Below are 101,769 nucleotides of genomic sequence, written 5' to 3'. Positions count from 1 at the left end.
ATCTTCAAGTCTTTTATCCATTATCTTGGTTACACAAAACCATTCCCAAGCCTATGACAAATTATACAGATAATAGCTGTAAAAAAATGCAAGATATCTATTTTGTTCCATGAAGTAGTCATTATTCTTATTAATGTAGTCTGAAAGATGATATTCATCAGATTTCTACTGTCATCTGTTTCCAAATATACATTTTATTCAGTTGCCATATTTTTTTGTCGTTGCATATTCCATATTCCATTAAAACACAGGAATGTACATGTGCAAGCATGCACACATGTGCACACACACTTCTCCTTGTTCCTATTCACCCCCAGTGGAGCATAGGGCCGTCACACACACACATGCTTACAAAGAGAAGTGAAGCTGCTCCCTTACTTATTTTCTTTCATCAAAGACCAGCATTATCAATATCAGCATCATATTTAGAGATGCTTGCCATCCTCACAATTTTTTTTTATCTCAACACATAATCCTGAGTACATATGCTAATTATTTACAGACATTCCATTAAAGAATCTGAAGGACAGAAATTTTACATAAAAGTATTCCAATGACCTTATAACCTTTTCATGATATGATGACCTTCAAAACACGTTAACTGCTGCAAACACTTAAGAAATCTGCATGACATCACTTTTAATTGGAATGGATTCACATGCTACCCTTGTTCAAGTGTCAAGTGGTTTACCTCATTACAAACAGTGGGTAACATTGTTCTATAAAGGTCCCAAATCTCTGTATGGCTATGTACTCATAACACTTCATGCTTCTTTCATTTCTCAGTTCTGTGTATTTTTTCAAAATTATATTAGTACAGTAGACTCTCGGTTAACCAGCACCCACAGAGATTGGCAGAGGTAAAATAAAAGTAGTTTCTGGTTGCTTAAGAGTTACTATTTAAAAAAAAAAAACCCAACTAAAATAAGAAATACTATACCATACTATAAATTCTGCATTGACTTGGTATCTTGAAATACAGTAACTACAAACAAATTAAGATAAACTGAATGTAGCACAGTTTCATTATGAAAACAGCTTTCAGAATGCAGTGTTCAATTTTAGTTAAATGGTTGTCAACAATCTTTTCAACTTAATGAACTTCATGGATACAATTAACTTATGAAAAAACCCCAAAAAGTTTCCTCAGTAGATATCTCATGAGGATCAACTTTGAACTTACATTAGGAACTGATTTTTATTAAAGTCTGAATTTAAAGCAAAGAAATTCTTTCTTTTTTTTACTCTGGTTAATAGAGTTAACTGAAATATGACCTTTGGAAAAAAAATTGGCCAAAAAAAAACCCCACTTGACAACACTATGCATGAAGTTTAATTTGAAGAAATAAAACTTATTGACCTGCACATTAGAAATTCATTCTTTCAAATAGCTGTCATATCTTCTTCTCTGATAATGCAGGTTCCAAAACTCTGCATTTAAAAAAAAACAGCAGTGTTCAGAATGTTCAACTCCATGTTGAAATAGTTTGCTTTAAAAGCTTACTTGTAGAAACTTTCAAAACAAGCAAATCTTCATTGATCGCCTTCAAGTATGTGTTCCTCCAACTTTCAGTAGCTGTGACCCCCTCGAACACCGATAGGACTAAGGGCAAAAGCCAATGCAATATATATGACAATGGAAGCAACAATGGTTATCATACATGTGAGAAAAGCATACTGGCTCCACTTGTCAGCATATCTCAGATCACCTTGTTGGAAAGCCCGGTTAGACATGACTGAAAAGAAAAAAACAATATTTTCTAATCACTGTAACTGGATTTTTCTTTATTTATATGCAAATCTAACCAATGTTTCCAATTTTCTGTAAAAGAACAGTGCCAGTCATAATTGTAAACTGTAATATAATAACTATAAATAAAAAAGCCCAACTCAAATTTTGGCTAATATAAATTGTTTATTATCACCAGCTGAGGAAAAGTGTGATGCTCAAGTAAATAACAAAAAAATTTTAACCATCCTACTCTCACCAAACCGTAAATACCCATCTAACTTCATCATCTCTACAGATGCAGGTAAACACTATGATGAACTACTCACCTGAAAAAACAATCGCAACAGGCCCCAGAAGGGGGTTAAAAACAGCACAGATGATTGCAAGTGGCAAGTAATCATAGGGCTGACGACCCACAATGACTCCATTTTGTATTGCTGGGTGGCAGTACACGGGGTCACGAGTCACCAAGATCTGTTTGTGATTTGTATCATACACATCCCCTGAAACAGGTGTTGTAAACCCTTTTCCTGCCATGGCCTCTTCTGAAGAAAAAAAAAAAACCCACATAAGTCAGCCTAATGCTGTCCTCTTCAAGCATAAATGTAGCATGATTCCAACATTTTTTAAAACTGACAGCACCCATAATGATTATTATCTACAGCAATTTTTTAAAAAAAATATTACCACAGAAAATGTGATAGCAAGAAAAGGAAACATATCTACTATGTGATGGTAAAGCTAAAAGAACTAACTTTAAAGGTCTAGTGGAGTACATTTTCTTCTAATGATTAGGTAAAGCTCAGTGAAGATGGGTGAATACCACCCTTCTGTTCTCAAGACAGACACCATCACTAAACATCAGCATGTGCAGAAAGACGTCAACAACGCAGCGTCATCATGATTGAACATGGATTCATTTATATTGTTAAGCCAAATAGGATAACTGATCCCATATGTTAGACATACTTTGCAAACATGACATCATGATTTTGCTGATAGCAGGTATCTTGAGGACAGAAGGGTGGGATTCATCCAGAATAGGGGAAATAATGTAGTATCTTGCACTGAGCTTTACTCAGTCATTTAAAAAAGTTTGCACCCAACTATACCTTTAAATAAGCTCTCATACTTCGAGATTCAGTGGGTGAATAATAATCCAGTGATTTGGTACTCCTGCTATTTGAAAACAAATCTAAATGCTTTACTTGGGTGGCATGCTCGAAAAGAGGCATCCGGTGCAATCCTATTGAGCAAAGAGGAGTGGAGCATAGAGTGGTTATGTCATTAATGAACCATGTGAAAGATTATTTCTTAAAATGTTGGTTGCTCAAATTAAAATTAGACCAGGCAAACAAGGCCCCGGCGTCGCGTGCCACCCGAGAAACGCATTTGTTCCTAAACATTTTCGAGCTCAGTCATACCTGAAATATAGAAATCCTCGTAACGTTGGGACACTAGCACTGTTTTCTGCGGATTCCCGAAAACAACTCTAAGAAAAGTACTAACTTGTCACTAAGTAATGTATTAGAACTACTTGAAAGCTGGAAAAGAAAAATGTGCCCTTGAATCAAAATGACGAAAAGCTAAATGCTAAATTTTGAGGAGTGGAGACAAAAACTCAAAAGCCTGGTCACAATCCCAGCCTGACAGTTCAACCTTCACAGTTGAATTTACTTGATCCTTCTATACCTCAATACCTAGTCTATTTTCTATGAAGCTTTACAAGTGTTTTCAACCTCAGAAAACAATTTACTTTTAAACGATATTCTGCACACTTACAAATTCACTGTGTCGAAGCTCGCACAACTTTCTACTTGCGGAAGTTCCTTCTAGTTTATAGAAGAGTCAAAATTTACAGGTAAAAACAGGTAATGCGCATGCGCGCAGCAGGTGTAATATCCGCACTAAGGTGTAATAAGGGTACGTTTCGGGTTCTAATATGTGTGGTCTTCTAGGGTATGTTTCGCAAATTTCATGTCGCCTGGGTGTTATAGGAGCTCAAACTAACATAAGGAATGCATTCCTTGTGGTGAAATCTTTGTGTACGATGTCCGACAAACATTTTATATTAATGACTAAAGACTGTAGTCATTTGGCGATTTGAGGATGATCAGTGGTTCGAATTAGTACAGACCAAATACCCCACCCACGTTTGATAAAAAAAAAGTACTCAAACGTAGCTTTCTACAAGTTATTTTTCGGTTAAGAAAAAACATAATTATAACCATCTTTGTTATGAAATTCTAGAGAAGGATGGGTGTCGCCACCTTACGTTAGCAGTGGAATGACTTCCCCTGATTTGCCGCTCGCTACTTCCTGCTCTATATATCGTCCGTGTGACGCCACGCGTTCAATTTAACTGTTATTTTTCAGAGGTACAGTACACAGTTAAATAAAGAAAAGTACTAGTAATGTTTAGAAACACGCTTATTCCTTATAAAAGTTATGTAATGTGTTATATTGCAGAATGCAATATGCTCGATAAACGTGTCTAAATATTTGCGTCATTCCGTTCCTTCATTGTGCTTCTGCCATAGTACCCAACATCTTGTCGAAGATACTAAAGCTACACAAATTGTACTTTTTTTTTTTAGGGAGAGGGTTCGGTGCACTTCCTTCTAGGCGTTTTTTTTTTTTTTGTTTGTTTATGCGTGTCATATTTGTGAAAGATTTTTCGCATTTGGTTTTTGTCAAAACATGCGTTATATAAAGATTCTTATCAATATCATGAACAGCCGCGCTCTACAACCTTTTATTTGGCGTAAAAAGTTTGACATTTACAATTTTTATCTTGCAGTTAATTGACAAGCAGTTATAATTGTTAAAGTTAAATGTTTAAGGGTAACAGATAATAAAAATGTGTAAAAAGATTTTGTTTGGCTAGTTATTTTTTTCATTGATTTACTCAAATGTCTGTTTTGGAAAATGTGCAAACTCGCATTTTCTTCTTCTTTACTAAGCTTTTTTCAAGTTTTATTTATGTCTTATAATTGACTTCAGTGTGTGTAACCAGTGCTTTTGTTTCAGTGTTTGTTGTCTGCAAGATGTCACACCCAAGAGACTGGAATCTAGACTGCAAAGTCTATGTGGGAGAACTTGGGCATGGTTGCCCGAAGCATGAACTTGAGGAAAAATTTTCAAAATATGGTACACTAAAGAATGTGTGGGTAGCCCGGAGACCAGCTGGATTTGCTTTTGTTGAGTTTGATGATCCTCGTGATGCAGAAGATGCTGTTCGAGCTCTGGATGGAACGTAAGTTTTGTTTAATGATACACTGCTGACATGCAGCACAAATGGGTTGGTGTCTTGAGAATTTTTCACTCAGACTTCAAGGAATTATGGTATTATGTTTACCCTAGCCATTTAAAAGACTTTGTATGTTTAGTTTGCATATTGCAATAATGCAGAAAAGTATAAATGGTTTCTAATTCCATGTCAATATTTTCATCTTTTTTTTTTTTCTAGTAGCAATAAAATGGGTAATTTGGATTTGGCTATGAAAGTCACGTGCTTGTTAATCTTAGTACATGTGTATATTTTTGCAAGTGCATTAATGCGTGAGTATGGGGACTATACCTGTGCATATGTTAAGCAATTTTTAAAAGTACATATTGCAGTAAACATCAGATTAATAAGTTGATTTGGTGAGACACTAGTACTGGAACTACAGAGTATTTTCAGGAATTAAATTTAAGAAGCTTCTTTCAGAAAAATTGAAAATGTTAGTATAGAATTAATTTTAAGATTTTTTTAATTGTATATGATTTTGAAAATTCATATTTCTTAACAGGAAATATGTTATCTAAAAACATTTATCATGGAAGATGTTTTCTGTGGTTTGTAACAGGCGAATCAATGGCCGCAGAGTTCGAGTTGAAATGTCTACTGGAAGGTCACGCAGAGGTAGAGGATTTGGAGGTCCTCCACCAAGGGGACGACCTGTGTATGATGAATATCGGTTCTCACGCAGGTAATATTTGTAAAACAATCTGTGTTACAATTTCTAAAAACAAGCATCGGAAAATTTGTTAAGGTCAATGTCTTACTCTTTCACAGCATGGCAAAGGTGATATGAGGAAACTCCAGTTGTAGGCTTGCTTTTCCTGCCTCTTCATTCTTTATCTTTACAGAATTGATGGTAATCATAAGTCCTTTATGCTGAACCAGTGCTCAGAGTAATGCTGATTTGGGGTCTTTTGTCATATACTCCTTTTTTCATCACTTTCAGTCTGCTTTGTCCCATTATCATGTATTTTACCCCTTTTAATGAGACTTTGTTTACAAGTTATTCTGTGCACAGTTATTACTACTCATTGTGTTTTGTTGCTCTGGAGTAAAATATACATTTAATGATTTTTACTTTTTTCCCTCTCATTAATTTCAGTGACAGTTTAGAATTAATAAGCAGTGTCCTTGAAACTGTATTCACACTAAAAATTAAATTAATCACCCTTTAAGATGGAATCCTATCTGAAAGTGAAGGTCATTCCCTGACCGTTTTTGTTTTTTTAAGTTATTGGAAGTTAATGTTAAGATTACACTTTTCATGAAGCCAGCTTTTGTGAGGTGAGGGCAGTGCCCATCTTTTTCTTTTCCTCTCTCTCAACTTTACCTTTCTCTACACTCTGTGGAGTCTTATTCCAGACAGCTGGGTCAATTGGGAGAAGTTTACTGCACAACAAGGGTATCAAATTGGCACACCTTGTTTAGTACCAGTGCTCTAATCACTCATCTGTCTGTTTCCCTAATGAAATCTGTATAATTTTATTAAAAGATGAATGAAACTTCATTGATAAACTGATAAAGTCTTTAGTTAGTAAAAATAGGGCACAAATAGTGTTGTAGTTAAGACTCATTTGTGACCACATCAGTAAAATGTTCTTGCGTTCGGATCTCTCTCGGGATGCTCACTTTATGTGACACCTGTTCGCAATGCTAGCTGTCAAATGATTTCTCCAGATACTCTTGTTTCTTCCCCACTTCCATCACTCCTCTCTCCCAACGGAGATTGCCTCAAGGTGGAAGCACTTTTCTACTAATTCAATCAGTAATATGGTTCAAGACAGACTCAAGGTGCAAGCACTTTCCTACTAATTCAATCAGTAATATGGTTCAAGACAGATTTTTGAGAGGTTAATTTTTGTGGCATTGATCTTACGTCTGTTGCCAGTGTGGGGAATGTTTTTAAACGCATGCAAGCATCACATATGATGGTATAATGTTTTTGTTATAATCTTTAAGCTTTTTATGGCTTGTTGCTGCATAAGTTTTTTTAAAAAGTATTTTTCAGTTTTTTTTTCCCAGATAACTTAATAACCACTGTCAGCAGCAAATTTTAGATTTTAAAGAGTAAGTGTAACAGTTATCATCCCATCATAAAACAGTGAAATAAAAGTAAAATTAATTCTACAGTTTAAGGTATAGTTTCCAGAATGTCTGTGTTAATGTAGCCTTTTGTTGCTGTGTTGCTTGTTTACACATCAATTTTTCATACACCTTAGTGTTTAAACAGACTTGCTGTGTAATCAGTATATTCTTGATTTAAAGTTGCATGTACATTGACCAAATTCCAGGCACAAGCTCATCTTTATCTGCGCTCATCTGGGCATCTGAAATCAACTGCCTAATCTTCTCCCAGTCAGCCATAGTCTGCTGAGCAAACCTCAGCATCTGCTTCCATAGCACCGTTTCAACACGTGCACCGGCACACCATGCATCCACCCTGCCCGTCTGTCTGCCCTTCTTTTCAGCGAGAAGCCTCAGCTTGGCCACATCTGCCCTTCACTGTCAGCGCGGACTCCCCTTAATAGTAATGACTCCACAAAGGAAAATTTTAATTAGGACCAGGAAGATGATGAGCATAGTACAACAGTTAGCTATGTAGTCATAATTCAACTGAAGAGGCAGATAGGCTGACCCCATTGGTTTCCTCTTTTCACTTTTCTGGGCATTACATACAGAACTGGCAGGACATATCTCCTCAGGGCTATTTCAGCCAGCCATCCTATGTTTAATTGTATATGGGTGTAAAATGTGAAGGATAGCTAGTTTAATGGTATCAGAAGTCTCAAACTATGGACAGAGTGTCTAGAAAAGGGCCCACATTCTTTTGAACAATTTGTTCCCATGACTAGGATATTTTCAGCAGACTTTGTACAGTCAGATTCAGCTTGTGTCTAGACCGTCTGGACATGGCTGTTGTAAGATTATGGCAACTCATCATAATGCATTTGGTTGTGATCCTTATGCCGAATGTTACAGCATCATCCCTCTTTTGTGGAGTTGCAGTTATTTTTATGCAAGAGTTGTGTAGTACTGGTATTTGGTATAGCAAGCAGATGTTTTGTCAGAAGGTTTGCCACTTGTTTCAAAATCATCATGATTTTGGACTGTAATAAGCTTTGAGAGCAGTCTTTAAGAGAACTTTTTAAAATTAATTTTCCATAAAAGGATTCTTGTTTAAGATTACTCTGTCTTTCAGTAGTAATGTTAGATTGGTTATTTTCTGCATATTTGAACATTTCTGGATCTATGATATATTCTAAGTTATGCAAACCTTAAATGCAAGTTTTTGTGTCGTTAGAAGGTTACAAATGTTTTTATTTATTTAGCCTTTCCCAGATTCCACCTTGTCATATTTTCAAAGGTATTTCTTCCCTGTGACCCTTTGATTTCCTCTGAAAAGCAGGGTAAAATTTTGAAAATTTGTTGTTCTCGCCTTTGTGAGAGGATTTTTCTTGTTTCTCCTCCTCCAGCAGGTAACTTTAGTCATGCATGTTTGGTGGCTTTGCCATTCTTATCTTTACCAACTCATGAATTCATCTGTTTTGACATTTGCTGCTTTGCCCTTATCATAGTTTGCGAATAGAAATCTGCTTTAAATTGGCCAGGACAGATTATAAGTTTGCACATGTAACTTTGTTTCAGTGAAGTGGCTTTTGGTAGAAACAAGTTAAATGTGTTATTTGAAGTGTGATGATTTTTATAAAATTATCGTTTATATTTTATCATCAAAGATCCTTATGAAATAAGATGTATTCATTGTGTCAGCTGTAGGAACAGAGGCATTTGTTTGGCAGCCTCCTTTAATCATATTAGAAATGACAGGTATTGTTAAGTAGACGCTTGCTTTTAAGCTGCAAGAGTTAGGGATATTTTGGCTGTGCAATTGAGATAGATATTGTTAAAATATTGAAATTTAGTGAAAGCTGAATATTTGAGAGAGCAAGGCTTTCCCTAAATTCAATGTGCTATATCTTGTAGCTTAAGCACAAAAGGCTAGTTATCAGTGATACCCATACAGACACTACCCCTCTATTTTACTGATTCAAAGATTTAAAAAAAATTCAAATATAGAATATAACTGTCATTAAAATTGATCGGGTCATTCTCATCAGTGAAGCGCTGATGTGTGAGAATAATAATGTAATATCTAAGAAATTCTCCACTCGGGGATGAATAGGAACAAGACCAAAAAAAGAAATGAGAAATTCCATTCACAGAATCAATAGTTTTATGTGCAGTATCATCTGCAAATGCCTTTTGGTGGTTTTCACTCTTAAAAGTACTTGTGAAGTATTCCAAGTAATGTCTTAATGTTGCTCTTATCAAGTAATAATCGGCAAGTCTTTCTTGACATAGGCTTTACCTCTAGCTTTTTTTTTTTTAAGCATTTCAGTTGTTGTGCTTTATCTCTGTGGAGTTAATATCTGCAAGTCTTTAGTAATCTGTAAATTACTCATGTTAAGATTTGGCGAACCTGATAAACTTGAACGTGTGTTATGTAGCCCAACTCAAATTGATTTGTGGATGAAGCATGGAAAAAGATATTTTGTCTACAGCAGATGCCATTTAAAGGTTCAAATATTTTAAAAAGTAGAGTATGATTGTTCCAGGTCACCTTCACCACGTAGGCCACGCAGCAGAAGTCGATCCTTTTCTCCTGTTCGTGGTAAACGGAGTAGTCGCAGTGGCAGTCGAGACCATGTCCGCCAGCACAGTGCAAGCCGAAGTCCCACTCGCAGCCGGTAATTCATGCAGAGAGCTTATAGTCTGTTCTTATGCATTTTACTAGTTGGGATATGTTTCCTGTAGTCTATATTTCTCTTAACTCTTATTATTGACGATCTGAAATGAAAACACGCTGAAGTACTTAAATAATCCTCCAGATCCAAAGCATATTTTTTTGGGGCCTAATTTTTATATGCTTTAAATGTAAAGCAAGATTCATTTGCAATGCTTCATTTTTGTCCTAGTTTCTTGGTTCTGTAATGATTGAATCTTATAATATATCTCTGCTATGGTAATTTTGTTTCTTATTTTTTACATTGTTTTGTTTTCAGGAGCAGAGATTGAGCACCATGTGTCATCAAAAATTGTTGAGGATTCTGTTTGTTGGATGTAAATGTGGTACCTTTTTTCATCTTCCAAAAATTGTGCTGTGTATATTCTTGATTCACTCTTTGACCACAAATCAGACAAACCAAAGGGGTCTCTAAATCACATTGATACATGTAGTTCATGGATCGTTTTTGTAATTTGTAATTGGTCTTTTTTTAATCCCAATGTTTTTGTTCATTCCACAATAGACATTTTATATAAAAACACCATCCATGTGTCTATGACTATAGGAAATGTTGGCATTAAAACAATGCTCAGACCTGAAATTCTGCGTTAGTGGTGTGGACAGTGCAACTTAGCCAGTTTTGAAACCTGTAACATGTTTGCCCTAATCAACCCCCTTTCCCTTGTCTTGTACAAGGAAAGACTTGGGTGGTTCATAAATGATTTTGTGCATTCTCTTTTAGTTTATGAGTAGCCTGGGGGTTTTTTTTTTTTTTTTTGGCTATATAGAAAAAAAATGTCTTTGCTTTTAGTTTCTTTTATAAGATTATTGGCATCCTAAATGATTCTAGCCACACTAAAATTCTCTATAGCTAATGTTAGCATTTGAGTGTCTTTCAAAGTATCAGTGCCATTTCTTTAAAAGCCTAAATTTCTAATTTAAAAGATTTCTGATAAATGTAGGCATTAATTTTAATCCATGCAAATCAAACCCTGTGCAACCTTACAAAATGTCTTAAAAATTTCTGTTGAGTTTCCACCTAAGGTATTGAATGTGGAAAGCAGAAATAAAAAGTAAATGTGGGTAGATATTTACATCACTTATGTAAAATTGTATACTTCCCACTCAACCATTGCACTTTAATTTTGGATGGGCATCTCTAGCTTAAGCCACTTATAAACTTATCGAAACCGAAAAAATGTTTTTCATTCTTCAAAGACTTCATGAATATCTGTTATGTGTTCTGTGTTTTTATGGTTGTATGCTGCAAATAAATTTTATCCAAGAATTTTTTAATGGATTTTATTTTTGCTAAGCTTTGCCATTGCTTTTCATGAAGTATTTAAGTAGTGGCCAATGTTTGGTTTTTTTTTTTTATTTTAATTATTATTTTTTTTTTTGGTAACCAATGATAATTTCAATGAAATTAGTATGGTCCATGCATTTAAAGCTTCATTTTGAATTTTTTAAATAAAAATTCTAAAAAATTGTGTTGCAAGTCTACCATATGCTCTTGGAATATTCAAATGGTATAGTATACACTTTATGATCAAATGATAAAAGTAGACTGCACAAAACTTGTGGCTTTGGTGACAAAGTTGATTTATTGAAATCTGATGCATGAGAGAGAAAAGGCTATGCAAGAAGTTAAGCCTGGACCAGGGGTGGAAGAAATAATCATTGAGAGAGATGAGCACACAAAAATGTATTCCATGTCAGACCACAGCAGCAATGGCTGCCATTTGGGGCTTGCGTTGACTTCTAGATTGCCATACTTTGCGCTGGGTACAGCCTCACCCCAATCTATCTGAGCTTGTCATGTTAAGAGCCCAGGATGTCAGTTCGCTCTGCCTTTGCTAGTGTTTTTTTTTTTGCTGTCCAGTGCAGTGTCAGAACTACAGGACCACAAGCCTTACCCACCCAAGCAAAGTCACGATGAAGTTGTACAGAACCGCAACAGTGCCACCAGAGAGGAACAGCTAATGGAAGAACAGGAGGGCTTCAGACCACATAGAAGCTCAACTGAGCAGATCTTATAGAGCAGGGGTGGGCAAACTTTTTTGTTGCGAGGGCCGCGTTGCTGGGTCATGACTAGTCCGAGGGCCGCACCTTGTAATTGAATACAAAAAACGACGTAAAATCGCCAAATTGTAAACAAACGCATTTATTTAATAATGAGCACATGAAATATGTAACACTGTAGGAATAAATATAAAACCAGAATGAACAATTAAGCACACACAATTTAATGAGAAAAATGTTTTTGAATACAATTTTGCTGAACAATTCTTTTAAAATTTGGCTCAAAATTACTGGTAGATACTCTCATAACTGACTGCAAGTTTGCATCTGAAAGCAATGACCTGTTCTTTGACTTGTTTATATTTATGCAGGAAAAAGTTTGCTCACAGGTGTAACTTGAACCAAATATTGAAAATAGCTGGGCAGCAAATACTCTTAAACAAGGAAATGATTTGTTGGAGAGGCACTTATAAAACTCAACCAGTGACGGAATAAAACCGATCCTTCAATGCATGATCTGATTGAAGGTGTATCAGTTGAAGTTGTAATTCATCAGGTGCATCATCAACATGAACAGAAAAAAGGACATGATAATATGTTGAATTTTGATTCCATCTCCTTAAAATCCACAAATCTTCTTTGGAACTCTGTTTTCGGTAATTTTTTTTTTTGTGTTGCCAAAGGGCTTCTGCGGGCCGCAGAGAACCGCATGCGGCCCGCGGGCCGCTATTTGCCCACCCCAATTAAATATAGAGGATTTATCAAGAAGCCTCAGCAGGTCATATACCACAACTTTGTTGACTAAAAAGCCATTTGACAGTCTGCCATGAGAGGCTATGAGGACATGATGCAATAATTTAACAACGAAGAAAATTTACAAGACTCTTAGTCTGTACTGTTCCACAGATTTCGCAGATCACACAAAGAAGGAATGCCAGTCTTACACAGATGTATACATTTTTTTTACCATCGTTCATAATTTCTAATTATGCCAACTTTCTCTAAAATTTATAACTGCAAAAAGAAAAAAACTTATGGCATTGCAGACTCCTTAAGCAATTTTAATTAGCCATGATTACACAAGGCTGATTTTCAGGACCAATCCCTTTTTAAGGTCTTAGCCATCATTAAAGCCCTCAACGATGGCTCTAGTGTAAGGTGTAACCTTAAAACGTCAAAACACCTTTGCATGTGAAAAAAAAATCACTTTGATCAAATGCACTCTTTAAGTAATATTCTTGAAACTAATTTATCATTAGTGTTCATTAACTCCTTCAGCTTCTGCTATGTAAAATCTTCATAGGTAACTTGCATGCGTGCTGAAGTGTTTCGCACTGATCGATGAACACATTTTCACTTGCGAAGTATGAAAAAAAAAAACAACAAACAAAACTGTATACACAGAACAAGACTTTGCTAAATCTGTCGGTTGTAGCAACCATACGCATAGAATGAGCTCACCATTTCTACAAATGAAATGTTTGACGACTGGTATGTAAACTATGCTTTAAGCTCTTTTTGCCGTTAGATGAAGCAGAGGATGAAGAGAGTGATGTCCCCTGGCCAACTGGCTGGAAGGGGAAGAGCTCTGTCGTCTTTTTTGTTTTATCTAACATCCTCCTGGTGTTGGACTTGTGCTTATGTATAATTTTTGATGGGCCTGCCATCGTGTGTGTAGAGTGTAGTGCCTCTTTGCTTTGGTGACTGCAATTCGTCGTAATTCTTTGTCCACCTTCAGCCTTGGCGATCGGCGGCGCGGTTCAGTGAGCTTCTTGTCCGTTGGATCGGTGAACTTTTGTGTGTGCTGGGGTCATTCGTCGTTCAATAGGACTGATGTCGTCTGTTGGATGTGTTAGGTGCAGCTATGTTTGCTATAGAATGCATTTCAGCTTATATGACATGTTTGATCTTTGGCCTGCGGACTGTGCTTGTATTGCGTGTAGACGCTGACCTTTGGCTGGAGGACCGTCATTTAGTTCTGACGTCACTTTATTTTACGTCATTTTGTCATGTGTCATTTCTCTCCTTTATGAAAGTGTCCGGGTGTCTATGTAGAGGAAGCACCTTTGACTTTCCGGTAGCAATGTCCCTTGGGACAGACGGAGCACTGGTCCTCACATGGCAATCAACTCTCACAGCTGGCTCCAGGTCCTTAACCTAGCCACACCCCGGTAACCGCTTCTGCTGGCGGGCCCAAACGCTGTGAGGGGCTGACGTGTTCTTATCACGTCAATAAAATACTTGGAGAGGAGATGGGCGCCACCAAGTTCGCCAAAGCCCACTGAAAGGACTAATGGTAGCGAAACAGAATTAGAAGCAACATGCCGGATCGGTCGAGGCCCGGATCACCAACGACCGCGCACCCCTCTGGTGGTCTCCAGGGAGGGGGCGACAAGTGTGCTACTGGAACCAAGTCTACACCCAAGTCTACAATCAAGCTGCCTACACAAGGAACTACTATCGGAACATGGAATGTTCGCACACTCTTTCAATGCGGCAAAGTGAAAGAACTCACACACGAGTTACAAGCGTTACCGCTGGGACATAGTGGGACTTGCGGAAGTCCGATGGACTGGTTTCGGGGAGTCAACTACAGATGAAGGCCACAAGCTCTGGTTCAGCGGAGACGCAATCAAGCATGAACGTGGTGTCGCTTTCATTGTCAGGAAGGAGGTGCTGGAACTGTCATCAGCTGCACCCCAGTCTCTAGCAGACTTATCTCCATCCGAATCTCTGCTCGACCGCACAACATTACCATTATACAAGTGTACGCCCCAACATCAGAACACGAAGATGAAGAGGTTGAGGAATTCTACGAGGAGCTGGACAACATCATCAAGAAAACTCCGAAGAAAGATATCTTGCTTGTCCTTGGCGACTGGAATGCTACAGTCGGCCCTGACGCTTACCAACAATGGGCAGGAACAGTCGGCAAGTTTGGCCTAGGCAACACCAACGCAAGAGGCCTACGGCTACTAGAATTCGCTCAGAGTCACCGTCTCACCATTGCCAATACCCTCCACCCGCACAAGAAGTCAAGAACTGTAACATGGCATTCGCCGGGAGGTCTGGTCCATAACCAGATTGACTTCATCTTGCTGCCTCAGCGTTTCAAAATCAAGCATCAACAAAGCACAAAACGAGGTCCTTTCCTGGCGCTGACATAGGCAGCGACCACAACCTCGTCCTCACTAGCCTCAAGTTGAAAACTGAAGTTGAGACGTGACAACAATAAGAGCCCTCGCATCCGATTCAACCTTGAGAAGCTCAAAGATCCGGACACAGAGAGGATCTTCCAGGCCCAGGTGGGGGGCAAATTTGCAGCCCTGGCTACTATAGACTGCGACATAGACGCCCTTGCTGGAAGTATCAAAGAGGTGCTACTCTCTACTGCAGACGAAGTGCTGGGGAAGCAGAGGAAGCGCAAACAACCCTGGGTGACAGACGACATCCTTGATCTTTGCGACGAAAGGAGAGCCTTGAAGAAAGGGAGAGGTCGAGACCCGACGTCAGCAGACAAGTACAGACTTGTCAACCAGCAGATCAGAACAAGGATGAAGGAGGCAAAAGAAGATTGGATCGAAGACCAGTGTTGCAGCGTGGAAATAGGCATGGCTAGCGGAGACAGCAAGAAGGCATATGAAATACTGAAGGCCCTCACCAAGACTCAGCAGCGACCAGCCACAGTCATCGAAGACAGCGCCGGACAGCTCCTTACGGAAAACGCTGCTGTACTAAGTCGTTGGACTGAATATTGCCAAGACTTGTACAACTACAAGATCGAGCCAGACACCAGCATTCTCCAGCATCACCAGACTGGGACAAGAGAGGCTGAAGACCTGCCAGTCCTCACTGATGAGGTGAGAGAAGCTATGCACAGTCTGAAGGGAGGAAAGTCACCTGGTGTGGACAACGTACCTGCTGAGCTGCTGAAGCATGGAGGAGATGCAACAACCAAGGCCTTCACCACACTGTGTCAAAAGATATGGGAAGAAAAGAAATGGCCAAAAGAATGGGCTCAGTCTATCATCATCCCACTCCCTAAGAAAGGGAACCTGCGGCAGTGCCAGAACTACAGAACCATCAGTCTGATAAGTCACCCAAGCAAAGTAATGCTCAGAATCATCCTCAACCGCTTAAAACCTATTGCAGAGGAACTGCTGGCAGAAGAACAGGCTGGCTTCAGGCTGGAAGAAGCACGGTAGAACAGATCTTTAACTGCCGTGTTATGATAGAAAAACACCTGGAGCATCAACGTCAACTATACCATAACTTCATCGACTTCAAAAAAGCTTTTGATCGTGCTGGCACGATGGACTCTGGCAGGTCATGAGATCATTCAACATAGAGGAGGGACTGATCCAGATGTAGCAGCACTCTACAAGAACGCCTCCAGCGCGGTACTACTCAACAACCACCTAGGCGAGTTCTTCGCGATGACGATCGGGGTCCGTCAAGGGTGCCTACTCTCTCCCATCCTTTTTAACATCTTCCTTGAAAAAATCATGCAGACACCCTCCACAACCACCTTACCTCAATCTCCATTGGTGGCAGACCCCTGTGCAACCTCCGCTTTGCAGATGACATTGACCTCATGGCAGGCAGTAACAACGAACTTCAGGATTTGACGGACAGACTCTCCAGGCGAGCGGGGGCCTATGGCATGGAAATAAGCTCAGAAAAAAGCAAAGTAATGATTATTTCCACCACCGACAGCAGCAGCAACATCGTCATGAACGGCCAGAAACTGGAGGAGGTCAACAGCTTCAAGTATTTGGGTGCCACCCTGACTAGAGATGGTTGCTGTACAGCAGAGATCCGTATCAGGATTGGTATGGCAACATCCGCAATGTCCAGGCTGGATAGGATCTGGCGAAGCAACTCAATCAGCTTCAGTACCAAGCACAGGCTGTACAAGTCCCTCGTAGTGTCAATCTACTCTACGGCTGCGAGACTTGGACGCTGCTTGCCGCAACGGAAAAGAAGCTCCAGGCCTTTGAGAACAAGTGCTTGAGAAGGCTGCTCCGCATCTCGTACCGCGAACACAAGACCAACGCATACGTACGGAGCACCGTAACCTCCCTCGTGGGCCCACATGAGCCCCTTCTGGCAAACAGTGAAGCGGCGCAAGCTCGCCTGGTTCGGTCACGTCACCCGCCACAACACCCTGTCCAAGACGATCCTACAAGGAACCCTCGAAGGGAGCCGTCGTCGTGGTCGTCCGAGGAAAAGCTGGGTCACCAACATTAAAGAATGGACCGAACGCGAGATGCCAGACCTGCTCTCATCTGCTCAAGACAGGACCGGGTGGAAAATTCTGTCTGTTGCTGCTGCCGGACGGTCCCCCCTACGCCCGGACCGGGCATGGGACTGACCTGACCTGACCTGAAGCAGAGGATAAGTTACCCGCCGAACGAGGAAATCATTCTAGAAATAATAAAGTCAGTGGTTTGTTGCGTCTTCTATGTTTGTATTTTATCACTAGTGTGTCTCGTTCTTGTCTGAAATGTTGAGAGCATGCTCCATCGGGAGCGTGATCATGCGCTTGATAAATCACACGTTTATTATTACGTGTTGAGTGGGGAAGTGCCTGGTACCAACATGGTGCGCAGTCGTTGGCATTTGGGGCGGACCACCAATTAAATCATTGCGCACAAAATATTTTATACGTCAACTGCGGTGCCTTGATCTTATAATAATCTACTTTTATTTTAATAAACTCACACATGCACACAATTGAAAATAAGGAAAACTTCGTTTCATCAGTCACCGGAAGAATTAACTTTATGTGTTCCCAGCATGCATTACGTTTTTCGTCCTCAGAAGAAGTCGTGTCAAGTGAGTGTAAATGTACCTTTTTTTGGTGTAAAAGCGGTCTATTGATTAAAGATAATATTCGTATAAACTATATGTATACTGAGTATGCTAGCTGAAATTTAAGGGATACTGTTGTTTTCTGGTGAAGTTTGTCAGGCACGAAATTAAGCGCACAAGTCACGCCAGGGTCGGAATTTATTAAGCTAATAACCGTTGGCGTCACGGCGTGAGTTACGAATGGGTTTATCTGATTTAACGAAGTCATACTGTCACGATGAAAAGCTGAATAACAAAAAAGTTTTAATTTTTGATTCAGATGCAATTGTTAAAAACTTTTGTTGTTGTTACAGACACCATGGCCCGTGATTTAAAGTGTAAAGTGTACGTTGGAGACCTAGGGTATGGAGCAGCGAAGGAAGAATTAGAAGAAAAATTTTCCAAATACGGACCTTTACGCAGTGTCTGGGTTGCGAGAAAACCCCCAGGATTTGCGTTTGTGGAATTCGAAGACAGTCGTGATGCTGCTGATGCTGTCAGGGCGTTAGATGGAACGTTAGTGAAACTTTAATATTATTATTTAGTATTTATGCAGCAGAATGTAGTTTAAGACTGATTTACCAGAACAGTGCAAGAGTAGAATTAAGATAATCACCACATCTTACCATTATGATGGATTTTTATTGCTTCACTAGTGTAAGAACTTGATTTTTATATTATCAGCTATATATTTCTGATTTGTTGTAAAATACCCTAAATTTCAGTCAATTGAGTGCACCCACTAAATTTTTTTAAAACTCTACTTTATTCACAAATAAGCTGCGTCATAGACGTTTCATTTTATTTTGAGGATGATGAAAATGTGTTCTTGAGCAAATAATCTGAATGTTTCAGTTGTATATGGCTTTGATTTTAACACTGTAATGACATGAACAGTTAACATTTTAATGTAGAGCTTATTAAAAAAATTAATCGGAATCAGAAAAATCCTCAAACTGCAGGGTTTAACCCTCTTAGCACAACATAAAGGTATAAGTATTACAAAGACTGGTTAATAACTGAAGACTATGAAGATGATGGTGGGGGAAGTTTGTTTTTTATTATTGCTGCTCTCAGGTAAACATTAGACCAAGGAGCCTATACATTTTTGGAAAGGAGAAAGCTTGAACTTTGCCGTAAAAGTAATGAAAATCGCCTTCCCTGTGCTCTCCTGGCAAAGTTATGATCGTGGCCCATCATGCCCATAGGGTTAAGGCTGGGAGTTGGGGGGGAAGTTGCAGTTTATAATCCAAAATTTATGGTATGCCAGCTCTCACTCTACAGATTGTATTATTACAATCTCTTATGTGTGTGGCAGCCAACACCAAAAGAGACAGCAAAGAAAATATTTTAATAAATAAGTAAAACTAGAAAAGTCAACAGAAGGAAATCACTCAAATCAAAATGGCAATTGTACTGCAGAAATATGCATCAAGCTGGGTACTAACTGTGCAAGCCATGGTAGTTTCCACCCTGCTATAAGCATGCAAGACAAACACTGCTGACGTTAAAAGGGATCCAGGCATTTATATAGCTGAGGAATCTGAATGTTAGACCGTACAGAAAACAGTCGCCTTTCAAGATCCTCTGTTTGCAGCAGTTAATCAGCACAATCTTACAGGGATTAGCCATGTGACCCATTACAGCGCTGCAAGACCATACTTCAGGTTGTCCTTGAAAAAGGCAAGTGCTGAAGGAAAAAATTACTGGACAGGCATTAACATTGCTCAGCAAGGACCACTAGAAAGCCTTTTTGGAAACCTCCACGTTGTCATCTCAATGACCAGCACCAGTCAAACACTTAACACATTGGTCACGGGGCTTCGGTAGCCTGTTCTCTCCTGGCCAGCGCAGCAGCACATGACCGCGAATGAAATGTCGACTGGTATTTTTAAAACACATTTAATATCCTACAATAAAAACACCTATTTGTGATACTCCGTTTTAAAGATCATTTAAAATACATTTACATGGTGCAAATTTTAACAAAAATATACCTTTTGTTATCTTGTAGTAAAATCAACTAAAAGACTGTAACTGTATAGGACGGAGAACTCACAAATAGGGAAGTAGGTCAAAAGTTTGACAATCTTAAAAAAATATTTATAAAATATATACACAAAAGTACAAAACAGGCATATATTTTATTAGAATGTACTTTTGAATTTTAATATTACTGTTTTCTTCTCAATTTTGGTTGTTTGAGTACAAATCCACGACAAATCAAGTAACCGGCAACGAATATCAATATGGCCCTCAAGTAAACAAACCTTCCCGTGGTTTTAACATGAGAAAATACCTGATTGGTTGATTTTTTTCAGCCTCTAAAGGGAAGCAGTCGAAAGAGGAACGTATTCTAAAGGTTCCTGTGTTTTCTCCCTTATGTATTCGTTCATTTACGCACAGAACTAAAAGCTCAAACTCTACTGTGGTTAAAACAGTGAGCTGCTTGGCTCCCTGCGATGTATGTGTGGGTTTAGGTAGCATGGTAGGCTGACCGCATGCGAAACAAAACCAATGCTTTAAAGATTAATTTTTGCCTTAAAGTGAAATTTTGTTTTATCGACACTCAAAAAGACAGTTTTCACTTCAACATGCATTGATGTATTATAACTCAAATATAATACATTTACAATTTAAAGTCCTTTTTTTATTATTTTATTAGGCGCATAAATGGTGGCAGAGTACGAGTGGAACTATCAAGTGGCAAGCGACGATCAGATCGAAGAAGTCCTCCTAGGAATAAAGGTGGCAGCAGCGGTGGTGGTGGTGGCGGAGGTAGTTTTGGTGCTAGAGGCCGTGGAAGTCCATCTTATGATGACTACCGTTTGCCCAGAAGGTCAAGGTAATACAGTTTTCATAGGCTCCTTTTGTGAACTTAAGGATGGCTTTTTTTTTTTTCGTTATAACAAAGCCAAGATATTTCAGACCAATTTGGAACTGAGGCTGCAATAGAGAAGTCTTGGATTTCAAATAATCACAGACAAAAATGTGCAGCTTTAGGCTATAGCCAGAGATAGCATAGATTTCTATAATTTATTCCACATAAAGAACTGTAAATTAAAAACTTAAGATAGATGCTTGAAAAGTTCCCTGTGGCAGGCCATGTTATTTTAAAGAAAATATTCAAAATTAAAAGCAAACTCACAGTCTTAAAAAAGGCAGAAATTCTCCATGCTTGGAAAACATCTTGACAATGATGTATTTAACTAGCATTGTGCTGTTTGTATCTGTGGACACTGCAGACATTCATGTCTTTATGCTGTACCTGCACACAGTCTCCTCACATACATATGCCTATGCTCTCTCTGTGTTTCTGACTTGCTTATATGCATGCACATGCATGCTTGGTCACATAATACATCTTTTAAATTGGGTGTAAATAGTTATATATTATTGGTATCAGAAGATTATTTGGAGTGACTATAGTGTGTAGTCTAAGTTGAGACAAGGATTGTTAGTGTTAAAAAATACTTCACTGAAAAGATGCACTGCACAAATTCCAGGCACCTCCGCATTTCTTCGACCTCAACACATCGCCCTAAGCTTCTCCCAGACTATTACTGCTGGCTGCTTAATAGTTGAGTGTCAGCACTGGCACCCTATACACTACCACTTCTAGGAAATACTTCCTTCATCTACCGTCAGTCCGTCCATCGTTGGTTTCTTGACCATCAGTGGGGAGAGACCCTCCCTGACATCTCAGCATGGTTAGCAACAGATGTAAAGGCAATAGCATTTGCTTGGTCAACGTCAGCAAATGCATACTGCATTTCTCTTCGTTCCAACATCGATCAAGTGCTAGGCAACAGGGGTTGTGGTGCAAGGTTCAGCCTCTACTCTTCCACCCTTCTCCCATCCGTGCACCCCCTCCACTCCCCGTCGGTCGAACGGCGCTTCCTTCAACCCATCTATTGTGTCGTCTGGCCTCCCCGTCGCATCGCACATCATTCTGCATTGCTTCTCTTCCTGCACTCAACGGCTACGTATGCAGCCAGCATTTGTTTGTGGCCGGGACTCTAGCCCTCTTCTCCTCTGCTGCCGATCTGACAACCAAATTCCCCACACTACCCATCTACTTCGCATCGTCGCATCATTTTGTCTGAGGTTTTTAGCTTGATTGATTGGCTTACCTGTTTTCATTTTCCAGGTGTATATTCAGATGTCCGGTACTGTTAAGAATTGCAGGGCCACTGGTGTAGGCAGTATGCTTACATGGAATTTATCATTACATGTTACCAAGATGGATTTCACTGTTATTTTTATTTTATTTTTTTTTTCAGTGTCATTTGATGCATGCATTCCTTCCTTTTTTCATTTACATAAATCCTGTATGCAGGATTAAACATGCATTCAAAAAATCTGAAGCAAACATTAAAGAATTAGAGTAAACCCTAATTTTTATATTTCATTTCCTGCATGCATGCAGTTTTAGCATTTTCATTGCAACTAAATGTTAATAACAACCAGAAACTGATAATTGCTTAAAATAATCCTCAGAAAGGTACTTAGCTTTCCATAGATTATCTTGAAAGCTGATGATTTTGTAGACTTCTGTACTGCGAAAATTGAGATTCCACCATCATTGTCACCACCCTGACAAATAAAATTAACCATTTAAAAGTATTTTATAAATAGTTTGAGTTCATAATGAATTGGAAATTTTTTTTTTATTTCTGGGGGATAAACAGATCTCCTTAGATTGTTTTTAATTTTTACCAGGTCTGCATCACCTCGTCGCTCAGCTCGCCGTAGAAGTGAATCTGGGTCCCCCTTTCGCAGACGTCGTAGCAGGAGCAGGTAAAATCTTTGGCCAGTGGCTTGGTTTACTCTACATCCATCTTCTATTGCTGAACTGTGTTGCTTTCTGGGAGATAAATTGTTTGATGCAGATGTACTGCATATTTGAATGGGTGAAAACCTATAAGTGTTGTGAGATAAATCGTACTTATATATAAATGGATAGAAGATTTGAATGGTCTGCATAACGGCCATATCTGTTTTGTTACAGGAGCTGAGCCAGTTTACCAGTTCTGTGAGAGCTGCTGACACTAAAGACCTTTCTTGTGTAGAGTGGAGAGCGCTGTTAGAATCAAATACTGAACATTTATCTTGAACAATTTCTTCATAAACACTATTTGGAGATGACTTCAGGTAATTCAACAGCGTCACATGTTCATGTCTTTCAAGCTTTGGACACCACTGTAATGACTACATTGCCTTGGACTCTAGTGTATGTGAAGAAGCTGAACATTTTAAAACTCATCTTGTGTTTTTATCTTTTTCTTTTTCCTAATTCCCAACTACCCTTCTCTTTTTTTTTAAAAAAAAAACTGACATCAAGTTGTCTTGATTTAAGGACCAAATTCTCAGTGGCACAGGTATTTCCCCTTAGTTCTTCAGCTTAACTGTTCAGTTAGGATGTACTGACATTGTCAGAATGAATAAGCTGCTAACAGACTTCTGTTATGTTGCACTGCCATTAGTTTGTCATAAAAATTTGATCTCTTTCTGAAATGCATTGTGTTCTTTGCTGGTGAAATGTAGGCAGCAAAAGCCAGGAAGATTTCTGTACTAGCTGCTCAATAAATAGTTTTGATGTAGTAGAAACCAGTTTTTCCACATGCAAGAGTGCCAACAGAAGCTCTCATTCTGATGTATTTGCTGCATCTCACAAATTCAGCCAGACGTTGGGAATAAGTATGTTGAATACCACTCACTCCTCATAAAATAAATAAGTTTGGAATCAGTTTAGTGCGAAATCCACTGTTACCAATGTGATGAAACGAGGCGGGGTAGAGGGATGGGGCTACCATCCGAGGGGAAAGGGGGTCACTTTAGTCGGCTCGCTCCACCCCACTTTCTCCCTCACACTCAGTCACCCGCCTGTTCATACGTCCGAACGCGTACTAACAGTCGCACTCACCAACACCAACTGACAAGACAGTTGTACAGATTATATAATTATAAAAAAGAAAAGCAAATTAGGTTGACATGAAAATAGTTACAGAATAATGGATTTAGAAGATAATTTGGTCTTACGTCAGTATCTGCACATATGTCCGGACATGCGGTCCGTCCCTGACCCACAATTCAGTCTTGGCATATAGTAGGTCTTCCTCGAACACGAACTGTCCCCTTTCGTTGGCACTGTTAGCACCGCTCGGCTACCTTGCCCTTGGTTCTTGAAGGGGGGTACAGCTGGCTGAAAACACTCTGCCTACTCAAAGATTTCCTGCCGCTGCCTCACAACAGTTGCCCTCGGCAGTGGACTGCAGCGACGATTCTCAGAGGTGGAAATATCTTGTCTGCTGTTCTCTGAAGAAAACCACAACTGGACTGGTGGCACGGTGGGGTCTACCAGCCGCTGCCTCGCTCGTCTTGCTGCCGGAATCCAGTTGGTTTCGTCTCTTGTGGTTTGGGAGAATCAGCCCCGTATTTGTACCACACTCTTCTCTATGCAACCAGACCGCAAGTGCCAGCAGGTAGTGATACGTTCTAAACGGAACGGGCTTCCCTTTCTCAGACCTGCTGCCTGCGACTGAAAGATCACTCAGAGAGCGACGTCTCTGCTGGAACACGAGGGAAAAAGCCCCGCTACACATCTACCCTAAACTATATACTAATAAAACACGTGACTTCTCGCCACCGAATCCACCCGGCCCTGACGCTATCGCTCTAACACTAAGAGAACTACTGCCTACTGCGCTATTCCCCTAACTGCTCCATCTTACACCCCCAACCCTGGGCCTCGATCGCCTCCATAAGTCAAGGCGGTCTGGTGTCCGTTTCCTCTGATCGTCGCCCACCTATAATTACCTACTCCTCTTCGGCCCTGTTGTCCTGGCTTGAACCCGGCGGGTTCATGACAACCAAAAAGTTTTCTTTTGTTTAAAAATCTTTAATGTGAAAGTGCGACATGACATTCAGATATGCTGTACAAGGGTATGTACATGTATCACTGGGAAAGATTTTGGTTCATTTTTATTGGAATAATTATTATGTACAGTGATAGTTGTGACTGCTGTTAATGTGTGAAAAGATAAAGCTGATTAATATTCTCTGATACCATCTTTGTAAAAGTTGATGCATGTAAACTTTTTAAAAGTCACTTGCATGAGTAAATTTGTAATAGATCAGTTTGTTTTAACCATGTAAACATAAACATCGGTGGAAGAAAATTGCATTTTCGTGTTGTTTATTTTTATATAGACGTGTAATAGTTTAGTCCTACAGTTTTCAACAAACGTAACAGTTTTAATTGTTTATGCCAAAGATACGCTTCACGGGGCAATTGAGTCCGATTGGAACTTAATGGCTTCATTGTTGTTAAAGTTGAATGTGAATGTGTCGGCCTTTCTCTGAATTGTTTGCTTTGCCGAAACCGTGCATATTTTGTGGAATTCCCATAATACATGTATGTGGATAACCTCTGAAACATGGTCGCTCTTTCCACTGATCACCTCAACGGCTAGGAGTTATGAAATCATCTCAATCATTTTCCACTACCAGACGACCTAGCAAGTGGAATCCCAGACTTGAACGAACGGTGGAGAGAAGATACATTGGAGGTGTTGGTGTCGCGTTGGCGATGTTTTTGAAATACTGACTTGCTGCAGAGGCTCCTTTTTAAAAAAAGTAAACAGCAGAGATAAAACAGCACGTGTTCAGACTCGGTACCAAGTTGTAGGTCACAGCTGTACGTGATACCAGGAGACGTGACCGTCGAACTCTTTAGATAACGACGTAGTCGCACTAGCGTTGAGAAAAGAAAGGCCAGTCATGTTAAATAAAAACTATATGTTCTAAATTTAATATCTTTTTTTTTCTAGACCCTTCTTTAAGGACTAAAAGTACAGGCGCGTTTTTATATTTACCGCCTCCACCCATGAAACACTTTTTACTAGCTTGTGAATCAAATGTCATTACTGCGAAGTAAGAAATTGTCACTATGAATGATCTGTTCACCATGAAGCGATTGCCTAACTCCGCTCCTTCGTCATATTTAATCTTTCGATAAACTGCTAGGTGGGCAGAAAAAGTTTTCCAGTGCCTGTCCTCGAAGCAGCGACCTGTTAGGTCGAGTGTACTAACCGGGGACTACAGCAATTACGAAACGAGCTCCGGGGAAGTGAAAGATGTGCGTCTCCGAACTGAAAAAGATCTTCCGTATGTTGCTTTCTTACTTGCAGAGATGCAAGCAAGTGAATAAAGACAGCGACAGCAAACGTGGGTGCTGCTAGTTCAACTGAATAAAAACTCGTACCTTTGACTTGGGGAGGGAAAATAGGAGCATGCTTCAACTGCTTGTTGATTTTGTGGGTCACATGTATTATTTAATTGCATGGCACTACTTCATGACAGCAAATATGTTCAGCGTGGGAACTTTCTACCCATTAAAAGAGAGAAGCTCATGTCAACGGGTAAGAACAATGTGGGTAATGGAGCAAGGGATGAAAGCAAAGCGTATGGGAGAAACAAAGTATTAGGAATAAACAATACATATACTGTTATACAGCCTTAATCCCTTGGCAAAAGATAATATCCCAGTCAGAAAAGAATCGCTTTGCGAGGTACAGGGCTCTAACAGAAAGAGGTGTCATAGCCAACAGGTTAGGTCGTCAAACCTCCAGCTTTTAACTTTTTGTCTGGAGAGACGGCGATATGAGAAGAGAAGACATGAAGATAGCAAACCTCTCTCGTTTATGCGGAAATGACAATCTTTCACAGATGGCGTGAACACCAGAAGTGTCAAACGTGCAAAATATCTCATTGAGATAGGAGCTCACCCACCTCCCCTCAGCGTTCGGTCACTGAGGTGAAAGTCGACGATTTGATGGCAATGTCGACGAAATCAAGTCATCTTTTTTGTCGGCGACAGTCAGACTGACCTCTCATGCATGACATCCCTGTAATATATAGGTGACACGCAGCCTGAAAATCATCCAGACTCGCCATTTATTTATATAATTTCATTGGAATGGAGCGGAAGAAAGTACAGCGTAGAACCAAGGTACAGTAAATATCGTTAACAGTATAGTCATCTCACAATCCAGAGGTTCTCAGATCACGTAGCGGGTGATAAAAGATGAAAGATAAACTATCGGTTCTAATAAGTGCGATATCACGATAAAACCATTGATCAACTTATAGAGATGGGTTAGGGTTAGCACGTTGCTGTGACATCGTACATAACTGTTTCATACTATATATAGAAGTAGGTACCGGTGGCCATTGCCCATGTGTGTCGTGTAACGCGTTTTAATGGTTGGGTCAGTATTTGTGCTCCCGTTCACAAGCTTTCGCATGGATATTGATGTATGCATATTGAATTAAGTCAGCGAAGATTGCCGATGTATTTTTAATGAAATGTAACAGTTCTAAAGCACAATTAAAGATGAGGCAAAATATTCTTCAACTTTGAAATGATGTAGCTCGAACCACGTGAGAAGTACTTAGTTGAATATTCATTTCACGGACGTATGTAGTATATCAGACTGAAACGGTCTGACCTTGTACCTTGATTTGTCACAGCTGCATGCGAGGGGGTTGGGGGAAGGGTCCGACACGATCACGTGTCAACTGGCCAGCGAAAGTCGAGTGCGGAAGCGGGCTGACGGAGGAAAGTGCTACATATACGGGTCATTATCACCGCCCAGAGGTCATGCAGGCTTGGAGGAGCTTTTGAACGGGGGTTGAAGAGTTGGATTTGGCCTACAAGGAAACGTGGCTTTGACGGGAAACGACGGTTGCAAACGGATAAACCCACCTGAGTCCCTTGACGATCCTGCTTCCAAATCCCGCCGGCCGCCGGGTTTCCACTCCGGTTTCCCCACCAAGGGCCTCAAAATGTTACTCACCCAGTACATGTATATACAGTGGTACCTCGACATACGAGTGCCCTGACATACGAGTGTTTTGAGATACGAGCCGCCGAGCGAGCGATATTTTGCTTCGAGATAAGAGCAAGATTTGAGATACGAGGAATCGCACACTACACCGCTGCACACGACCCCAACATGCGGGGTGGATGTTGGGGTCGTGTGCAGCGTCTAACAGTTTCTCCCACCTCAGACTAGACCTCAGTCTGTGTGCTTGTTTCCCTCGTGTTCGAAGCATTTTTTATAAGTTGGGTTCGCGTTTTTTTGCTTTTTGTACATTTACAAAACATTATCCCATTTATTTTTGTAACCATGGGTCCGAAGAAGAAGATGATGTCTATTGAATTAAAGCGCGAAATCGTAGAAAAACATGGGCAAGGTGTGCGAGTAATTGACTTGGCGAGGATGTACGGGTGTAGCATATCAATGATATGTTCTGAGCTTAAACAGGAGTTGATAAAGGGTACAACGCCAGCTAGGGGCGTTACGATAATTTCTAAGCTCCGGACTTCTCTCCATGAAAAGATGGAGAAACTATTGACTGTGTGGGTGACAGAGAAGCAGCTTCAAGGAGGAACCTTAACACAAAGCATCATGTGTGAGAAGGCACGAGCGATTTACGGTGATTTGCTGAAGCAGATCCCACACACTTCCACAAACGAAGAATTAAATATGTTTTTATACAATATGTATTTGTTATTCATAAATAAAAGTTTCTTCTTGTAAATACACTTTTTCTTATTCAAAAACACTTAACAAAAACAACTGAGGTGGTGTTTTGGGAGCTGGAACGGATTAATTGCATTTCAATGAATTTCAATGGGGAAAATTGCTTTGAGATACGAGCAATTTGACATACGAGCAAGGTTACGGAACGAATTAAACTCGTATGTCGAGGTACCACTGTATATAGGGGAAATTTACTTCCGTTAGAACACCATCGACATCTGGCATCAAAAGCCTTACAAAAGGACGTATTCCCTGAAACCTCTAGTGTCACCGTGCATGTCTCTTGACTACTGTGGCAGTTTAAACGTCTGCAAGTATAGACAGTGTACAGGGTATAGCTGACCAGTCTCCCGCTCCTCAACACTGCATGTCGCGGATACAGCTGTTTTAATTCTGTTCCAGCAAGGATAAATAAGTAGATCATTTCTCGACCGCGTTACTCGATGGGGTAAAGCTCCCACTGTTGTGTTATTGGTTTGTGGGTATTAGAGGTGGCACTCATTAAACTGTCCAGTTAGAAAACACACAAGAGACAGCTTCATGTCGGCTCCCGCCCAAGTATATTTGAATCTCTCAACCGAACTAAACCTTATACGGATTGTTCATTTTGGGAATAAGGCCAACACTTGCCTTATGTCACATCTCCCTTTCTTTAAAATGGACATTGTTTCAATATAACTTAATTAACATTAATTTTAATATTCTTGAATTTCCTATTCAAGTCTATGTGCGTTTGATTCGAGTCAATCATTTACAAGTCAAGTCTCTGTGGGATCTTGATGGTGCGACCACTCTTGGTAGTCTTGACAGGCTGGTCTAGAGGAGCGATGACTTTGGACGCTGGCGCCTTCCTGGCTGCGGCTCCTGGACATGGCTCTGGGTTGTCAACAGGAACGTCTGGATCGTCTGAGTGTATACCAGACAAGGGGTCGAGATCCTCTTCGGACTTTGGGTTTGTTGGAATAAGGGACGACAGAGTCTTTGGGATAGGTCTGGGATTCTCGGGATTGAGATCTCTGGGAATCAAGAGACGGCGGTTGCGTCGTTGGCGACCGTAGGGAGTCTCTACCTCATATGACCTGTTGGGCAGAGACTTGATGATTGTCCTGGTGTCTGGGTTGGCTTCACCCAAACTGGCTGACCTGGTTCCAACTCAGCGGCTTGTCTGGCACGGTGTGCTCTGTCGAAGTTCTGTTATGTTTCAACTTCTGCATCTCGTCCTTCTTATGAAAGTCCTTCCTTTCTTTTTCCTTTTTCTCGGAAAACTGAGATGGTATTGTGGGGACCATGGTGCGTAGTCTTCCCGAACAACAGTTCTGCTGGACTGAGACCTTGCTGAAGTGGCGTAGCGCGATATGTGAGAATCGCTAAATAAGGATCATCTGCCTTCTTCAGGATTGATTTCACAGTTTGAACGGCGCGTTCGGCTTCGCCATTCGCTTGTGGATAGTACGGGCTGCTTGTTGTGTGAGTGAACTCGTACTGTTGAGCGAACGTTTGGAACTGCTTGCTGGAGAACTGCGGGCCGTTGTCTGAGATGACAATTTGTGGAATTCCATGGCGGGAAAATATGCTCTTAACATGGTTGATGACTGTTTCCGCCGAAGTATTCTTTAGGTGTGCCAACTCAATATAACGTGAATAATAGTCCACCACCAGTAAGTACTGTTTTTTTTTTCAGTTCAAAGATGTCCATGCCAACTTTCTGCCAAGGAATGCTGGTGTGACAGAGGGAATGAGTGGCTCAGGGGGAATTGGCCTCTCTTGATGCAAATTGTGCACTTCTGTACCATGGACTCTATCTGCTTAGAAAGCTTTGGCCACCAAACGCTCTCTCGGGCCAAGGCACGACATTTACGATGCCTTGATGTCCAATGTGAAGTCTGTGGAGAATGTCTGTTCTCAGTACTTCAGGGATGATCAGTCTTGATCTGTAGAGAAGAAGTCATCATGTTCTGTGACTTCTGAACGTACTGTCCAAACGCTTTCAGTTCTTCATGTTCTGGACTAGAACGTGGCCATCCATTGTGGAGATAATACAGCAACTGTCTTACAAACAGTATCTCTTGCAGTCTCGTTCTTTGATTTCTTCGGATGCGTTTTTCACTGGCTGGCAAGCTCTGAATCACTTGCTTGATGAAGGATCTCTTCTTCTTCACTTCTCTCATCTTTCTGAGTGTTTCTTACTGGGGGCTCGTGAGAGTGTGTCAGCAGTCACGAGATTCTTGCCTTTTTGTGTAGACAATGTTGTACTTGAACCTCATCAGGCGCATTCCGGAATCTCTGAATTCTCGGAGGTAGAGTCTTCAAGGTTCTTTGTTTTCAGTAGAGCCAGATAATGGCTTGTGGTCAGTTTCGATTGTCAGATCACGAAGTCCTGTGATGGTAGTCACAGAACTTTTCACACGCCCAAGTCACTGCGAGTGCTTCACGCTCAACTTGTGCGTACCTGGCGCTCAGTTTCCGTATACTTCTTGATGCGTAGAAAACTGGCTTGAGGTGACCATCTGACTGTTTCTGAAAGTAAATACTGCACCGAGACCGAAAGATGAAGCATCTGTTGAGACGACGGTCGTTTTGTCGTACCATAGTGTGCAACACTGGAGCTTCAGTTCAGCTGTTTCTTAATCTTCTCAAACGAGTTTCTTGAGCAGTGTCCCAACACCACTCTAATGTTTTTCTTGAGCAGGTCACGTAGCGGTTTTTGTCGTTTGCGAGGTTAGGGCCTGCAAACTTCGCAACGTGGTTAACCATTCCTAACAATCTTCTGAGATCAGAAATGTTCTCTGGCTTGGGAAAATTCTTCACAGCAGACAGTTTCTCTGGGTCGATGGCGATCCCATTTTCTTCGAGATGATGTGCCGAGAAAGGATATCTTCTCTTGGCAAACTGGCACTTCTCTCGTTCAGGGTAATGCCCGCTTCTTGAAGCGTCGACATCACTTTCTTCAAGTAACGATCATGTTCTTGCTTGTTCTTACCGAAATGAGCAGATCGTCAATGTCACAAATCACATTTTCATGGTTCGCCAGAAGTTGAGACATTCGTCGTTGAAATACTTCTGGCCCTGAACTTATCCCGAAGGGTAAGCGTGTATAACAGTACCTTCCAAAAGGTGTGATGAAGGTTGTTAACTCCTGACTTCCTTCATCCAGTGGAAGTTGATGGAAACCCTTTTTGCAATCAAGCTTTGTGAACATTTTTGCTCCTGACAGCTGGGCTAACAGTTCATCTGTTGACGGTAACGGTAGTTCTCTCTGCGAACTGCTTCATTTAGTTTGCTCAGATCGACGCAGATTCTGACTCTCTCGTCGCTCTTGGCACCACTACTATTGGGGCGCACCAATCACTGGGCTTGGTGACTGTGCGAATCACTCCCTGTTCTTCAAGTTGATCCAATTCTGCTTGACTTTCTGTTCAAGGGCAAAGGTAAGCGTCTTGGAGCTGCTACTGCATATGGAACAGCTTTGTTCTTTCAGACGAATCTTGTAAGGATCTTGTAGACTTCCTAGTCCTCTGAAGAGTTTTGGGAATTCTTCCTTGTACTGTTTTTTCGTGGTCCTCTATAACTGTGTTGATTCTCTCAATCAACTTCAACGCTGTAATGGCTGGTCGACCTAGCAATGGTTCTTCAAGTGTTTTTACGACATACACATCTTGCAGTGTAGAGACATTCTTGTATGTCAGTTTTGCCTTGAACATGCCTTCCACAGCTATCTCAACACGACCTGGACCATACAGTTTCTTGCGCACTTTCTGCAATGGTCGCTTGGCTGCTGGAACTGCGGTCTGAGGTACGACGGTAACATCAGCTCCGGTGTCAAGCTTAAACATTTTCTCTGTGTCTTCCATCAGGAGACTGACTTTCCAAGGATCTGTTGTCACACTGCCCACAATCATACCCATGTAAGCTTCTTCGTCTTCTTCTTCCTCTTCCACTGTGTGAATCTTTGAAGAACCTGAAGAGCGACAGACTGCAGCGTAGTGACCAATCTTGGAACATTTTCTGCATTTAGCGTTCTTTGCAGGACAACCATCTCTGTTGTGGAACCTTTTCCGCATCGAGAGCATTGGCTTAGTCTCTGGTTTTCCCGAAGGCCTGGCTTCGTACCGCAACGAACTTTTCGCTGACCTTTCTGAATCTTGTTGATGGTTTCTCAACTGTACTCTCGCTGTTGCTTACCAACATCGAGTGTGCTTGAGTCTTGGACGTCTCATGAGCTCTGCAAATTTCTATTGCTTCTGGAAGCTTGAGTGTTTTCTTCTGCAACAATTTTTCACGCATAGTGTCATCTTGAACCGATCACAAGTCTGTCACGAATCATTGCGGTCAACATCTTTGAAATCACATGATTTTGCTAACTTGCGTAAAACTGCGACGTAAGTATCAACTGACTCATCCTTGTTTTGGTTTCGGCTATTGAAAACTTGTAGCTCTCATACACCTCATGTGTGCTACCCAAACAAAAGTCGTTGAACTTGTCGATGACAGTCTCGATATCTTTGTCGTTCTCCCCTTCTGCAAAGGATAATCCTTCATAGATTTCTTGTGCGTCCTCACCAATGCAAGCTAATAGAACTGCACAACGATAAAGCTGAATCTTCTTTATCAAGGCGCGTAGCTACCTCATAGTTCTGCCACTGACGAATAAATTTTTTCCAATTTACTTCAATGTTAGAAGACAAATCCAGCTTTGAGGGAACCGGAACGTTTGCAGTGAAGTGTTTTCTCTGATGTATCTCTGCCATCTTGCGAGAAATGTCACTTTGCGAACTGACGGCGCAATATTTCAAAATGAGAAAAACGTGCCCACCTCAAGGTTTCTGGAGAAATCACACAGCTAGCACTTTGCTGCTCACTTCTGACACCATGTTGTGTTATTGGTTTGTGGGTATTAGAGGTGGCACTCATTAAACTGTCCAGTTAGAAAACACACAAGAGACAGCTTCATGTCGGCTCCCGCCCAAGTATATTTGAATCTCTCAACCGAACTAAACCTTATACGGATTGTTCATTTTGGGAATAAGGCCAACACTTGCCTTATGTCACACCCACCTCTCACTCAGACTGCCACCCCACACTCTTAATTATCCCTAATTTATAGAAAGTACCTCGATCACCACGATCAGGTCCCACCTTCTCTATTTCTCTGGTTGAACAATGGACATGTACGGAGGGCCGAACATAAAATACTTTTCGCCATTGTGACACCCGGCTTCTGTGTGTGTCGGGCCCCATCCAACCCATAACAACAGAAGCACATTTGTGCTGCTGTTCTAATTTATTCTTAATGTAGTGTTATTTAAACGACATGCAGTGATTATACATCTTTCTATAACGATCGTTCGCACCAGTCCTGCATTTTGCCCTCGCCAGCTTCCCTGGAAGCCAAAGGTCAAAGGACTTTTCCCAGTTCTGTCATTGGTGAAAATTGTTGACCCAGATCGCACGATGCGCACAATCTATGCGCCCAGCACGCAGCTCAGCAGACGGCGATAACGAACACGTCTGCTTACAGACTCGATGCAAAGTATTGTTAAAGCATAGTAGATGCTGTGAGTGGGTGAGCTCGTGTGTGAATGGTGGCAGTAGCAAACAATAGGAACTCGACATGGCCACCTTTCTGTCTCCAAGTCGGTGCCGCTGCCTCGCAAGCACATGCAATGTGAGTATGACCATAGGAACCAGTCTGCAGTAGTCTTGCACTGCTTGCACTCAAAAAAAGGTCACAAGTCTCCTTGGTTTCGCAGAGTTTTAGTGAATTAAACTCAGTGTGATTCAGTAATTTGTTAAGTTTATTGACTATGCAATTTGAAGGGTCATAGGTGCCAGCTGGTCATTCTTTGTTTCAATCATGTTTTTTTAAAAGTGCAAATGGTGATGCTGAATGAACTGGTGCTGTGCTTCTGTAGGTTGCATTCACTGTGTGACCTATAATTATCTGTATAGCCTAAAGGAAATACTGTGTGTTTTTTTGTGAATCAAAAAATGTAAAGAGTCGAATTAATATCTGTAGTTTTTTCTTGCGATCGATTGCTTAAATATTCTAGATGTGTTGTGTGCATATGTAAGATCCAATGAAAATAATAACAGCATGGTAAAACTACTTTTTTCCACAGGTAGTTAGTTTAGCTCAGTTTCGATGGCAGTCAGGACTACCCCCCTGAAAGTAAAAACACTTGACAGAACCATGGAACTCCGTTCTGCCGAGAATAGAACAGATAGTGAACGCCGGCCCTTAGCCGTGCTGTTTGGCTGGCTGCAGGCAAAGAAGCGTCACATAAATAAATATGGCAATTTGTACCTGAGCAAAGGCTTTGATGTCGTGACGGTACAGGTGCCACCATCTCAAGTCCTATGGCCACGGCACACACAAGCGAAAATCTCCAAGCTTCTTTCATTGCTGCAGGTATATAAGAATTTCATAAGGTTTCAACAGATCCTACCTTTTTCCCCTCAAGAAATAAAAAAGGGATGAGAAGAATATTGTATGTAATATCTGGGGCTTATTATAAATAAGCAGATCAGATAGTAATAGAAACATGTTTTGTAGGTGTCTCATGAGCACATTGTGTAAAATTGTGATTTCTGGCAGACAAAGTGTATATAGTTTCAACATCATACAGTAAGAAATTAAATTTAACTGGTCATTTTAGATACAGTTAAAGAGTAAGGTGTTTCAAGAAGGAACAGAGGCAGGAAAGACTTGAACTGGAGGACATTTTAACAGTCTTTAGTCAGTCATACAGCTTCTCACAGTTTGCATTGTCTAGATATTCTGCTGCAGGTCATGTGGTACGTGGTAGAGTTTTAAGAGCCAACCTGATTTTGTTGTCATATGTAGAACAACACATCAGATATTTTAATATGTGACATTATTTGTTATTTGAATGCTTTATTGATTACTGTGTTAGTTTTGTGTTCATACCCCAGGACTTTGAGAACCAACTTATTTTATTTGTATGTGTATAGAGTGATCCCTCACCTATTGTGGGAGTTACATTCCAGAGACCCCTTTGATAGGTGAAAATCTGCGAAATAACATTATATTTATTTTATTATATATATATTTGAAGGCTTTATAAACCCTTCCCACACTCCTATAAACCTTCCCAACCTGTTATTATTAATCTCACATTGGCAAACATGCGCAAGCAGTAGTGGTGTACAGACTGTTTCCATTGTGTAGCATATGGTATTCATCTGCTGATGAAATACCTGTACATACTGTATTTTATTTAGATTTAGTATTCTTTTAATGTTTGAATTAACATTTTTATATTGCTTTAAAATTCTAAGGCAAAAATAATTAAAATCATAAATATTATATAAATATCTATATACTGTAAAATAATAATAATAAATACAAAATTTGTAAAGCCTATACTCACACTTCTAAGTAATATACTCTTAGCACTTAAGAACAAGAACGAAATATTAACAGCATACAAAGCACAGAAAAGCAAATAACATCTGAATTATAAAAGAATAAACAACCGTACTAATTATGAAGAATAAAATCAAATGCAGAAAACAGAGAGAGGAACCAAATAACAAGAACAAAAGCTGAGAGTAACATGATATTACAAAAGGAAAGGCGTGGAAAAGGACTAGCATTATGGCAAAGGTTGTTAGGATTAATGTTTACAGAAGAGATGCATTTTCAGTCCAGATTCAATAGTGGGTAGGTGGCGCGATATTGCCGCAATAAATAAACCGTGATTTTGTGAGATATGACTGTATATACTGCACCATATAAAATAGAAACAGCTCATAGTTGTGCTAAGTAACTGTTGAGAGTGAGGGTTGACCTTTTGCTGCACTAAAAGAATGTGCAATGGTTGGCTACATTTTTTCAACTACAGTGCACAACATTTACTTTTGCAAGCTTATGGGTTGAGATATATAGTGTCAACACATTGTCCTCGTGTGCTGATAGTTCATCTTGTCAGCTACCTTAACTGTTATAAAAACAATGACATTCAAATTGTCTGCCATTTGTTTGTAGACACAACATAGAAATAACTAGAAACAATTTAGCCCTTGCCTGATGTATGTAGCTGTTATATATTCTGTGACTATAATACTATATAATGCATTCTACATAAACTTAACATTTTAAAATTATTTCTAAATTAAATGATTTTTTTTTCGTTGTGTTTGTCATATCTGCACAGTCATATATAAAGTCACAAGGAGCCAGAATATGATGGCATTGGTATTTAAAGGCTGTGGTGTTGTTTCTTTTTAACACATAATCTGTGTTTAGTTCTGTTTGCTATTTGGGGACATTTTGCTGCGAAAGAGACATCTGGAGTAAAAGTTATCATTAAAAACAAAATTGTCCTGATGCAGGAGATCAGCAAACCATCACGTCCCATTGTGACTCATGGATTTTCGGTTGGAGGTTACCTCTATGGTGAAATGCTGCTGAAGCTGGAGCAGCAGCCTGATAAATATGCAGACATCCGTAGCCGTTTGGTGGGACAGGTGAGATATTGTGAAAGATTCAAAATGTTTGTTGCTGGACTAAATATTTGTAACAAAAGATGTTTGGGGTTAATATAAATTATTACTTAGTAAGTATATCTCTGCTAAAGAAATCAGAATAAGATACTTTGTAATGTTAAATAAGATCCTTTAGCAAAATAATGCTGACTGTTTGTTGCAGATGTGTGAGGATGAGAGATCGGAGAAAGTGTGTACAGTCATCAAAAAATCCACCACAAAATACATTTTTTAATGAAACAGGTATTTGACAGCCCGGTTGACTTTGAAGGTGTTCCTAGAGGGTTCTCCAATGTATTGGTCAGTAATCCATTGCTTCGATCAACTCTACGCAAGTTGCTTGAGACCTATCTGAAAGTCATGCAGTCCCAGGTCACAAATCACTATTTACAGGTAAGCCAACTTTGAAACTAACTTGCATGAGCAGATTTTTAACATGACTGATTTTTCTGTTTGCTCTTTTAAAATATGTCTTGCACATTTTTTTTTCAAATTAAAGATTATCCTGTTGTTTTTTGCAGAATATCACATTAACATTTCTGTAGAGGGAAAAGTTGTGTTTTGTCAACAAAAATTCTAAAATGCATTTGTTTTGCTTCATGAAAAAGTGCACAGTAAAAGATTTCATAGCCTGATGGTTAGTGTCTGTGGAGCAGAAGGTTGCCAGTCCAAGGCCTGCTGCAGCCTGAGACTGGAATATTGCCCCATGCTCACTGCAGCTGTGTAGCAAAAAGGGTTATCTGACTTACCAGGGGAGGTAAAAGAAGTGGATTTGTTGGACTTTGCCATGCCTTAGAATGGCTTAGATGGTGAGACATGTGCATTCACCGTCGGTAGGCTAAGATTCTCTGTAACTTTACCTTTTACGGTGTAACAAGCTTTCAAAACACAAATAAAAGTATGTGTTGTTTGCAGTCATCGAAGGCATTTCACAATAACAGCCTGGACCTACCATCTCTCTTTCTGTACTCTCGCATTGATCCCATTGGAGTTGCTGAGATCATTGAGGGGGTGATGGACAAGTGGCAGAAAAAGGGTGTGGCTGTCAGTCACAAGTGCTGGGAGCGAACGCCACATGTCAGCCATTTTCATCATCACCCAGATCAGTATGTTGAGGCTTTGATAACGTTTCTGGAATCTCTTGGATTCTTCACTCCTGAGCAGCAAGAGTTGGAAAGAGAAAAAGATTTGCAAGGCAAGCAGCAAGCCTCAACTGTAAGTGGTGTCATCAGAGAGTAAAAGGCTATCTGCATTTAACCATCTTTGTCTGCTTTTTTTCTTTCTTTTAGATTTAAACAATCTAAATAAGTGATAGGTGATGAAAGGTTAAGAAAATTAATGTTCAGTTACCATAATGCTTGAAGAACTGTGTTTGTCAGTTCTTTACTTTTGGGACCAGACAGTGGGGGTTGTGAAAATGTATTTTAATTTTTTAAGCTGCTTAATTTTTGCTTTTGCTTAAAACTGCAAAGAATGTGTTTCCATTATTTATTACGACATACACTCTAAAGAGCATTTGAGAGTTTGCTGAATCATGGACAGCAAGCAGAGTGGAGCACTACTTGGGTGTTGTGCAGATGTTGTATTTATGATACATTTTTTTACAGTCATATTATGTCATGTTGTATTGCATTTTCCCTGTGGTACTAATATCACGGTTTTTTTTCATTTATAGTTAAAACAATGTTGACATGCACAGGCACACACACAAATAAGAATGCCCGCACACACACTCAAGTGATGGAATATGTAGAGGAACACAAAAGCTGTTATGCTAGTTAGTTGCAGACTCATTTTCACAATAACCATTATATAAGGAAAAAGTACCACGAAAGTTAACAGGGTTAAGGTCCATTACTATTCCCCTCTAAGTTCACAGATAGGAAGTTAGGGTTTCTGTTTCATGTCTGTACTTCTTGTTTGAAAGATCTAGATTATTTGTTAGGTCACCTGTAACTAAATGAGAGATTGATCAAATTTTTCTCTGTACAGTCCTAATTTTTAAGATTTGGCCATTATTAGATATATTTACTACAACTGGCAAGTTCTACTATTCTGGGGAATGTTCCTTCAGTTTCTTGACAGTGAACTATTATTTTTTTTAAAGCACTACTTGGCACTATATTGAGTAGACCATAAAATGGATGTCTTAACAAATTTTTCATGTAGGTTAAAAAAGGATTTTTTAAAAAATTAATATTCAGTGACCTTTAATTATGCATTTACATGCAATGAATCACATCTGGCAGTGATTCATCCTGTTGAAAATCCATGAAAATCGTGACTAATCAAAAAAAAAAAGAAAATGGAACAACAAAAGAAAAGACAGTCATAAAGATAGTGAAAGCCTTTGACCATTTGCTTTGAGGTGAAATAATAAAACATATTTCAAAATATCAGGATGGTTTCAGTCTTAAGAACTGAACGTAGTGAAAGAGCAGATTTTCATCTTTTATGCTATTGTATTTTGCCATCTCAGTAGCCATAAACTCGATTATTTTCTTTTTTGGTATGACAAAATACAAGTGGAATCCTACTTCGAAATAAAACCTTCATGCTTGTCAAATTATTGGGCATTGTTTGCTTCTTGCCTTTTATGTTCAGCATGGTGCTTTTCTGCAACAAACAGAATGCAGGGATATTGCATACTTTGAAATAGCTGCTGATGAAATTGTTTAAATCTTGGTACATTTTTATAATCTGCTGTTAGCTACATCAGACGTGAACCATAAAATTTGTAGATTGTGCATGTGCGACATTTGCTGATAGCTGTTGAGCACCATTTGTTGGTTGACTAGAACATGTACATGCTGACATTTTACTCTGTTTACTTTAAAGCCAATGATAATTCGCATAGGAGCAAAGTCCACCTTATTTGTTGTTTAAAGGTCAACTTCAGAATCTTTTCTGTTGTAACTTAGCTTTCAGAACAGGTAAAACAGTTGTTGCTCTGAAAGTATTTTCATTTCTTTTTTTTGATTTATAAGGAGTCAGAATCAAACATATGTTTGGTATTTGAATGCTAATGGTTGTTGATATTATGAAAAAAATGGTACATTGTAATGCACAACAGTTCTGGAACAGAATGAAACTTAAACCTCAAAGAAATTGTCTGGGGTTTTTGAGCAGATTTTGAATTGCAGGTGCTGCAGCTTAATCAGAATGCATGTATTTTCTTTCTGTTGCATGTAGAAAGATTAGTGCAAATCAGAAACACAGTTTTGTCCTTGTCATTTTTTTCTGCTTGGTAATCCAGAATGCAGGAACTTAAGAGAATCCTTGTAAAGTCTGCAGACATAGGCATGGCTTTTCTGTAAAAAAAAAAAAAGCCAAAACCAAAAATTGATGTTATGCATGATCTTGTCCAGTTGTATACTGTGTATACAGTAGTCATTTATTGTTTGTAATTTTACTTGTCCGAGCTTATTTAATAATGTTATTTGAACAAAATACTGGGTTTTTTAATTCTTACACATTTGTGTGCACTTAAGTTAGGAAGAGCCACAATAATTGTTACTTAGTTAATTATTTGCAAGATGTGTCCTTGTATATTAGCACAAATTCTGTCTGTAATTTAATGTGTACACACTTTCAGATATTTGGAGAAAAGATTCATATCAGACAATCAATGCTGAACAGAACTTGATTTGTGAGCCTCCTGGAATTGGCTAGTAGATATGCAAGGTCTGAAGATGATTAGATAATTTCTTTACAAAGACAAAATATTTTACATATCTTAGTTAATTTTGCAATGTTTATTTTGCAAATATTGCATAGTTGCCCAAAACTGTATAAAGCAGAAATATCTGTTGGTTATATGCAGCCCTTTACACCTGCTTTGGTTTAAGTAAGGTGACCAGACGTTTCTGGGGCGAAAGCGGGACACGCGCCGATGATGGTGTTGTCACCGTCAAAGAACGCCAAAAAAAGTGATTTTTAAGGACAACGGGGACATTTGATGGACTTGGCAGAAAGCCAGAAAGCGGGACATTGGGCATCCTGCCCGATGAGCAGGCGGGACACGAGGTCAAAAGCGGGACTGTCCCGCCTAATGCGGGACGTCTGGTCACCTTAGTTTAAGCATAGGTTTTAATGCTTTTATCCAGCTACCTGGTCAAAAACATTTTACACCAGATTTACAGGGCGCATCTGATCAAAATTGATGCAAGGAACATGTATTAATGAATGGCCAAAGGTGTTCTACTATTGTAGTGCAGTTGTTAATTCCCTACCCCCATTCTGTGTAACTAACATTTGGCATTATCTAGCACCTTCTATCATACTATAGCATACAAGTTTTTGGACATTTTCTCTTTGCATTTGATATTTTGTATTTTGCTGTTGGTGTTTTATGATGAGTTTTGCCTTCTTTTATTTGGAGATTTGTAGAACTTCATTCAGTCATGAATTTTATCAAAGAAAAGAAAGTGAAGGGAAGGGGGAGAAAATGAGGGTGAAGAATGGGGAAGGAATGAGTAAGAAAGATTTTTTTTGTTAAGTTCTGACTGATTTGCAGGATATGTTTTCCCATTCCATTATGTATGTGGGGTTTTTCATTCTTGGATTCTACTTTTGCCAAATTTAACCATTTTAATGCTGGTGATGTAAACAAAGAAAAAGCAGTTGCTGATGTGCACCACACTACAGCTAGAGCTGTGACCAGGGCTCATTCATGAAGCACCTATCTATATCATTTACCTGAGTTGGGTAATTGGTTAACTGGAAATAGCAGCTAGAACCCTGTATTCCTGGAAGCAAGGTTAGGTCTACTTGTTTTACCAGCCAGTATTTTATTGAAGTCTCCTTCCAATAACTCTCCGGCCTAGGTTATACATGGCAGAAATGATGAATACTTGAGGAATATCATTTAGTCAGAATGAATAAATTTTACTTTCTATAGCTTCTTGTTTTTATGGGGTTTTTGTGCTTCTAATTTTGTTTCATCCTGATCCAAATCCACATTTACAGTAAGCCCTTTAAAGGGAATTCTTACTAATCCAGTTGGGTAATTTCACCTCCTCATTTGCTCATGAATCATAAATTAGTTTGCCTGCTGGGACATTTTAACCAGTTGGTTCTCTTCACATAAACTGCCGATGTTCATGGTTATGAACCCAGGAAGGAAAAAGTTGTATTCTGTAGTTGAGTATCATTGTTGGTTTTTGAACATGCAGTATCATTTGTTTATTGACAGTTCCATTCAAGAGGACACTGAAATTTCATAGATTTTGCTTGGCTCCTGTGGAGTGTACTTTTGCTTTTTACGGAGTGGGAAGCAGATAGCTGAGTGGTTAGAGTGCCAACATCCCAACTGAGAGCACACTAGTTCAATACCTGATTAGCACAGCAAACTTCCTTCAGTTGCCCCAGCAATGGGAACCTGGCACCATAGTGGGTTAGGTAAAGTAAGGCAATGAGGGAGAGGAGATGGGCACTGCCCTCGTGTAAAGCTGGCCCTGAGAAGAGTAAAGTCTCCAATACCTTATCCCCAAAGACCTGAAAAGGTTATGTGATGACCTTCACCTTTTTACCAAGTGGTGCAGCAGTGCAATACTTAGAAAGAAGTCGGGATCGTCTATTTGTAGGTTGTTGTTTGACTAGTTCCCTTCTGCAGGGCTAGTCTAGCTCACTGTGATATACTCTTAAAGTTACTTTCTTCCCATAAATGTCACTCAAGACATACCAAGATATGTTTATGCATTAATACCAGTCTTTATTTCTAAAACTTTAGGCACACAAAAAATGTGTTTGCTCATCAAGCATCTTCTTGTACTTCATAGTCACTATAAAAACATGCTATTTATCCTCATACCCTGCATGTCTTATTCCCCTTCTCTTGCAATTGAATTTTTATGATCAGAGCTGTTTAAATAATAAAAAGCACTTGTAGTGAGCTTAAACTAGCACAAAAATAACAACAGTTTGAAAACTACAGAAACAAAGGACGGAAGAAAAAGGGTGGGAGGTGGGAAGACAGTAAAGAAACGAGATCACCAACTATTGGGAGTATTCACTTGAAAGCTTCAAATGATGAAATGTTTTTAAGTTGTCCAGTTTTCTAGCATTTTTAATCTTGTTAATATGCTTTGTTTTTATGTCTGTTTAAAAAATGTAAGTTGTATATATCTCTTTGTCGTTACATTTCATTATGAGTTTGTGAGGGCTTCTTTGCCACCCATCAAATACAAGCTTGTTCAGTGGGGTTAAAAGTCTCCAGCTCCAAAAATGTGAAATGACCTCAAAACTTTACAAGAATATGCTTTATGAACATATTGAGGTCCTAGTGGTGAATTTTCCCTGCATAATTAAAGCTTTGCTATCAATGCTGGCATTACAGTAGTACAGCAATGTTATTGAATATAAGTTTATGATGAACCTGTTGATTTTCATTATTAGCTTAATTTTATGAGAAGATGGGTGCAAACATGCACACCATTATATACATGAAACGTACATGCAGAGGGAAAGTCAAGGGGAAATAAATCCATGCACACACATGTACATATGAATATTTTGTTGAACAGGGGATTTGAGTAATAGTATGCAATGACTTCATCATCTCAAAATTACAGCCAGTCAACTGTCTCAGACATAAGATTTTTATTTTGTTGTGAGTGAACTCAGCTTGTCATTACAATTGTGTAAATTTTTTTATGGATCCTGAATAAAAATAACATGGTTATCATTTGTGCTTTTTCTCACCATCTGTGAGTGTGCCTACTTGTACATAGAATATGACAGTATAAAACTGCACATATAAACTACTTAAAGACAAATGAAGTACATGTTGAAGAACAGAAATTGTAGCGTATTTATATCATTTTTTTTAGAGGCAATGCATTTGTTAAGTTTTTAGATAAAAATGTTCCTTGTTTCTGAAAATCTCTTGCTTTTCGTAATTTTCATATCTTAGTATATTATGGGGGCAAAGGATCAGATATGACTTCTGCATACTATCAATATGTAGAAAATTATGATCCGTTTCTTTCACTATTCTAAACAAAAGCCTGTCATAAATACCATAGTTCATGTGTGTGCACTTACACATCCACAGGCAGTCTCTTAATGACAAAAGCAAAAATAAAAAACAAAATTTTTTTAATAGTTTTCAAAAAAGTCTCCAAGATCACGATGCATTAATCTATTTAAAAATTCATTGAAAGTTCAACATCAATGGGTTAGGAGGCCCAATCTCTAGATGTCCGTCCCCTTGGTCATACAGAAATTTATTAATTGGCGCATGCTTGCACATTTATCTGTCTCCCTATACAATCAAGCTATTCAAATAGCATATCCAACAATATAGGCAATGTAACCAGTCAAAAGCTTCATTTCATGCATTATAACCCTTTTCATCCTTTCATCCTTAAGAGTATTAAACCTCATCTTTCACTCTAACTGGATATCACGATCAAATATTGTAATCATCTTTTATACGTGGTCAGATCATGAATTATACATCCACACACTGTATAACCCTTTGAGGACAAAGGTACATACTTGTCCCATACTTCTAAATGGACTCCAAATGCAATTGAAACAACATAGAGCAGTCAAATTTGTATGAAACCACTCAGTCTGTCCCTGACTTTATATAAATAAGGCTGGTTTTGATACTTGTGTTAATTTCATTGTCAGATTCAGAGGAATTTTCAATTTGACGACCACCCGCAAAACTGAAATTTGATTTAAACAAAAAAATTATGTGGCAAGAGGACAAACTGTCACTGGTTTTACTTGGGATGTCGCTATTGTAATGTTTAAATATTTTCGGTTCAGGGTTTTGTTTTTGGCTGGTTTGATTTTTTGCCATGGGACATATATGTCCCTACAGACCAGAAGAGAACTTTTATGTTGCTTCTTTATCCTTCATGTTTTTGCAATAGATACGACAATAGATGCTGATTGAAATGAAGAACCCAAAGCCTTTGATATATTTTAAAAAATCCTGTGATTTTGATGGCTTGATAACTCTTGCTTTTTTGAGCAAAGTGAATTGTAGATGTAGCAGAATGGGATTGCCTTGCTGTGATACAGCCTTAGTTGCTGGCTCGGCATTAAAAACACCAATCACCATGGTCCACTGAACCCGATTTCCAGGTGTCATATGTTGCTAATGCGGTGCCTTAGAATCGCTTTGAAGTGATAAGGAATGCCCTACACTTTTTAAACAATGAAGAGATTCTCCCAAGAACAGATCCCAACTGTAATAGGGCTTTGAAAGTTCAACCTCTGATCACTCATTTCAATCGATGCTTCTAAAATACACAACCCAAGCAAACAACAGTCAGTTGATGAATACTTGATAAATTTTGAGGGGCACAACATAATGAAGCAATGCATAAAACCAATAAAATGGGGAATCAGATGTGGTGCAGGTGTAATCTGAAGACCAGTTACCTGTATCAATTCAACTTGCAAACAGACGAAAAAATTTAAACTGAATGTGGATTTGGAGAGGGAGTGGTTGTTATGCTGACTAAACCACTTGAGCATTTATGTTGTGGGGTTTACATTGATAACTTCTTTAACACACCATTGCTTCAAATAAAGTCACAGGAAAAGAAAATATACCTGTGTGAAACTGTGTGTGTTGATAGGAAACACATGCTGTGAGTAATCTAAAAAAAGACGATGATATGAAATGTGGAGGAAGCCACATGTTGTTGGCAAATGATGTTACCTGTGTCAAGTCGATGGACAACAGATCTGTTGTGTCTTGTCCTGAAATGGTCTTTGCCGACGACAAATTTATGGGTGGTGTCAATCTCATGGATCAAAAAACGATTGCCCCATGACACTCATATTAACCTAAAACCTACTTTGTTGTATGGAAATGAAATATGGGCTTTTGAATCTCTTTATATTTGTGATAGGAAGGCAGAGAGCCTCCTGCACTAGAGGCAGTGCCTGCCTGCACATAAGCACCAGAAGTTACCTTGAAGGACCTGCAGCATATGCCGAGGCCAGTGATGTCACAGCTTCAGCAGCAGTAGCTGCTGGTCAGGTAGCATGAGACCTCTAAAGTTAGCTCCACATCTGGCCAACCACACAAGGTACATTGAAAGTCTGTTGCATGAGTACCTCCCATTGATAAACTAATTCTGAAAGACCAAACACTCAGAGTCTGAAGAAATCCACAAGCTACAAGAAAAGAAAAAGAGAGATTACTCTAAGCTGCAGCATATTTGTTCCTTCACCTGTCTTATTTAAGAAAGGTTTGAACACAAATTACTTTCCTGCTTGAGGGGAAAAAAAGTCCTCATGAAAGACGTCAGTGACATGTTTTTACAGGTGTATTTTTTTAATCGTTGGACATTTAATTTTATAACTGGACATTCAAATAGTCGCTTAAATGTAGGACCATTTCAAGACTTGCCTCTGTGAAAGGTTTTTAAACTATAGTATACATATATTAAAAAAGACAATGTTATAGACCTAATGTATTAACATTAGAAGTACTTTGATAGATTGTTCACTTTAATAAATAGTTAACTTCTAATTCCTAGTCACTGAAAATATATGGCTCAACTGTATTGTGCAAAGGTGTGCACCAATTTTGAGGTTTTCTGATTTTTTTTAAAAAGATTGGATTGTCTAAACCCAAATATTTTCTGTTTCCATACTTCGCTTGTGCGAGAGAAAGCCAATGCATCAGTATATGGAAAGTCACATTTCCAAATTTTCAGCCTATGTATATAGTGCTCAGTTTGCACTTGTGGCAAGTAAAGATGTTTGTTTTGTGATGACTGACTTCCTGGCAACATAAAGATACCTCTCAGTTTGAAGCTCATTGGATCTCCATCCTTATGGTATGATCTACGTATTCCTCTGATTATTTATATTATAGCATACCTGTATCGGGATCAGCACTTCATCAAACATCATTGGTTAAGAAGTGATTTTGACTGTCTTTCGATCTCCCTTGCTTTGCCATGCGAGTAGTTGGCTTCTGTACCATCTACAACAACATGACAATGGGTTCTACCAAACAGACATTTAGGAATTACCATAGACAAGTCCTATATAGGCACAATAAGCACATAGTGTAGAGTTATTGTTTTCAAAGTCTGATGAAGAGGAACGAGGGAGAAAGAAAAACACTGAAAGGGTCTGTTTAATGGAGGCACAGCCTCAAATGTGGGGTTCCTCAATTACAGTCTCCATGATGTGCACCAATGCCCCCTGTGTCTCTTGGGTTTAAACCATTGCTGCGAATAGTGTAGCTGATACCAAGCAAATGACAACAACAATAAAGACAGAATACTTTGCATTTCTCATTATGCAAATAAAATCGTGAGATTCAGAAGTACTCATCAGTCAAGAGAGCACAAAAATGTTTTCAGTACAACCATTTTTTTTGCTTACAAGGATAAGGGAAGTTGTGTTTGGTCTATTCTAAAATCTGCTGGTTGCTTGGAATCAGCTCAAACTTGCCATTTAATTATTCTGTATGGTAGGCCAAGAAAGCCAAAGAGCAGAGATTTATAAATGCATACATTACACCTCACAGTCAATGGTTTCTCCTTGCTCTGTCATATGATATAGAGATTCTGGTAATGTGCCGAGTCACCATGAGGGCACAGAGAACATGGGATATACACATCATCCATTTTCAAATATCCAGTGCTATCCACTGTGAAACATTTACTATCAGTAAATAACTAATGAGATTCATTGCTCCAAAAATGGTAAAGAGAGTGAATCATAGATCATTTTGAATCAAAGTTTAACCATGCAATAATTATTGCATCATAATTTTTAAATACTACTAAAAAAACTGACCAGCATTGGTCGTATAGAAAGAAGTATCGCTGCCTTTGAACCCATACTGAGAGTCAAATGCTTTCACCAATCTTAAGAGACAGGTATGAAAGGGCAACAAATAAAAGCTCTAATATGTTAACATGTGCCTGTTCTCTACAGCTACGAAGAAGTCTTTTGTACTATCTTGCCTAGATTTAGGCGGTCTAGAAAAAAAAACAAAGCCTTTGAGTATTCTTCTGGGTGCTTACGTAGGTGTCCTACATGTGGCGAGTCATGCCATTTTTGCCCAACAACAAACAGGTTCTTCTTGCGCCAGGCCTCTATGTATCTCTCCGTCACTGCTGTTGATGAGATTTTGTCCGCCGAGGAGTACAGAAAGAGAGTTGGGACAGTGTTGCTGTAAAATATCCGTTCAGCTTCACAATAGTGAAATGTTACAGATTTGGGAAACATACGCAAGTAGAATCGAAGTGAGCTGTTGATGAGGATGCGGACAATGGAAACACTGCTGGCAGAGTCTGCGATACCTTGACACATATGATCCATGTAGGCAGGACTGTCCATAACAACCCCTGTCATTCGCTGGCAGACATCAAGGAAAGTGGTTGGATCCTTCTCGAAGGCAAGCTGAAGTTGTGTGTAGATGAAGGCGCCAATGGAGAAGCCATGTATCACAATTGATTTGGAAGCCAAGATATCATTTTTCTGTCAGGACACACAAGATACCCTTCAGCTCTCAATCCTTTCAGCATTTGTCATATATTTAAAATTTCACATGTTCATTCCAGGTACAGGATAATACAAACAAATTGTGTCAATACAATCACGTTCTAAACAAATGTGCAAACTTACAACACTGGTATACACAAATTCCCCCAAATATTTTGATTTTGGTCAAGAGATTCTATATATATATCCCATGTACAAAAAGTGAAAACCAAACCCAAGAAGACTGAAGGCTGGTAAAAAAGTTTGTTAGGTAAACACAATTTCCCAAAAAGCCTGAATCTAAATAGGGAAAATCATTAACCAATATTGATATCCACAAATTAACTGTTCCTGAAAAGCAAATTAACAAAACTTACAGTTTCATTAGGACAAGCTGTGTTTACCTGAAGAACCTCAAGCAGCTCCATGGCATACTTTTTGCCTACAGTTGGCCGGACAATGTGTATGGGTGAGACATCCATGGTCAGGACATCGAATCCTTTGACACGGTACAGGTCAGCAAACTTCTCTAGATGCTGTTTCTTGGCATTAAGCCAGCCCACCAGCACAACGACTGGTCGAGGATGAGGGTTGCATGCTTTGCCAGTGGGATCTGGAGAGCAGAACTCGAAAGAACCAATCTTGAATCTGACCAGATGGGATGAGTCTGACAAACATCGAGTGAACAGTGCAGGATTGATGTGGGCTGGTTTCTTTTAAAAAAAAGACAAGCAGAAAAATGATCCATCAAATCTTGCAAACATAAAGTACTGTGAAATTTGTACATCTTTTTCACAGATATGCAAAGATAAAGTAGTTGTCACCAAGTAAAGATTGTGGATTGTGGATTCATATTCTGAACACATGTACTTTCTTGTGATCAATGTGATCTATACCTCAGTTTATAGATGTGTGCACAAATACAGATAAGACCAAAACACCAATTTATCTAAGAAATGTTCAAATAATCAAGATTTATATTTTTTTAAAAGTTAAGTCAAACATATGCTAGAATATCTGGAGCTCTGACCTTTTCTAAAAAAACTTAGTTAATGGCATCTAATATATATGTGTCATGCTGGAACTTCCAAGCTAACACTACTAAAGCAATCATCATGCCAGTCACAATGCTGTCTGCACTTTGCAAAACAAAGAATGCGCTGATGTCTGGTATAAACACAGTGGCAAATTTAATCAAAATATACCCACTCCTGCCAACTACAGCCCTGTATTGGAGAATGCGTTGTGATATGCATCACACTAGCTAGATGGCCTGTTATGATGATGACAGTTTAAAGGGATGATAATCACCACCGTTTATGGGCTATTTGCAGTCATCCAAATCCAGAAATGGGAACTTTCTCTCTGATAATAACAGCTTTAGCATAGATTTCAGATATTTCATCTTCCATTTTTCTGCACTGCTAGCTTCTGCTTCATCATGTTTCATCAGGGATTATCAATATGCTGGCTTTCTTTTTCATTTTTTTGAAGAAAGCAGGCTGAAAAGGGAAGGGTAGGGGCTCAGTAAATCTCAGTGAATGATGAAAGAGTAGATCTGAGATTTGCAATCATGATCATTATTATGAGCCAGGAATGATAAATCTTAATACCAACCTATCAAGAAACAAACAAACAAAAAAAAACCACATAGGAGAAGCACTATCTTTCATTCATACAAATAATTTTTTTTTGACACTTTTTAAAAATAATAATTATCATAAAAGGAATAATAATTAAAGTTATGTGTGTGTTTTAAACAACAATGTGCAAATAAACTCTGCATGCTGAAAATATGGGGACACCATGCAGCCTTACTACATATTTCTGTACAGACTGATGTAGGTTTTTACAATGTCGCTTCCGAAACTCTACCAGGCCTTTCTAGTAGCATATCCCGTCCCTCTTTCTGGTTTTTTTCAATACTTTTAGAAGACACTGTGGCCCGTGTAACTAGCATATACCTAGCAGTGTGAAACTGCCTGACCAAATATAGAGATCATAACCCTTAGCAGAGGCCTTCTTCTTGTGTTGTGACCATTATTATTTTTATGTCTGTGTTTATATTTTAAGTGCCTTGAGTCTGCTGCTGGAAAAAGCCTGTATATAAATGTGCTATTTATTTATAGCCGCCAGACGCGGGTAGACGTGTACAGGAGATACAGATTCACGGCTCTACCTTCCATAGTGACGTCATAGCGCGAGCAGACCTCGGGGAGAAGTTTTGCAGGAGTTCGCAAGACTTTGGAAACAAAAGCGTGTCTAGAAGCAACAAATTTACTGCTTTCAACGACACAATCACAGACTTCTATAATCTCTGTAATTTGTAGAATGAAGTCTGTGGAGACAAGCATGGTAACAAGATGAGCTGTGCATCTCCCATATGAGGCTCCCCGACAGACTTGAGAGCAGACGACAAACAACTTGAGGGGACCGCGCTGTCTTTTTTGTCTCGCCTGATGTCTTGTTCTGTCACTGGACTCTGATTTGATGTGCTGTGGGTCGTGCCTGCCACTGGATGTCTGGATGTGATGCTTCCTTCCATCTCGACGACAGTTTCTTTTGACTGGTGCCGACGGGGATCAGCGGACTTCCTTTCGCCTTTCGTAGATCTGTGGCATGCGTACATGTACGTGTACGTGTGTGTGTGTACGTGTGTATGCACGCGCGAATCAGAGAGAGAATTCTGTCTGGCTTAGGCGTGAGGACTACGAATTCTACTTTATATGAACACTTTTCTTCGAGCTTGGAGTAATTACCAGTCCGCTGAACGAATAAGTCAATTTGTAATATCGTTACCCGATGTACTGCTATGGATCTTAACTGCCTTAGAAGGATATTTAATCTATTGTCCGGTTGTCCCCGCTATTATCATGAATAATTGCAAGCTGACTCGAAGAAAACTGCATTTGACACTATCGAACACTCTCTGTTCCTTCAAAGACTTCACGGAATTTCTGGACCCGCACGGTCATAGTTCAACTCCTATATCTCACTGATAGGACCTTAGCGCCTGTCACCAATACAGTGAAGGTTGAATGCCCTGAGTTCATTTCTCGTCTCGGGCACGCTGATCTTTCTCTGCACGTGACATCTGTTTACAGGGCTGGCTGCTTGCCGTAATATAGCCTTAGTTGCTGACACGGCGTAAAACACCAATCTCCCACCCCCCCCTGTGTTGGTCAGACATCTCGCCCTGCTCCATTTTACTACAGGGTTCCAAAAGGTTTAGTATTTGGCCGAGTTCTGTTCATTTTGTACATTAAACCACTTTCATCACGCATCCAGTCTCACCAGGTTTCATATGCTGACGACTCGCAACTGTACTGCTCCACTCCACCGGCTGTTTCACTGCTACTAGCACCATGGAAGCCATTATCAGCGATGTTAAGGACTGGATGGTAACAACAAACTCAAACTCAACGATAATAAAACGGAAAAGCTCTTATGCTCGAGAAGAAGTCAACCTTCGCTCGGTCTGCTCAAGTACGTCAAGTACATCACCTTTACTACCTACGGGAATATATGTGATTTATTGTCACTGCTGACATGACTCTTGATAAACACGTTACAGCTGTCTGTCAGTCTGTCTTTTATGAGTGACATCCGTCACATCCTCTGTACGCGCTTCCAGCATTCTTGTCTGTGCGTTTGTTCTTTTTAGGCTTGTATGCTGAACTTCCTTGTTTCCAGGCTGCTCCATATACCTCATTCAGAAAGTACAAAACTCCGCCCACGTCTGGTGCTTAGAACTAGGAAACGGGACCATGTCCCTCTTTTTTTTTTTTTTTTGCATTGGCTACCCATCCGATACCGCATCCAGGACACACTGTCCATGCTGTGATTTAATTTCTTTGCGGGCTCCTGCCCTGACTATTTTTCTGAACTTCTCTTCCCCTATATCCCATCTAGAAAACTCCGCTCTTCGTCTGGTGGCCGTATCCTAACTATTCCTGTCACCAGAAGAACATTATGGTCACAGGATGTTTAATTACTGTGCAGCCAAACAATGAAACTCTCTCCCTCTCCCTCACCTACCCACCTTTGAATTCTTTAAATGTGCATTGAAAACGCATCTCTTCCTTGAGCATTACTCCTAACAACAGTCCAAACAATGTTAGTCTCTTTTCAACCCCCACTCCATCCTTTCCCCGCTTATTGCTACTTCCCTACTGCAGAATAATGATACTCTCAGTTCTTGTTGCTTGGTTCCTCTTTGCGTTTTCTGTATTTGTCTTTTATTAGTCATCACCACTGTTTATCTTTCCGTCTTCGTATGCTATCCATGTCTTGTTCTTGTCTCAAGCACTAAGAGCACGCTCATTAATAGTGTATGCGCTATACAAATCTTACATTTATTATTACTATGAATACGTGTACTGGTGGAAAAGCAAGGTCCAAAGGCACCGCGCTACAATAGTTTCCCCTACTACCCTGCTGCCGTGTTTCCGGTGTCGCAATGCAGTAAGCAAACAATGCATTCGCTACAAGCCGGCTAGCTCCCATGACACGGTTAACCTCATTTCAGCTGGCGTCCCTTCTACATCATGTTCGTGGATGATAGTCAATTATGCACCGAGTCCTGAGGCCGGGTGCACCGAGCTTATATGCCAGAGGCGTTGCTGAATTTTTTCATGAGATTTCTGAAAAATTAAAAAAAAAAAAAAAAAACAAACCTTTACTCAACCACAAGCACTCATGCACCAAATTTGTCTCTTCTTATCCGACCTTCGTCCTGGGAATGGAACAGCGACGAAGAGCAAGGACACTGCGGAGGTAACTTTTATTGGGGAAGGAGGAAACCATGACGACACACAGTGCATGCACTGTTCTCATGACAACTGACGAGAGAGTGCGGCCTCGCATCATCACGTGCGGTGTATGCGCACCAGTGTCAAGACCAGAGCCACTGCTGCCATGGGTGATGCAGCATAAAGCCAGCGATAAAATGCTCTGCTTGCAGCCCATGTCATTTTTTTTTCTTTAGAAAAGTGTGTGCGTGCTTTAATTCTCTGAGGGCTCCTCCCACTACTACTTTACTGAAATCTTGTCTGTCCACACTCCTGCCCGAAACCTACGCTCCTCATGAGATTCTCACATTCTATCCTCCCTCCCACAGACAGACATATACGGACAACGGACGTTCTCCCTCTGTGCTGCTAATCAGTGGAACTCTCTTCATCACATTCGTCACTCGGACTACAAGGCTACATTCACACGCTCTGTGAACACAGATCTGTTCACAAAGTACTATCCCTGAATTACTTAACTCCCTGGCAATATTGTCTGTGATGTTAACTATCACGTAACGACTCCATCTCACACCGTTTATAGTATCTACATCCCTTCATACCTTCATCCATTGCTTTACCTTCCACTCTTGTACCTCATCTTTATGTTGTTCAGTGTGTCTTTACGTACCTCGCTGTCCACTGGCTGTTATCTTGTACCTCATCTTTATGTTGTTCAGTGTATACGTACTTCCCTGTCCACTGGCTGTTATCTTGTACCTCATCTTTATGTTGTTCAGTGTATCTATACGTACCTCACTGTCCACTGGCTGTTATCTTTCATTACTGCACTGCGCACAGAGTGTGATCTATCTGGGTCGTGATGCTGCGCGTTGTAAGTATCCATTATTATTATTTTAGTGCTTCGTTACCTTCCACGTCGCAATTATCGATCCGTAAGTTCAATACACAAATGTGTTATGTTTCAACAAATGTGACCAAGTTGCGTCTAGCTCTAGCTCAATGATTCTCCCACTCCCTCCCTCTCTCTCACAGACAGGCCTGTGCGATGTCCCGCCCTGATTGCACGGACCACGTCTGCTCTACACCACATGAGAATGTGACAGATGTGCATCCACGAAACGCGTTTATCAACGTCCGTATCTCCTGTCACACAATAATGTGCGTTTAACGACTCTCAAATTAATGGTCATTTTTAATGGGCACACGACAAGACCTTCAAAAGCCTGTGCAACCTATTAATGTAGACGATTACACAGAGGCCAAAGAGTCCGTTAAGTTATGCGGAAAAATATGCTGCATGTAAATTTACGAGTATATTTTATTAACAGAGTAGTAGATATGAACCCTCATACAATACACTATAGACTACTTCAGTCCTTGTAAGATCCTTCCGTACCACGTTTGCCTAACATCCTAGCAAGAGGTATCAGAATCACTATTTCAATATCACACCTCCCGCCTCCACCTCTCTCTCACGCGCAATAAAGGACTATAGGGTCATGCAATCTCTGACTTTCCTGTACTCTGGAGTCGGGTGTGCTGTGGGGCTATTAGTATTCAGCTAAAATCCTTACAGTTTAGCTGTTAGCCGTGATTGTGCACCCAGCTGCAGCTCCATACCTGGCTACAGACCTACCGACAGAATACTTGCTTCAAGCTATTCCTAGTCATACCCACCCCTGACATGTACCACATGACATGTCAGGTCACTCACTTTGCCCAGTTCAATTGTACCGTGCATCCCCCCCCCCCTTAAACAGCTATTGAACTGCCTTTTACTTAAGTGAGCGAAAACCTTTTGAAGACGCGCACACACACACACAGGTGTCACTGCACATCGACAGACGCACCAGGTGAACGTGGGGCTCGTTAGCAGAGTATATGAGCCCTGCGTCTGATGGCTGAGAACACGGCCTGCCTGACTCCTGTCAGAACCAGATGGGACGGACTTCTTAAATGTTAGACACTCCCCTTTCTTGGCAGTCTTCAAATTTCTGTGAAAAAAGTATTTGTTCAGAGTCGTGAGTTGTCTGTTTTCTGAATGGAGTACATGACTGAATAATTGAGCCTAGCACATGTGATGGTGATTTAGTGCTGCTGCGGAACATCCTGCAGAATTCGTACCCACATCCCCTACCCCTACAGCCACATCCCTTTATGCCGCAAGTATTTTTTTTTAAAAACTCTTTTCGTTCCTTCTACGAGGCCTCCCACGGCGTTATTACATGCAATTTACTGAGAGCGTTATCAATGATGAAAGCAATTAACCTTTCACTGCATGGGCCGTGAGAGTCTTCGACAGCCACGTGGCCAATATGAAGGAGGAAATCTAATAGCAAGGTCCTAGCAACTGTAGAACATTTGTTCTCTGTTGCGGGACTGAAAGATTATTTGGACAATACTTTTCCTGCTACACGCATGTCATTTTTAGCTTTGCCGTTGTCGCAGGAGACTGTACACGTACAACGCGTGCAGAGGACGATCAAGGTAAGCACAATGCTACAGAGCTAACGAAGTGGCTGAAGGATTTGTAACAACCTGTCTGTACAAGCCACGATGCCGACTCGTGGATGTAATACTCATCACATGAGTTTCTGCCATAATCGCCTCTCATCAGTGTACTTCTTTCTTTACTTTTATTTCAATTTTTTTTTTTTTTTTTTTTTTTGCTTTCGGTTCTTAGCACGACGAAGCGTTGTGTTTCCATCAAATTTAACACTAGGCGGACACCACTACACGCGTGTTATACATAACCATGGCAGCAAATAATTTCTTAATGTAGGCAACAATCTCTGCCCGCTTCACTGATGGGTCAAAATCTGCGTTTACTATGCATCAATCTTGTAAGGCGTGTGTGGGAGAGGGGCAAAATATTTTACAGTTTACACATGCATTTTGACATGCCTACTGATAAATGCGGATGGATTAGCTGGTACACCGGCCTCTACTAATCTGTCTCGTGCACCAGTTGCTGAATCAGCTGATAACTCCACATGACGAAATGTTTGTTAAACACTTGAAACAGTTCGATACTGATACAGCCATAGCCTTTAGTACTCTCTCACGGCACTTCTACCAATGAATGGAAGTGACTGTGAAAACTTAAAATCTTTCCATGTGCTGCGAAAGCTTCTGCTACGATACTGACACTTTTGTAAGTAAAAGACTTACCGCGCAAACCGTTCGGCAGAATTGGAAACACGCTTGGGTCGCTGCCACCGCCATCTTGTATCCCAGATGTACTGCTTTCGATTGTCCAGAAACGCTTTGATGCAAGCAGTACGAACCCACGTTCGAAACTGGCGATCAGCGCGCCAGAGGCAATTCAACAGCGAAACCGGGCAACCACAGCGCACTCATCTGTCAGCACTTACACACGCGCCACTTCGTCAACGCAGACGGCACTGAGGCCCCCATCCCCACTTCTCTTTGATGCGGACGCCGCGCAGCTTCTCGCGGGCGCCACGAGACTTGGCGTGAGACTTCAACGAGAACGCGGAGAAAGCGAGAGAAAGGCGTTAGTCAGCCTCATCTTAAATCCTACCGAGGAACAACTACAAGTAATATATTTTCATGATCATTGTAGCGTGAAGCTATAACGAGCCTTTCTTATTGGATAATGTTGCGGCTGTGTGACGGCTTCTTTGGCTCGCACACGCAAACACGGGGCCGGTCGATTCGACCGTGGCAGGTAGTCGATTCGACGACCGAGTGCAGAAGTAATTCAGAGTAATGGCAAAATAGCTGTTTGTTGTATGTAAACAAAACTAAAAGCCATTTATTCTAAATAAATTAGTCACGTGAAATAACCGTCACTATTACGAAATGAATAACAGACGCTATTGAAAGTAACGTGGCGCATGTAATACCCATGTTAAAACTACATTCCTTGCTTAGTTTAATTTACACACTGGCAGAAATAGGCACATAGTGCGGCTGATGACTTAAAACGTTACAAGTGTGAAGATGATAAAAGGAGGAAAAACTTTGATTCATATACTATTACCTTTAATCCACCTGCTCTCTCGGGCGCTCGGTAATGCAGTAGTTTAAACACTCGCACGTCTATACCACACTTCCTCTCAGTGCGCTTTGACGTAAGTAATCGGTCAGCAATATAATAATAATAAAGAGGATTTATACAGCGCTTTTCCAAAGATTTGTTCAGAGCGCTTTACATAATATATAGACTACAGTGGTTCTCAAAGTTTTCCGGACCGCGGACCACTTTACTTAAGTAAAAGCTATGGCGGACCACCAAGGCTTAAAAATCAGTCTGTACAATGAATTGCAAATTTAAATTGCCGCATTTGTTTCATTTTAATTCAAAACTAAATGGCCTTTTGTAAAAGTAATATAGTAATAAGATGACATAAAACTACGTATACCTCGTTCTTTGTAATTAAAATGTTAATGCGAGGAATGCATCACTTTAAACATCACTTTGCTGACATATGACGACTGCAGCCGCGGACCACCTGACTTATGCCCGCGGACCACTAGTGGTCCGCGGACCACACTTTGAGAACCACTGGACTAAAGCATCAACAACCATGCACCCAACACTAGACACGCTCACTTCTACAACACACCTACTGATCCATAAAATAACTTACAGACACACGTTACGCACGCTAATCGTCAGGACAGTGAAGTTGTTCTGAAGATATGTGTCAGCAGAATATCTGATGGATAAAACACACTAAGTTGATGGGGCTAGGTAGGAGACAGACCTGTCGATACGTCTTTGTCTTAGCTATCGACTCGAAGAAGTTTGATGTCAGAAGATAAGCGAAAAAGTCGAGCTGGGATATAGATGGGAGTGAGTTCGGAGTGGTATCGAGGAGCAGTGCCAGAAACGGCGGAGTAAGTGAAAGTGGAAAGTTTATAGGCTATACGATCCACGATTGGCAGCCAGTGAAGAATTATGGATGATATATGCTCGTATCTAGATGGTCTGTAGATGAGGCGAGCAGCATTATTCTGGATCTTTTGAAGTCTGTCAAGAAGATACTTGATAATTCCTAAAAGAGAATTACAATAGTTCATCCTCTAGGCACAGATTAGAGTTTTAGTTGTATCAGTGGTGAGATTATAACGAACGGTGCAGATCATACAAAGCATCCATGCAAAAATATCCACTTAGTTTAGCAGACTCCACAGCACAATCTCACCATAGGAAAACTCAATTAATGTGTTGTACAACAAACAGTTTACGCAGAGCAACATTTCAGGTCTCGAACAGTGAAGGAGAGGTGAATAAAGTATCGTTTGAATGTTTCATTACAAGTTTTAGGGAAAAACAATTAAGTATCCAGGCACTTAAGAAGCGAACGTGACAGAAGCCTCAAAACACACATGTAGCAGGACGACAAAACTACGACTCCATGATAAAACACACATCATCAGCGACATCGCTCAGGGGTAGAGATCCAAGATCTATTCTGCTGAAATTGCAGTTACAAGGCACAGGCCTGCTGATGGAAATGGAAATGGAAACCCGTATGGTCAGCAGTGCCGAAAAAGTTAAGATACAATGAAGTAGATACAAATAATCCAAATGATCCACAGATCTAACAAACGGTAAGATGGCGCAGACGTCACAGTTGAAAAATAAACATATGCTCAAGAAAATGGAGACAGGTTGCGAAGACACAGAAACCAATCCAGAAACAGAGGTAAATGATGTCACAGATTCAATAATCACTAGTACATACGACGCAGGTAAACGGGCAAAAACGAAATGTGATGAAGAGCTGTCACCCTCAGACGGAGTCCAGCTAGTTAGCGAAGGGACATCACTCTTATCACAAGAGGTCACCATGTCACCCTGTCACCACTGTAGGTACAGGTACTGGGCAGTGGCATAGGAACCAGGGGTATAAGGTGATACTCTATCTAAGGATACTAAAGAGGCAAGAATGTGAACTTTCACTGTCAGCATGGAGTTTGCCCCATTGCCCCTCTCCCCTCCAACGCAGAGCATCTTCCTAAGCCACTGTTCAGGTGTGTATGTGACACCTGTCCACAAGACTGGTCGTCATGGTTTTCCCCGGGGAATTAATTATTGAGCTCATAATCTAATAATCAAACATTATTATTACAGAAGAGTCCAGAGATTTTGCTCGCTATTCTTGCTCAAGGGAGACTATAGCGTACAGCACGGAAACGTGAACAAATAAGAATTATATCCCCTAATAGTCAACCATTATTTACATGGGTGTATTTTTGTATAAGGAGGTGGAGAAGGCGGTTGTTGTTGTTTTTTTTTTCTTTTCACACCATGGCGAACTGTAATGACCTGCCTGCAATGCACACGTATTATTGGGTTAAAGGATAAGGCAGGAAACTTACAACTAAAACGAAAACATTAAAAAAATAATCATAAAAGAAAGCAAGGATCGCGAGCTGCCAACAGTCGAATTTATTAATTTTGCCCAAATGACAACCAAAGTATCAGACAATAAAAATATTAATTTATTTTTCATCCAGAAGCAAAATGACAAGCAGGGAAACCGCCTCCCCCCACAGAAGAGCTCCATATCGATTTTAGTGTCCAGTTTGCGAATTTTCTTTTTCAAGATTATAGGGAACCTATTTGAACTTTATGACTGGCCGTCTGGCTCACGCGACTGAATCTCGTATCCAAAATTCATAGACTTGCCGCTGCTGGTGAGCGTTTGCTACGCTTCGATGAAGCTTGTAGTCTGCTTGATTTGAAGATTCCATATACAGTATTTTGCAGCATAATCAGCAGCTTGCATGAAGCTTTATTTTCAATCTAAAACACTTTGAAATTTTACGGTAATGTGACAACGATGAGAACCTTTCTAGAAGGTCTATAGCACCACGCGATGCCATTACATACGTTCACTTACGCGACAGTGTCAGTGTCAGTGGAATGTTTCGGTATTCGTGTCGTGATTGTTTGTTTATAAGAAAAAGAAAAAACAAAATACTGAACAAGGCCGGCTTCCCTCCGCAGCCTGGGTACAACAGCTCTCCCTGACCCCCTCCCCTGGCTAGTACCTGCTCCAACAAAAGCCCCCGCCCCTTCGGTGTCCGGATCCCGCCGCTGGGATGCTCGTGAGCGATGACAGGGTGGACGCCACCGGTTGTGACGTCACACGTTATTCTAGCAGGACTTACTGACGATCAGGTGCAAATCGATAACTTTGAAATTAGGGAATAAATAAATCGCCGTGTTTCAGGAGCGAAAATCCATGCACTCGGGGGGTTTTAGTCGTTAATCTCCGGTTAGCCTATTTACCCAGTCGGATAGGGTAACAGACTTGACAAACATGCTTCATGAACACAAATATGTCTGTCTGTGCCGAATTTTTCTTTTCTTCTAACACAGCCTTCCCATGCTAGCCCTGCCTCTTGATACTAACTTGAGACCTTGAGATCTGGAATCCACAGACGACCAAGAGAGTCAGCTGTCGGACTGTTTACCCACTATTTGGGTCAAGCGTGTAATCGGATACAGCTGTCTACCCAGCGCAGGCGTCCAGCTGGTAATCAAAGACAGCTGTTGTCCGGCGAGAGAGCAATAATCTCAGGAGGAAGGAAAAGCCAAGAGGCTGTGGTGGTGGTGGTGGTGGTGGTGGTGGTGGTGGTGGTGGGAGTTGTGTTTACGATCGCCATAAAGGCGATATTGAGCATCGCCATCAATCACTAGCGAGAATTTATTAACAACACTACCGCAGCACCTAGTTTCGATTAAGACGCAAACAGCAGTAGAAGGGTAACATACACATCGACGACTTACAGCCGTGCACTCTGTGCTTGAAGAAAATAATCGCCAGGTACAAAAGGCCAAACTTGTAACATGGATATTTGTACATTTTTGGGACGACAATACTACTACTATTAATGATACTGGGCCAAGAAAGTCAGTGTGATACCCTGGGCCTTGATAATGATATGTTCTTATTTATTTATTATTTATTAATTTAGTTTTCACGGCCCTATGTTCCTCAAGGGAGCAACAAGAAATAAACTAATTTAATTTTCTTGTTAAGAAGATATTGAAAGTTAAAGATGACACTGCGGCGACGATGGGAGAAGATAAACATAAACACAACAACAACAACAACAACAAACAAACAAACAAATTAACAAACAAAAACGACAGGACTGGATGTCACGCATGCCGGACGTCGCTCAAGGTGTTGCGGGTCAAACCAACACACCTGGCTTACCTTGCTTACCTGGCCGATGACGGGAAATCCATTCATGCGTGGGATCTTGGGAACACGTGTTTTTATTAGTATTTCGACTCTTGGATTATCGATAGCGGCAAATACCAATCAGCAAATACCAGTCAGTAGGACTTTGGGTTGAGCAGTCCATCTACTCCTGTAGAACACTCGTTTCGTCTGACCAGTCCGACGCTGACGGACAGATAGATGCTGTCACCATGACGACTTTGGTTCAAACGGCTTTCGTGCTCGCACTGCTGACTCAACTTATAGGTGAGTATACAGGTGTTTTTAGCAAGAATTTATCTCAGGTAACAGTGGCGTAGGAACCAGGGGGGCAGCGGGGGCAGCCGCCCCCCCAAGGAAAATACAGGGGGGGGGGCAGGAATATCCTTTTGCCCCCCCCCCAATATTTGAGACGTAATTCTCACAAAGAGCAAAGAACTGAAGAAAGGTAGGGGAACGTAGAGAGGAGACGGTCATCGCCGTCACAAAAAAGCGGGCCCTGAGGCAAGTGGAGGCTCTAACACCTCTGACGATCAGATCGGGGACAGTCCGTGGTATTGTTTGCCATGCTAATTGCAGGTGTGTTGAAGCCTGAGCGAAGAAAGCAGCCGGAACAGTACATCGGTCGAGTGTGGTCTCCCATAAATGCGACGCCTTTTCTTTGGCGCGTTTTCGTTTGACCAACATCAAACATCCCCCACCCACTCGCTGTCACCCTAAAATTATCTGCTATCGCTTACAACCGAAGGGGCCGCACTGGCCATCGGGAACACAGAAATCCAGTAACGAATTAGTTGCATACCAATACCCCAGTCTTGCCGAGATTTAAGGAATTACAGATAAATTAGGGTAAACTGTCTGACTAAAATGAGCTTCGTAAAGTCAGCGCCATCCGACACATTCTCTCTATACTCGAAATAAAAATTACAGATTAAATTAAATAATTAAAAAACATTACTCCTTACACCAATCAACACAATTGTCAACAGTTAGTGATTAAAGTCCATCGACTAGTCTGCCTGCTCTGCAAATTCATGCAACTCTCCATCCTTGCTGTTTGTTTCCTGATTCCTCTTTGTGTCTTTCATGCTTATCTTTTATTACTTGTCTGCATAGTTGTTTCTCCTTCCGTTTTTCGTGTTCTGTCCATGTCTCCCACTGAAAGCGTGCTCCTTATGTTTCTGGCATTCCTGCAATTCCTTGCAATTTCGTAGAAGTTTGTTGGAGATGCTAATTATGATCACTGGTTTGAACTAATGCATGTGTCTATATATATACACTCTATATATATATACAGTATATAGAAACAATGTCGCTGATGACGAGCAGCCTCACCCGGGATGGTCTTTCTCTATTCCAGGCATTTCGTTGGGTGCGGGCTATGACGAAGCTTGCAAAGAAAGTCGCTGTGACGACCACCTAGTCTGCAGCAGCACCTCCACCTGTAGTAAGTGTCATAACCTGGGTACCCGTACAGATTATAGAACACTCGCTGATAGTGTCACGCCCTGATGACCTCATTACCGCTTTTATCAGCGATGTTCGCGTTTGCTTGTAGTTTACTAGCCTTTATATCACAATACAGGTAGTCCTCGGGTTACGACGGTCTCGAGTTACGTCGTTTCGTGGTTACGACACTCATTCCCACTTACAGCGACAATGATAACAAAGCAACATAGTGGGCTTATTACTGAGATGGAAAGATTATTGGCGCTTTGGTTGCAAGACCAAAATCAACGCCGTATCCCTGTGAGTTTTATGGTTATTCAGGAGAAGGCTAGGCGACTGTTTGAGGCGATGAAAAGAGAAAAGTGGGAAGGAAGGGAAAGTGAAGAATTTGTGGCGAGTAGGGGTTGGTTTATGAGGTTTAAGGATCGTGCCAATGTCCATAACATTTAAGTGCAAGGTGAAGCTGCTAGTGCTGATGAGAAAGCAGCAACTGAGTTTCCTAATGCATTGGCTAAGATAATTGAGGAGGGTGCTTACTGTGCTGAACAAGTGTTCAACGTGGATGAGACAGGCTTGTGTTGGTAACGTCTGCCTAACCTAACGCTGTTTATTACTGTTACAGCACTTACAGTACAGTATTTCATTATTAAACGTACTGTACTACAATATTTTACTGTACTTATGTTTATTGATAATTATGAAGGGTACTGTGTTAGGATAGGTGTTTGGATAGGCTAAGTGTTTGCAGTACTGTACTGTTATTATGGTACAGTACTGTATGAACGTAGGATCCGACTTACGTCGAAATTCGGTTTACGACACCGCGTTAGGAACGGATCCCCGTCGTAAGTCGAGGACTACCTGTACAATATCTAGTAAATGAACTGATATCTGTATTTAAAAGTACTTGCTTTTATACAAGAAATAATGTAACCGGGAGACGAAACAACCCACCCAAACCAGCAGGGTACCCAAAGGGATAAGAGAGAAGTAAACGACCAAGAGGGAGGCAAAAGGGTGGGGCGCCCAAATAATCTTCTGATTTTTTTCCTGGTACTACATTAGTGTAAATAAGACGTTTGTAAGTGATTATTTCATATTTGATTACTTTTAAGTCCTTCTAGATTTTTTACCCAAATGAGCAGCTGATGGCGACACAATTAGTTTGGCTGACTCCAGATGCCAACATTTGGTACACCACTGCGAACTAGCAACAAGAACTGACAACAAACAGCTAGAAAGACTATATGTCTCTTGCGCATTTGTACCTTCTTGCCATGCTTAAATTTGTCCAAACATTTGAGGCGGAGAAGTAAAGATAGAAGATGCAGTTTCTTTTCAAACTTACCACATAATCATAATAACTTACATAAATTTGTCGCGGTGCTAGTTTCATGGGTTTGAGCAAAAGTATTTTCGTGAGGAAAATATTTATCGTCATCCACAAGATAGTCATAAGCAAAAAGGGGTCTGTCATACACAAAATAGTCATTTTCGCTTCGACATTAGTCACGATCATACTCGCCGTAGTCATGCACCAAACAGTCATTGTCACGCTTATGATGACCATCGTCTCAACAAGGGATTTTTTTGTTTTTTTAGCTATGAGCATAAAAGCAGTTCACAACTATAATCTTTCTTGATTTTCGGAAAAAATATATGTACATGAATTGTTTCCACTGTTGACTGACTTGCAACTCGTATGGCAAACGGTTTGACATGCTGGACAGGGCTACCCATGAACCAGCAAATGTTTTCTGTCCTTGGCGAACAGGACTAGCGGCGGGTGCTGGTGGATGTCAGACCAGCAGGCAGTGTGGTGACTTGATGATATGCAACGCAAGCGGCACAGTTCATCTTTGTCAGTGCAAGAGAGGCTACGTTGCCATGGCAAGTGGAAACTGCGGTGAGTGTACAATAACGAGTCCATAGATATGGTATGGAGTGACGATCTTTGAGTGGAGTTTAGGCCTGCATGCATCTCACTGGACACCTATCTACGGGAGACGAACATTTATTTGAAATGTACTAAAAAAGGAATATTATTTTATATTATTTTAACATTTTAATCTTTTTAAAATTTTTGTTGTCGATCTTTATCACGGCGTTCTTCCAATCGCAAGCGTTTCTCGGCTTCAGTCTCAGACGATCGTTTCTCCCACTTTTCTTCCTCTTCTTTTGTCTTTCTCATCTGTGTTCTTTCTCGCTAGAGGGTCGAGTGTCATCGCATGTGTTGTTGATAATGTAGCATCTTGCTATATCTGACCACGAACTAGTATCAAAAGTCTCGTTAAATTCCATCGTCGCGCTGCCCTTCCGGAAGTCAGGTCGTCTTTTTGCTCGCCGAGACTCACAGCGGAGAGCTTGGCAAGAGGCTAGAGTGAGTCTCGGCAGACCGATATGCGTCCGTGATTGACTGAGGAGCAGCATTATCTACCTGCATCCCAGGATCATTTTTATTTTATTTATTTATTTTTTTGTATGAAGAGGGGAGGGTATAACAGGAAAAGTAAAGTTTTCAGCCATCGAATACCTCATACACACAACTGGTTGCATGATTTTTTTAAAACAGGAATGCAAGTCTTGAAACAATCAGGAATTCTAATAGTTCAGGGCATATTTTACATCCCCTTATATCTTTGTTGCTCTATTACTGTAGGTAACAGAACTGGTGTGGCCTGTATAGGAAAGAAGGACTGTGGGGACATGATGGACTGTGTAGGTCCGGCTGGTGCTCTCACCTGCACATGCACGTTTGGCTATATTGAGAGATCTGATGGGAGCTGTGGTGAGTTAAAACAGAATACTGCTTAAAAGGAAACTTTATCCACTGTACATAGCGGCACTCAGTGTGGCATGTGATAGAGTAAAAGTAGAATAAAAAAAATATTCTTTTTTCCTCTTTGCATTTGTGAAAGTGCTATACAGTACAACTTCATTAATCAGCAATCACAGATGTATTAAGCAAGTTTTTTCAAGTAAAACATGTATGGTCCATTAGCAATTCCTGGGACTGCAAGAATGCAACATTCTAAGATCAGTATGGTTATCAGCTGATTGAAGAAAAGACTATTTTTCAGACACAGTTTACATGCTAGCTAGTGTATATGCATGTCTGTGGTGTGCGGGCTGAAATTTGTGAATGTCTTCATGAAGACTATAGCTATAGCGACAAGATCTGTCAAGTTTGCATATACAAATACTTTTATTGCATACAGGCCTGGGCGTGAACACTCAATGCAGCAAGGCAACTGATTGTGGCGACAATATGGAATGTGATGCAGTAGGAGGACAGGCAAAGTGCTCTTGCAACAAAAACTTTGTTCCTCGACTTGATGCCTCATGTGGTAAGATAAACATATTTACTACATCCCTCTCTCTCTTGTACATCTGCTGGCAAGCAGGGGTATGGGGAAACAGGAAGACGAGTAACTGGGGACATTTGGGCTGATGGATTGGAAACTTAGGAACTGTTTATTTAATCTTCTGGGGATAACTGAAATTGCAGAGACGGAAAGTGGGTATGGGGCACAACTGTGTATGTTTAAGATTGGAAAACTATAAATTTTGTTTTTCATAACAGAATTATTATCACTGCTTATAATAAAAATTCCATCTCCTTTGTTTGGACTAATAAATAAGGGCACATGTGATTTTATATATATCGTTGTGGACCATTCTCTGTGGTTTACAGTTCTTTCCCAAAGTTCAGATATATTTTTTTTAATATACTAGAACAGCATAGATGTGAAACCAAAAGGAACTGTGTTCACTAAGTACTAATAGCCAGCAGTTTTAGAAGAATGCTAATCAGTATTGGTCTAGGTTTAAAAGTCTTTTATGTTATGTTAGCGAGTCCAAGGGAAACTAACATTGATGATCATCAGTTACTTTTGACCTACATGCTATTTTCAAAAAGATAGCTTTGGCCTATTGTACAGAAGAAATGATTCCTCTAAGAAAGTTGACAAGTTGTGCTTTTAATATCTCTCACACAGAAATGACATTCTGATATGTATAATGAATACGCTGCAGACTAAAAAATATGTATTTGCAGGTGTAAAGGTTAGTCGGAAGTGTCAACAATCTAGTGACTGTGGAGACAATATGACATGCATGAATGAGCTGGACACTAGCTTGTGTACCTGCAATGCTACATACATCCCAAGAGAAGATGGCTCATGTGGTCAGAAATCATTACATTTCGTTAACGATTTTAATCACAGATCTCTCACCTTCAATGCTCATTCAAAACTATTCATTCTGTGTGGCTATCAAGATGAAAGTATTTTAGCCCTCAGAAAATATGTTGCTTTGTTGAAGGTAAAAATGTCAGAAGCTGTAAAATTAAAGATACATCTTAGTAGTATGCATATACAAAGGTTTTACATGCATAGTGTTTGAATATTGTTTAGTAATTTAGAGAGTCGAAAGTTCTGGTAGTTTTGCAGCAGAGTGAAATGTGACAATACTCAGGTTATCTGATCTTGCAAGTGAAAAAGCATGAAGACCATAACTGCAAACATGACTTGTTTTTGTTGTCATAATAGAGGTACAGGGCTTGACAAATAAGGAGCAGCATTTAATGGTTGTGCACAGGTTACTTCCCTTTACAGATCCAAGGGAGACTTTCCTTTTCTTTTCGCAGGTTTAAGGCGCGGTGCTGGGTGCTCTAAAAAAGAGCAATGTGCAGACAATATGAAATGCTCAGGACCTACTAGCAGATCAACCTGCACTTGTGACATGACTTACATTCTCAAGGGTTCTGGTGCATGTGGTGAGCACTATATTATTCTTTCCAACTGTATATTTACTCAGCATTCTTCCAAGTACTTGGAATGAAAATTGCATGAACATCATAATACTTTCAGATATTGTGGGAGTTTGCTTTGAAACTCAGCTAGGTCTTAAATAATTTTATTTTTATTTTAATCTTGTGTCGGCATTTTATCAGGTACTGAGGTTCACAGACGTAGCATTTTTCTAAACGCAATCTAAGCTTGTCTTAAAACAGAGTAAAAGATCAAGCAGAAGATGATGTTGTTTATGAAGATGATGGTGTGACATTTAATTAAACCTTCATCAGCAGATTCTGTTTTCACAGGTAAAGCTGCCATGTCTCCATGTAGCTCAAGTGATGAATGTTCTGACAACATGGAATGCCATGAATCTCAAGGAGGTCAAGTGTGCACATGCTCACAGGGCTACACTGCCAGGGAAGATGGATTATGTGGTCTGTTTCTTACATTTTATTTGAAATGATGGGCATAGTGTTGCTATGAATAGTCAGTATATAAGATGAAAATAGAATGTGACAATCTGGATTAGCATGAGAATATTTGTTTTCATTGAAGTCCTTGTACTCTTATCAACAAACTGGATGAATGGATTAGGGTATTGATCCAGTTGACTTCTTATAATAATATTGACCACTTTTTGATTTCTATCCTTTTATGGTATTTGCTTTGTTTCAGGCAGAGCTGAACAAGAGGTGTGTTTAAGTACTGATGATTGTGGAGATTACATGAACTGCACTCATGTCCATGAAATGCAGATCTGCCTGTGTCATGACGGCTACACTGTCAGATTAGATGGTTCTTGTGGTGTGTGTTATTATAATACTTTTACACAACCATGCTCTGTTTTATCTGTAGTTGGGTGGTATTAGTACTGGCTAAGCTCATAAATTTGCTCAGACACTTGAGATTGACTTTATGAGCTCTGCTAATCAAGAATTTGGGTGATAACTATTACCATGGGCTGGCCATATGCAGTCAGGCATGTCTCTTACATGACAGTTAGGTGACAATTTCAGAGCACCAGCTGCAGCCCACAATCTCTTAGATCTTACAATAAGAGACTGATTAGGCAGTGACAGCAGAAAGATGCTCAACAGACGTTATATTACAAAGGAGAGGCTTGAGTAGGCAGACGGAAAATGGTGCAATCAAGAGAAAGATGCAGTATTGGATGGTAGGACTAGATGACTAGCAGGAGAAATGTAAAGCTTTCTGGCTTGTTTGCTTGGTGCATTCTACCTATGACCTGTCACACTTGCGTCTTATTTATAAACCCTAATCCTGTGTACTCAAATATTTAGCTTTCATGTATTTGATACGTGCTGTTTGTCATTAATACATAGGAAATATCTCTACTCAAAGTCCTGAATCAGATTGAAATTTTTTTATTCCTGGTTCATATTTATAAAACTTTATTTCAGGAAAAGCTTTCCTGCAGCTTTGTTCAGCAGACACTGACTGTGGCAGCAATATGATATGCAGTAAATCTGCAGTCAGGTATGCCTGTGTGCATCTGGTTTTTCTGCCAGACTGGATGGAAGCTGTGGTAAGTTGACTGCTTTGGAATTTTTTTGCGGTTTTCTGTAAGAAGTGGTGGGAGAGTGAAAGAGAAAATTACATGTGATTGTGTCCCTATGCATGTATATATGCACACATGTTACTGCAGCACATGAAGCTTCACTTGTGCAGGTACAGCTGGGCATTTATTTTTCTTTGTCACCAACACAACTAGTTTGGACCTTTCTAAAATTTATCATGCCATTATAGTAACTTCCTTCACATCAAAATTAAATCACATATGTTTATCAAATTCATCAAAATGTTGCATTTACATCAGGGATGTCGTTGTACAGCTATAAACAAAAATCACTTCAACGAATGTCTCTGAGCTCTCAGCATGTGGCCCAAAACAACAACAACAACAGTTTCTGTTAACTTGTCACAGGGCAATGGTGCATCTAAGTCCAACAATGGAATATTAACATATTTGAAAACTGACCATTGTGCATCTTTCAGAAACTTCACTTAAAGGAAGTTTGTAAAAGACATTACAACACTTCAGACCTGATGATCCCATAGTTTCAAGAAATAAGTACCAAATGTTGCAGGCCAGTGAAATATACATGGCTAGCCACCCTTCTAGAATGTTTATGCTAAAAAACCCTGAAAGCTCACTTTTCACATCATCACTTTGTATCTGTGGTCTGACTTTGCTGTGAACAAAACAGGCAGTCATCACACTCGCCTATTAAAAAATACTAGAATGTCACTCTTCATTTAGCACTCATAGCGCTTATGGTAAGACTGCTTCATCAGTACAGCACTCAGAAAGAAAAAAAAGAATAAATTCACCAAAAAACATTTTCTTTGTTTCTTACATATATAGGTGTATCCCTTGGTGGTCCATGCAATGTCACAACTCAGTGTGGGAACAACATGGAGTGTAATGGAAATGGCGCTGAAAGCAAATACTGTGACTGTTTGGAAAATTATGTTTCAAAATCAAGTGGAATTTGTGGTATAAAATATATATAGTGGAAATTTTGGTTTGGCTGTATTTTTTATGATTGAATATACTTCTTCCTTAGGATGGGGCTCAATGGTTTTAAATAAGCTGAAGATTGTCTAGATGATGTTACTTGAACACTTTTCTGGCTAATCTAGTCTTGAACAGTTTCTGTGTATTATTTAAATACTTGTTTGAGAGTTTTGGTGGCACAGTAAATTATATGATGTTCAGGCAGAAATGTTGGAACAGCATGCATTGGACCTGAAGAATGTGGGGATTTCATGACCTGTGGCAAAGGTTCTAATGAAAGTGTGTGTATGTGCTCCAAAGGCTATGAAGCAAACATCTATGGACGATGTGGTATGTAATATAATGATGTGATCATTTACATTGTTGAAGTACAGGTTAAATAGATTATGCAGCAGTGAGTTAAAAGATTCTTAATTAAATTTCATGTAAAAAAGCTGTTAATTCTCTCACACTGAAAGTCATATATGCATTCATGAATTCTGGTTTTGAATGCTTGACAATTTAAGGGAAATAACTCAATTTCTTGTAGTCAGTTAAGTCTAGTAGGTGCAACATTTTATTTAAGGACTGGGTGATGCTCAGTGCAGTATTTCCCAAATCTGGATAAATAACCCCCTTTTCTTCACAGGAAACGTACCTACAAATGTCCCATTCACAGAAAGAGTTAAACTTGCAGTGTCATGTTTGTCAATAGGTGTGCCTAATTAACATATGATCCCAGCTCTCCCATGAGCTAAAGCCTTGACAGTGAAAAATATCTATGTACAACCTTGACTTCTCTTTTGGTTATCTCTTTCTCTGCATGGTGATCATTATATAGGTGTTTATCTTAAGAACAGAAATGGATAATTCACCCAGATTTGGGGGAATCAGTATCATTTCAATTAGATTTATTCAGTCATTAGAAAACAATATTGCCCCCCACTAGATATTTCATTTGTATCAGTCTGTAAGAATTGCCTTCAGTTTTTTTAAATGCAGTTCTGCACATCAGCTAACATTTACAGATCTGTAATCATTTTCTGTGATTGAAAATGCTTATGGTTGGAGTTGCAGCGCTTTTAGGCTGGTAAACACCCACACAGCTGGTATGACCTACTTGCTGGTGGTTTCAGGGTTCAGTGCTGGCAAGAGATGTACTCAAGCAGAGTACTGTGGTAACAGGATGACTTGTGATCAAGTGTGCACATGCAGTCTTGGCTATACGCTGAAAAGTGATGGTTTTTGTGGTGAGTTGCAATGTAACAACTGTGTGCTTATAAACTGAAAGCAAATGTTTCATTACACAGAGCTTGCTCCTCAAGCTACATTCAGACTAATATGTAAAGGCTGTTGATTTGCATTGAGTGTGTTTAATTTCTCTGACCTATATTTTTATTTGTGCTGTTTCTTGTTTTAGGTAAAAGTGTAGGACAAGTGTGTACAGCAAGCAGTGAGTGTGGTGACAACATGCAGTGTGATGAAATAAATGGCTCCAGGGTCTGTGTCTGTGCTGGCAATTTTGTTCAAGCTTCAGAAGGACGTTGTGGTGAGACTTTATAGTTCACTATTCAGCATTTATGTTAGTGAACTTTATCCAGCCATTTTCCCCAATTTTCTTTTGTCACTTCTGGGAAAAAAGGGTTGCTGTAGCTTTCTGCCATTCTAACAGTGAGCTGTGTGTCTTCACAGGAGTATGGGAGCAAGGAGAGTGTAGCATGGATACTGACTGTGGCATCAGAATGGTGTGCATCAACAAAACCTGTCGTTGTCAAGAAGGCTACTTGCCTAGAGTAGACCACACCTGTGGTAAGTCACTATTCCATTTAGCTGACATCTGAATAACCAGTTTCACGACATAGTTAACACATCAACTTACCCACTGTCTCAATTCACAGTATTGCCTGTTTGCTGGCCATAATAAAGTTACATTTGCAAGTACTTTTCATTATTATGTATATCTGTGCTGTTTCATGTTTTAGGTAAAAGTGTAGGGCAAGTGTGTACAGCAAGCAGTGAGTGTGGTGACAACATGCAGTGTGATGAAATAAATGGCTCCAGGGTCTGTGTCTGTGCTGGCAATTTTGTTCAAGCTTCAGAAGGACGTTGTGGTGAGACTTTATAGTTCGCTATTCAGCATTTATGTTAGTGAACTTTTCCAGCCATTTTCCCCAATTTTCTTCTGTCACTTCTGGGGAAAAAAAGGGTTGCTGTAGCTTTCCTGCTTTTTAACAGTGAGCTGTGTGTCTTCACAGGAGTATGGGAGCAGGGAGAGTGTAGCATGGATACTGACTGTGGCATCAGAATGGTGTGCGTCAACAAAACCTGTCGTTGTCAAGATGGCTACGTGCCTAGAGTTGACCACACCTGTGGTAAGTCACAATTCCATTTAGCTGACATCTGAATGACCAGTTTCACAACATTGTAATACAAAATACATCAACTCCTTACCCACTGTCTCAATTCACAGTATTGCCTGTTTGCTGGCCATAATAAAGTTAAATTTGCAAGTACTTTTCATAATTATATATATATAACTGAATATTTTAGTTTCAGTTCTGTATCTTATTTCAGGGAATAGTGTAGGACATGCATGTACAGTGATCAGTGAGTGTGGGAACAACATGGAATGTGCTGGAATAAATGGTTCTAGTGTCTGTGTCTGTTCTGACAACTTTATTCCAGCCTCAGGAGGACGTTGTGGTAAGTGATGCTTTCTCTGTTACTTTTCTTGACTTTTTCACTTCCTTTTCATTTTTTAAATTATTATTATTTTTAATTATTTCTTACCTTTAGGAAGATACTGAAGTTCTCAGAAAAAGGTGGAAAAGGTCCCCATAACTGGGGTCTTGGACAGTTTGAGAGAGCTCCTTTATCTTGGGAACAGTTTTGGAGATGGTGTTGCCAATATCCTCACTGCCTTACTTCCTCAACCTTCTATCGTTGTCAGGCATGAACTCCACAGCTGGGTCGATTGGAATTGATTCGCTGCATCACAATGGCATTGAACTGGCGAGCTTGAACCTTCTATCTTCTAGGCTATCCACTCTCCTATTTTGCACAGCTTCTTACTGAGCTGAAGTTGAACTATGTGTTCACAGGAGCATGGGAACATGAAGAGTGTGGCACAGATGCTGACTGTGGCAACTTAATGGTGTGCATCAACAAAACTTGTCTTTGCCAACATGGCTATATCCTCCAGTCAGACCACAGATGTGGTAAGACATCATGCCACATATATTTTTCTCTAGTTCCACTATGTAGTTCACTAGTTTCCTCGGTGTGAAATCATATTACCATTTGAATTCTGTGTTTAGACTATTCCCTGGAATTTTCTCATACCTTTTTACACCATTGGCATTTCTGTTTAAAGTAAATCAAAATACCATTGGTGATATCTGTGGCATTAACTACCAAAGGCTTAATTTGCTGATCCTAACATAGATTTAAGCTGCTGTGAAAAAGATAATGAAATGAGTTTTCTATAAAAAGTAATAAACGTTAATTTGACGTCCATCAAAATCCATTGAGAGCAAATGCTCTGAACATTATGTCTGCATCCAACACACAGGTAGAGCAGTGGGAGAATCCTGCTTCTTCAGTACTGACTGTGGCAGAAACATGGATTGCCTTAGAATTGCAGATGTTGGGGTATGCATTTGCTCCACAAACTACACAGCCAGTATGCATGGCACTTGTGGTATGATGATGATTTTCCAAACTCAGTAGAGACATTCAAACTTTTTCTTTTTATGTTATTATTATCAGAACTTACTTTTATTTCACCTCTTTAACCACTTTTTGGTAATGACTGGCTTTCCTCTTCAGAATTTTGTCAATGAACTTTTTAACTCATTCCTGTGGATATCAGTTAAGAAATACATGTATCTTCAGATAACCTACTAATCATCCAAAGTAGAATATTTATGCTGCTCAGGAGAAAACTATTACCACTAAGCATAAATATTATTCTTAAAACAACGTCTGTCAACTAAAACATTGTTAAATATGTTTATTGGTCTATACATATCATCTCCTTTTTTTTCCCTAAACTATACTACTGAGTACTGAAGACAGTGACACACCACAGGTGTTACTGAAAACTTTGGCTGTATCACAGTCAGATGATTATGTAGAAGCAATGATATATAGAGATGAGTGTTAGAGTCTCATACTCAAAGCATTTTAAACAAGCACAAAGGATGTTTTGTACAGTGTTGCCAGTAGGTGCCAGTTGCAGTATGCCACAATTGTGGTCCGAACATGGAGTGCACAGGGACCCAAGAGGATAAAAAATGTACCTGTGATGCAGGGTTCATACCTACAAGGCAGGGCTTGTGTGGTAGGTCACGAGGGTTTTAGAACATGATGAGGATGCATGCTAAGGAAAGATTCGCCGTGTTCTTTGATCATTTTCGGGGTACAGATTTTATGATGTCACTTATTTGGAGGATACGTTTATTGCATACATTTTAACCTGCTTTGTCGAGTAGTCTTTGGTGGAGGGAGTAGTTGGGCTGCTCAGTTCTATGTAGTCAAATTGTACAAGGCTGATGCTGTCTAATTTCTTGTAGAGAATTTTCAGGTTGCCACTGTTTATTATAAAATATTTATGGAGAAGTTCATGTTGGCATAGTGACATTTTTGTCCAGGTAAAGCAGCGGGCCAGATATGCAAACAACAAGCGAGTGTGGTGACAACATGCTGTGTTTCATTGCTTACGAGCAGCCAGTTTGTGAATGTTCTGCACAGTTCCAGAGAGACATGTCTATGTCTTGTGGTAAGAACCAGGGAACACAGCCATGAACCTGCTGTTTTGATTCAACTCAGATTAGTTTATTTTAGAATAAGTTAGATTTTTCTGTATTTACCTCAGATATTAATTGTATAGTAAATCATAATTATGCATGAGCTGTCATAGTTTTTGCAGCTACTGTGTTTGACTTGAATTATAAAAATATGGTCTTTATTCACTTGGAATTTTCGCTGTTATTGTTATCTTTGCACATAAAAATATTTTCCAAATAATGATGTTTCCAATTGTTAAATATATATGGTTAAAAATCCCTGGTGTAGTATTGTCATCATTGTTGTGGATTGTAACGAAAGACTATAGACTCCATTTTTGTTGTGTTCATGCACTGTACAGTACGGGTTCCACAACGAATACTGGGCAGTGAATGCAGACAGGTCAGTGACTGTGGTCAAAACATGGAATGCAGCCCAAGCAATGCATCAGGCCTTTTTATCTGTCAGTGTGCAAGCCAGTTCTTGCCAAGTGCAGATATGGAATCTTGCTGTGAGAAGTGTTCTTAGCATGAAAACATTTTTTGAAAATTGTCTGGTAAACACTTGCACTTTAAGATAGTCCTGTTCAATGATAATTAAAGTTTGCATCTGGCTAGCTGAAAACTATGGTAAACTATAGTTTCAGAGTTATAGATGCTACCATTCATTAACCAGATTTTAATTAAAATGTCAGCAACACAAGACAAGTGTATGTCTATGCATACTTCGTTATGTAAACAAGACCATGTCAAACAATGCACCTAACAATTAATGGTAATTTTGATTTTGAATAAACACTGAGGTAAGTTGTGCTTAGTCCTTCTAGAAACTGCTGTTGTCAAATAAAAGATGTATCACTGTTCCCCACAGATCACTTCAACCAGACATATCCTCCTCAAGGCTCATCTGACTGCAAGCTGAATCCACAAGAAAACTCAGGTGATTGCATGAAGGAGAACCCTGATGAGCATCCTGAATGCGACATAGATGAAGACTGTGATGAACACCAAATATGTGTGGATTCGGTTGATGGCAGAAAGTGTGTGTGTAGAGAAGGCTTTCATGTCACAGATAGCGCGTCTGTGGTGAGACTGTTTTTCTGTTTTGTTACTACTTTATTTTGTTGTATATCTGGGTGAGTTAAGTAGGTTAAAAAAAATATTAACCAGCTTCAAGTTTCTTCTAGCACAATACACAAGGCAACACTCGACACCATGGACTGAAACTTATGTGTATATTTATATATATATATAGGTGCATTAGCTCAAAATATTGACAGTGGCAGAATAAAACTGTTATATGGGAGCCCATCCAAGTTCATGAGAGATGATGTCACTGGTGGCTGATAGTTTTGATGACAGATCTCACCTTATCAGATGTGTATGGTTTGAATTGACTAGGGAAAGGACTGGGTGACAGATGCTCGACCATGGATGAATGTGGCTTGCACATGGTTTGTATAGGACAGCCAGGGGCAGCAACATGCAGATGTATGAAAGGAATGCAAACCAAAAGTGACCAATCGTGTGGTTAGTCACAGAACTGTTTCATCAGTTTGTTGGTCTCTTTTATATAATGTATGCATTTGATATATATAAATAACTCGTTTACATACCAATATTCTGTTACAGCTTTGATTTGTCAAAATAAGATTAAAAAAAAAGAAATCCAAGCATAGATTAACATCTACATAACCGCGTATGATGAACATAGATATGGCATGTGTGCTGATAAATGATTTCATAAACAACCCACCTTGTACGACAATAATAGATGTGTTTTACTTACAACAGGGGGTGTCCTAGGCTCTCCCTGCACAGGTGCCCAGGACTGTGGGGATGGTATGGAGTGTGCTGTGACTGGACTAAACAGGACATGTAGATGTAGTCTGCGCTATGTGGCAAGGCAGAATGGTTCCTGTGGTATGTATTCTTGAGATGTTTTTGTGCTTGCTTGTGTGTACCATTTGATGATTATATCATGCTACATACTGTACTATATAGGCAGGATAGAAATTATCCATGTTCCTTTTTGTAAGTGTGGTTTGACCAAAGGGTTGAGAAAGTCACTTGTGTTTGACCACAGGTCTTGCATTTGGACAGCATTGCTCAAGGAACGAGGACTGTGCTGATTATATGATGTGCAGCAAAACTGCACTTAGCTCTCCTGCTTGCTCCTGTATTCAGGGATTTATAATTACCAGCTCAATGTCTTGTGGTGAGTGGTGCATTTTTGTGCTATTTTCCTCAGCTGCTTGTTAAAATTTTCTGGTTTGGTTTTATGAAGCAGACCTCAAAAGAATGAAAAAATTTAATTGCAAAATGCAAGATCTTTTACCACTGGTGATTTGAAATCACATTTGTTGTAATGGGAGTCCAGTCTACTTTTCCTCTCTAGTAGTTACAAACCTGTCAATACAACTAATTTTTAAAATGTTATCAGGATGACTTACTAGAAAAATTTATTTCTATCCCTGTATTTTACCTAAACATGTCTAGTTAAAATAAGCACTGCTGACTTGCAGTTTTCAAAGGACAGCCAGGTGCTCATTCTGGACACAGCATGCAGAACTCAACCTTCAGCACACTGCTCTTTCTGTTTGTTATCTGGACTTGTCTCTTGCCTACATGAGCTAGATTACAGCTCTTTCCAGGAGATCTTATCAAACAGTTGCTTCTTTGAAAAACAAAATTGCTGCATGGAAAAGATATGAAAAAATACCAAAGTCTTTTCTATGTAAGCTGATATTTAAGATTGAAGAGTATTACAGGCTATTGATATAGTTTACATATTCAGAATATATGTGTCACTTCTACCACTTCATACTTCAGTCATCTTCAGATACGGCTGTTGCATGAGCATAATACTATGTTGTAATAAGCCAATTAGTCTCTCTGTGCAGTGTCAGTTCCCCTATATCCCTTGACTGTTCACAAATTACTATAAGACTCGGAAAAAGTTAAGTTTACTTGAAGAAACTTCCTGGTAATTACCAATAGAAACAGCAGCTGTAGCACAAGGTTACTGCCACACCACCCATTCATAAACTATGCTGCCCTGGAATAGAATTACAAAAGTAGAAAACTGACGAACCTTAAGCGATGATTTTAAATTGTTGGTAGTTTAGGTATATTCAAATGCATCTTGTTCACTGAGTGGAAGAAACGTGAAGGCAATTTATGTAGTATACTTTACATATGTTCACCAAACATTCAAGCAATTTTAATACAGTTATCTTGAACCTAACTTACATGTTTGATCTTTCATCATGTGCACAGAAAAAACAGTCACAAAATAACACCAAAGTATTGCCAACCTCTATCAGAGAAACATGATTTTGTTTCTGAGTTTATACAAACTAGATTAGTAAAAATAGATTTCTTACAGATGACCTTAATAACAAGGCATTTAAATAAGTGATCACCATCAGAAGGCAATAATTAATCTAAGAATGCTGATGAAGCAAGAAAGACAGCTTCATTCAGATCCACAAAAAAAGGCATCTTGGATCAGAACCATCAACATCATGATAATATATATATTAGCTAGTGGAAATCAATAATGATACTGTCATCCACAGTAGTAACAGCAGGGAATTTGAAATACATAAAAGAGAACAGAATGGACGACCTTTTACATTCCAAGCATTCTTTTTCCTTTCGTCTCAATTTAGTTTTTTTTAGAGGGAGAGGTATGATGGTGCTGTAGGGACAGCAAAGGCACTTGCAGGAAGAGAAATAACTTCACAGAAGTAACATTCTCTTGACAGCCTTTAAGACAATAAGGATCAGCAGTTGCTGTTTTGATAAGCATATGCGAGATGATGTGACCATCAAATGTAACTGAATAATCAAAACAAAGTAAATGTTACGCTAGGTGAGCTAAATGCAGATTCATACGTTTTACACTAGTGAACAGACTGTGCATCTAAGTACATCACTCATCTATACTGGGATATCTCCCCTGTTCCCAAGTATTCAGATACATTTATAATTTTGATGAGGTTGATTCCCTCACCCAAGATGATTAGTGAAGTCTATTTTGTGCTGTTCAATGCTAGCAAAGTTATGTCAAAATCTGTTCACAAATAGCAATTTTCACAATTGTGACAAAATGTATCTTTACTCTAATTAAGATTTTTTATATGTTGAACAGTAAACACATTTTCCAAGAAGTGTTTTGAACTTGTTTTAAACTTGATCAGCTGCCGAATGCCAACCAGCTATTCTGATATTCCTCACAGTTTAGGATACATGTTTTTTGACACAAGAAATTTCACATTAGCAATAACAGCACATCAACAATACTTTATCAATATCCATTTTGTCCACACAAAGACTTCTTTTGTCTGTATTTTTACTGTTCATTTTTAAGCATGTCTGTGTACATTTGTTGACTTGTGCATGATCATGTGCATGCAAGTGTGCATGTTTGTGAGAAAGCTTCAAACTTTCATAAATTTTTAAGAAGCTTTTTACTGTTTGTTTCACTCCACTTATATTAAACCAAACTGGAGCACAAAAAAAGGTTACTAATAAAACAAGCTTTAAACTTCATTTTTAACCAAAAACCATGTCAAATGTCTGCAAGTAAATCACAGAATACACACCTCAATCACAACCACATGAACTGTGATGTTTCTAAAATACGCATCACAATCTTAGTTCCTGGATTCTTGGTTAAGGCAAGTATGAGTTGATATTAAATTGGTTAAACTAAATATAATTTATAACCTTAAATTACAAACACTGTCATAAGATAAAAACATTCAGTGATATGGATTTTGTGCAGTTCTCCTCATCCCACTGTAGTTATTATTTGTTGGCAAAATGTGGCATAACATTTTATGTTCAACCAAAGAACTGCAAAGGTAAGTACATTTATAAGTACAAAAACCTTACTATCAGATGTGTGATTCTTGAACAGGTCATCTTTATATTTATCTTTCAGTGCATATTGAATGATGGTATATATATATAAAGAATTACATTAACACATTAATGTTTACAAGTAAGAATCATTCTGCACACTGTAATTCATAAGAAATTAATTCCATAAAGATTTTATGAGTCATTTTTGAAGTTTGATTCAGAGATTGAGGGGTAGTTAAAGCAAGAGTCAATAAAGCTAAATAAGTGGAATGGATTCCTGGTCTGCAATTCTCTAAATCGTCCAACAAAGTATCCTTAAACCCACATGTACCATTTACACTGCAAACATCCAATCACATACTGAATCTTTGTCAGAAGAGCATCTGCAGAAAGGCACTACCACTGTATCTCTGGGATGTGATCTTGCTTATAGCTGGACTTGCGTGGCTTGCGCACAGGGGGCTTTCCATTACTGCCAGTCTCTGGCATCTGCTGTGAGCTAAGGTCTTTTGTCCCCAGCTTCCCTGTTATTGTCTGTAATTCTTGTCTTATACTATCAACTAATTCTTTGGGGGATGCACCTGGCGCTAAGCTGGCAGAGATGACATCCATTTCATCTTTGTCACCAACATTTCTTGTGGGTGGCTGGTGGATTGGAATGGAAGCATTTGCAAGGCTGTCTTCATGGGATGGTGCTGAAGCAAACATGTTGTAATCATTATTTGTGTTCAGGGAGTCCTCTCTGTATGTGGGATATCTGGACTCGGAGGCTCTAAGTGTTGGAATGCTGTTGTAAGACTCTGTCCTGGGATAACCAATGTCAGAAGTCTCTTCTGAGTCAGCTACCAGCTGTCTATCTTTGTGTAAAACAGCTCTTGAACTGGCTACACCTTTGTCACTACCACTACTGTTTCTCTTGTGAGAAGTAGTGTTCTCAGGTTGCTGATGAGTGCGAATGGTGGGGCGCATGGCTGAGTACATGTCTGGTGTAGCCCAAGTCTCTGATTCAGAACTGTGGCTGTGGTCTTCTCTTCTGCTGGTGCTGGGATTGTAGATGGCTGTGCATACACACACAGATGAGCATAATGTTGCATGGAAAATACACAAAAATCTAAACAGTGACAATTGCCTACAGACTGGAAAATAAAGACAGGCTGACATTTGTGCTCACGTGCACATACACGCACATATTTACATGTTGGCTCTCAAACATGTATACACAGTCAGCCAAGAAGATATGCAAAATCATTTCAAGACATAAAGGTCCACATTTCACATCCATACAGATTTACTTGCCTTGTAATCTGTCAGAACAATGTGTCCTGACTCTTCTGATGCTCTGTAAGGATTCAATGAGACCAGACCCTCAGGATCATAGGCGCCATGAGTGCGGTCCACGTAGATTGGTGTGTGCTTCATTTCTACAAGAAATCAAGTTCACAAAGTGACTACTATTCACACAAATATAGCCACATATGAAATATCTGGAACTTGCAGATCTTGAGGTGTTCAGTAATAAACACTGATAAATGCAATGAGACATCATGGAGCTATTGATACAACTTGTGTGGATGCATATGGCAATGGCCATCCTTATGATGCACACAGCTCTAGGCTAGCAGTAATTCAAAACACCATCCTTTGTAATTGGAGACTCCGAGGCTCTGCCAGGAAACGTTGCCCTTCATAGTCAATATTATCCAGAAACTGTGTCCTCTGTGTTCCATACTCTCTAGAAACAGTTTACCCATGTGTTCATCATTCTCAATAAAGAAACAACTCCCTTTATATTTGGGTTTTTTAGATTTATATACTTCAAGAGTGGTCCAAGTGCATGATGAACATCATTTACCTCCAGGTTTGGAGCCAAAAGTTGTTTCAACATCAGTCAGCACTCCTTCTGAGACTTTGCTGAAACACAATGTATTTACACTAATTTACACAACAGTCTCTTTATTTAAGCCTATAACAGCTCTGCAAAATAAATACAAAATACAATACAAAATAATTTTATCAATCCTTTTTGTCTGTAAATGATACCATGAGAATATCACTTAACATAAAATATTAACACACGCTATAAAACTGACTACATGCAACTCATTTATGCTGGCACTTATTTCTCACAATTGGTGAAAATTCATAACTGCCATACATTCATATTGCCACTCAAAATATGAAAGTAGAGAGATGAGCATAGGTTAAAATGTTCACATATAAATGGACACTGGATGGACACTGGAGTCATCACCAAATACAAGTTATTCTTTCACAAAACTTACAGTATGATAATTATGTCATCCGTCTACTACATTCATGACACCCGCCATTATTTCTTGATATGGGCCTGTTGGTAAGGGAGCATGTGTCATATGTCCCAAAGAATGCAATGCATGTGAAGATGCTATGAGGATGTGAAATCATGCAACATGATACAACCTTTAAAGTTAATGTCTTACTTATCACTTGGCTTTCCCCTTCTGTTATCATCAGCATTTTTTAGAGAGTCCTGTCTTGTTCCTCTGGTAACATTTTCTTGTGCATCAGCAGATGTCACCACTTTATTTCTGCAAAAACACTTGGATGTGAGATGTGAGAGTAGTTCTCAGTAATTAGAAATCAAATGGGAGATAAAACAAGTCTTTTAGAAAAGTAGACTCAAGAATAGTTATCTAGAGTTGGACACTGAGAGGGAAAAAAACATGAAAGCGTTTCTAATTCACTGATGGAATCATTTACAAACCTCCTGTTAATGTTCATGCTATCTTGAGTAAACGATGTGAATAAAGGTATGATGTCAGTAGTTGAAATGAGTGGGCTGTTTACTGTTCATTTGCTGTTAAGTGCTGCTCCCAGGTAATGATACTAAGAGGTACATTTATATATTTCTGTATAGGGACAAAAATGGTGCACTTGTACAGTACAATTATATACTTAAACAGCTGAGCTTTGAGCACATGAATGTGCAATATTGTTGCCAATACTTCTCACTCTTAAAATTATAAAATTCACAATAACACTGTTATTGTATCCCTTCGCTGCTAAGTTTAGTATTACTACCATAAATAGTGACAAAGAAGCACACTTACCCCAAGTTTGCCTGGTTGTTGGACAGAAGAGAGAAAGCATCATCAAGCAGAGAGTAGATACGGGACTTCACTTCATCAAGTGACTCGGATTGCTGTGGTGCTGACTTTGGCTGTAAACCTGATGGTTTATTCTCATCTTGTTCATAGGCTGGATTCTGTGAAAAATACATGGGTAGGTTGTCTATACATAACTCATCTACACTTTTTGAATCAGGCAGATAACAATTAAAAAAAAATGCATTAACATATGCTGGACTAATGAATAACAAGATATAGGTGGACTATATCTGACCAGCCAGTAGATCCTATAACAACAGGATAGGTAAACACAGAGTTTAAGCAGCTGCTGAAATACATCAGAATACTATTTTTTAAAAACAAATAACTGAAAACATGTGAATAGCAGCAGAATAAAACACAAAATTTACACATTCTCCCTGGAATAATGTGTACATACCACCTCTCCCTTTTTGCTTCTCCTTTTAGACCTGAAATGTGAAGAAAATAACATGATGACTATTAATTAACATCTCAAGATAATAATTAACTCTTTGCCTGTAACAGATTTCATTAGAAAAATTTACATCCATATATATGCTTGGCACAAAAATATGTTGTATTCAAACGCTAATACCTAAAAACCCATAAAAAAGACAACCATAATTCTCACGCCATTTCAAAGAGCATTTCTGAACCTGTTTAATATTGTATCCTGCAAGAGGTATTTTCTTTGGGGTTTTTTTGGTTGTTTTTTTTTTTGCAGTAAGGAAAAGAGGGTAACTGGCTGGAGCAGAGCTGTGGTTATAATGTTCTGTCAATAGGCATGAATTAAAAATAATTACACTCTAAATAAATATGAATACATAAATAACTCAATATTTTATCAGAAATGTAACCAGCATTCAAATAATGCTTACATGAAAGTAGTTCTTTTCACTTTTTGTAGTATAAATCTGTTTTAAAATAAGCATCAAGGCCCTAGACTGATTTTAACTTTAATTTAAGAAAGTAGTTCATAGGGGGAAAACAAATTCCTCAAGGGACCAATGTTACTTCTCTTATCAACTTGTTGGTTCTCGAAAAGCCTGATGTATTTTGCAATGCAATTGTTTGTCAAAAACTTGCACAGATTGCCAACAGTGCATCATGCATGCACTTATAATTTCAAGTGGAAAAAGTAATGAGAATAAAATATCCACACTTGATATATGATAGTCTCGGCGCAATTCAAGGGAACCATACAGTACACAATACAAAATTGATAATTGCAATTCCAACTGGTCAGGCCTACCATACCTTTTTCTGTCACTGGCTGCTATAACATCTGGTGGGGATTTACTGTCACGTGGTCCCAACACTTTGTCAATTTCTTTTTGTGCACGTTCATATGCTGTGTGGGCATCTGATGGAGGTACTGCCATGCCTTAGGAAACAGAAAAATAGTACCATAGTACTATTCAGATACAATATCTTATTCCAAACTTAACATGTAGCTATGGATTTTACTAAGGTTGGTATCTAATGTTGCGATTTGTTTCTAGCATTTTCCTCTGTATTATACCATTACTATGATTTCAACAACTGCCGCAGTGATAAGACAGATGCTACGAAGGATTTATATGGCCCAAAATCAAAGTAATTTATATATGCTTGTCTAAACACAAGGCTCTTTAGGTGACAAGCGTTAAGGTTGTGGTCAAGGTCACTTGCCTGCCTCCATCTCCTGCTTTTTCTTCAACCTCTGCCTCTGTTTATTCTTCTTTCTCTCTTCTTCTGCATTATCATGGAATGCATCGTCCTCCTCCTGAAAATGTGAAGACTCAGAATAAAACTGTTCTGTACTCTGCTGTATGTGTGAGCCAAAGACAGTTTTAATGATCATCTTTCACCTAATGCTGACATCCATTTATTCAATGCTAAACAAAAACACACTAAAAGCCTCATCAATTATAATGTAAATATGTTGTGTTAGTTACAAATATGTCAATTGGGTGGCTCAATAAATATAAAGTACTCTTGTCCCCAAACTGGAGATGTCAAAAAGGTTAAACAGGCAAACATCAAAAGCTCAAAAAAAAAAAAAAAAAAAAAATTCATTATTTTAATTAATTGCAAAACAAAATTTATACACTCTGAAAAAATTACTGACTGACAAGCTGGAATAACTACTATAAAATATTGCCACACATAAATAAAAGTCATCACAAGATGAAGACCTTTCAGTCAGTATATGATGTAGCATTAACAAACTGGCCACTGCTGTTAAAAGATCAGATAGATACCTCAAACGAGGTCTGTGCCTGATAACGAGGAAGTGTACTACTGGCTGAGAGCTCCATGTTTTCCACACTCTGTAGTGCAGGTTCCATGGGGCTCATTTCTAGCTCTGCAAAGCAAAAAAAAAAAAGTTGTCACCTCCTAACCTAAAGCATCCCTTCATTTACATAATACATACAGCTTCAAACAGCTGAAGCTAAATATTCCTCTTATGATTGCTGTTCAGTAAAAAAAGTCACTCACCCTCCCTTCAGGTTGTGCCACACCAGACTCTTTCACACGTTTTTTCTTGACTTTTAAGGTCCCTTCCTTTGTGTTCTCTGGATGATTTTCTTCATTAAGAGCTCCATTCAAGGCAGAAGCTCTTTAAAAACAAACAAACTTAGGAATTTACATGAAGAAGAGGATCTGCATGGTGCAGTGCCAATAAGGATAGCTTGACAAGTGAGAAAAGTATAGGAGGAAAATATGTATTTGTGTGTGCATGTGTGTCCGCATGCATGCACGTACATAATAAAATAGGGATCAATATTAATTTTTGAGAAAGGGTGGTGATTGGGGTTGGACTATGGTTACATATGGGGAGAAAGTGTGTGTAACCATACCAGCTGGGGACCTACAACATTTGTTGCTGGGGAGGCTGGAAAGTATTTTATGTTAAGGCCTTTCTTTTTTGTTTGGAACAGAGAACATCCACAAATGAGAAAAATTCTCCATTTTTTTCCTGTGGATGTTTTATTATTTTTCAGCCAGAGTGAAACTGGTCTTTTACTGAAAACACAGATCTGCAGCTCAATCTACTAGTAGAGTTAAAAACTGGAGAAGAGATTAGAGGAGAAGAGGGAGGGGGGAAGAGAGGTATTTAAACAAAGAAATTGTAGGGAAGAGAATAAAAATGTTATGCCCCCTCCCACTCTCTCTACATGTGCAAGTATTATCAATATTCATGTAGATTGAAATGTAATAATCAGGAGTAAAACCCACTTGTTTTTCTTTAAAGATCTTCTACCCTTCTTTTGAAGATGTGCCTCAGAGGGTGGTACATCAGGATATGGGTTGACTTCATACACCATTTTCCGTGGTCTAGACTTAAGCAATCCGTTGGACTGGCTGGATGAAGGCCTTTCTTGATTTTCACTGACATCACCCTCTCCTCCCTAAACAACCACACATCCTTAGTGTCAACCATAAGCAAGCAGAAGAGAACATTTTAAGAAGACAGGTATATCACAGACATCACAACTGTAATCCTGTAATCTTAACAATTTTAAGCTTAACAGTTTGTCCACCCTGCGATATCTTTCCCTCCACACATGCATGCCTGCGCAAGTATATGAACATATTCTCAGACATACACAATCACATTTTCTTCAAATAAACTTTGCTGAACACTTTGCTACTTGTCACTTTCTTTAGGATGTAAGGACATGATTTTTGGATTTACAAAATATTTGATTCCGCCTTCCCATCTTTCAATATTATTGCAACATGAAAAGCTAATACTGATCATACCTGTTCGTTCTTACTGTTCTCTTCATCATTAGGTTTATCTAAAAGTTCATCACCTGGCTTTACTGCCTGCACTGCAGATCTTCCACAACAGAGAAAAACCATAACGGCTATCACTTACCGAAGACACACTTTATAACCTTGCATTTATTTCTTTGAGTCAATGATTCTGTGTAGAAATGTTTATACACTGACAGTACAATATTTAATCTTTGCTTGTGTAGTTAACGGTAAAAGACTTCCCTGCCATAAACTGAAGATGAAGTGAGACTTCAAAGAAATTACAATTTCAAGCCCTTATTAAACGATTAACATAGTTTCGTGCGTGATTCTTGCAGACGACGCCTGACACCCTTCAACTATTGGTAAAGAAACCCTGGCTAGTGCAGCGCCATTTTTGTTTTTCCACTTTAGTAAGTCCTTGACGACAAGGTGCTTTCATTTGTTGATGTTTGGTTTGTTTATCTGCACAACGACTTCCTTTCGGTTGTTCAGACGTGTCTCGACAGGATTCAGACAACCGTTATACAAGGGAAGGAAGCAATGCTCACCAAGCAGCGTTACTAGTTACTTCCCTTGAGTCGTTGTTATTTACGGGGTCAAAGGTCAAGCATTTCGCTAAACTTCGTGCAGGTAAAAAAAAACTTCTTTTTATTTTCCCCGCCAGCATGATGTGATTGATAATGTGTTCAGACTTAGGAATTTCACTAGTGAGCTCACTGTCCGGAAAAGCATTCAACTCCGAAATTAGCGAGAAGTCTTCTCATTATGTTTTAATGTTGAAAAGTTGGACTTAGTTAATTTATACCCTAATTACTTGTTGACTGTAACGCACGCATTTCCTTTAAGAAATGGGCACCTTGCTTGTATCACTCATTATATACATGTCATAAAAGCAATAAAGCATTACCAAAACTATACAGCAAATTTAATTAATTATAGGGGGCTGGGGAAGGGGAGCAAACTCCACGACAGTGAACGACGTTCACGTTCTTGCCTCCTCAATATCCATCCCACGCCATTATAATGTATAACATGGTCTGAAAAAACAGCTGCAAAGCTTTTAAGTATTGTTCTAGAGTCTAGACTCAAGTATCGCCAACTAATTAAGTTTTTTTTTAATTCCTAAAAGGCAACAGTTGACGATATTGATGGCAAGGTGATACCACAACCCACAAGTGAAGTGTGAGCTCTGTGTAACAACTCATACACTAGATTTAAAATAATATTGGCGCATCGTGCATGCACGTGCACACATCGATGTGCATGTGCGGACAAGTGCACGTGCACACATAAGCCCATACAGACGTGTGAATATTCAACATTAAACCACGCACGCACGCACGCACGCACGCAGGATAGTCAAGTGGTTACAGAAGTCGACGCCGGGTCGATACCCGCCTGTCACAGCGTGTTTACCTTTCCGCCACCCCTTGTTGATACCTGTAGAATGAGCACCTTTAGAAGCTAAGGGGAGGCAAGGAAGCGAGGGAAGGAGATGGGCCGACACAGAGACAGGTACACACATTCAAAGCGATTGCTACTGACCGGCCCATGTTTGACTGTCAGGAGGTGAGGCTCGTTGTGGTCAGTCTGACCTTTCTCCCGTCTTTGCTGCGAATGGCGGACCAGGAGGCACACTACCAACACCACGAGTATCACCAGGACCACTGGCCCCAGCACTGCCGCAATGATCCAGAGCTTCTTGTCCTCGCTGGTGGCTGTCGTCTGGGGCTGCACTGCCGCTGTGAATAAGAAAGAACTCACCTCTAGCCACTGCCTGCCGACCTTCTACATTTCAGGGTTTAGATATATCATATATGGTCAGTTTGTACTGTATTTTCATTGCTCTCTACATTCTGCATTATTTCTTCATTTAGCTTTCACACAAACTGAAAAACGAGTGTTGTGATTCAGCGCCACCTAAGCAGACTATTAAACATCAACACAGCTTCCTTTTATGCGCATATGCCGGAGGAACCCACTCTTTTTCTTCCCTTTGTTAAAACATCGAACTTTGAACCAATTTCATTTTAACTATGTGAAAAAGCATCCTCTTTGAAATCGCGCAAGTATTAAATAAATTTTCATTTTGACAAATATCTTTAAAACTTGTACGAAGCCATTCCGATGCTTACGTTCAGCGACGGTGACCACCACGCGGTTTAGCTCGAGGGCCACCTCCTGGTCCAGTAAGGTGTTGAGGGTCTCAGAAGCCTGTGCCCCCGACAACATCTTGTCATCCTTGGATACCGTGTAGGTGAGGTTAGCGTTACTGGGGTTAGTCGTCTGCCGCTGAACGCGCTGCATCTGACGGACAAAGTTCAAAGTGGGTAACACCAGGATAAAGTACTGGCATTCGTCACTTTGCAATACAAAGATGAAAATAGTTGACAGCGTATACACCTGTTACCCTCAACTAACACTGGAACTTCTGCGATCACATGACCAAAGTCTGAATGGCGTTGTGGTCGATACAAATGACGAATCGGACATCAGCGAAGTAACACCATCGTCAAATTTAATCGAGACTAAACAGCTGCAAACGGCTTTAAAACTGGACAGTCAAGCAATCTAGTCCACTTTCAATGTAGGGTGAGTGGCTCAGCAGACTTAGTACATTAATAAAAAAAATTACAGCATAAAAAACTGCTCTTACTGCGACTTCAACATTCCCGGCAACAGCTCGCTTGCTCCTGCCAGAAGTTGACACGAGGACCATTTGCCACAGCAAAGCGGACCTTCTTCTGCGGGCCCCTCCACCAGCTGTTTGCCGTTCGAACGCAGTCTGATACGCCCTCGCCAGACCCTCCTCCATTTTGGTGACAAATTCTGGGGAGGTGATGTTGTCTCCTGACTGCAGCTTGATCACTGTCAATAACGACGGACCGCTATATTGTACACTTCGTGATGTTTCTCCTTATTTCATGTTGTAATATTATTTGTCCATGACTTGATTCACAAGAATCCAGACAGAAATATGACGAATTTAACGGGAATTTTCCGTTTGCAATATAAATTTGTCTATTCAAAGATATTGTAAATCTCAAAGTGTGAATTATTGGTTATGCCCGAGGCTAATCAGAATTACATCTTTTCTTTATTATTAGTACACAGACAACGCCTTTCCCGTCCAGGAGAAAAAACAAAAACGTTATTGTAAATTGTGAAAACAAGGGAGGAAAAAAGAAAGGGGATGGGAATGAAACAGAAAGGGGATGGTGATGAGGAAAAGGGAATATAGCGTCGGGGGATGGAGGGGAAACAGGAAATGTCTGATTTCTGTCAACTCACCGGTGATAACAAGAAAGTCCAGGCCAGGCACGGCGGTTGTAGAAGCGGTGGTCACTACTTGGGATGTAGTTGTAGTAGTTGTAGATGGTGTAGTTGGCACTGATGATGATGGCAGGATCTCTGTACTTGATGGTAGTATGGCCTCTGTACTGGATGGTTGTATGAGCGCTGAACTTGATATTGGTGTAACCTCTGTACTTGGTGATGGTGTAACCTCTGTAGTTGGTGATGCGATGATACTTGGTGATGGTGTAAACTCTGTACTTGGTGATGGTGTAACCTCTGTACTTGGTGATGCGATGATACTTGGTGATGGTGTAAACTCTGTACTTGATGGCTGTACGACCTCTGTACTTGGTGATGGTGTAACCTCTGTACTTAGTGATGGTGTAACCTCTGTACTTAGTGATGGTGTAACCTCTGTACTTGATGATGATAAGATCTCTGTAGTTGGTGATGGTGTAACTTCCACACTGGACGACTGTATGACCTGTGTACTCAAGATCTGGAAAGACGTGCTGTCAAATGTACTAGATGGTGGTGCACCTTGTGTACTGGATGATAATATGGTTTCTGTACTGAATGCTGGTATAACCTCTGAACTTGATGTTACGACCTCTGTACTTGATGTTATGACCTCTGTACTTGATGTTATGACCTCTGCACTTGATGTTACGACCTCTGAACTTGATGTTACGACCTCTGTACTTGGCGCTAAGATACCGGTACTTGATGATGGACCGAACTCATTAGTGGAGGTCTGGAGAGACATGCTATCAACTGTACTGGATGGTGGTATGATTTCTGTACTTAACGATGATATCATCTCTGTACTTGGTGACACTAAGATCTCTGCACTTGACGAACGTATGGCCTGTGTACTCGAGATGTGGAAACTCGTGCTGTCAACCGGGGTGGAATGGATGACAGACACTTCCGATGGTGATGCTGTCCAATCAGAGCTGTCCAAGCGTATATCGCTGCTTTTATGAACGATTTCAGACGACAGTGATATAACTTGTGAGGTAGACAAGCCCTGCTCACCATCGGACAAACCTGAAGTCTGCATCTCCGAGACGAGCGTCGGTGATTCTGATAAAGATGACAGAGTAAAGGACTCTGTAGAGAAAGTGTTGATAACAACTTCTGTCTCAGGTCGGTGTGAGGGAGACGACGACTCCATTACTGCAGAAGATATTGTAAATGGCAACATCTCAGTAGTGGATGTGGTAGATGGTGAAATCTCCATAAACGATGTGGGTAAGGGTGATATCGCCACACTAGAAGCAGTGAATGGTGGTGTCTCCACGCTGAAAACCGTAGTGATCGTCTTTACAATCAAAGATGTGGTGGGGACTGTTGTCTCTACACTGGATGTAGTGGATGGCGATGACTCCGCACTGAATGTGGTGACAGGTGATATTTCTACAGGAGAAGAAGCGGCGTATGGCGAGGTCTCCACACTAAGAGATGTGAACGGTGAAGTCTCCTCACTAGAGAGGCGCGTGGCTAGAGAAGTTATTTCCCATTCTGCTCCAGTAGGAGATAGTTCAGAATAAAGCGACTGCCTGCTGACCTGCACTGTGGAAACGACACTTTCATATGATGACATCACAGTGTCACGTGAATACGACCGTGTTTCTAGACTCGGTGAAGTCTCAGTTTCTTGAGAATAAGGCAACGTTCGTGAACTTGATGACCTTACTTCAAAAATGGATTCATTCTCAGTAGGAGTTACATAATATGTCTCCGACACTGTCATTTCTTCCGACGGTTGCAGCAAGGTTACTGACGACGGCGTCAACGTAAGTGATGGCGACAGTGTAACAGCAAAGGATGATTCACGAGAAGATGAAACGGGGTTAGTGCACTGGCAGTGAGGGCCTCTGATGGCTGAATTCCCGTTGTGTGTTCCACCAAAGATTCGTATGTAGATATGGACACCATGGTCCCGGTCTGTGAAAACATTGGTGAGACTGTCAGAGAATCCACGACAGAAGAACTCACTGACACAAGATGTGTCTCTGAAATGGGCGGAGTCTTTGAAATGATTGACGTCTGACTTGGTGGAAACTCTTCCAGACTTTGGAGCGATGAGCCTGTCACCACTTCTGAAGAAGTTGCAATCAAGGACGACGGCTCAGAGAAAGACGACAAGGGCAAGGCATCAGTGACGAGAACATCAGAGGAGAAGACGTTGCTCAAAGACGATTCCTCAATGCCAACAGGCAACGAGATTATCGACGACGGATTAGACGAGAAAACCTCCAGGGAAGAAAACAAAGGCACGGACTTGGTAGGCGGAGCTTCAGTCTTTACCACCACGTCACTCATTGAGGTCATCTCCAAATATGGAAGTGTTGGTGTCATCGTGGAGGACGGAGCTAGAGAATGTGACCAGTCTGAGGGCTGCTCAACACTGGGCGTGGCACTTGTGGAGACCTTTCCAGTGGTTTCTGCCGCTGTAACAGCAGGAGAAAGTAACTCTGAACTACGGGACAAGCCAGACATCGACGAACCTAATGTTTCTAGCATCCCTGAGTCGATGGACAAGGCTGCAGTCGACCGAGTAGTCAGTGTCCCGGTTAGAGACTGGACGTGGGACTCTGCGAGTGTAAAAGATGTCAGGACAGAAGTAAAAGTTTGCAAACTTGGTTCGGAAGATATTTCAGAAGGCAGAATGGTTGTTGATGAAAACAAATAATGGACGGATGATGCTTCTGTAGCTAAAGCTAACGATGTTTCAACAAAGTTATCTGTAGTCTTGGATCTCTCTGGCACCAAGAAAGTACTTGTTCGCTGGCCCTGTACTTCCCCGGTTATTTCATCAATAGAAGATGACAACATTAAAGTGGTTGCATGCACATCTGTCAACAAATAATCTGACTGAACTACAGAACTGTCAATACCAGTTAGCGTTGCCATGGACTCGGACAGCATGCTGGACAAAGAGTCAAGAGGCATGCTGGTTAGTTTGAATTCCCTCCAGTCGGAACTGACCTCTAGGGTTTCAATAGTTCGTGCAGCAGACGAGTCAGTCGTGAGTGAGGATCCTGCAGGAGCAAACAATGTTTCAGAGGGCTGCATGCTGGGGGTCTGCGCATGCGCAGTGCTGGCACTTCCGCTCACGACAGCGGCATCGGTCGTGTATTGGATGGGAGAGGACGAAGAAAAGGCGAAGGCTGGCGAGGTGACCCCATCTAAGGGATGGAGGGAAGAACTGCTGGTTGGCGAGCTGGAGAAGATTCCGTTTGAGTTCAGGACCAGGGTCAGTAGACACTGTAGACACAGAAGACATCTCCAAGACTAGCTCTGTGGACTGACCCGTGTGTCCGCTCACCGACTGCTCAACCTGTGGAAGAGTACCTTCAGGATTGGCAGTTAAGGAATGCACCATAGACTCTAAGCCTGAGGACGGGGTCTCTATCTGGTACTGTGATAAATGCTGAAGGCGCGAAGATTCAGTAGAAACATCTAGAAGAACGCTGTGCGGCTCCATGGAAGTCTCCAGGAACAAGGAAGTTGCTGAGGCCGTCATCTTGACATCAAGGCCACCCCCACTTGTAGATGTCTGCCATGCTGAGAAAGAGAAAGTCTTGCAAAGATCCGAGGCAAAAGGTTGATAGACACGAGACCACGAGCGAAACTGGGTCGGGACGTCAAAGGTCACCAGGAGGCTTGGCGTCCAAACCTTGTTTCGATCGTTGTCCTTGTGTCTATAAACATTTGCTCAGGTAGATGTTTGACAGGAAGTAACTCAATTACTAAACTCTCCTTTCTCTTTAACTGCTTCCACGACAAGTCTCAGTATATATATTCTCGACAGTAATACGATAATAAACTACTACGAGAGATACGAAATGTTAGCATTTGGTTTATGTAATGACAGAAGAGCGTAGTACAAAAATTATGTTAGAAAGTTTCAGCATCACCAGCAAAATATCCCGAAGTAGGATGCAACAAGAAATAAGGTGTCTAGGTTAAGTACAGTAAATGGAGAAACATATAAGAAAGATTCTATTCTCTACACTGTGTTAAGAAGGCAAGGCTCTCACCAAAGGATGTTGAAGTATTAAGCACAACATTACTGTTGATGTCAGTTGCAGATGGGGTGTGGTATGTTGAGCTAATATTAGAAGCAAAAAAGTTTACAGTCTCAGTAGGAACATGTGAGGTAAGTAGAACAGGTGTGACATCAGATGATGACAAGAAAAAAGATCCAGCCAAAGTGCTTGATTGTTTTGGAATGTCCAGTGATCCGGAACTGACTGCTGGCTCCGTTTCTTTGGTTACACGAATAGATGCTGATCCAGTAAAAACGATTGAAGCAGGTACTACCATGCTAGAAAAAACAACTGATGTAGTGGGTAATATTTGATCATGAGGAGAAGTAGGCTGGTGATCAGAAGCAGGCTGGGGATTAGATGAAGTGTGGATAGATGCTGCTGCACTTGTCGGTGCTGATGGTCCCCAGGAAGTAAGGTCCTCAGACACGTGGGGATGGATGGTCTGATCTTGTATCTTACTTTGCAGTACAGTTGTCTCCTTCACTGAAAAATGTCCGCTGGACGGTAAAAGTTGTTCAGTCTTCATGCTTGCACCACTGTCCACTTTATATACACTAGATGTCATCACAGACATTTCTACACTTTCTGAAACCAACGGAGCTGTCCTGTACAAACGTTCAGAAAACGAGCTTTCTAACCTGTCAGCGGAAGAAACTTTTCTTCGGACACTGTTGACATGGTGACAGCCCCTGGCTCACCCACGACAGGTCGCCCTGTTTCTCTCCCTCCTGCAATGGATGAGGTCAGCACGAGGCTGGCACTGTCCCCACCAGGCAGGGAAGAGGTGAGAAAGGCAGACACATGTTCTGTGGAGCTTTGAGATACGATTATGGACGACCGAGCCACGAGTGTGGCAGAATCAACAGGTAGGTTAGTCGACGGAGACGAAATGAAAGCAGAATTAAGCATGCTGGACGATGCTACTACATCGTGAGTATAGGACAGAAGCACGATGGAATCTTGGGAAATGTCACGAGATGTGGGCGTGGCTCCCGCAGGGTTAGAGGTTACACCACTGACATTAGTGTCGAGGGAAGTTAGTGCATTAGTGGCTACAGGCACGATGCTGTTACCCATGGGATTTGAAGTCCACTGCGACCAACTGTCTCAGTTGGACTGGCTTCTGAAACACCTGGATCATCTGTAAAAATATTGAAAGAACAGGAAAAGATTATTTCACGTGATTAAACGTTATCTTTGTCTTGTTTTTATTTTCTCAGCATTTTTTTAAACCATAAACGCTTCCCTTGGATATATCTTCAATTTCAGGGAAAGTGACTAAGATTGAGAATATAACAAAGTCTGTCAAATTCGCAATCGACATCATAAACACGAAAATGTCTCTTTCGGCATTACTCCTAGTTTCAAAATTAAAACTTAAAAATGTATGAACTACAATAGAAATCTGTTATCATCGATCATATCCCAAATGTGTCATTGTACACATTAAAGGTATCGCCAGAATAGAATACAAGGGATCGTGTAGTCAGAACTAACATTAGCCATATCCTGGTGTGTATTTGCTGTGTTCTCACAGCTCAAAAAGATTCTAAACTTTGGCATCCACTTCTGTCACATCTGCCTGCCTGTGTTTACAAGCACGCCAGCGCCAAACATCAGAAATCAAATCATTCACACCTTAGTCGCCTTTGCCCCTTACCCCTCGGGTCAAGCTCTGCCCTGTAGGGGGCGGGACCAATTCACACAGCATGTCATGTTCTCTTACAATAAACTGTGAGAAGAGAGATACCCGTTGAACTTTGGTCATTCACTGCCTTTTCCCTCTAGAGAACCATCATCTCCTACTTCTTTCAAGTGTACCTTTGTGTGGTTCTCCGTAGTGTGTGTATTTCTGGCTGGCCCATGTGTTTGTGTGTCTGTGCACGCTCATTAAAAATGATAAAGCTGTTCTATACAAATCCACCCTGGACATTTCACCTCAGCTTGAGGTCATCACGTACCATCTCAATACTTTGTGTCGGCCATAAGAAAAAAACGAATTTTCTTACATGAGAGTAAACATCCGCCAACCCGATGGAGATATTTACTGTTTGACTAGTCTCTCCGATGATTTAGCTTTTAAAATTATTTTCCTCGCTAGCTTCATGCATATCGCAAATATTTGAACTGAGCTTGTGGTTTTAATGCACTTCTTGTAAAGATCCTAGCATTTACTGAAATCACTGGCAAAGCACGAGAGACAGTAAAACTACTTCTGACATGTTGTACAGGAATAATTTATGTTTTCTTGAAGCTTCGTGAATGACGCGGATGTTGGTCTTTCTCTCCTTCAACCTTTCCTTCTGTCTCGCCCTCTGGGGCTCAGGGGATGGGAGGTAGCACAAGCCGCGCAAAGCCATTAAAATGAAAGTACCGACAGGAGCGCCACCTGTCTCCGGTTTATTTTATCGACTGCTTTGAAGCTTGAAATGTGCGTGCAGGTAAACTGGCCGACCACGTGACAGGTGAACGCGGGAGGAGAATCGAACGTCTGCCAAGCATCTTCCGCACATTTGTGATGTCGATGATGGTCCCTTCCCATCACACCCTTGTACATTAGTTAACGAATCGTCACGGCCCACAGACACCGATATTTGAGTGATGTGAGAGACGAGGGTGCGCTGAAAAAGCAGTTGGAAGCGAAATATGATTATTTTCATAGATACGATCATTCTTTGCCGATTTTTTTCGAGTTGGACTTTTTTCTCAGACATCTCACGAGGTCACAAAGGTGGAACTACTCCAGACTCTCAGTATGTTCACGACTGCCTTCGGCATAGCAGCTGTCGGTCCATGCAATCTAAGTGAACCCAGTCTGTAATTTACTACAAGTAGACACAAGCAGCAATCCACAGTGTAGGCGGTTGACATCTACTGTGACTGTCACCTAGTAACTTACTGTGTGAAGTGTATGAATTCTTTCTCAGGTCAAGCATCGTAAATACCCAACATATTTTATCTGTCGGTGAAATGACTGCCACTAGACTTGAGAATGGTTGATAATGTCTTTGACTCTCACAACAACTCACTTTTTTTTTCCACGGTTGAGTGCGCAGTCAACGAGGCTTAGTCGAGGACAGCTGACTGGCAGGTTTGAAAGGTCTACACAAGCAAGACTGAGTGCAATGGAGTGGAGTTCACGGGTAAAAGAATAAAAGATGGGTACAGGTCGGTAGAAAGATGAGGTGAGGTAGGGAGAGGGGGAAGGAGAAATCGGGTGGATGGGGCAATCTTCGTGCCATGATCGTAATACTGGGTAACAAAATGTCTGGACTGTGCTCGCAATCCTTGTAATGAGACCTGCTTAACTCACCATCCGCTCCCCTGCTCTCTTCACTATGACAATCATTATCCTTTATAATTACATTATAGGGAAATTTTTGCTTTACAATTCTCCTTCACTGATTTTAGGAATTTATGAAACTTCTACGAGTTATGAACACGTGCGTGATGTATTTATCCATTCTTCTTCTACTGATAGAAAATAAAAATGAAAGTATGGGAAGAGCTATTTCCACTCTATTCTGTGATGCACATTGTCACAGCTGCATGTCACACAAGAGACAATATCAAAAGCCTGCTCATACAATCATCCTAATTGCTTAATGTTTGCTCTCAAATCAGTGAGCATTTGTTTTCAATTATCGACACAAGTTCAGTCATCTTCAACTGCTATACTTTCTTTCGTCCTCACATTTCTGACAACCCCTTCTCCTCTCAATCATTCAGCTACCTCTATACTCTTACCTTTACATCGGCGAAAATAAAAGCCCCACTCCCCCATCTAGGCATTACCCATCCACCCAACACCCCCCGCAGCTCCTCCCAACAGGCATTCCATGAGCACGACCGACAGCAATGTGTGCATGTTTGAATGTATTCAATTAATGTTTGTAAAACACACACACACTCTCCAGTATACATTATGTATTCTTCTTCTCAATGTCCTGCGTGTTTCAAGAGACGAGATGATCTCATAGCTGTGTTTCAAGGTGTGTGATTTAAAAAAAAAACCTAAGAAAATAAAATCAACCAAAAACTTGTTCTGCTCCGTGTGTCTGTTATCGCCCATCTCGAGATCCCAAACTCGACCATCCCCGAAAACTTAGAACACTGCAAACTCCGTGTTTGAACAACAGGCGGTTTCTTATTCACGAAGGTAGTTCAGTTCGTGGATATAAAATTCACTCTTGTTAAAAGCCTCCCACTGCTTCTCCCCCCACACAAGCCCCCTTCGTGCTCGTGTTGCTGTGGACAGCGGGTGGATGGGTCCAGCCAGGCTGAATTGTGGGACTTGTTTGCCGCCAGGTCGCACACATCCTAAAATGCAAATAAATACAGGGTTCGTCCTCTGCCATGAAGCAGTGTTCCGGTATTCGATGAACCCATCATCATCGTTTGTTTCGTGGAGGACCTTGCAACAACCTGCACTATGTACCCGTACCAGGCGGCTGTAACTCATTACAATCAAAGTATTCGTAGTCGGACCAACAGGTTCATAGCAAACATCTGTAAACGGTGTAAACAATAGTAAACTAGTATGTAAACTCAAAAGTTTACATGCACCCACGATCTGACCATGTAAACTACTACATAAACAGCTGTCAGCCGTAAATCAGTATGTAGACTTATATTGTAGCTATCAAAGTATGTTGCTGTGCAAACATCCATCAAGTGCGCCAACTGTTGTTGTTGCTGATGTTTTCAGTTTCGAGCTTGTACTCAGCAGCCCAGTCCCAAGGCCCTTAACTGAACAATTAAGTTGTTTGCCTCGGGTGTAAATCACACGATAGCAGTCATATCTGTCTTCACACCAACGACCATCTTGTATCCACCTACCTGCCTCAGCAACAGTCGATGCTCGCACTGAATAGTCGAGGCTAATGCCTCTCTCTCTCACACACAGGGAGGCAGTGACAGGGAGGGACTACACTCAAGACTACATATGAAGTGTCCATCTGTGCTATGAGGTGGCATTGACGCAGACCGCACCTTGAGCACCACAACCTGTGTCCACCTTTCCTGTACCCATCCACACATTATCCCCCTCCCCTAGGAAATCGACCCTCTGATGACCATATCGTCCAAACAATGAAAGTCAAATCCATTCAAGCAAAAAAAGACGAATGAATCTCGATGACAGAAGCAGCTATTAATATAAAATATTACCAACAGAGCCGTGCCTTGTTCAAACATGTTCAGCCACCAATATATTAAACAAAATGCCACTTGGCAATATAAATTCCGAGAACAAATCATACTCTGGCGCATAAAGCCATTTTCTCTTAAATCATTAAAAAAAAGCCTTGTGGTCATTATTCTTTAGTTTGGGTGTTGGTATTAAATGGATGTACAGGTGTTCGGTTAAAATCTCTTAATAGCGTGTAAACACGATTTTCTCCAAGTCATTTAAAAAAAAAACCTGTCTTCATTACTTTTTAGTTTGCAGGTATATCGGTTAACATGAAACAGCTGTCACTACTTCGGCGTTCGTTTACCATTGTCGATTCGACTCATGGTGTTGAGACACTGTGGTCCTGGCGGGGTCGATATAGCCAGGGCGACGGTTTTTGGTCGAAATGACCATCATCCCCGTCCCCCGGTCTTCTGTTCGCTACTATTTTTGTCTCGGAAGTTGTGTGTTTATATAAATAAAATTCTTGTGACCAAATGTTTGTGCTTTATTGCAACTTTTTGCAGAAATTGTGTAGAAAAATATAAATAATGCTTTTAAGAGGCGCCTTTGTCCACCACGGTACTCAGGTGTGTTGATCGATGGCTCTTACCTGGAGGTTGTTACCCACATAAATCTTTAGTGAAGCCGAGCAATGACAGGTGACGGCCGTGCCAGCTATATCATGGGTGGGAGTGGGGTGAGAGAGTAGGTAGCTGGTGGTATTTCAATGTGTCAGTAGCTGAGACTATTATCAGAGCGAGCTTACCCCGCTTCTGTAAACGACAACCACATCCAAAGACACCCACAAACTGGGTGTGCCGGAGGTAGGCACTCGCATCTCATCCTCCTGACTTGGTGACAAGAATTTTACTAGTGCTTGATTATTGTCTACTTTAGCCACTTACCCAAGGACTGCACATTTCTCTAAAGTGTTCCCCACCCTCTTTTTCCAACCTCAACACACGTATGTCGGTGCTGACCGCGGTGTCGTTATCTATTCTGACGACACGTCTCTGTCATGCAAAGGTGAATCACCACATTCTTTGCCAGGTGCATGTGGAGGATGGGGTGAGAAGCAGTTTGAACACCATCTTTCCCATGCATCACTTTGGAACAGGTCATCAGTAAGATCAGTCTCTCCCTCCTTCTCTCTCTCTCAAATACCCACGCGCAGGGCAAGTCGTCCACGGGGTTATCTACAAAAGAATCGACAATGAACAGAGCGAGGGGGTTGGTGGTATCGATGAATCAAAGTGGGAGGAGTAGCAAAGGGATAACAAAGGCATAGGATTACTATTTTTTTTAGTTTGTCCAACAAAGTTGATTGCATCGGTTTGTATCGGTATAACAAACTTTCTTAAAGATCGTCAGGTGTTGGTTGTGGAAAGAGACTCTTAATCAATAAATATCTTTTTTTCCCCCACAAACAAACTTAAACAACTTTTATCAATAAGTATCAATTTTTCCTTTGACAAATAAAACCACAGAAATTCTACCGTAAAATTTAAAAAATCTTTTTTCATAACCAAAAGCATTTTCATACAAGGATGAACAAGTCAGTTGACACAAGGCGCGCTTGGTGTGACTGATCTGCCTCCGCGGAGGCGTGACAAGTCCTGCTCGTGACAAGTTCTCTTTCACATTGCAACATAAAAATGTAAGAAAAAAATGAAGTGTGAAGTGGTAATCAGCAGGACGTGTCAAAGGGTGGATCCCACCAGTCCATGACATGCTGTCCTCGGTGCAGGCAACATTCCACACATGTGCAGTCATTGCCCCGAACTTGCATTCCCCGATCTGCACGTGCAGAATGGCCGTCAGGTGACAATGAAGATACAGCTGGCCCAGAAGCTGCCCTGGAGCAAAGATGGTGCGTGTGGTGGTGGTGGTAAGAGGAGGGTACCCGACGACGGCGAGTCTAGCTACCTCGCAATGTTACCTCAGCAAAGCTCGACAGCCGCCGGTGTCGCAACGGAGGTCATACTGCACCCACTGTCCCATTCTCGCTTCCGCCACCCTCTCACGTACCACGGCTTATAACGGGGTTACACGTGTAACGAGGGTGTTACCGCGCTGAAACCACCAACTAACGGATGCTAGGCACGATGTCAGCTCGCATCCTTTCTCCAGCTGGCGGCCCCAGTCTCCAGGCTTCACAGACGAGGTAACGGCCGTCTGATGGTCTTCTCACCTGCACTAGCAACCTGCAATCATTTGGCTCCGCTTCTGAACCATGGTCGAGGTCCTTTGGCATTTGAAATCTCCGGGAACTTCAAAGGGAAATAGGAAATGCTAGATGACTGCCATTGCTTGTATTCCTGCTACTCCATGACAGTTACTCGTCAGCTCCTTATTTTACTGATAAAATTCGAAATCGTAAAAAAATAGAAACGGATATTTTCTCTCAAAGATTAATACTTATGGACTGATGATTTTAGTGGCAATCCATTTAGGGATTTTCTGCGTATATCTCTACTGACGGTTGGTGATTAATAAAATCACTCACACTCACTCCTAATCGAAGGCACAAAAAAACGAAAAGCTGTCACTCGAGCTAAGAAGCCCCACCACGACGACCACCCGGCAGTTCCAAAAGCCATTAGTTGCTGCGGTCTGCTGCCCACGACTGAAGGCGATGTAAACAACATCGAACACCAGGCAAATAATTGATGAGACCTGACAGGCTGTTTGGATTCTGA

General features: G+C 40.3%; 8 protein-coding genes across 15 annotated transcripts; 5 read left to right on the top strand and 3 right to left on the bottom strand.

Moving 5' to 3' along the window:
* Positions 1 to 3,587: 3,587 nt before the first annotated feature.
* Positions 3,588 to 11,092, top strand: LOC112559957 (serine/arginine-rich splicing factor 3-like). 3 transcript variants are annotated; one of them, XR_003098446.1, is made up of 5 exons: positions 3,588 to 3,655; positions 4,763 to 4,988; positions 5,584 to 5,706; positions 7,310 to 7,545; positions 9,632 to 9,764. XR_003098446.1 is itself a non-coding variant. In XM_025231472.1 (5 exons), exons 1-5 carry the CDS (start codon positions 3,607 to 3,609, stop codon positions 10,089 to 10,091), a joined length of 543 nt encoding a protein of 180 aa, XP_025087257.1. In that variant the 5' UTR covers positions 3,592 to 3,606; the 3' UTR covers positions 10,092 to 11,092. The 3 variants fall into 3 exon arrangements, 2 of the variants coding, with proteins under 2 accessions (XP_025087257.1, XP_025087258.1); XM_025231472.1 differs by lacking the exon at positions 7,310 to 7,545 and adding an exon at positions 10,079 to 11,092 and having other exon boundaries at positions 3,592 to 3,655; positions 9,632 to 9,763; XM_025231473.1 differs by lacking the exons at positions 3,588 to 3,655; positions 7,310 to 7,545 and adding exons at positions 3,704 to 4,110; positions 10,079 to 11,092 and having other exon boundaries at positions 9,632 to 9,763.
* A 6,411-nt stretch (positions 11,093 to 17,503) lies between these two features.
* On the top strand, positions 17,504 to 24,862 carry LOC112559951 (RNA-binding protein 1-like). Its single transcript, XM_025231466.1, has 5 exons — positions 17,504 to 17,661; positions 17,991 to 18,192; positions 20,342 to 20,521; positions 22,399 to 22,476; positions 22,688 to 24,862. Exons 1-5 carry the CDS (start codon positions 17,550 to 17,552, stop codon positions 22,692 to 22,694), a joined length of 579 nt encoding a protein of 192 aa, XP_025087251.1. The 5' UTR covers positions 17,504 to 17,549; the 3' UTR covers positions 22,695 to 24,862.
* An 8,610-nt stretch (positions 24,863 to 33,472) lies between these two features.
* LOC112559377 (transmembrane protein 53-like) lies at positions 33,473 to 45,796 on the top strand. 2 transcript variants are annotated; one of them, XM_025230566.1, is made up of 5 exons: positions 33,473 to 33,951; positions 34,406 to 34,695; positions 36,642 to 36,776; positions 37,038 to 37,187; positions 45,671 to 45,796. In XM_025230566.1, the coding sequence occupies exons 2-5, from the start codon at positions 34,429 to 34,431 to the stop codon at positions 45,716 to 45,718; spliced, it is 600 nt and encodes a 199-aa protein (XP_025086351.1). In that variant the 5' UTR covers positions 33,473 to 33,951; positions 34,406 to 34,428; the 3' UTR covers positions 45,719 to 45,796. The 2 variants fall into 2 exon arrangements, with proteins under 2 accessions (XP_025086351.1, XP_025086350.1); XM_025230565.1 differs by lacking the exon at positions 45,671 to 45,796 and adding an exon at positions 37,710 to 43,476 and having other exon boundaries at positions 33,724 to 33,951.
* On the bottom strand, positions 43,876 to 58,968 carry LOC112559376 (transmembrane protein 53-like). 2 transcript variants are annotated; one of them, XM_025230564.1, is made up of 6 exons: positions 58,741 to 58,968; positions 57,030 to 57,113; positions 56,195 to 56,505; positions 48,674 to 48,982; positions 48,089 to 48,266; positions 43,876 to 46,755 (listed from the first exon to the last, which is right to left on the bottom strand). In XM_025230564.1, the coding sequence occupies exons 3-6, from the start codon at positions 56,246 to 56,248 to the stop codon at positions 46,679 to 46,681; spliced, it is 618 nt and encodes a 205-aa protein (XP_025086349.1). In that variant the 5' UTR covers positions 56,249 to 56,505; positions 57,030 to 57,113; positions 58,741 to 58,968; the 3' UTR covers positions 43,876 to 46,678. The 2 variants fall into 2 exon arrangements, with proteins under 2 accessions (XP_025086349.1, XP_025086348.1); XM_025230563.1 differs by having other exon boundaries at positions 43,876 to 48,266; positions 58,741 to 58,966.
* A 2,292-nt stretch (positions 58,969 to 61,260) lies between these two features.
* LOC112559539 (transmembrane matrix receptor MUP-4-like) lies at positions 61,261 to 78,958 on the top strand. 4 transcript variants are annotated; one of them, XM_025230870.1, is made up of 19 exons: positions 68,903 to 69,027; positions 69,868 to 69,999; positions 70,222 to 70,350; positions 71,136 to 71,249; positions 71,420 to 71,548; positions 71,692 to 71,808; positions 71,982 to 72,110; positions 72,255 to 72,371; positions 72,574 to 72,702; positions 73,101 to 73,217; positions 73,571 to 73,699; positions 74,215 to 74,341; positions 74,652 to 74,779; positions 75,149 to 75,298; positions 75,658 to 75,872; positions 76,188 to 76,316; positions 76,581 to 76,709; positions 76,873 to 77,004; positions 77,312 to 78,958. In XM_025230870.1, the coding sequence occupies exons 2-12, from the start codon at positions 69,918 to 69,920 to the stop codon at positions 74,289 to 74,291; spliced, it is 1,269 nt and encodes a 422-aa protein (XP_025086655.1). In that variant the 5' UTR covers positions 68,903 to 69,027; positions 69,868 to 69,917; the 3' UTR covers positions 74,292 to 74,341; positions 74,652 to 74,779; positions 75,149 to 75,298; positions 75,658 to 75,872; positions 76,188 to 76,316; positions 76,581 to 76,709; positions 76,873 to 77,004; positions 77,312 to 78,958. The 4 variants fall into 4 exon arrangements, with proteins under 4 accessions (XP_025086654.1, XP_025086656.1, XP_025086655.1 ...); XM_025230872.1 differs by lacking the exons at positions 71,982 to 72,110; positions 72,255 to 72,371; XM_025230869.1 differs by lacking the exons at positions 71,420 to 71,548; positions 71,692 to 71,808; positions 71,982 to 72,110; ... (10 more) ...; positions 76,873 to 77,004; positions 77,312 to 78,958 and adding exons at positions 61,261 to 61,500; positions 62,594 to 62,680; positions 64,457 to 64,588; ... (4 more) ...; positions 67,787 to 67,915; positions 68,157 to 68,285.
* On the top strand, positions 74,671 to 77,418 carry LOC112558642 (adhesive plaque matrix protein 2-like). The gene is made up of 7 exons (XM_025229213.1): positions 74,671 to 74,779; positions 75,149 to 75,298; positions 75,658 to 75,783; positions 76,188 to 76,277; positions 76,581 to 76,709; positions 76,873 to 77,004; positions 77,312 to 77,418. The coding sequence occupies exons 1-7, from the start codon at positions 74,671 to 74,673 to the stop codon at positions 77,416 to 77,418; spliced, it is 843 nt and encodes a 280-aa protein (XP_025084998.1).
* LOC112559540 lies at positions 77,964 to 85,388 on the bottom strand. Its single transcript, XM_025230873.1, has 10 exons — positions 85,268 to 85,388; positions 85,030 to 85,133; positions 84,458 to 84,551; positions 84,044 to 84,170; positions 83,205 to 83,235; positions 82,748 to 82,902; positions 82,118 to 82,225; positions 81,511 to 81,569; positions 80,955 to 81,079; positions 77,964 to 80,716 (listed from the first exon to the last, which is right to left on the bottom strand). The coding sequence occupies exons 2-10, from the start codon at positions 85,123 to 85,125 to the stop codon at positions 80,543 to 80,545; spliced, it is 969 nt and encodes a 322-aa protein (XP_025086658.1). The 5' UTR covers positions 85,126 to 85,133; positions 85,268 to 85,388; the 3' UTR covers positions 77,964 to 80,542.
* LOC112558641 (probable GPI-anchored adhesin-like protein PGA55) lies at positions 85,128 to 91,947 on the bottom strand. Its single transcript, XM_025229212.1, has 9 exons — positions 90,246 to 91,947; positions 89,828 to 90,173; positions 89,193 to 89,404; positions 88,672 to 88,843; positions 88,132 to 88,324; positions 86,537 to 86,615; positions 86,009 to 86,181; positions 85,268 to 85,388; positions 85,128 to 85,133 (listed from the first exon to the last, which is right to left on the bottom strand). The coding sequence occupies exons 1-9, from the start codon at positions 91,587 to 91,589 to the stop codon at positions 85,128 to 85,130; spliced, it is 2,646 nt and encodes an 881-aa protein (XP_025084997.1). The 5' UTR covers positions 91,590 to 91,947.
* Between the last annotated feature and the right edge of the window lie 9,822 nt (positions 91,948 to 101,769).

Source organism: Pomacea canaliculata, linkage group LG3, assembly GCF_003073045.1.
Source record: "Pomacea canaliculata isolate SZHN2017 linkage group LG3, ASM307304v1, whole genome shotgun sequence".
Classification (NCBI taxonomy): domain Eukaryota; kingdom Metazoa; phylum Mollusca; class Gastropoda; order Architaenioglossa; family Ampullariidae; genus Pomacea; species Pomacea canaliculata.
This window is presented reverse-complemented; position numbering and strand designations above follow the sequence as displayed.

What these genes read in the sequence shown, in the direction of transcription:
- LOC112559377 (XM_025230565.1), top strand. Translation starts at nt 34,429, where the DNA reads ATGGCAGTCAGGACTACCCCCCTGAAAGTAAAAACACTTGACAGAACC. An exon ending in AGCTTCTTTCATTGCTGCAG is followed by an intron (nt 34,696 to 36,641) that starts GTATATAAGAAT and finishes GTCCTGATGCAG; the next exon opens with GAGATCAGCAAACCATCACG. An exon ending in GTAGCCGTTTGGTGGGACAG is followed by an intron (nt 36,777 to 37,037) that starts GTGAGATATTGT and finishes TTAATGAAACAG; the next exon opens with GTATTTGACAGCCCGGTTGA.
- LOC112558642 (XM_025229213.1), top strand. Translation starts at nt 74,671, where the DNA reads ATGCAAACAACAAGCGAGTGTGGTGACAACATGCTGTGTTTCATTGCT. An exon ending in TGCAGATATGGAATCTTGCT is followed by an intron (nt 75,299 to 75,657) that starts GTGAGAAGTGTT and finishes TGTTCCCCACAG; the next exon opens with ATCACTTCAACCAGACATAT. An exon ending in AGGGGCAGCAACATGCAGAT is followed by an intron (nt 76,278 to 76,580) that starts GTATGAAAGGAA and finishes TACTTACAACAG; the next exon opens with GGGGTGTCCTAGGCTCTCCC.
- LOC112559951 (XM_025231466.1), top strand. Translation starts at nt 17,550, where the DNA reads ATGCACACAATTGAAAATAAGGAAAACTTCGTTTCATCAGTCACCGGA. An exon ending in CTCAGAAGAAGTCGTGTCAA is followed by an intron (nt 17,662 to 17,990) that starts GTGAGTGTAAAT and finishes TTGTTGTTACAG; the next exon opens with ACACCATGGCCCGTGATTTA. An exon ending in GTCAGGGCGTTAGATGGAAC is followed by an intron (nt 18,193 to 20,341) that starts GTTAGTGAAACT and finishes TTATTTTATTAG; the next exon opens with GCGCATAAATGGTGGCAGAG.
- LOC112559539 (XM_025230869.1), top strand. Translation starts at nt 61,446, where the DNA reads ATGACGACTTTGGTTCAAACGGCTTTCGTGCTCGCACTGCTGACTCAA. An exon ending in AAGAGAAGATGGCTCATGTG is followed by an intron (nt 66,869 to 67,330) that starts GTCAGAAATCAT and finishes TTCTTTTCGCAG; the next exon opens with GTTTAAGGCGCGGTGCTGGG. An exon ending in AAAATCAAGTGGAATTTGTG is followed by an intron (nt 70,000 to 70,221) that starts GTATAAAATATA and finishes TATGATGTTCAG; the next exon opens with GCAGAAATGTTGGAACAGCA.
- LOC112559957 (XM_025231472.1), top strand. Translation starts at nt 3,607, where the DNA reads ATGCGCATGCGCGCAGCAGGTGTAATATCCGCACTAAGGTGTAATAAG. An exon ending in GTTCGAGCTCTGGATGGAAC is followed by an intron (nt 4,989 to 5,583) that starts GTAAGTTTTGTT and finishes GGTTTGTAACAG; the next exon opens with GCGAATCAATGGCCGCAGAG. An exon ending in GAATATCGGTTCTCACGCAG is followed by an intron (nt 5,707 to 9,631) that starts GTAATATTTGTA and finishes TGATTGTTCCAG; the next exon opens with GTCACCTTCACCACGTAGGC.
- LOC112559540 (XM_025230873.1), bottom strand. Translation starts at nt 85,125, where the DNA reads ATGAGCCCCATGGAACCTGCACTACAGAGTGTGGAAAACATGGAGCTC. An exon ending in AGGCACAGACCTCGTTTGAG is followed by an intron (nt 84,552 to 85,029) that starts GTATCTATCTGA and finishes TCACATTTTCAG; the next exon opens with GAGGAGGACGATGCATTCCA. An exon ending in AACAACCAGGCAAACTTGGG is followed by an intron (nt 82,226 to 82,747) that starts GTAAGTGTGCTT and finishes GTGTTTTTGCAG; the next exon opens with AAATAAAGTGGTGACATCTG.
- LOC112558641 (XM_025229212.1), bottom strand. Translation starts at nt 91,589, where the DNA reads ATGACAGTGTCGGAGACATATTATGTAACTCCTACTGAGAATGAATCC. An exon ending in GCAGCAAAGACGGGAGAAAG is followed by an intron (nt 86,616 to 88,131) that starts GTCAGACTGACC and finishes CTGTTGTGGAAG; the next exon opens with ATCTGCAGTGCAGGCAGTAA. An exon ending in AGAACAGTAAGAACGAACAG is followed by an intron (nt 86,182 to 86,536) that starts GTATGATCAGTA and finishes GTGGTTGTTTAG; the next exon opens with GGAGGAGAGGGTGATGTCAG.
- LOC112559376 (XM_025230563.1), bottom strand. Translation starts at nt 56,248, where the DNA reads ATGGCGGTGGCAGCGACCCAAGCGTGTTTCCAATTCTGCCGAACGGTT. An exon ending in TCTGCCGAACGGTTTGCGCG is followed by an intron (nt 48,983 to 56,194) that starts GTAAGTCTTTTA and finishes TTTTTTTAAAAG; the next exon opens with AAACCAGCCCACATCAATCC. An exon ending in AGCTGCTTGAGGTTCTTCAG is followed by an intron (nt 48,267 to 48,673) that starts GTAAACACAGCT and finishes GTGTCCTGACAG; the next exon opens with AAAAATGATATCTTGGCTTC.